The sequence below is a fragment of the Pogoniulus pusillus genome, chromosome 14 (genome assembly GCF_015220805.1).
Source record: "Pogoniulus pusillus isolate bPogPus1 chromosome 14, bPogPus1.pri, whole genome shotgun sequence".
Taxonomy (NCBI): domain Eukaryota; kingdom Metazoa; phylum Chordata; class Aves; order Piciformes; family Lybiidae; genus Pogoniulus; species Pogoniulus pusillus.
Genome location: NC_087277.1, coordinates 17,346,321 through 17,490,499, shown reverse-complemented (window position 1 = coordinate 17,490,499; position 144,179 = coordinate 17,346,321). Strand labels below are relative to the sequence as shown.

Genomic DNA, 144,179 nt, shown 5'->3' with positions numbered 1-144,179 from the left:
CAGAACTGAACACAGTACTCCAGATGCAGCACTACACACACTGTTTGTGGTGATGTCCCAGCAGGGCTGTATGGACCATGCACCTCCACATCATCCTCTCTGTATTATCACTCCATGCTGCCTGACCCAGGACTTCAGGTTTATTCTTCAAGTTTGTCCAGCTGCTCACATCTTTAAAAATTGTGTGTGCTGAGCCTGCTGCATGATGCATTTCAATCACTTTTGTTATTGAAGACATCAGATTACTGAAGAATCAACATCTCCCCTTGTCTGACCTCAAATTTCCCTCTCTTTTCATTAATCAGTACTGCTGATAGAAACAGTCTTCATTTTCTCCACAAATTCTTATATTGATTTCATAAAATCATAGAATCATTTTGTTTGGAAAAGATCTCTAAGATCATTGAGTTCAACCATCAACCTAACACCACCACGGCCAGTAAACCATGTCCTGAATTATCATGTCTACACAGTTTTTTGACACCTCCAGAAGATGATGACTCCATCATCTCCCTGAGCAGCCTGTTTCAATGCCTGACCAGTTTTTCAGTGAAGCATTTTTTTCCCAATACCCAGCCTAAACCTCTCCTGATGCAATTGGAGACCTTTTCCTCTCATTCTATGACTTGGTGATAGAGAGAAGAGACCAATGCTCACCTCACTACAACCTTCTTTCAGGTTATTGTGGAGAGTAAGAAAGTCTTCCCCCAGCCTTCTCTTCTCCATACTGAACAATCCTAGTTCCCTCAGACTTGTTCTTCAGACCTTCCACCAGTTTCATTGCCCAATTATGGACACACTCCAGCTCCTCAATGTCCTTTTTTAATGTGGAGGAGATGAATTCAGAGAACGAAAATGAGTATCAGATAGGAAGTATGTTCCTTTTCTTCTCACATTGCAAGGATTTTAACCAGTGAAGGAATGGGGAGAACGAAGTTTGTATTTTTCTACAGTGCAGAGAACAAAGAGCCAGTTTCCATAAGGCATTCAATCTCATCTTTCTAACTCTTTTTGCCAGGAAAAGAACAAGCTTCACTTAAATTAGAGAGATGCAATTATGCTAAACCGTGAAGAGGTAAATGAGACTCAGTCATGCACAAGGGTCTTAGAAGATGGAAAAACAGGCAGATTTTGTGGTTTCCATGGATTTATTCTCCCTGTCAATCAATTTGATCTGAAAAGCTGGGCTGAGCAGTCTTTCTGGGTTTTATTATTCCAGCATCAGGAAATTGCACTGACTTGAGAGGCCATGTACAAACCAACGCCACTTTTACAATTCTCAGGCATTTTTGCAGCCTTTCAGTGAAATGTAGGTATTAAAAGTGCCTGGCTTTCAGTGTGCCATACATTGCTGAATTTTGTTGAAAGTGCTGCCAATTGATTAAGTGAGTTGCTTTTATTTATTTTTGTCTTCAAGAGTTGTCAGAAGTGCTGGCTTTTACCACCATCACTACCTGCAGTTTCTCTGGGAGTTAATAGATAGAAAAGTGAAGATATCTTGTACATGACTAGCAGTTAATGATTCAGAAGGGGGGATGAAACACTAATGGATGCCTTGAGAAGCAGAGTATGAGGAACATTGCTATAGCACAGCAAGCAGAAGAAAGCCTCATAAAGGGTAGAGAAGCTGTAAAATGACCAAATGCATAACAGTAAAGGACTTATGAATGGTGGTAGGACACTAGAGATAGCGACTAGATGGGAAGGATGAAGGAACAGAAAGATCATTTCTTCTAAAGCTTACCTCTCCAGTCCACGTTTTCATTTTCTTTACATGAATCTGTATGTAAGCAGAAAGACCTTTGAATTATTTATTTGAGGGAGGAGAAGGTCATGATTTCTGCATGCGCCAACACATATATGAAAACACAAGCACGTTGATTAACCCTTTTATCCCAGGCTATACTGGGACATCAGGAGGAGGTAACCAAGTGGGGAAACACTTGGGGAGGTCCTGGAAGCAGAAGATTGCACAATCTCTCTCTGGAAGGAGTAATAACACAGGTAAGTGTTTGTGGGAAGGATTTTGGAAAGTCAAGGGCTGGCCTGAGTAAAATACCTCCCTCACAGATGTCCAGGGAGCTGAAAGTCAATAGAAAAAATCTTTTGGTGTTAGTTTACATACTTCCAGGAATGCAAAACTTGCCGAATTCATAACATCTGAAATACCTGCAGGAGTCTAAAGAGATCTGAAATCTCAGCAAAGACAAGAGCATGTAAACCCTCTACATTTTACTCTGGGATTTGCCTTTAGGGACCAGCATGGAAGAGGTATCAAGCCATTCATGATTTGTGATTTCCTCTGCTTGCCAGGACTTCTTAGCCCAGGGAGAACCTCAGTTTTGCAGATGGGAAAGCACAACATGAGTGTCAGCACAAGGTTGTGTTTAAGAAAGAAGATTAGCTGGTGTCCTGAAAGTATGCCAGACATCTCTCTGTCTAGTCCTTCTCAAATCCCAAATGGAAGTCAGGACAGATTTTCTCTTCACGTTATCATAACAAGTTCCCTTGTCTGCATGTGTCTAGGCTCAGGCTGATAACTTGAGCTCTTCCCTGCCTATCCTCAATGCTTTATGCATCACAGACTTTTCTTGGTCTTTGAAACCACTAAATCTAAGCAAGATTGTTGCCATCTCCCTCGTGTCTGTCAGCTCACAGATTCCAGACTTCCCTGAATTCTTGTCACAGAAACAGGTAACAGTCACTGCAAATTTCATCCATGCCATTCTGCTAAGGATAGCACTTGCATTGTATAAAAGTAGACTTTTTTGCCCCTGAAAGCTCAAAAGGAAGGACATTGTCTAACTAAAAGTGGGGTAAAGATACATTTGTTAATTTTTGAGCTTAGTGAAATCCATGGGAAAGAAGATATGCAGAAATGCAAAGTGTTGTGATGACTGAATGCAATGCTATCAAGAAAACAAATAAACGAGACACAGGACAGAGCTACTGCAGCTCCACAGACTGTAGGTCACTCAGAGACAAATTATGAAGGAAGTTTAAGCTGGCACAATTCTCACTTGCAATAGGCCAAAATAGGGTCCTATGAGTCATAACTGTATAGAGGTGCAAGGTGGCCTTGCTTTGCCATGGAGACTCAGGGTGACCATTTTAGTAAACTATTTTAAATGCCAGCACAATGAAAAGTGGCCTTACTGTCACTCCCTTAAAGTCACAGAAGACAAGGTAATAACATTGGGAAGATAATACAAGCTCCCCATCTACTTTTTTGGCTTCTCTTAAGGACCAAGTTGGCACTGCACAGAAATACTCTATGCAAAAAGACCCGTCTAAATACTGCCAGCACTTCAGATTCTAGTCACCTGAGCTGTTTTGTTTGCCTGACAAACTGCAACTGCTTTCTGCCTTTCTCTTAATGCATCTCATATTTGTTTGTGGGACATGTCCATTTGGTTGTCTGTACAGATCAGACTGGAGATTGTTTCAGATGAATAGAGCCTGTCACTTTTAAAGTAACAGCTGTTACTCATCAAATTGGACATTTTCCAGCTAACCACTGTTTGAACAGAAGAGTAAATAGACTCCATTTAGCAGAGGCAGGAAACTCAGTGTTGCTAGAGAGTCACAACTGTCACAGGTGACAGCTGTCCTCGGAGCAGGAAGAAAGGTCAGGTAGTAGAAGTGTCCTCCCAGCTGCTGCTTCTTCAACAATAATTGCCAGCCTCACGCTCTCCATTGGTGATTGCCTCAGGTAAATCAAGCCTTGAGGTTTCTTGTCTGAAGAAAGCTCATGGAAATAAGAGCATATATTTTTGCAACCTGTTTATCCAAGCAGCAAGGTACTAAAGGCTCATGGAAATAAGAGCGTATATTTTTGCAACCTGTTTATCCAGCAGCAAGGCACTAAAGGTGATCACCCACAGAAAGATGTAAACCCTTACTTTCAGAGAGTGATTTCCCATTGGAATGGGCTGCCCAAGGAGGTGGTGGAGGCACCGTCCCTGAGGGTCTTCAAAAAAAGACTGGATGAGGCACTTAGTGCCATGGTCTAGTTGATTGGTTAGGGCTGGATGATAGGTTGGACTAGGTGATCTTGGAGGTCTCTTCCAACCTGGTTGATTCTATGATTCTATGATTCAAGGTAAATGAACACCTCTAAGGTGACAGCTCTGTTAACCATCCCATTGAATGAGGAGGCAGATTCACTATTCCTCTATATCTTGTGATATCAACTGACTTGCTAAAAAGTGTAGATGTACTGCAGATACACAGACATATGAATGGGCCACTCCTATTCTTCATCCAAATAGCTTCTATGCAAAGATCACAGGTGAGCTGGCACACAGAGATTTGGTGTTGCAATCACTTTTTAAAATGTAATACTGTCAGTGTAAGTATCTACAATACAGATACCTGCACCTACACTGATCTTGCTGTGAAAAATTCATCCACCTACAGCTATGCATCTCATGCCACCGAAGACACAGTTGACTACTTGAGCCATCTGAGGCTGGCAGATGTGGAAAAAAAAGACTTCTGGCATGGCAGCATCCTTCCAGCAGGCTGCATGCAACTAGTGACTGACCAAAGTATTGCAGAACATTTACAACCACCTGAGGTATCCATTCTTCAGCATTAAGGTTTACCCTTAAGGTAGCCCAAGTGGCAAGCTGAGCAATAGCAGCAGATGTTGAAGTAAGAAACATAGATGACTAATTTAGATCGACACAATCATGCTCCTGTGTTATTTATTAGCTAGCTGCCACTGAAAAAGCATCTAAGAAACATGTTTTACACAGATGTCAAAATTTTAGAAGCCAGTGTGTAGTCATTAATGATTCTGCTCTATACACAACAGAGCCACACAATTTCCTTTGATCTAAAACAACACTAAGATCTGGAAGTTTGCCTTAGAGAATTACGAGTGGAAGAGTTTGGAGCCTACTGGAGAACTCATTTCCACCAACTTTTGCACCCTCCCTGGAGGTGTTCAAGGCTAGGTTGGATGAGGCCTTGAGTGACCTGTTCTAGTGGGAGGTGTCCCTGCCTATGGCAGGGGGTTGGAGCTGGATGATCTTTGAGGTCCCTTCCAACCTAAACAATTCTATGATTCTAACTTTCTTACAGGGAGATCTTACTGGTCCAAGTTGTGCCATTGGAATCATGGCTGAGAAAGCACTTGTGTGAATAAAAGATACAGCATGATGGCAGCAGATTTTCTTTAAGTTCTGCAATATTTATTCTGCTCTGGGAAGCAGAGTTCCATTTTTAAAGGACATGCTAGCCTCAAGCAACATTCTGGGTTTTGGTTTTAAAAGTGTTGAATGAAAGGCAATGTCAGCAGAGAGGAGAGTGCCCATGTATTTCTGTGGATTTTATTTCTCAGTCAGTGCAGACCCAAAAAAGCCTAGTTATTCTCATGCCTTCCAAATAAACAAATCTAAGTGACTCAAATCCATCATCTAATTTGATACCATCAAATTGTTGGTATCTCTTGTATCTAGTAGAAAATCATTACCAAAAAGTCCCTACTATCAGATATTAACTTCAAAAAGGGTTGACAGCAACGGAATTTGCTCCCAGGAGTGCACTGAGATAGGCATCCCAGAAAGCTGCCTGCATCTGATCTTAAAGGCAAACAAATCCCTTTCTCTCATTCCATGGGGGTTTGGTAACTGCCTCCCAGAGAAGGTCAGAACTGATGTGTGAAGGGTGCACCCACATCATGTATCCTGGGAGTGAACAGGCTTCTTCAGCTCACTGTATGCAAGCACCCAAAGCACTGTTTCACTCCCAGAGTGGGTTTCCTTCTGCCATAGACAAAAGCATTATTAGCTGAAACTCAGCCCTGCATGAAACATGGCAAAACAACACACTTTCTGGTCTCTTTTTTCTCCTCCTTTCTCGGTGACTGAACTGTCATGACAGCTAATTTAGAGGGGAAATGCACTGCAGACAAAGGAAGCAAAACACGTTATTTTCCTTTCACTTCAGATTCCTTCCAATTTCTCAATTTAAACCATGTCCAGGATGTGCAACAAGCTGCAGGTCTCAGTGTGATCTTACAGACCTGTCTACTGGAGAGGGCTGCAAACAGGACAACCCTCATAAACATTCTTGCTCTATTACCACCATCTCTGTAACTAGGGACCAACTCATCCTTAGTACCTGACGTTCCATTTCCTTGTCAGAGAGACATAAAACTAAACCCTGACTTTTAGAGATGGTTTTATTAACAATCTCACCCAAGAAAAGGGTGGTCCTAGTCTGAAAAAAAAATATTATGACATTCTGAGATTAGAATGATGTGTCAGAAAGACCCCTTCATCCCTCCTGACTTCCCCAAGGTCTCTAGAGAAGAAAACAAAAGTGACAAGATTTGGTCAGGCATGTCCTTCTATGCTGACCTAGTGGAGAAACACACTGCCTTAGTTCCATCAGATACTTCTGCCTGTGTTGCACTTTATTCTGTAGTGGAGATGACAAGACAGAGAAAGAGCGTACAAGTAAGATAGAGGATTGAAATCGACCTACAGCTAAAGTTCAAAACAAACTCAAAGAGGTTCATCACGAAGGTGGAGATGTTGTCAGTGCTGAATACTTAGTGACCATTCATGGGCAGATTCATGTCAAGGGAGCCACTGATTCTACAAAATACACACAAATCACCTTCAGGTCAGGTCAGGAATGCCAACTGGTTGGATGCCAGAAAAGTAATTTAGGAAATACATGCTTAGATTGTTCTTATAGTTGGTACCACCCTGGAGCACTGTCAGAAACAGGACACCAGGCTACACAGTGTCCTTCTGTTAGCCCAGGAGCTGCTATGTCCATTCATGTAAGCAATATCCCCTCCTCCCTTGAGCGTGCATGCAAACATACAACCTTTCACTACAACATTCAGCTGTTGGTCTTTCAGTACATCATGCCTCTCCTTACCAGTATCATCCCACTCCCCTGCCTTTAACATCAGTGTCATGCCAGTTTCTCAGACCTCTCTTTCCCTTACTGACCCAGTATTCAGCTTCCAGCATAATGTCAATCATTCAAATACACCAGGGTCTGTGACACCAAATCCAATTAGTTCCAGTAATACCTTAGTCCCTTTTGCCTCAGGTCTCTCATCAAGAACCTCAGATTCTAGGAGATGGCAGGAAAGTGACATCAAGGAGACATGATTTGAGAAGCAAAGTGTAAGCTAAATAAATCTGCAAAACAACTTCTGTGGCTTCAAAGTATGAGTTGTTGGTTTTTTTTTCCTAGCTTACACTTTTTCCACAGTTGCCAGTGCTAACCCATGCTCTCAAGAAGATGCTTTTATAGCCCTGTTTGCTTCACAAAACGCTATTTTTGTTGTGAGGTGTAATGAGTACCTAAGAAATCTCTTGTACCCCTGTCAAAGACAGAAATCTACCTAAAGAAAATGTTGGGTTTCATTGTTTGTTTTCCTTTAGGAAACAGCAAGAACTCCAAAATAGGTCTATGACACAAAATTACTTCCAATAACTTGGACTTTGTCTTAGAAACTGTTGGCCTAAAGCATCTTGTGTTAAGGAAACAAGTGCAACAGTTACTGGTTGGCTTTGGGCATGGCAGTTAACACTTTATGAACTATTCAAGCTTTGCTTGCCACAGGCTTTTCCCCTCTCTTCTTCCTTCTTCCTCAAACATCCATGTCTCCAGGCAATACATGCACTAGGATTGACCAAATACCATTGACAAATTTCTTGTGCCAGGAGGGAGGTGTAATACACATCCAGCTACCCATTTGGGCACAGTAATGTGATCATTGCCACCATAGCATTGCAGCATGTTCCTGCAGGCTCCTAGGATTTTTTTCACTCTGATAGCAAACACCATCACAGCAGCAAATACTCCTTGTCATGAAGCATTGCTGGGTATAGCTGCTTTGTGGTTTTTTTTTTCTAAAAATGGCTCTTTAGTAGATCCTGAAACCCAGGCAGGGATGTGTGTGTTGGGAGAGGGTTGGGGGCAAGCAGCCATCCTGATTAATAGGGCAATGGGGAGTTGTGTGCATGACCCAAGCCATTATTTGTGCCTTTTCTATCTCAGTCTGAGCTGCCTCAGCAGAGCAGCCATCCAGACAGGGCACTGGCAAGTCACGAGGCTCTAGAAGATACATTTTTATGTGCAGAAACAATGGTTATTTTTAATCTACCTCACATTTTAGGGCCCAAACTTTCCTGATGCTTTCCTTTCATCAGGGAGAGGGAGGTGAGACCTTGTCAAGCACCTGCTAGCTGCGGTAAGATCACACATTCAGATCCGTGCTCAGAATATTTATTACACAGGACAAGAGTGAGGAGAGACAGTACACAACAGGGAGATCAAACATCAGCTGCTGAGGTCACAGAGGTTGTCACAAGCTCAACATGTTTAAAAGCTTCCTGGCAAGCTCTGACTACAGGCTTGTCCTTGTTCTGCATCCAGCTCTTTGAATATACAATGGTCTGCACTGGAGAGGCAAGAAGGAAACAGGCTTGGATACTGATTCTCCATCTTAACTTGAAGCTTTCAAGTAACTCTTTCCAAGACGATGTCTAGATATCATTTGAGGAGTAACGCAGCCAGGGATTGCTCCTAAGAAGCATAATGAATTGCCCAGTGTTAAATCATACACATGACATCTTCCTATGTGTCCTCTGGACCAAAAAATGGACCTTGATCCTTATCTATCCATAAAATATTGTCTCTAGACCTAGCTAAATTTGGTTTAGGACAATTATTGTAGCCTAGCAGTATTTCCACTGAAAGTTAAGACCAAATAAAGATGAAATAAAGAACAGCTTCTTCCATAGACTTAGATGGCACCACTAAAGTCAAATTGGAACCAGCAGGAACAACAGCTGGAAGAACTGCAGCTGTGGCTCCTTCCAGTGCTGGCAACTGATGATAGGCCTCCAAACTCTGTCAGTTTACCTGGATGTTTCTGTGGTCTTCCATCAGCTAACCACTTGAGAGTGCAGTGGCACTATGACTACAGCGGATTTGTTACTAGGGAATGTATATTATCTATGAACAGCACCTGGATTGAATTTACCTGTCCACTATCTCACTGTCTCCACACTTCTCATCCTGGGACCATTTTCTGCCCACAGTTTTCTCTGCTGCCCTCTGAAGAGGTATATATCCATGCACAGTGTGTAGGTTTGTGTTATTGGCAATAAGAGATCAAGGCCATGGTTAGTAAAACAATTCTAGGTAGTGTGAAACTAAACTTCCAAATATTTTGGTCCAGAATTATACTTTTAGCCCCTTTACTCTTCCTCCTGTCTAGATGCAGCATTTGTCTTATATCCACTGCCTCCTTTTTCAATCTTATTTCCTGATGGATTACCACAGTTCTTTGTCAGCCCAAATAATTACAATTTCTTCCTGGTTGCTCAGTTCCATTCATAGCTCTCAGCACCTGCATCTCCTTCCCCTGAACTTCCATGGATTCATGAGGTTGGCTCCTATTTTGAACTTCAGATTGTTGCATACCATCACTTTGCCATGTCCTCACTTTGGCTTCTGTATGATTGTCCATGTTCTGACCAACAGCTCCTCCCACAGATACCCAGTGTTTGATATCCAGGCACTTTGCACCACAGAAGCAAACGCAGCAAAAGCAAGTGTGGGTAAGGGCTGTTTGCAGATGGCAGGATTTGGATTTTGCTAGTTGCCAAGGCAAGATATCACTGCTTTCTAGAGAGAAACAACATCTGACTTTTTTGGCTTTCTGTATGTATTTTCACTGAAAGTTTAATTTTCCAAATGAGGTCCAGCCAAGCTGAGCTCATGCCTTCTACAGGGCTTTGAGCCCAGGAGGGAACATACATTTCAGTACACTGCTACTGCAGTGGCTGGAATCAAATTATTGGAAGGCTCTGGGATTTGCAAAGTGTAACTTCTTTATCATGAACTTGCTTGCATGCCACATGCAAACAAAAAAAAATGCTTGGTAAAGCATTAATGACTCTGAAAAAGTCAATCCTGGACTCCAGCCTTTGCTGGAGGACTACAGTTCTTAAGGGCAGCACAAGCAGAACACAATGGAATGGAAATACTGACTGGTTTTACAAAACTCCTCACTCTTTATCAAGGCAGAGATTTCTTCTGAGCTGATCAATATTGTTCTGCTCTGGCCTCCTCTTTTGTGTGAATATGGGCTTTGCACTACTGCTGGGAATTTATGAGAGAAGTTATCTCCCATAAAAGACAAAGATGTTCTCTCCCACAACAGATAGAAAAGAGAAGTTCTTTCTCATAAAAATGAAGTTACCATGAAATCTGGTGCATCAGGAAGGAAATTTTATCTAAATAAGTAATTTTCAAGCTAGTGAGCAGGAGTAGTTGTCAATAAAATAAGTCCATTGATATTTCCTTGGCCAGTTCTGTGCTCTGTTGGCTTCTTTGCTTGCATTCAGACATATGCATCTGCCTAACACTATGCAGAGAACAACAGCACTAACAGTATTTCAGTGTAACAACTCTCATATAAGTTTGTGCAATATTGGGAGTTTTAGGCGTTTAGTAGTACTAATTTCATATTTTTAGATGGCTATGTTCATCTAATGAAGTACATGGAGTATGCTTGTCTGAATCATGTTTGACTTTTGACCAAGTTTCCAAAGGCAAGCAAAAGGTATATTAATTAGAGTCTGGAGCTCTATAGGACATAAAGAGAAGTTTCAAAGACACAAAATCAAGTCCACAAACATGATTTCACAGAGAGAAGTAAATAATGAATACATTTTCCCTCCATGAGTAAGCAAACAGATGGGAAGCAATGTAGAAGCTACAAAAGGGAAAATCGTGAAGCTGTGTTCCAAAGCAAAAAGCTGCAGGATCTGTTCAGATGCATCTCACTGGCTCATCAAACAGAAGCAGCCCAACAAGCTGGGTGAAACTCTGCTTTGCTAGGTAAAGGTTTGGTTTTCTTCCCTGCCACTTTTATTCTCTGACATTTCTTGGTTTTCTTGCAGGAATAGAAGCCAAAGGTGACCTTTCCACATCAAAGCTGTAGAGATGAATATCCTCTAAAATGAACTGGGTTTGTAAAGCACCTTGATGCTTGGGACTTCTCTCAAGTTTGCCATATACTAAGTAGCCATTGCTCTTCATGTACCAGCCCCAAAATGTGCATAAGCAGAGTCTTTGCTGGTGTAAATAGCAAGTTTGCAACATCTTTGAACTTGCTTCTTTCTTGGGCCCTCACTGTTCCTTCACAATTGAAAGTGGTGCTTCAGTCCATTCCTGATGGGTTGTGTCACCCTAGAAGGCATGAGCAGCCCTCTCTACAGCTTTCTGACTGGTTCAGGTGGCAAATTGTTCCATCTGTCAAAAGCAGCATTCACTGGTTAAGCAAATGCCATCAGCAGTGTCCTCTTCAACAGAGGAAGGGCAAAAAAGAAAGCATTTATGTGGCAATTCTAAAAAGATCCAGTTTTTGTTAGCTTGTATGTACACAGGCACTCTTTCCCTCTGATCACAATTTAAAAGTCATCCTGCAATCTTCAATAGGTCCACAGGGTGCTTCAGAGCAAAAACAAAAAACAAACTTTCCCAAACATCTCAGACTCTCTCAATAACTAGAGTAAATGGTGGTTTTTCTCAAGCAATCAGTGCTCCTGCTCAGGCATGCTGGTCTTACATGCTGGTTAAACAGGAACGGATGCTCTGCATCGTGCGTGCTCAAGGCCCTGCTCACACAACTGCAGTTTCCATGTTAATCAGGCACTAAACCACTACCATGTCCTCTTTTAGCCTTCACTCTAAGTAGCTTGAGTGGCTCAGCGTTTGCCTGGAGAACCAGGAATTTGACCTTTCAGGGACATTACCTGTGTAGAAACACCCTCTTGACCCTCCAAGCCATCTTCTGAGACCATCCATCAAGAGCACTTTAGTATTTCTGGTAGTTTTCAAAGCAGTATTATGCACATTGTTTTGTGCATGCCAAGGGCTGAACATTAGAATTGAACTTAAGGAAAAACTTTTAATGGCATTGAAATATGATACCCAGAGACATCATGAGGCTCCTCTGGAGACTTTACAAGCCCCTCTGGGCATATTCCTGTGCAACCTGATCTGCTTTATCAGGGGAGCTGAACTAGATGACCCCCAGAAGTCTCTCCAGCCACTACCATTCTGTTACTGTGATTATCTTTTCCTTTCTCATACTGGGATATCTGTTAGCCTTCTCAGATTTCTAATTCTAAAAATTCATATCTATAAATTGCCCATCTCAAGGCAAACTCTCCATGGAAAGATGTTTCTTTAGGAGATGTACTCATCCCATATAATACCAGACAGGGATAAGACTATCCCCCGTCTAAGAATGTTTATCACGCATTTAAGGCCAAATTACTATTGAATCTCACATCCAAACAGAACAGTAAATACAACAGGGATAATTTTACTGCTTTGAAAGCCCCTGGAAGTTTAAAAAAAAAATCTAAGCCAGCCATTGTGTTTTTGTCAGATGAAACTGGTAAGGAATGATATTTTCTTTCTGAGAGTACAACAGCATTCTAAGCACAATGAAAGGGTATGGTTGTTTGTATTTTAACAAGAGGAGACAATAAATGCACACATGCACCCACTGATAGCCACTCTCTGGGTAGATGTGATTGGCAGCTTTCTCCAGCTATAGAATGCAGATTGAAAGAAAACTTAGGGGAAGTCAAACAGGGAGTTTAAAAGGAATCACAATGACTAAGTAGCATGAAGCAAGAATATCAGCAAACTGTCTTTCTGAGTCACAGAAAGTTGTAAGAAGGTCAGTAAAGCCATGAAGACAGCCATACAAACTGTGGCTGCATAGGCAAGCCCTCTGCTTTTTCTATCTCAGACTAGAAAACAAATCAAAACAGTTAGTAACCCCAGAAGACCAAAGAGTACTGGAATTTGAATGGGAATGACTGAACTTAAATGACAGCCCCATGCTAGAGAGTGGGAAATCTGTCTTCGGGTGGAAAACTTGGAGTCACTGGACAAATGGAAAATTCAAAAAAGGCAAGTTGGTGGAAAAACCTTTGGACACCTTCAGCAAAACAGCACATAGCTCAGAAAACAGGAGAAGCTCTAACTCTTGTGATTCTTACACCAAATAGATAGCCTGCTTCATCATAGCCTTGGCTCCACTAGCTGTGTCAACCAAAATCTGAACCCATGGGTCAGATCTTCAGTTCATCAGCACTTTTAACATTCATAGCCAGGAAACAGATTAAAATGGGAAGAATCATCACAGAATCCTCAGCACTGGTCTGCAAACCTCAGCAAACACTCATTTAGAATGAGTGGAAAAGGTCTTAAGTTGCACCAGGGCAGGTTTAGATTGGCTATTAAGAAAAATTTCTTTACCACCAGAGTGGTCAGACACTGGAACAGGCTGCCCGGGGAGGCTGGCGAGTCACCATCCCTGGTGGTGTTTGAAAAGCATGCAGCTGTGGCTCTCTGTGACATGGTTTAGTGTGCATGGTGGTGGTGTGTTGATTGTTTGACTTGATGATCTTAGAGGTCTTTTTCAACCTTAATGGTTCTATGATTCATTTGTGGAAAATCAAAGCACAGAGCAAAATGAAAACCCTTGTTCCTTGTCTCATAACACCCAGGGCCATGAAGCTTTGCTGTTCCTCCCATTGCTGTGGGCACTTTACCTAAATCTTTACCTAATCTCTTTACCTAAATATTTGAAAATGCCCCTCGTGCTCCACTAAAATTCAGGACTCACTCAAGCACTCAGTAGTAAGTACTAGTCATAGACAACTTTCCCTGCCACAGAATACAAAATTATTTGGCAGACCACTTTGCAGAGGTCTAATTTTATCCTGCTAGATAGGAATGTTCATTGGGAAGGAATCCAGGGAAGGCAAAGTATGGGAAGAGAGCAAGGAGGGTGAGAAGAATTCTCTAAGTAGACACTAGCAGTGCAGTCAAGTAAATTGTTTGATAAAGCAACATGCCAGGTACTTTCTTCCCTGAAACATTCTTATACCAAGGCAATTCCTGTACCTCCCACCAGACACAGTCCTCCATGAACTTTCTCAATGTGAGCCCATCCCACAGGCTGCAGTTCTTCAGACTATCTAGGGCATCCAGAAAGACCAAGCAATTGAACTGATTAACCAGTGCAAGACATGCCTATGCCATATCAGAGGAACACAGGCGTGGAGAGGAATAGATACATCTAGTTGCATTCTCCCTGGGGCAACAGAGCCATATGCTCCCTGTCATAGCCCTACAATATGCTTATTTAGGGCTGATAATCATGTTATTTCCCAGAAATACACTGTGTTGTGTCTCCTCTGTCTGGCAGATTCAGTGAAGGACTGCAGAAGCAGCCTGAATTAATGCATTTGTGCATCACATAAATTCTTGAAAGAAAAGGTTATGCAAATATTTCACTTCCCCAGCAGCAGGCTTTGACCTCAGGGCAACGTCTGTGGATGCGCTGTCCTCACTAAAGGCTTTCAAGTATGCTCAGATCTGGCATGTGAGATTAATAACCATATAAAGAGGTTAGGGTTTCTGATGAAATATTGTTGAAAGGCTTCATAATGATTCATAGAATCACAGAGCTACTGAGGTTGGGAGACACCTTTCAGATTATCAAGTCTAACTGCTCACCTAGAGCTCACAATCCCATTACTACTGCTAAGGCAATAAGAGGAGACTTGCTATGCAGCTCCACTTTGGCTGGTTGGATGATTTGAGTCCAGCGCATTTGGGATTAAAGGTTTAGGTTCCTTCTGCAGCAGTTTAAGATCCAGATCCTCCAGGGCATTGAGGTGCTACATTCCCAGTACATGGATGTAAAAGGGGAGGAACTATATTCATGTCATCAGACTCCTTGGCTTGTCCTGGACATAGCTCCACAGCTGGCAATTTCTACTAAAAAGTCATTGTTTGTGCTGGAACAAGGGCACTGTCAGCACCTCTCATCTCTGGGCTCTTCTGGGGAAATTATTCCAGAGTTCTGCTGCCTGCAATGTGACTGCCAGAAAATGGTCTGAAAAGAGTAATGTCTTCCACAGCAGGTCAGCTCTAGACCTACATACTAATCAGGTCTAGAGCTAAAGGGAACAAAAGTGTTGAGCAAGACCTAGTACAATTTGCAAAGAGTTATTTGGCTCAGGGCCAGAAGCAAGTGATCATTCTCTAGCATTAGGGACTTCTGTCAGAGCTGTCATCTTCACATTTAATGTCTTTTGATGGATTTTTTTGAATGCACTTTTAATTTAGCTACTGCTCTTTTGCTCCCCCAGACTCCTGGCATTCTCACTGACCTGCGGCAAGAGATTCAAAATGTTCGTAAAACATCAAAGCAAAGAATGGAAATGAAATAATTTTTAATCTACAAACACTGAGATCTCTCCATCTGTCCCCTTATATATCTGACTCCTGTAGACTTCCCTGCTATCCAGCTTGAAAAAGCCTTTTCCTCTGTGCTGTTCACTGTAGAGGATATATCCTTGTAGAACACTGTACCCAGAGCCAGGCTGTTGCAGCCATTTGAATGTACCTTATTTTCCTCTCCAGCTCTGGTTTATCTGTTCCCTGTTCAGGTGACAGTCTTGCAACTCCTCTTAATTAAAACAAGCATTTGAAGAGGCAAATGCCACTCTGCATGTGTTATCTCTGGCACTTGACTGACTAAATAACAACCTGTTGCCTCAGCGAAGGGCAACTCCTTCATCTTTCACAACTATGTGCACCTTCCAGTGTGACATGCATCTCCTGATGATCCTTATGTGTCATTATATACACAGATAACTGTACAAGCACACTAGATGCAAACATCTACATGAGATAAGAATATTGTTTGATAAGTTTGTGTTTAGAAATGATTTCTGAGAAATTAGGGACAAGAATAGAGCATAGCTGACCTAAAAGACCACCTTCTATGAAGCAGTATTTTTTGTCGTCTACGTTGTCCTTCCACGCACCTTCTGTAGTGCAAGTCCTCAAGCAGTGCCAGGGGAGGTTAAGGTTGGACATTAGGAAAAATATTCTTCACAGAAAGGGTTGTCAAACCCTGGAACAAGCTGACCAGAGAAGTGGTGGAGTCACCATCCCTGGAGGTATTTAAACGACATGTGGATGTGGTGCTGACGGACATGGTTTAGTGGGAGTAGCTTAACAGTAGTGTGGGATTGCAAGGTCTAGGCAAGCAGTTGGACTTCCTTTCAGAGGACTCCTCCAGCCTCAGTTTTATGATTCTGTGGTTCTGTGAAAAGGTGTCCACACAACAGCCAGAATCACAACAAATTTAAAGTCAGAAAGGACCTCAAGAAATCCTCCAGATCCCTACTCAAAAAAGGGCTTTGAGATTAGGTTGTATTATTTGGGGCATTGTTCTGTAATTTGGTTTGGTTTGGTTTTTAATATCTCCAAGGATGAAGCTTTACAGCCTTTCTGAGCAACCTGCTTAGCATTGACAAAAGGGAATTTTGGCAACAGGCATTCATCCCAGTCTCCTCTAACCATCAGATTATCATATTCCAGAGCAATTTTTTTTGAATGAGCAGCTCCCAGCCTGGACTTGACCAGTTTTGTGTCTTGTTATCAATAATTCAAACTAGTTCTTCTGGCTCCAGTGACTGTGACTATTTTGAAATTGATTGCCCATGGTGATTCCTTGTTCAGATTCAGTTTCAGAATATTTACTGTGGCCTCACAGATGACATTCTGGAAATCACTTCCTTCAGCCTTTCTGTCCATTGGTGTAAACATATTGTTGGTACCACTGAAAAAAAAAAAAAAAGCCAGCAGATCAAACCAACCATCTGAAGACACTTCCCACAGTTGGTTTGTTTTTTTTTCTACTTGCAATAATGTGGGGAGGAAAAAGGAAACTTGTTGAAACCTCTTTTTTTTTTTTTAATCCTTCTTTATCAAGCCTGGGAAAATATCCTGTTTTCAGGTTGCCAGATGGCCCTGGTTCTATGATTATTTATTGTGTGGACAGGAGGAGGCTGTTTGGCAGTAAACAAAGGTCCACAAATTTTCAAAGGAATTCATACCACTTGTTGAAAAACTAATTAAGTATCATACAGGCTGGATGCATGCTACAGTGATTGCAAATGCTTTGTGTCTCAAGTGCTATCATAGCACAGACATCAACTTTATAATTTTAATTTCCTTACACTCACCCTCTCTTCAGTTCTGCCTGAGTGATTTGTTTGGGCTTTTCAAGTAGTATAAATTAGCATAAATTGAAATGTCAATATCAGGCAAGAGAAAAAAAAATCAACAACAAAAAATCAAAACCTGATCACTGTTGGGAAAACTGTGTCTTGCTTCAGTTTTCTGAAGAGTCCTTATTTTTGACTAAGGAAGTATTGCCACTTCAAAATGTTATCACCTCAAGTAGTTTAGTTAGTCTCATAAAGTAGAAGGAAGCACAGATCATGGTTTAGAAGACCATTTTCAGTTGTTCTCAGTTATACCCATTCTTCTAGTACAGGAGCAGTTAAATGTCATGATTTATATGGCTAGGACAGATGACAGCATATGGCTCAGAGCCCTGATGAGTGACATATGTGCTGGGTGCAGATGATGAGCTACTATCAGCCCAACAACTTCACAGCAGTAGCTGTGTAACCACTTTGCACACTTAGCTGTGTAATATTTCTACCTGTGTGCAAGACTTGGTCAACCACAGAATCAGCTGAGAAACAGTCTTCACCCCAGTTCAGCAGCACAGCCTGCCTGCTATTATCCAAGTCTCGTCCCAGAGGAAGGGTGGAGTATATCTGATTGTTTGAGGTTTATGCAGAAGAAATGTATGGAGTCTTAAAAGACTGACTGTTCCTTTTGTTTGATGGCATCACATTGGCAGGAGCAGAATATAGCAAAGTATCTGTAATATGAAAAACTCATTGCTCTGAATCCAGACAAGAGGCTAGAAACTGAAGAAACCCAAGAGAAAAAGATGGTCACTAGCACAGTAAACTTTCCAGCCAAGGTGATGGATATTAGACATATAGATGATGATGATGTGCTTGAAGACAGTTTACAGAAGGCTTTTTAAAAGCCAAAAGTCAGTAAGCCAGTGCCACTTCTACTTCATCTTGTCCATTCTCCGGTCTTTAGGAAATCCTCCTATAGTTGTCACCATCTGTACCAGGAAATCAAATCTAGGAGCAACCATTTGAGAAGTCACAAGCACACAGCTGAGAAGCAAACATGCTTTTTCTATGCCATGTAAGGGAAGGAGGATGGCTGTCTTTCTTCACTCTTCATCACATATCCAAGCATCATTTGATCAAAAGTATTAAAGAGAAGCCAGCCAAATGCCACAATGAATGGAGATGGGTCTGTTAACAAGCAATACAACTAGAAGTAGCCAGGAAACAAATGAACTGCCTGGAATCGGATTTCATTTCAAAGTGCAATCGTTTCAGATCAACACTTTATGCATGACTTTTTCAGCCTGGATGCTGCAGCCACTGTGTCTGACCTCATGATCTTTCTGCCCACAGTTCTTTATGCCCAATTCTCGTCCCTCATCAAATGCTTAGGCTGTAAACTCACAAGTCTTTGCACACAGGAGCTGCAAGTGCTAATCTTTGATTATGTACTGCTTAGCTCTTCTCTCTTGCTGTTATCCCATGCCAAAGGGAGGAGCAGTTTTCCAGCGTTAGCAGCAATCAAACATTTTAGAGCTGGGAGCTCCACTGTTTCAACACTGCATGAACCTTATCGCTCCTTGAGGCTCATTACTTTCTTTGCCTTCAAGGAAATCGGAGACCTTGAAGGGATCAATAAGTACATTATTACTCTTGTTCAATTACATTCCTGCCTGATTCTGAACCATCCAAAGGAAGTCATTCATTGGATTCAGTTTTCATGAACTGATTGCCAGGCAGCTTAGTTCTGAGGTGGTGCCAGCTGTCCCCTCCTTGTACAAGGTACACTGCCTACAAGGGTAATCAGAACACCTCGTTATCTGAATGGCAGCAATGAATGCATTAGGGGTGCAAAGGCAGTAAAATTGCTGAATATTCTTTCTGACAACCTCTGAGCTCTCCCATTGCTCAACTGCAGAATTGCAGCAGCGTCTGGAACAAGAGAGATTTCATTACTTATTAGTTGCTTTGTTCAGTACAAAGTTTTCTATCCAGCTCTCTTCAGAAAGGGAAGAATTACCATTTCATAGGGCACACTGTTAAGCATCTTTGCATCTATGCCCTAACAGAGAGAGAGAGAAATCTGGAGCCAGCTGTGTTAAATTCTATGCCTATAAAAGTAAAGTTTTTAAAAATGGGAAACCTGTTAATTTTCCAAACTTAATCACACATCTGCCCTAACCACTTGTCTGCATGTTGGTGACACTAAGCACAAAGACCACATTATCACCTCAGTAAAATCAACATCAACTCATTTATTTTCCATCACTGGCTGATGAACTTCCAGTCCAGAGCTGTCATGCTATAACCCTTTGCAATCCCTTCTGCTTTTAATGTAGGCACTTGAGGCAGGACAGGTGGCAAGACCTTCATTTTTATTTTGGACAAAGAGATTTTGCCCTGCCAGAAGCTTTCTGCTGAAGGAATTTTTCAAACAAAGATCTAGATATTAGCTTCAATCTGAAAGTCCACAGTGTTTGAAATGGAAGTGAGATTGGTTGAACTCAAGGGTCCTAGAAAACTTTTTCAACTTAAATAATTCTATTATTATATGAGATGCTTATTTTAAGAGAGGACAATCAACTACTGGGGCTTATTAATGGGATGAAGGCAAAATCTCCACTGCTTGAGCCCCTTAACAAAAGTTGGATGTCTTTCTACAGAGAGTGGTGACAGATCAGGAAGTATCAATCCGCTTGAGATTATAAACCCACACAGAATTTCCACCTAAGACATCCTTCTCCGCGCTATGAGCCTTCGCCTCTGTTTATTCTTCCAGTGGATCTAACGCTCAGAGCACAGATCTATCACGCTGTCTGAACCCTTTCAAGCTTAAAATGAAACTCATTGTGTGATATCAGTGCCATTCTGGAGGTTTTTAACAAGACTTCTGCAGGCAGCTGCATGTTTTTCCTTTCAGGAAAACTGCAGGAAGCAGTAGGATGTAGGCGAACTGTTGCACAGAATGGGACAAATGCTGCCAGTGTCACATTATCTCCTCCAGTTCATTTTTCTGTAGGTCTCTCACCACTCTGGATGTTCTCACTTTCAAGATACCATATCAAGGTTCACTTCAGCATCTCAGAGAGAGATGGTCTAAGAATCTGTTTGCTGGGAGAGGTCCCACTTAAAGCAAAGGAAGCTTTGGAGGGATTTTCAAGCATCCTTATGAACTGAGGTAAAAATGACATTAACATTCAAGGAATTACTTTCCCTTTCTCTTCCTGATCAGATCTATTTATCTAAGATATGATCTTCAGAATGGCTCAAGGAAATGGAATCAGTTTTCATTTCCTAGGATCGTATTGCAATTTGCACCCCAGATACTCTAGGCTATGGCAAGGACCCAAGGCAGTGGAAATGTCCTTGATCTCTCCTACTTTCTTTATGGACAATGTCATCATTCCTTATGTTTTTGGCACCAAAAGTAGTACGTTTGTGAGATGTTGGGAAGTGTTGTGAAGTGGAAGGGTCTAGACTGAATACTTACACCATTTGTGAACCAGCTTCCTATTGCATGGCTGGAGAGAATCTGCTGGACTAAATTACTTCAGTGGACCACCACTAGCCTGTGTTATGTGCAGATGTAAGAAAGTCCAATGCAATGCCATTAGAGACTCGAATTTTCCAAAAAGTGGATCAGTTTCAACTCACAATGAAGCCTCAGTTTGCTGGCTGTCACGTTGTCCAGCCATCGGCACTGGAGTGGTGGACTCCAAAAGCTGCAAGATACTGACAGGTAGCCCTCCACCATTCACGTGCTGGCAGGCAACCTGCAAGTAAAGCAGGCTCAGGAGCACTTGCTGAATGGAAAAAAAAGCACACCAAAATCTTTCTCAGGATGTTGCAAAAGACACAGATCAGCAGTTCCAGTAGCAGGTGCGTTTTTCTCAGCATTTTCTTCACCACTTCTCCTTACGAGTTCAATATTTCCTTGGCCCTGATGTATTTCTCAGTTCCCAGAGACTCATTGCTGCCTGTCAGTCAGAAAGCTGTTTCAAGATGTATCCTGCCCCACTGCAGGAAAAATCCTGACACTAGTTTTGGCTAACCTAAATTTCCTTTGAGACGTTTCCTTCCCAAGTGTTCCGTTTAGTAACAATGTGATTTTTCTGAACGATCTTATGTTTTACACAGCAGAAATTACCTTTTAGTAGAGAATGAATAAGGAGAAAGCTACTCTTGATTGCATGAGAATTGCAGCCTTTAGCTAACACAGTTAGAATTTACAGATGGTGCTTTGAAGAAATTACTTGGAACAGGGCCTATCTTCCCTCTGCACAACAAAGACTCACTGCAGCATAGGAGCAACTCTCAATAAATGTGTTAATTAATCAATTTTCTTTAGGAAGCTATGAGAGAGAGCAGTTTAGCTGGACAACTGTTTCTGAGTCATAAGAACCAGATGTGATTGACTGGATTAAAGAAGCAAAGGGACACACACAATTCCTGCAAATCACTGCCTAGATTTACCCTTCCCATTCCAAAACACTGCTCTAAAATACCTCTCTGGGGTAGATTCATCTGATGGGAGAGATTTATGGAAGCTCTTTCCCACAGAACATGCCCATTTCACTCCAAAGTAGCTTCAGTTCTGAGTAGTAATAAAAAGTAAATTACATTTATTAAATCCCTTGATCCCACCTTTAAGGACTGCCAGTAACAGCATTTTCATAAAAGGAAATGTCTCTCTCAGCTCCAAATCTTTCCATTTCTTTTGGAATTTAAAGTGGGGAATCATTTCTTAAGAAAAGATTTCTGTCAATGGTTGATGTTCACGTTGGGCACGGGTAATGTTTAATAAAATGTTGAACATTCATGCTATATTTCATACTCTCCAAAGAAGAGCTGCTAGATGAACATGATATGAGTAAGATTTCAGCTTACTGACTATTTACTGCTTCAGAGACTGTGAACTTTCAAATCACTTTGTGGTTTGGGGTGATCTTTAGATGGATTCCAATCAAAGTTCCTCTTGGAAGCGGGAGGGATTAAGACGCCACTCATATATAACACAAACCCTGAATGTTGGGTCCGCAGTATTATGTAGCAAATCAGCTACAGCCTTGAAAAGGCTCTAGAATATCTGCAAAGACCAAGATTAGAGCTCCTGGTGTCCTACCCCAAGGAAGGCAGACACAGGATAGTTGAAGAGGAGTATTAGGACCGGTCATACAGAAGATGGTTCTTCTCTGATATATCCTGCCATCATCTGTTTTGGTGACTATGATGATTTTAGGAACTTCCCAACTTGAAGATGAGACCCCAAGTCATTGTTGATACGCCCCATACATTTAATAACATAAAATCCATGAAACCAGTCTGCTTGCTGGATGAGTGCCTCTTGTATCCAGTCCTATGAGAAGCAGTGGATACCAGTGCAAGGCTGGTATACAGCAAAGGTGTTTCACTCTTCATTGTTCTGTGCTTGTGCAAAGGCATCACCAGTCTCTCACTTCACCAGCTCACTGCTTTCCATGCCAACGAGCTTCTGTATGAATAGCCAGAAAATAACCCAAGACAGACCACTGGTTTCTTGCTTGAGCAGTTTGAAACAGTTGTGGATCCTCAATTCTTGCAAGTGGGAGCAAGACTGTCAGTGGCCACCCCACTGTAGCTCCTCTTCTCTTTCAAGTGGAGACAGGATTATGAGACTGCACTTTTCACAGAGAAATATTCATCACTTGAAGCAGCTTCCAGGAGCTGTGGTAGATACTAATTATAAAGTCCTAGCTAAATCTCTGGCCCATTGAGATTGATAGCATCCCAACCTCCCACTAAAACAATCTGATGAGATCAACTCCTACCAGTGATGTGGTATCACAAGTGATGGTTCTGCTTTTAGATTCTCATCATCATCTTTAAAGTCCTTAGAAAAATGAATCAGACCTCCTCAGTAAGCCCATTTTTCTACTGCAGAGCTGCAACTGCTGCAGTTAACAGAGATGTAAGGGCTGAGAGTTTGCCAAGATGATGGATCATTATTGACTCTAGAATTCCCTGAAAGTAGTTGTATGATGCAATTCATGTCCAGCCCCAGCAGTACATTTACCAACAGTGACAGAGAAAGACTTACACTTCAGATTTATCTGGGAAAAATAGTGTCGTCACAGATAAATTAACTCAGGTTATCAAAAACAGGCAAAGGAAGAGGACCAGACTGAACTCCAGTCCTTCAACCTCTGTGTGCCTTCCCAAGACTGTGACAATGAAAAAAGGATTAATCATGACAGAGAAGCAGAAAACTTGGCTCCAGTCCACAATTGTTATCTTCTTTTTTTTAATATTAAAGCACTCACTAGAATACAATCACCTCTAAATAAAGAGAAGTGTTAGTTTTTAGGGCACTGATATAGGAATATAGAGAGACATTTATATAACAGATGTATACAGAGATTTGAAGACAGTGAAGGAATGAAGGATACCTGTCCAGTTGTGGGATTTTTTTTGTTGTTGTTTATTTGTTTGTCTGGGTTTGGGCAGTCTTTCTGGAATTTGACCAGAAATCATTGTTGATGTGCCTGCACTTGCAAAAAGACTTCACAATCTTTTCCAGCAAGAGAACTAAAGTCTGACCTATTAGGCTGTGCCTGTGCTTACTCTCGGTGGTTCTGATTTAGCTGTGACTCCCAGGGAAGAGTCGCAGGGGCTGAAAAGTTGGAGCTGCCTCAGATTTACTGAGGGAAAAACCATTAGATCATTTATATGTGAAGATGAAGTACCTTGTATTGACTGTACACAAGGAAATATCAGAAGTATTGTTATGCCACCATGATTTTAACCCATTTAATGTCTGACTAAGAAAGGTAAAATGAAAAACCTAAAGCTTCATCAAATAATCTTGAATTTGTAAAAGCTTTAGGTTTTTCATTTACATGTTTTAATATCCAGGAATAAAGAGTCTTTTCATTAACATAATTTGGGTTGTTTTTATGGTAAGATCACAGAACTGTTGAGGTCAGCATGGAAATCTTCTGCTCCAACCCTCCAATCAAAACAGAGTCAATCAGAGCAGTTTACTAGTTTGCTTAGCTGAGTATTTAATAACTCCAAGGAAGGAGATACTCAACCTCTCCAGGCAACTCCTTCTGCTGTTTGACCACCCTCACATTAAAAATAAAGATCTATTCTTTTTTAAAAGTGTTTCTGATGTTTAAATAGCATTTCTTGCATTTCAGTTTCTGCCTCTTGAGTCTTGTCTGGATACTGGGCATCACTGAGGAGCATCTGTCTATGCTTCTTTACCTCCCCATATCATGCACCTGGATAAAATCCCTCTGAGCCTTCTCCTCTCCAGGCTAAACAGTCCCAGCTTTCACAGCCTCTCCTGGTATGTCAGAAGTTCCCATCCTTGATTCTTCTTCACTATGTGCATGTTTAGATAGCTGTCACCACTGAATGCTGACTCAGAGAGGGAGAGATGGTAGAAAGGAAAGATAATGAAGTTTCCATCTTTAATCTTTCTCCTTCGTGGCTTCACTGTTGGGAAATTGCAGGTGCAATACATGGCCTTCAAAAGCATTAGAAAGCAAAGGGAAGGTACCTTCAATCACAGAATTACAGCATATCTCATGTTGGAAGGGATCTATAAGGATCATTGAGTCCATGGCTAACCCAAGCTTGTAGATGCTATGGTCAACATAGAAAAGATGGGTAAGAGGAGACTGGAAAAATAAAGCAGGCACTATGCAGAGTGTCTTCAAGTAACAGAGGTGTACAGGCAATAGGGTTCATCCAAGACCAGATGTGGAAAGCACTGGGGAAGTATTGCCGACGGTCATCACGACAGTAAGATAAATTAACAAGTATGTGAAGTAACAGAGATAACCCAGTAAGGGCTTCCACCCTGAGTAATGGCAACAGACAGGAGCTTGCTACTGCAAAATAGCTTCCCAGCTCAAAAGCTTGTTTCCCCAGGATGTCTGCTTTTCCCACTAAGCCAGACATGCTTTTACCTCTTGACCTGTCTCTCCTTCAGTGTTGAGGGAAAAAAAAATCCACAGTCAACAATGATCCAGCATCCCCTCTGGAAAGTATGAAGATAAAGTTGCAAGATGATGTGGTGGAATCTTATGCTTTATGAAATATATACAATGTTTCCAGGACTGCCAGATTAAACACTTTCATAGCATTGAGTTGGCTCAATACTTCATTTCCCTCTCCCCCTTTTTTTATTAACATATAAATATGCATATTCCTACTGGACTCCAGGCTATCTTCAGGTAGGTAGGTGAGCATCTTTGGTGTACATGGGTCCTCTGGGTCCCTCTCTCATTAGCAGCTTAACACTCAGGGATCCTTGCCAAACTTCCCCCTATTTTAGTTGAGAAACAAAGTCTCTGCCATATAGATATGGTGGATTAATTTTTTTCTTTTTGGCATCTCACTGATATTTTATTTTTCCCAAATTCAACATTTGAAAAAACGTCTGAAATAATCTGAAGTGGGAATAATCAAGTGGGGAATCTCAACTCAAGTTCTTGTGCCAGAGGGTTTTGCACATCATCTATTGCTGGTGAAGAGTCCTACTTCTGGGGACAGTATTGCTATGGATTTGGGAAAACTTCTGTACTTGACACAACTGCCAACAGATTCCTGGAGGAAACTTGGTTCTGCGGGCATCATTTTAACACCAAAACGTATTTTGTTTCTCTATAAAATAAACTCAGAGTTGTGAATTCTGAAAAATATTCAGAGAAAACCCAGTGAGATTGTCCATTTCCTTTTAGGAATGACATTGAGTTGGTGGAGCATAAACAGAGAAGGGCAGCAAAGCTGGAGAAGGGTCTAGAGGACAGGTCTTGTGGGGAGCAGCTGAGGAAGCTGGGCTTGTTTAGTCTAGAGAAAAGGAAGCTGAGGGCAGACTTCATTTCTCTCTACAATGTCTCTCCACAATGACCTGAAAGGAGGGTGTAGTGAGGTGGGGGTCAGTCTCTACTCCCAAAGAACAAGCAATAGGACAAGATAAAATCATAGAATCATAGAATGGTCTAGGTTGGAAGGGACCCCAAGGTTCATCCAGCTCCAAACCCCCGCCATAGGCAGGGACACCTCCTACTAGAGCAGGTTGCCAAGGCCTCATCCAACTTGACCTTAAACACCTCCAGAGAGGAAGTACCCACAACCTTCCTGGGCAACCTGTTCCAGTGTCTCACCACCCTCACTGGAAAGAACTTCCTCCTAACATCTAGTATAAATCTCCCCTCACCCAGTTTAAACCCATTAGCCCTCATCCTGTCATTACAAGATCTTGTAAATAGTCCCTCCCCAGCCTTCCTGTAGGCCCCTTTCAGATACTGGAAGACCACTATAAGGTCTCATTGAATCCTTCTCCTCCCCAGACTGAAGAGCCCCAACTCTCATAGCCTGTCCTCATAGCAGAGGTGCTCCAGCCCTCTGAGCATCTTCGTGGCCCTCCTCTGGACTCGCTCTAACAGTTCCATGTCCCTCTTGTGTTGGGGGCTCCAGAACTGTGCCAGGGGAGGTTTAGTTTGGATATTAGGAAAAGATGTCTTCACTAAAAGAGTGGTCAGGCATTGGAACACATTGTCCAGGGAGGTGGTGGAGTCACTGTCCCTGCTGGTGTTCAAGAAACACTTGCACTTGGCACTATGGGCATGGTTTAATGGCCATGGTGAAGTTAGGTCAATGGTTGGACTCAGTGGTCTTAGAGGGCTTTTCCCATCAAAACAAGGCTATGATTCTTTTCCAAGATTCTATAAAAACTAGAGCAAATCTCTGGTCATCTCTTTTCTGATCATCCTCCTACTTACAGAGCTATCATCCGATTTTCTATTATCACAAATAATTTTGAAGAGACAGCTTGGTAGAAAAGCATCCTGCATTATTCCTGTGATTTTAATTAACAGACAGAGCTAAGGTAGCCTCAGATTATTTATGCCTGTTTTCAGCTGAACCAAAACATTGACTAGCACAATATTTGTCTTCTTTTGGTTCAGAATGATAGCAAAATGTATCAAAACACAATGTGAGGGTATGAGATATCCATTACTGCAATTACACGTGGCAGCCACATTAATTAGTCATCTCAGCATAGATGGTGGAGAAGTGAGATTATAAATTTCAACAGCCTAGGTCACAACTGTAGCAAAGACAGAATATAAGCCAAAAAGACTTGTGGGAAAGAGATAATATTTTATCTCTATTTTGGAAACGTTCATCAATTGTGAAATGCCACAGGAGTTACAAAAACATTTTATCTACTAAAACTGATTGAGTGTTATTTCTCTGTAGAGAGGAAATTCTTGCCTGTTGCTATTTTTTATTTCAACAGAAAAATTTTGTCTCCAGAGACTACACCAGGATTGAAGCCCTCTTGAACCATTGCTACTAGCCATAAGCTTGAATATTTTGTTTTGCTTCTTAAGGAATAAACTTGTTATTTTGTCCCAGCTAGTTAAATTAACTTCGCTTTCTGCACTGATCCCTCAAGCCCAGGAGAAACCAAAATATCAGCATTTGCTTATTACAGAAAAAAGCATCAGAACTAGACACTGGGTTCTGCTGGGGTTTTAGCAAGATATTTTCTTGCTTTTTGCAAAAAAAAAAAAATTAAAGTGAAAACAACTGATTTATCTACACCCTGCCTTTCGGTTACTCTGCATCAGTTTCTGAGCAGTTTGCCTTCGTCATGGGTCCAGAATTAACAACCTGACCTGGCATGGCTTGGTTCCTTTTTTCTGTAAGCATCCATCAACCCTTTGCAGCTTAGAAACTTCAAAAATTTTAAGTTGTGTTTTTTGAATATGTGATTCAAAGGAAAGAAAGGGAAAGAAAAGGAAAGAAAGGGAAAGGAAAGGAAAGAAAAGGAAAAAAGGAAAGAAAAGGAAAGAAAAGAAAAGAAAAGGAAAGAAAAGAAAAGGAAAGAAAAGGAAAGAAAAGGAAAGAAAAGGAAAGAAAAGGAAAGAAAAGGAAAGAAAAGAAAAGGAAAGAAAAGGAAAGAAAAGAAAAGGAAAGAGTGGTGTGGAAACTTCATCCTCCTCTACTTCCAGGTCCCTGCTTTTCTCCTCCACATCCTCTCTTTCACCACCTGTGACATTGCCACAGCTCTGCTGCCTCTTTTGCCCAGAGCTTTGGCAGTTCCTCGGGATACATCCCAGTCACTCCCTGCTCTAGTGGGGCAGTGGGTCCAGCCCACCAGAGCTTTCCATCACAAATTTCCATCATTTTGTGCAATGCTCTTCTCCCATAGTAGGAGCTCCAGGCCCTGATCTGTTCTGCCTCTTGGTAAGAAGCCTTGAGTAGTCTTTTTTTGATAAGTACAATCTTTTTAGCAGGATTTCTTGTGACAGGACAAGGGTCAAAAGTTTTAAACTAGGAAAGGAAGGGTCCAGGATAGATATAAGAAATACTTCTTTTTTTACAGTGAGAGTGGTGAAACACTGGCAAAGGTTACCCAGAGAGGTGGTAGATGCCCTATCCCTGGAAACATTCCTGGTCAAGTTGGACAGGGCTCTGAGTAACATGATCTAGTTGAAGGTGTCCCTGCTCAGTTCAGGGTGAGTGGACAAGATGACCTTTAAAGGTCCCTTCCAACCCAAATTATTCTATGATTTTATGATTTTATGAAATGGCTCTAAGACATTCTCAAAACAAATAAACAACTCCCCACACCCATTCCTTCCAGAAGACCACAGAGGGGATGTAACTATGTCATGTTTGTAAATATTGGAGAGGAGGAGGAGGCCTGGCTGTCAATGCACTTGGTAAGGCTCAAAAAGTCAAGTAAGTGCAATAAGAGGGTCTTCTTGGAGCTGGATGCAGACTAGCAGCCTTCAATAGCAAAAAGGGGTCTGCCAAAGGCAGGGTGACTATGCAATGTTGCCTCAACACATGCAAACCCTACTTGCAGCACTGGTCTCTGCGTACTCACCTCCATCTGTCTCCTTCATGCCTCTGGACTCTGCTTGCCTTGAACTTAAAACCCAAGATTAATGCAACCTTAACGTTTCAGAACTGACCCATTCAGTTTGCACTTTTTGCAGCTGGGGGAGCAGAGGTATAGAGAGGAATTGGGAGGTGGGGATGTTGTTATTTCGGTAAAGAGAAAACATGTTCTAAATATGAATGTAGAAAAGGTTTACAAAGTAACTGACGCCTGCATGTCCTTCCTTGCAGAGATGCTGGAACACTATTTCTCCCTAAGTGGAAGGAAAGCTTCAGAGAGATGAATTTTTGCAGGAAACACAGTTCTACTGAATGCCACTAAAGACAGACATGAGTTTCTCCCACTCTCCATCTATAAACATTTTACCTGTTCATCTAATGGTTTTTTCTGGGAGAGATAAGATGGATTGAAGCTTGTCACAGGCTGAACTGGCTCTTAGCAAAGATTTATCCTACTTTTGCTTTTCAGGAGGCTCTGTTCTTTTTTCCAGATCAAGTCCTCACGTCATATAAAACCTGACTTACTGGACCACAAAGAACAGAAAGCCATGAGGGGAAACTAGCAATGTCCTCTGGAACACAGTGCTGATTTTTCTAGGAAAAGTAACTTACATTACCTCCACAGGGCTTTATTTAAGGTGGCTTCAAGTAACTTGTGCAAAGACAGAAGGGAGTAAGAGATAAGAATGCAATAAAAGAATTGATACAGAAGTGCCAAGGCACTCATGGACACAAATCTTGCTCCAGAAAATGTGTAAATTGAACCTCTCAATGCATGCAGGGTGCAGTGAAAGCTGGACGAGTGGGAATGTAAGGGTGGCTTTGGTTTTGTTCCCTGGATAGGGTTTTTTGCAGAGTTTTCTGCTGCACAAACAAAACATGTAGAGCTTCTGATTATGCCATGGGCTGGACTTGCAGGAATTTAACTGATGGGACTAGTCCTGACAGATATTTGAAGTAGTTCAAGATGTTGAAGGTTTGTTATTTGCTATGGTTGGAAGAAAATGCGCACAAGTTATTCTGGATAATTTTTATCAGGATTCAAAACCAAGAAGAAAAAAAAAAATAAGGCAACAAAACAAAAAACTCCAAAACAAAAACCCAAACAAGCAACACCTCAAGCAAACAGAAAAAAAAAAAAAAAGCAGAAAACCCAAACCAAAACTAAACAAAACAATTAAAAACCAACACAAAAACAAAAGCAACCAACCAAACAGACAAAAGAAGACAAAGAATGAACAGAGAATATCCTTCTTTGTTATATTCACTTTTTTTCTCTTACCATTCCACAAAAGTAGGCAGAAGTCTACAATTCCACCTTAGAGATAGAGGGAATTGTGCCCCCAAAATTGTCTCCTGAGACAATAACTAACCCCTTCAGTAGGAAGTTCATACGAACAGCATGTCTTAGTGAATAGCTTGTTTTCTAGTTGCTTTCAGTGGTAAGGCTGAGGGGCAGGAGAGGTAACATTGTTCTAAGGTAATATGCTTGAAACCCTCTATAAAACATCAAGCTCTCAGAATGCAGCTGATCACCTTGGTCTGAAAGTGACAAAGTTTGGTTATCTTTTTTGTCCAGTTTTATTCACAGGCATATCTGATCTAAATTTTTCTCCTTCTATAAATTCAAAGTCATATTTTTCTCTCACTCTTCATTATTTCATCCTGTTGGTCTAGATAAAGGCTACTTTACAAAACACTCTGCACTTCTGTATTTACATATAGCTTAACATAATGAGCAACTACTGTTATTTGAGGCTTCCAAGCAGGATTGAAATGCAGATTGCTATTAATAATGATAGCACTTACATATTACCTTTGCTGAAATGGCAGTCCTTCCCTCCCTGCCTGCAAATGCTGCAGAAGAGTGTGTCAGCTGAATTTCAGATGAGTATGGCAGGACAACAATACCAACCACAGCAGAAAGTCCTCACTTTACTAAACATGTTCCTTCTCTGAATGAATTCTGGCAGTGCAGATTCATAAAGGAAAAAAAAATAAAAATAAGGTACTATATGTTGGAAGTGTCAGATCAGGGAGCTGACATATGTCACAGAATCATAGCATCACAGAATGGTGGATTTTGGAAGGGGCTTTCAGAGATTATCTATTCCAACTCCCTTACTAAATCACATTCACCTGGATCAGTTGCATAGGATCACAATGTCCAGGCAAAGTGAAACTCCACCAAGACTGATAAACCAGGGAATACCTTTGGTATCTCATCATCTTTGCTGCTAAGTGATGGAAAGGCAGTTCTTGATTTTGATCCCGAGAGGCACAATGTGGATTAGAGGCAGCTAAGATGGGAAATCTGCCATGCCTCCCTTCCCAAAGCTGTCCAACTGTAAGCCACAAAAGTGCCACTCTTCAGGTGTGTCATCATTAGAACAAGTTTGGAAGACTTGTCACACAACAGTTTTCCAACATTGCATGTGAACAGAGACATTGTGCTGAACATGTTGATTTCAGTGAAATATCCGATGTGAACACTGGAGAAACAGGGATTGTTTTGACTTCCTCATTTCACTCTGGTATTGACATGTTTTGTTTCAGAAAAGCAGACAGGTTTCATTTTGACTTTCTCACTCTGTTTTATTTCACCCTGATTTTATGTTAGGAGCCTTTCAACACTGTGTTTATATATTTGCCTATTATAGTAACAGCTTCTTGGGACATCTGAAAATATGCTGAAATGAAAGCAAATGAGTATATTTCATATTTTCTCTGAATACAATTGATTACTTCCCAACATAATGTTTGTACAATCACTGATGGTTTTGCTGGCTTTTTTGTTTCATGTCACTAAAGTTTCATTTTGTCACAAAAGCAATTTTGAAAATGGCAGCTTCCCCCCCAGAAAGGAACATTTATTTACCATTACAACCAAAGTGCTACACTAACAATGTCTAACCACACACAGCTGCCAAGAGTATTAATTTGCCCACTGTCTGTTCATAGCTATCCCCTTTTCCTGCTTATGTACAAGTCCTCATCTTACAATGTTCCCCTTGCATTGGAGTAAGTAATTTAGCCTCCTTGATGGGAAAATCAGGTACTATTTCTCTACAGTGTCCACAAAAGGTGGTTTTGGACTCCCAGTTCAATGTGATGGAAAGGCATAACAGCAGTCAGGTTAATTTTCATGTTAATCCATGTAAGAGTGTTCAGGCAATCTAGAAATGTCTCCAGAGGGCTGAGCAGCCTGGTTCTGAACAGCCTCCTCATGGGGTTGGTGGATGGTGACAGTGTATCTCCACCAGTCTTATTCCCTTGGTATTTCATGTTAGCTTTAGGTCCAAATTCTAGTAATAATTAGAGCCAGTGAAGATCCATGCAGTTAGTGTAGTGGGAATGGGGTCTTTGCTGAAGGTTTGCTCTTGTGATATGATTCCTGAATGTCAGGAAAGGCAGATCAATTCTCCACATGGAAGTATAGCAACCAACATACTAAGCTGAGAGACAGGTCTCTGTATAAGTGTCCCATGCTATATCCTGGGAATCCCTCTGTTAATTTGTACCACTGCCTCACTGTGATAAATCCCCCTCCTCTTCTGCATAGCCCAAATGATGCTTTCTAATGCTCTGGGGTGTGATTTCAGGATGGTCCAGTATCCATCTTGATCTTCCCTGTACTTCAGATTTATAACCATTTCTCTTCACTTAACTCCTAATATTCTTTATACACTCAATCCATGAAAATGCTGCTATTTTATTCAGGAGCAGTTGTCTCTGGCCACACTTCTGCCAAATAAAACACCAGCAGCATAATGATGCTGTTGCATAGCTTCAGTTTTAATGCTCTGACAACGTTTTTATTACTCCAGATTTTGGCTCCAATATCCATATTTCTCGATGCTTTCCTTATTTTCACTTTTATTTCCACCTCTATACTGCTGTTATCTATTATTACCAAGTTGCCACAGTAACTGCATTCCTCAACACTCTTTATTTGTTCCACACCAGTTGTTATATGGACTCTGTTTGTTACCAATGATGCCAAGATCTCAGTCTTTTTGTTGTTGTTATTGTTGCAACTTTCTCCCTTATCTTCTGCCTTTATCAGTGGTTTGGAAGCTTCTGTCTGTATGTCATGGGACATGCCCTGAATCCGTATTTCTTATTGAAAACGTTGTTTTCTGAGGCAGCTGGCTCTTACACATTATCATTCTCTGAAGAGCATCAAGGTTTCCACAGCTCTGACCATTCCTGAAAGAACTAAGACGTTCTATCTTCAGCCTGATGCAGATCACCTCTCTCTGCAGGACCTCTCTGATTGTGAGCCATAGCAAAATGTCTGGTCCAATGACTTGGAATTGGTTTGGGTGGAGAGGCCTTCAAGGTTATCAAGTCCAACCATTAACCCAGAACTAAGCCATGTCCCTCAGTGGTCACCACTAAGCCATGTCCCTCAGCGTCACAGCTACACATTTTTTAAACACCTCCAGGGATGGGGACTGAACCACTTCCCTGGGCAGCCCATCCCGGGGCTTGACAACGTGTTCTGTGAAGATTTTTCTCCAAATATCTAACCTAAACCTATCCTGGACTTTGTCCAATCTGTAGTAACATCCCCACTGGCAGCCCTGGACAACACCAAATTGCACTCCGCATTAGCGCACTCTTCCTCAGTTAAACGAACTTCTGAAAGCTCTGCCAAGGGATCGCCTGCTCTCTCTCTTTCAATCTCTATGTTTTGCTGCCCTCTCCTGCTCAGCCAGCAAACCTCTCAAACCTTTCAAATCGGGTACTGCAGAGCTCCCCTGGAAATTACAGGTCCACTCATAATGGATGGCAGGTCTTGTCAAAGCAAAGCGTCCCCAGTGGAACAAAGCAGCAGAAGCAGCAGACAGATGCAGGATATTAGTGGAGACTGGGATTAAAACTTCCCAGGTACCTGCTCTGCAATTAAAACAACAACCACGGAGTAAACTTTGCAGAACAAGCAGTGAGGAAATGCTTGAAGAGCTTGATTCTAGCTGAAGCACCAGTGGAGGCATTTCCCAATGTCCATGTTTGCCTGCAGAGCAGTGAAGATGTTTCTCTCCCCTTTTCACCTTTTTCACCCTTTTCACTCTTTTCCCTTACTTTGTGGGAGCTCACAGTGTGGCAGCAGGGAGGAGGACAGAGACATGCTGTCAGCACTGCAGCCAGCATTGCAGCCACCAAGCCTTCAAGCTCACACTTTGGAGTTCTCTATTGCCCCCATGATGCACTTCACTTCCTGAGGAACATCAGCAGCAAGGTCAATGGCTGCAGACACCTAAATTACAACGAGCAGTGTTGCCACCCCCTTCACACAGCCCCTGTGTCCTGGAGGCACCCAGCTGCCAATTAACCGAAGTCCACATTTTGGATGTGACTGGAGTGGTTTCATGGTGCTTTCACTGACCTGTTGATTAATGACCTTGCTGTGCTGCAAAGCAAAATCATTATTAGGGCTGAGATAGAAATCCAGCACCAATGGCATGAAATGTTACACTACTGCCAAAGTATCAGGAATGGACCAATTTCCTCCTTAAGAAATTGCCAGAGGTAAGAGGAGATCAGGGATGAGTTTAGCAGATTGACTTTGTCCTCAGAAGGAATGCAAATGGTTTCCTCTAACTCACTTGTTGCCATCGGGCACTGGAACATCACTTAGTAACACAGGCAAATGAGACTCAGGCTGGATGTTAAGAGGAAGTGCTTCACAGAGGGAGTGATTTGTCATTGGAATGGGCTGCCCAGGGAGGTGGTGGAGTCGCCCCTGGAGGTGTTCAAAAAAGGACTGGATGAGGCACTTAGTGCCATGGTCTAGTTGACTGGATAGGGCTGGGTGCTAGGTTGGACTGGATGAGCTTGGAGGTCTCTTCCAACCTGGTTGATTCTATGATTCTGTGATTCTATGATTCCTCCAGTGCTCTTGATTGACGCTGCTGTTGTATACGTTACTGAATGCATGTCTTGTTTTAGACACCAAACTGCTTTCCCTACCTGAAAATAGACTGGCAAAAATTTATACACTGCAATATGTGACTTACATTCACAGTCTCCTTATATGATTCATAACATTTTTCTCTATGGAGTAATGGTAAAAATGCCAAGCAAGATACCACTGACAGCAAAAAGATGGAATTAAATGATTTTATTAACTAGCAGTCCCCTTCAGCAATATACCATATTAGTTTATTTTTTTATATGCCAACTTGACTAAACTCAATGAAAATACATACATCTTCCCACTCTGCAAACTGGCCAACTAAACTAGCAACACTGAAGGTGGATATCCAACTTCCATTAAGAAGATCAGACAAGGTGAGATTGCTGTCCTACACAGAATATGATTCCTAGTTGACTAACACAGCCATCAGGTAAGGCTTGCTCCACACAAGCACAGAGAGGCCAGAGTGGCACAGAGAGGCCAGAGTGATATTCTAGATGTTGTACAAACGTGGACATGGGTATGATTGTGAAGATAACAAAAAATCATGGAGAAAAAACCTGAAAGAAGATGGCCTTGACAAGTCATCTTTTGCATTATTTCCTGGTTTTTGATAGAAGAATTGGCTGAGTAAAAAAGAATTACACTAACCAATATGAGATGAAAATAACCACATGGTAAGAGTTGTCTGAAAGGTTTGTTCAAAGCATAAATGGAAGAAGAAAGAGAAGGAAGAGGGTTACATCCAAGACATTGGACATGTCACCCACGTGTTTCAGTGCCCATAAACATGCTGCAGGTAAGCTAGAACAGTCAGTGTGACAGAGAGGACATTACAGACCCTGTCACCAGGCCACAACCAGGAAAAGACTGACTGCTCTGAACAAAACCAAACCACTCCAAATCTTTCGCAAGAATGCAGTCCCTTATGATGATGTCAGTATCTAGAGTTTCTAGTGCTAAATTAAAAAGAAGGGGAAAAAAAACAAACAAAAACATGAAAGCTGGTATCATGCAGAAAGTGAACAAATGGCTGGGAAAACTACTGGCCAAAAAAAAAAAAAAAAAAAGAAAAGCAGTTTTGTTTTAAATTCAAATAGTAATATTTACATCAAAATGTTGAGCCACAGGAGAGTGGAATCAAATGGGCCTGAAAAAAAACCAAAATAGGTCACATTATCTGACAGCACTCACTTAATTATAACTCCTTGGCTGAGTCAGGAAAAAAAATCTTGCTTTGTTATTACCATTTCACATTGTTATGAAGGTCTTTGATTTGGTTCAGTAGATGGGCTTAATAGGATCTGTCAAACAATAGGATAATCCTTATTTAAATGGAAAAACCTCTCTCTCCCAAAGGCACACTTTTTTGATAAATAGCTCTTTCAGTCAGACACAAGCCTAGCAAGGTACTGAGTCATGTGTTCAAAATATAATAGCTTACATGATTAACACAGAGTTAGCATAGGAAAGGTATAAAGTACTTAAGAAAAATCTCTTTATTCCCAAGAAGGAAAAGAAGGCTGGGACAGCAGGATTAATATTTACTGCCAGCTCTACAGCAGCTACCCTCACATGCAGTGTAAATTATTGTTTAAATTTTACTGCCCCCCAGTAAGGTGGGGGTCCAGGGAACTTAGGACAATAGATCATTTAGAGTTGCCTAAAAATGTAAGTCTATTGGAAGAAAATTTCTTGATAAGTTTATCAAAATTATTACCAGAATGAGTAATTTCTTTCAACACAGTTAGAACTTGAGTGTAAAATCAATCAAATCAGGGAAAGCAGAAAGGCACATTTGTCAAAGCAGTATTACCAGCAAGGAAGCATATTATAGCAAAAAGTGCAGAAAACTGCACTTTCTCTGCTCAGAAAGGCTATAATTTGGCAAAGAACTTCAGCATGGGCCTAAATTATAAAGTATATTACATATGATGGAAATCAAGCAGTGAGGTTATTATTCCCCGGAATGGTGTAACAATTTCCTCCATTTGACAATTAACAGAGCATGGGGAAAAAATATCTTGGAAATCCAAGAATAAATATATCCAGAGAAGTGGCAATACGAGTCTGATTGGTACAAGAGTTTTGGTTATGCTGTCCAAACCTCAAAAAGCTTGTACATCTACATCCACTTACTGATTTACCTGCAGTTGAACATGCTGCAGATCTGCCTATATACCGAAGTGCCTCAGGCCTCTTTGGAAACCCATTCTCCATGAGAAACATGAAAACACAGACTTCTGTTGTTTATGATTTAAGGCAGAGTCTCTAGAGCTCTGTCAAAGCTGAAGAAATGTTCATGCTTCAGGGCATGTGGTAACCTCCTGTTAACAGAGGACAGGAGGACCACCTCCTTGCCAGCACTAGCTGTGGCATCTCAAAGTATGTGCTATGGGCTACTGTCAACAACAATCAGCTGACCGTGTCTGATAATTCCTCTGTCCTTGGCCACAAGGGTTATCTCCATGAGAATCTCATACAATATGGGTGATGGGACACCAGCCCATGGTAGGATCACTAGGATGGTTCTTGTTTTTCATTCATCCAACTATGACCCATTATAACTTAGCTTTTGCCATCTCCAGAGCCCTAGCCCCTGCTCATCCCCACATGCATAAACATTAGTTCAATTCCAGGATGCTTTGCAATAAAGCAGTCAGTCTCCTCCAAAACAACTCTGTTTGCCATGGGTACTTCTTACTTTAAAACCCTTGCTTAGTGAGCAACCTAGATGAGATTTCATCAGGTTCAGCTCTCCCTGCCTTAGAGTGTGCTTATACAGGGTCCTATCTGACTTTGTGTTTTACACAGTGCAGAGCCCAATGCAGTGCGAGTGTGACTGGTCTGCTACAGAGGACACAAGGGCAACAAAACTGTTGAAGGATCTAGAGAACAAATCTTATGAGGAGTGGCTGAGGTGACTGGGGTTGTTTAATCTGGAGAAGATGAAGCTGAGGAGAGACTTCATTGCTCTCTACAAATACCTGAATGAAGGCTGTAGTGGGTCCTGGTCTCTTCTCCCTAGTGTCAGGTGACAGATCAAGAGGAAATGGCCTGAAACTGTGCCAGGGGAGGTTTAAATTGGATATCAAGAAAAATTTCTTTCCTGAAAGAGTGGTCAGGCATTGGAATATGTTGTGGTGAAGGTGGTGAAGTCACCATCACTGAGTAGGCATTTGAAAAACATGTAGACACGGCACTTTGAGACATGGTTTAGTGGACATGGTGGCAATAGGTTGATGGCTGGACTCAATGGAGGTCTTTAGCAGCCAAAATCATTTTATGATTCTGAGATTTTAAGTTCTGATTACCATGGAGGAGTAGTGGACATATCCAGTGAGGAGGAAAGGGAAATGGGTGAAAGAATGGAAATAAACGATCAAGAAACCACAGAAGATAATGTGATGAAAACCTTGAATCTTGTAAGTTCTCTGCATTGAGTGATTATTCTTCACCAACAGCATCTCCTATTAATTCCCCAGGTCACAGTTAAAACCCAGGACTACAGTCCCTTTCCCCAGTGTGCTGATTTCCTACCTCACCTATAGGAATGATGTCTAAACACAGCAAAGCTGAGTTCTGCAGGAGCAGGATTTCTCCTGGAATTATCACAGATATGTTATACAGTGTGTCCCTATAAAGCTGTGTGGATCTTTGACAGAAGAAATCTGGGCCCAGTCCTCAAGAGTTCATGAACCTTTCAGTAAAACTGGCTCCTGTTCCAAAAAATCCTAGGCTGACATCCAAGAAAAACTCCAGCTCGAAGAACATCCTGCCTTGCCATAGCTTTTCTGCAGCCATCCACCCAGCTCATGCCAAAAATGCTGGATGCTCTTTTAGTCTTTAATTGCTCAGACTAAATGCTAAGGGATCTGCTATAGGGGAAACACATTAAAACAGAGCAGCAAGATATCTGCTAAAAGCAGCTAGAAGGACCCTTTCTCCCCTCTGGTATAAAAAGTGAGCTTGTATGAAATTACAGCTGCATTCCCACACTATATTCCACACACCATATTCACATCTGTTCTTGCACTGAATGTTGAGAAAGAGGGAAGAAGCTGCAACAGTTTTTCTCCTTCCTGATATTTATTAATCTGCTCTGGGAAACTGACTTTCAAACACATGGCATGAACCCAGGGAGCCTCAAATTAAAAAATGCCTTTGATAGTTTGTGCCCTTGCAGACCATTGCTGTGTGCAGGCATTGTTGGAATGGGCACAGCCAGCCCACCACTGCCAAACTTCATTTGCTCCCTATATGGTCCAGAAATGGCTGTTCTGTTTTGACCTTGGCCCTGCAGCAGTGCCAAACTGCCAGAATCTCCTAGGGTATCTGACCCCTTGGTCACTGTTAGAGAACAAGTCTTATAAGGAGCAGCTGAGGGAACTGGGGTTGTTCAGTGTGAGTAGTTCCTATCTGGTACTAATTTTCATTCTCTGATCTCAGCTCCACCTCAGAAACAAGGACATTGAGTTGCTGGCGTGTGACCAGAGGAGGGAAATGAAGCTGGTGAAGAGTCTTGAGAACAAGTCTCCTGAGGAGGAGCTGAGGAACTAGAGTTGTTTAGTCTGCAGAAGAGGAGGAGAAGGGGAGAGCTCACTGCTGTCTGTAACTACAGGAAAGGAGGTTGGAGTGAGGTGAGGGTCAGTCTCTCCTCCCAGGTAACTAGTGATAGGACAAGAGGAAAAGGCCTCAAGTTATGTCAGGGGAAGTTTAGGTTGGACATTAGGAAAAAACTGTTTACTGAAAGAGTGGTCAGGCATTGAAATAGGTTGCCCAGGAAGGTGGTGGAGTCACTGTCCCTGGAGGTGTTTAAAAAACATGTGAACATGGCACTTGGGGAATGATTTAGTGGGGTGGTGTGTTGATGATTGGACATGATGGTTTTAGAGATCTGTTTCAACCTTAATGATTCCATGATTCTATGCAGGCTCTGGCATTTGCACTGCATTCCTGAGCATTGCATGCTCAATCAACAGTAAAGTTCTGCTCCTGATGTATGTGCTACGTTTGGAAGACAGCACTGGCACAGCTTAGCACAATGTCACTACATGGCTATATCATGGACATTGATTGTCCTTTCCATTAAGAACACAGAAAATCTCTGTTTCTGCCACTGCCACCTCCAGAAACTTCCAACCATCCATTCAGAGAAGCTGGTTATAATCTCTTGACAAATTACAAAGGAAGCAAAAATCTTTCTGCTAATTTTACAGACAATTCCAGCCCTATGAGGAGCAGCTTCAGGTCTTCTTGCCACCTCCTATTCCTTTTGTGGCTCTGAGTACATTGCTTGTTCTCCCTGTGTCCTCCAGATCTGCCTCAATAAAATGAAGTTAATGCTGCTGGCCCAAAAGGCTGTTATAAGGGGAAAGGTCTTCACTTATCTCTAGTACCACACAGAAGGAACTAAGAGAGAGCTTAAATAGAGGACAAGAAGGTTGTTTTTAGCTCTACTTCTTAATTGAATAAGCTGGTACTTGCAAGTAACTGGGGGGAAACACTTGAGTGTCTGTGAGTGGGGTGAAAGGGGAGAATTTCTCTAATTTACATCTCATTGTTGCCAATATAATCAAGCCTCTGTCTTTCTAACAAAATCTCTGTGAAGAGTAGCTAAACTGTGCAACACTACCCTGGGTACAGACAGAGTGTACGGCAGCACAAATTATTATTGAGACCTTCCTTACTGGGGATGTGGTTTAGGTACCATCAAATACTTAGACTGATGGGTAGCTAAAGCCTGAAAGTTTCACCTCTTTGTTTCCTGGAAAAAAAAAAAAAAAAAAAAAAAAAAACACTTCTGTCTCTGGTCTCAGTTACAAATTCCAGTTCTTCTGCTGACTTGCCTAACCAGAATCACAGAGTGACACAACACAATCTGGCCAAGTCCACATTGGAGGTGACTGGACTAACTCAAAGAACAGACACATGATAATTAAGAAAACCAAAACTAGATGCCTTTCTGCAGACTGCACATGGCCCATGCTTCATCTGTCCATGCTGCCTGAACAAGCACTTGGACCTCACATACTCCTCAACCCATGTCAGACCACTTGTACTTCAGCATTCACATAAGCAACGTAAACCATGGTTGAGGTTGGACCTACACTAGCCTCATGTGCAGACCTTTGATGACTGCATATGGGTTTGGTTCAGGATCTATCAAAATCGGCCTGAAACAGAAGAAAACAGAGCCTTCTCAGCCACCTAGCATCACAGTCACATCATGTCACTCCAGCTTAGGATAACTACATGTAGATGTTGTCACACACCTGTGTTCTGGTGTCCAAGCTACCGATAAAATCAATGGAGACTATGTGCAGCGCTCAGTTGCTTGAGAAGCCTTCAGTGTCATTTTAGCACTAGACTGCTCTATACAATCCTATCTGGCCCCAGATACACCTTCAGCCAGGCACAGCTCTCCTGCATGGCCTATGTTCTCTCTACCAAGCCCATGCAAACAGTTTGAGACCATGGGCATGTCATATGGCACTAGAAGCCCATAAAACCAAGTCCTTCCACTGGTGAACCATGCCAGCTGAGTCTGGAATATGATTCACTATAACACAGATATATCTGAGCAATCAGTCCAGGAAGAGGTTGGCCACTCATAAATCCTGTGCTATTTCTAACTGGCCCACAGAGATTTTTGCATGTCATTTGGCATCTCAGATAGCACCGGGTATCCATGTTTGGCAAATGAATGTTACCTATGTGCTGTCATTTATGCTATGAAAAAACCAAACAAACACAACATAAATGCTTCCAAAAAAGAATCATAGCCAGTGTCAATGTAAATCATCCCATGAGATGTAATACAGTTGGTAAACAAATCCATCCTTTAGGGTCAGTTACTGTTTCTTTTCTCTGAGTAAAATTCCTATCTGACATTTTAAGCTTGCAAGTCTGCATTAAATAATAGCATCTCACTTAACTCATTTTACATTTATATTGCCTCTTGCATGGGTTTGCTGCATAGGATCCTAAGTGAGCTCCTTGCCAATAAGCTGTCCAAAGAAGCAGAACAACATTAATGATCAGGAAAAACAAAAGCTAGTCAATAATAACCTCAGTGGCAATTTCATGATGGGAAATTCACTCGTGCCCTTACTTGTGCCTGGGAGCTCTCATTCTTATAATGAATCCTCAGGCATAAAAAGTGGATGTGATTTCTAATTTAAATAGAGTTTGCATAACCCTCCAAAAATGAATCTTCCTGAAATGATTAAGCAGGGCTCTAACATTGCATTTTTAAGAGCACTGCATCTGCATAATGGAATGGTGAAGACATGGACCACTGTCCTTCATGGGGCAGAAGTGGGACCCCTTAACCACGACTCATGGACTTCACATAGTTACATGCTAGTGCAGAGGGGATAGAGGATATATGTGTCTGGAGAAAAAGCACAGGGAGAGATCCCAAAAACTCATCATGGCAGAAAGCTGATGACCTACAAAGGACTGAAGGGATGTTTATGACACTGATGACTGGTGGGACATGCTGTGGTGCAATGCCTTATCCTAAATGTCTGAACACCTGGAAAAGAGAGTGACATCCAGAAACCTAGAAACTTTTGCCAAACTGGTAGCGTTGACAGACATGAGCCTCACTACTTCACTGAATAAATGGGGTTCGCTTAAGCATTGCAAGTTATCAAGACATTTAAGCCTCTAACACTACTTATCAAGCTCTGCTACAGAGCTCATGTGGCATGCATCTTGGTACCCTTTAGACATTACCCCAAAAAAATGATATCTCTCTTCCTTAGCAGAGAATCGATAAGGCACTGAAATCTCTGTTCAAAGACTCCCACAACATTAGATATGGCATAAAATAGAACTAGCTTGATCACTTGATAAGGTTAAAGCAAGAAATAATATATTGATTTGAGGACAGACTTGCATCGCAGGATTAAAGTTACAGGAAACTATGATGTCAGATTTTATTACAGTTCTGCATTACAAAAATCTTCCTTTGCTGTAGCAGTATTGTAAACAGATTCTGTCTCTTCTTCTCTCCTAAGTGAGGTGGAATCTCCATCCACAGATTCTGTTGGAGCAAGTCCAGAGGACTGCCATGAAAAGATCAGAAGGATAGAACATCTCTCCTGTGAATAAAGGCTGAGAGAGTTAGGTTGTCCAACCTGGAAAAGAGAAGGCTCCAAGAAGACCTTATAGTGGCATTTCAATACTTAAAGGCAGCCTGTAAGAAAGTCAGGGACAATCCTTTCAGCAGGGCCTGTTGCAATAAGACAAGGGGTGATGGTTTTAAACTAAAAGAGGAAATACTTAGAATAGATACAAGGAAGAATTTTTGTCACAGCGAGGGTGGTGAAACACTGACACAAGTTTCCCAGAGAGGTGATAGGTGCCCTATCCCTGGCAACATTTCAGGTCGGGTTAGAGAGAGCAACCAGATCATGTTAAAGATGTTCCTTACTCACTGCAGAAGACAGTTGGACTAGATGATTTTTAAGGTCCCTTCCAAACCAAAGCATCCTATCATTCTCTGTTGCTTACACTGTCTAAAGTAATCTGAGTGTCAAATATAAGTTTTGAAAATGTCTTTTATAACCTTCCTAGCCCCTGCTCTTTGGTGAAAAGGAAAGAGGTGTGGTATGAGGACTTCTGGATCATTTAAAACTATCATTGTCCAGCCTTGCTTACCTCCCCAAAGTAATTTCCTTCCTAATTCCTGTCATCAGAGTTGTATTTGTACCTGACTTAGCATAAGTCTGTCCTTAAGCTCCTAGTGTCTGCTAGAGCTGCCCAAAAACATTTTCATATAGCCTCTGAATGTTATAAGTAATATTAAATATAGCTTACTGCTATAGACATAATTATCTTCTCTCTGTGACAGTGCCACACAGAGGACCCATCAGGAGCAGGGTGACAAAACTCTGTCAAACTCCCCACCTGATGCACAATGGCTGGGAACACTTTCTGCAGTGGTTGTCTTATTAGTCATCCTTTGAGTACAAAACAGTGAACCAGTGCTCCTGTTTGTTCCGGTTTCTGCACATCAGGCATTCTGTGGCAAGCAGCATCACTCGTGTTTTCTGCCAGCAAAGGTGGCTTTAGCATGAAGGCAGATCTGAGTGGGCAAAAACCCACCCTGATGAGCTGTTCTGGAGATCAGCATCACCTTGCCAAAGAGCAGCACCTTCCCAACTGGACATGCTCAACACAAGATGACCCACAGTGCTGCACACAGCCCTGTGTCCACGTCTGGGTTACATAACACTACAGTGTTATTGCACCTCCCACCTCTTACATGACTATCAACGGGCCCTCAGGTGCAGCAGTCGGTTACACTCAGGAATCACAAGCTCGGGGCATCCCAGGGTAGGCAGTAGCAGAGAGCAGTGTGCGTTCCTCTCCCTTTCTTCCTTTCCTCTCCTCTCAGACAAGCCAACCATTTAGCTTCAGGGAGATCACATTTTTGGTGCATTTGATTTTTCTTTACCAAAATAACTTTGCTTACTTCTACATGGAGGACAAGCACACAGGGAACTGGACCATCCCTACAGCAGAGGAGCTATATTCAGGAAAGTAGTGCCTCTGAAAAGGATTTTGATAGCAGAGCAATCTTTCATGAATAAATAAATCTTCAGGTGCATAAAGACATAAGCAGGACTAAGGAGGGGCTTTAACTTCTGTACTGCAATCCCATGCACAGTTCTGGGTCAAGTAGACTGGAAAGTGTTTAATAGTCTACATCAAACACTACTCACACTCTTCAAGAACTATGGAAAAGGTATTTTGTGAAAGTTTGGAGGCACTGATCACAGAGAAGATGAGGCTGGTCTGTATCTTGCAGAGAACAATGTAGATATTAGTGAGTTACTTCAGAAAACAGAGAAAGAAATCTCAATAAAATGGGCTGGCAGTTGGGTTTTTATATTCTTTTTGGGTTTTACCATTTCCTCTTTCAACTCTGCTTCTAGAATTAAAGCAAACCTATTACTGGAAGAACCAGTATACCTTCATTTAAAAATTGAAGCAAACATTCTATTTTCACCAGAAAAAAAAAAAAAAAGACAAAAAGCTTAAAACACAACCCTTCTGACCCTCTGACAGTGTTCAGAGCTCTGACATGGCAGAAATCACTGCAGAGCAAGGCAGTGATGGAGAGTCAAGACCCTTGCAGTGAAGGTTTTGCAAATCACCTCTGGGATTCAGAAGGGCAAGCAGATTTCCAGCATATGGCTAAAGTAATTGCTCTCACTTCCTTGCTTCATAGAGCAGCTCAGGATACTGAGCATGGCTTCATAACACAGCAGAGGAGAAGGGAGAGCATGAGAGCCATGTTCCTCTGTTGTCTCAGAAAGTAAGAACACATGGTTTGCAGAGTCAGCATCAAACGGGCATCTGTGACCTAAAAAAACAGGGCATTTCCAGACCCACCTGTGTGTTATGCTTGAGGTAAAGGTGAACTTGAGGGAGTGCTGGCTGATGAGCATGAAAAAAACCCAGCTTGAGGGAAAAAAAAAAAAAAAAAGCTCAATATTGTTGAATTTCTTTGTCCTGGGACGAATTCCTGGCAGCAAGACATCTTTCTAGTTTACTAGCAGGTGATTTAAACCCTTCCTCTGGAAATCCTTTTGTCTTACAACATGGGGGGAAATTCTGTTTCATGGCTGGGGTGATGCCAAAATCCACTTCAATGACAGGTGCTAAATGACCAGAAAATAATTCTTATTCCCATCCTATACAGGTTGAAATTGTGACAAGGAAGTAGACTGGTGGGAGCTCACAGGAGCAGGAGATGGAGCTCCAGAGACTTGAGGCTGGCAGTTTCACTGAGTGCCTGTGCATATTTTGTGGCCCAGAAGATTATGGTATATATATATGCCAAGCAAAAAGAACAAAAGCAGTTAGGAGTCATTCATCAAAATGGCTCAAAAAGGGCAGAGAGCCCAGAGAGCTGAGCTTTTGAATTTGCAAAAAAAAAAAAAAATCATCTCTTCAGCAAATCTAAACCCTGCTTTCATCTGAGGTCCCCACCTCCTACAGCATGCAACTTAGCATGAAGTCAAGTGAAAATGCCACTTTTAAGCAGATTCATGCAGCACCAGAGATGTGGAGTCACCTCTGAAGATTGCATTTTCATAGATAGCAATTTATTGCTTCCTCACTGAAGCACTTTTGGCAGCATGTAAAGGCCTGTGAGCAAAGTCTGTTATTTAAATCCCACCTACAACAACACGATGGACATCTAAAGAGCTGTGGGTGCACACTGAGGCCTGAAGAGACAGCTCCTTCTGTCCAACCACAACCACGTTCTGCGTCATTTGATACTAACAACTTCCTCTCCATCTAAGCCATCCTCTCTGTGCTGATGGTCACAGCCACAGCCTGCATTATAGAAAGTCCAGCAAATTATGAAGAAAAACCTTGCAATTAAATTTCAGCTAAATTAAAGAGATCATTAAGTTACTTATGAGTCACAGCCTGGGACAGTTAATATGGAGTTATTAAGAGTTAATACAGCAGCAGCAATAACTCTGGCTGCAGGTTAATGAATATTTGTTTGATAGGCTCTTCCAGTTGGACCATACCAGCATGTCTCAGAATCTAAGCAAGACAACAGTTCCCCACTATTCCATCTGATACCTGGTGTCAGTTGGTATTGTGAGGCTTTACAGAATGCTTTGATCCCTGGATGGAAATAAAACTCTTATTCCCATCATGTAGTGCAGACCTACTCTGCATTAAGATAGTATTTCCTGCCCTGCATAGCTAGGCTTGCTGGACCCAGAAGTGATTTTCTGCTGCAGCTGTATAGTTACTTATTGTCCCATTGTCCCTGCCACTGGGATGCTCCTGGGTGCCAAAACAGACATATATTGGGCAGATGAATAAGGGAGAAACTCCTCTACCTGTTATTTGAAGAAAAATCATATACTTTTCCTTTTTGTGTTGACTAAAGGCATGTGTATTTTTGTATTTGATAACAGATCAACAGATAACTGGGCCTGGAACTCTATATCAAAGACATTTTAAGCTTTCATCACAAAGGTTTATTTGGCAAATAAAGCTAATTTGGCCAATTAAAAGTGGAGAAGGAGAGCATGTTCCCTTAGTGGGCATTAAACTGGGGTTGGTGTGTTAATAAAACAGAAACATAGCTATCATTGTGGGAAATAATGCTCTTTCTCAGCTTCCCACCCTCATCTCAGAGAAAGGCAGGGCTCCGCATTGCTGGGTATACAGAACTCACTCAGGCACAGTGGATGTCTGCACATTTCCCATGTCTCTTCTCTTGAAGGTGTCCAGCAAGCCTTGACACCCCAAAACACACTCAGCAAGCATCCCCTGTTTGTTACTCATTGAATCCATCCTATAGCTGCTGTGTCTTTCTCTATTCCTTAAGCACTCTGAACCATAACAAATGATACCCAGTAAGGGAGCAAATAATCCTGTGGCTGCTAGTTTAGCAGTGAAGCCTATCGGTTATATGAAAACAGGCTCCAGGAAACAGGTGAAAGCAGGCACCAGTGCAGCAGGCACTCCCTCACATATACAGTGTTGTGAAACTGGAGGGGCAGAAATCTGCCCAGAGAAGGAGAGAGTTGTGCAGGACCAGTCTGAGTCCCTATGCATCAGAGAGGTACACATCAAAAGATGTCCCTTAGGAACAGGTCAGCCTGTACTCTGTGGGGGGTAAACGATCATACATCTCATCTATCAGCAGGTCTTCTTGCAGGAGCAGTCTCCCAGTGAAGTATATAAATCTTGGGCATGGCACAGGCAAAACTCTGCCCTTCACTCCAGGTCTTTGGGTTCAGCCACTAATGACAGCAAATGCAAGGGTGGGCAAATCTGAGATGCAGTTTCACACGACCTTCTTCCTTGAACCAAAACCGCTGACGTTCACCCAGCCCCATTTCTGGGCGCAGATCCAGGGCTTGCCTGTGAACATTTGTCCCCCTTCCAAAACATCTTAGCTGGAAATGCTGAACCTGCTCTGAGAATAACCCTGGCCTGTGGTTCACCTAGATGCAAACACCACCCCAGCTCGCCAGCTGCACAGGTCTCCAGCAACAATCTGAAAACATCCAGTGCTACACTTCTGAAACAGGGATGTGGAGACCAAAAACAGCTCACAGATTCAGTAGGGCCAACTATAATTTATCCTGGAAGTTAGGCATCCTCAGTTTGTAGCCAAAAACTTGTCTGTCTCACACTCAGAGTGGATTTTTACCCTCTGGACACCACCCCTTTGGCATCTCCATCCTTCTACCTCCTTCTTCATAAGCACAGAAAAGGCCAGGCCTCAGCTGTGCAGGTTACAGTAAAAATAATGGAGAAAGGGGCTGTGGCTCAGCTCTGGGAGAAGGAAGAGATTCAAGTGCACTTCCCAAATGTTCATCCATTGCAGAGTTCTTTCAGACCCTCCTGACCAGGCCCACACAGTCTGAATTCAGACCATTCAGCAGACAAATAGCAATTGTTCCCATCAGGTCCACGGTCCTAACAGGAGATATCAGCAATGAGCAAATGGCCAGAACTCGAGTGTGGAGCAGGTGGTAGATTAACACTGTCACACAGTGTGTGACAAGAAGAGCTGGGATAAGAAGTTCAGCTCATGGGTGGATAACAAGAGATGAGGAAAGTAAAGATATCTTACACCTCCCTTTCAGCAAGTCTTGGAAGCTTGGGAAGACACAGAGGAGGGGTTGTCCAGAAACAGTCCTTCCTAATATTCAAGAGAGGTAAGTTGGTGGTGATGTTGACTGTGGGTTGAGCATGGAGACAGACTGGAGCTCTCACATGACAGCCAGGAGCTGTGACTTCTTCCCAGCTTAGTTCTGCATAGGCAAATATCAAAGCACCTAGGATGGATCAGGAAAATAACCAAACTCCAGCCAGAAACTTCATTGGGGAGGGAGGGAGGTGAAATGAGCAGAGAAGACAGAACACTTTCAAGGCATGAGAAGCACCATCTCTTGAGAAGCCAGGGATGTGCCTGCTTTGCACCTTTCTTGCTGTCCACCAGGGTCTCATCAGTGCTAACAGGACATTCACAACCCACCACGAAGCTAAACCAAAGGATTCAGGACTGAGATCACAACTGGGGGATGTACCTTGAAGATGTTCACGTCTGAGGAATTTTTGCAGCTCACTGCACTTGCAAAGAAAATAAATCAACTGGCTCCCTGTTTGGCCTTGATTTTTCTCGAGGAGGCAGGTGTTTGATGCAAGGATTTTGGCAGACACCTATGCACCCAAGAGATGTGAAGCACACAGATAAGAGAGCACCGACAGACAGATATCTACACAAAATCCTAAGTCCATTTGCCTGAGGGCAGTGTTGCATGTATAATCTTTTCTATGAAATGCCAGTGCATGTTAATTAATTGAGAAACTAATTTTACAGAAAATTCCTAGCACTTTGGGAAATGGGCAGCAAGCCCTATGTGAGGGCATCAGCTTGTCTGATGAACAAGCCCAGGTCAGTGGAAATTTGGCAGGTGACTAGGTGAACCCTGGGATTTATATACTTTACTAAAGATCATCAATGCCACATTTTTCAGCCTATGGCAAGCAAGAAATGAACTGACGGAAACTAAAACCTGTTCTAGGCTGTGTTAACTGCTCCTGCCATGGTCACTGGCATTTAGAGGCAGTGCAGTCAGTTTCAGACACTGAAAAACCCTGAGTCAGACCTTAAAACTCACATGTCCTGCTCGAAAACCAACAGGAGGTTTTGACATTTGTGAATAAAAATAGTAACAGCAGCAGAAACAACTTTGGTGTCTTACCCTTGGCTTTCTGCTGTATTTCCAGCTTGCGTTTCTCATCTAGAATTAACTTTCTGAACATGAAGCCTGTGAATATCATTTATGAGGGGGTTCTAGGAGCTTGATGTATCAAAAAAACCTCCTACATTGCAAAACTAACAGTAAAATTACACAACAGAGTTCCTGTCATCTTCACAGATCAGGCATATCTGTGTTGCTTCCACTTACCTAGACAAATCTACCCAAGTCCTCTCCAGCAACTACAGGACTTTATGGGACAGTAAAACTGCAACAAATAAACCCAGATAAGGAGCTATTAATGACTGGCCTGAAAAAAAAACAACTCACCTTGCAAAATATTTGAGCTCCTAAAAAAACATTAGGGAAGAATTAATCAGCTTTACATCAGTTTTCAGCCTGCAGGCTTTGAAGAAACAGGGGTTTGCATCTCAAAGACCTTTCTCTCATTAAGCATTTTTAGCCCACTTTTTTGTGTATGTGTGCATTTGGACATTTTTTTGTTGCACCCTTTTCTCAGTTTATTCAGTTTAGCCTTGAAAAGGCAGAAGAAAAGAGCAGCAATGAGAAATCTAAAAATAGAATTGATTTTCACTTTCCGAAAATGGCCAGTTTGAAGGGGGGGGGGAGTTTACTTTGGTAGGTAAAAGCAAATACCCCATTGTAAAAAAAAAAAAAAAGCTGATTCCAATCCAAACAAGCCTTGCAGCACTTGTAAATACAGAACTCGATTGTGCAAGTGGGATGTGTTTCAGCAGACTTATGGCAGTGGGAGACACAGTGGTAATGTTCAAGACTGAGGTCACAGCGCTGGCCTCTGTCCCCACCTCCATCCCTTTTGCAACAACCTTAAATCTGTTGCCTCAGTCTCCTTGTGTGTAAAACACACTAAAAATAGCAACTCCTCTCCCAGAGGAAGCTCTGAGGAATAATTAACTAATGCTTGGAGAGTACCAGCAAGCACCTAATTACTATCATTATGCAGGAGAGGAAGAATCAGGGTTTGCTTTGGATCTTGTGGTGCTTGTTTTCCTGGGCTCAATGAGCCACTGCATCAGTGAGCCACTGATGGGGCTGTAAGTGGCCCCCAAAAGTGCTGCAGCAGTTTCTGAAAATATAAACACTAACAAATTAATTTAGCTCTCCAACAGCCTCCAGGAGAGTGAAGGCTTCAGCCTTCACTCAGCATAACATGCTGGAGAAATGAGTCAAAAAACCCAATGCTATTCCCATTATTCTGGGCTGATGAAATGCTTGGGCTGAGATGTGCATTTCCATTTGCCCTTAGATTTGCTCTGCAAATCTAATTTGGTCACACCAGCAGATGCAGGGTTATCATGACCACTCTGGTCCAGCATGTGGCTTATGAGAAGAGAACTGGAGGTGGATTCATCACTGGTCCTGATGCAAGCAGGATGGGGGAAACTATCTAGTTCTGGAGGAAGAGATGGAGAAGGAAGGACTTAACCTAAAGCATAAGAGCCAAGATGTGCTATATACCTTCCAGACAAAAATCAGCTCCTGGCTGAAAACCATTTAGATAAAGATCCTATGATGGACATTACCAAATTTGGACATTACCAAGTTGATCCAAAAAGAACAAACTTCTGGTGGTAGACAGGCCTTTTGCTAGTAGACAGATGTTGCATTATAGAGCTTCTGAGCTATTCTGGGAGAATAACAACTTTACTATCAGCCTAAATTTTTACATCAGCAAGCACGGCACCAGGTCAACAGGTCTATGTGAGTGTAAGCAGAAATTACAGTGGAGTCTGGGAATATGCTGTTGTTTGCAATCTGTTGAGGTCCATCCTCTGTAGAGCCTTTCCTGAAGGATGTCCAGAGGCAGGTAGAGACAACACACTCCATGAGCAAGACAGCATCCTTCAGCAGCATGGCACCATCAGAGCCTACAGGCAGACCAAAGGCTTTCTCCAGGTTTAAAACAAAGATAGACAAGTTCAGGTTAAGTGCAGGCTGAGAGTCACAGCTCAGATTTAACTGTGTCCCTCAATTTGACAACCAGAGAGCAATAGGCTTGCTGATTAGTGTCTATTTGTAAAGACCTAATGAGGCAGAGAGATGAGAATGGTTCTTTGCCTGGACATCTTCCAAGGTAGTAGCAGTAAAGACAAAGCACTGTTCCCACAGTCCTGGGAAGAGACATTGTGAAGAAGTCCTCTTCTACAGCTCTTTCCTGTCTTGCAAGAGTTGCATAAACAAAATACTTATATTTATACGCATCCATGTACATATCCTGTCACAAAGCAAGGCTAAAAGTCAAACATCAGTGTTAGCATTTGAAAAGTGGATCTCATCAAGCAAAATATCATCAGTCTGGAAGTTTCCCTCACGCTACTTTATATACACTTTTCTTTTCTTCCAAAATACAACCTGAGCTTTCCAAGTGCAAAGTCATTTATAGGCCAGATTTTAAGTAAAGCTCTCAGTGCTGCTTCTCACCTCCTCAAAATACTTTGGAGATGGGAATGTCACTCAAACTCATCCTCCCTAACAAACAAGTCCATAAGGTCTTTTGTCTTCTGCCAGTGAAAAATTAGTCCCGATGAGGTAAATACTGCTACAGATGTGTGGCAAGAGCTGCTGGGCCTGGAGATGTGGAAAAGGTGGATAGGAGGAAGCAGCCTCACTGTAACAGAGATATTCAAATACCACTGAGGAACGGTGTTGGTCCCCCAGCAGGAGAAGCTGAGGCATGGGTTTAGGAAGGGCAGGTCCTGCCTGACCAACCTGATCTCCTTTTATGATCAGGCTACCCGCCTGGTGAATGTGGGGCAGGCTGTGGATGTAGTCTACCTGAACTTCAGCAAAGCCTTTGACACCCTCTACTACAACAAGCTCCTGGCAAAGCTGGCAGCTCGTGGCTTGGACAGATTCACTCTGATATGGGTCAAGAAATGGCTGAAGGGCTGGGCCCAGAGAGTGGTGGTGAATGGTGCCATATCCAGCTGCCAGCCAGTCACTAGTGGTGTCCCACAGGGATCAGTGCTGGACCCAGACTGGTTGAGACACTTAGTGCCATGGTCTAGTTGATCGGACAGGGCTGGGTGGTAGGTTGGACTGGATGATCTTGGAGATCTCTTCCAACCTTGTTGATTCTATGATTCTGCATTCCATGAGAATACTAGCAGCGCAGAGCAGACAGGCTGCATGAAGAGCAGGATGAACACAGCTCCATGGCATGAGGCTGGATGTGAAATGCTGCTATTGTGTTCTGCTGTCTGGAAGCAAAAGATCTTTCTTTTCCCTGGGAAAAGGTGCCCCTTCAGAGTCACATGGGCCTAATTCTCCCCACTCCAAAAGCCTACAGTTTAGGAAGATTAGAAAAAAACAGCCTGTGTTACCCCAGTATGACATTAGATGTCACCCATGCACTGCATTTACTGCCTGTCCCCCTCCTGGTCCGCACATGGAAAATTCACGTACAGCACATTCCCCACAGCACCTGAAAACAGGGAACTCAGGTTGGGGGAATCTCAGGGTATCACATCATCCAGGCACCTGGAGATGCTTTCAGTGCTAGGAGAAATGTTGGCAGCACAGGGCCTGATACCTGAGTTTGGAAAATGTGGAATAGGAGAACAGTATCCATAACCCCATGACTTGTGGGACAGGAATAGGCATTTGGCTATAACCCACCCAGCAGAGGCAGGTCTCAAGAGAAGGTCCAAGATGCAGGTGTTGAACTCTGCACAGTCAGTGACCCACTCCAGCCAGCACTGCTCATGCCTGGTCACTCTTTTGCAGGTCTGAAGAGTTTGAAGACAGGTACTCACTGAGATACAGCCCTGATTCACCAAGTAGAATGCAGAGTTGGATGGATTTCAGATACTCCACAGACAGGGAGTCCTTAGAGAGGACTGCAGCCAGAGAGGACTTAGAGATGCCCAGACCACCTCTCTTCTGTAAGGTAACCAGGGTGCTCCACACCTCCCAGTCCATGCTGCCCCAAGCAGAAAGTCTCCTCCACAAGACCTCTCCTCCAAGGGCTGTTTTCACCTTCCCACTTCTTTGCAAAAGGAGGAGAGGCAAAGCTCTTGGACTGTGGCCACCAGGCTGCAAAGCCAGGCTGGAGGCAGTTGAGCAGCTCCATGCTGGGAACCATGCCCAGTGGTTGTTTGGGTGCTGTCCCAGCCCTACACCAAGTGGGGCAGGATCTCTCCCAGGGCAAGAGGAATCCCGGTATTCCCCACCCGTGGATGGGTGAAGAAGGCCGACCTCCTTAAAGCCCATGGAAATCCCCTTCCACATCCCCGGCTGTGGGGCTGTGGTGTTTCCTCTCTTGCGAGGGCGTGTGGCAGTGGCAGGCGGGGGGGTGCATTTTGGAGAAGATGTTTACAGAGCTCCTGCCAAACCACAGGAAGTCCCAGCTCCTGGGGATGAGGAACTGGAGGAGGAGGCAGATGAGGCCAAGGCTCTGTCAACTCCTCTCCACTGTCACCAGCAAACAAAAGCCAGAGCATAGCCCCACAGTTATGCTGAGCCATGTGAGATTCAGAAGAGGCTGGAGCTTTCTCTCCTTGGTGTTTTTATCTCAGAATAGCTCAGTGGGTGATGTCCACTAACAAAGGGAAAGGAAAGCACCCGGGAAATACATTGCCCTTCCGCACAAACCTAGTGTTAAGCACACCATGGTGGACAGAGTTTCTGGCCCTGTCAGCTGAGGTCAGACTCTTACAAATATGACCCAAGAGCTCACAGTGCAGGAAGCTGATACATAATTGTCTTTAAACTGATTTGCACTGATTTCTGAACACCATCCATGTGTTGCACTCCTAATTACACATCTGAGGACTGTCATCTTGTGCAGTTCTGGATGTCTGAAGGTCTGGTAGCAGGGCAGCGCAAGCACCTGAGGAACCTACTAGCATTGCCATCACTCCCAGTCTCAACTGCTTGCCCAGAAGTTGCCACCTGGGCAACAACTTGAACATGACCCTTGATCAGAAGATGTTGGACTCCCCTATAACCTAAAATGGCAAAGAGCTCCTGAGACTGGGCACCATGGGGGTTTCTTCTGCTGACACCAGCCAAGCAGGATTTGGGTAGCAGGTCCACAGCACAGTCAGCATTTTATATTCCTCTTCATTTCATTAGAGATGACAGCCTTACAGCAGCTAAGAATTATTTCAGAGTGCAAGACCTCACATTTGCAGCCCTAGGTGTCCTTGCTTTAACTGTAGAGGCACAGACAGGCAGAAAACTAACTCACCTACCAAAACACTGCCTCATATTGCTCCAGACATTTGGAACTACAAATTAATTCATATCAGACTCAATTTAAGATCTGAAGAAAAATATAAGTTCATTTACTGGACATGCTATTTCGGAATGAATAATACAGCTCTGGTTTAAGAGCCACTAAACAGCCAGATTCAATAAAAGAAAAGAGCAAAGTTCCCCAAAAGTTTCTGGCAACAATTAATACCATATTGAACGTAGCCAGGAAGAGAAGTTATTGTTATCTGTGGAATTAGTACTTCTCTCCACCCCTGTTTCATAAGAACTTTATCAAATTGCAGATGTCCATACTGAGTCAAGCGTTGCTGGAACACCTTGAAGTCAGAAATCTTTGTGCAGGCTCTTATATCCCACCGTGTTCATTATCATTAATTATGTGTATACAATCCCAGTTCCCAGAAGAGAGTCCTCTTCTATTAACTGAGCTATATTTAAACTCAGGAGATTTCAGCATACATTTTAAATAAAAACTCAACAGACAATATTAGCATTTTTATTTTAGTTTACAGCAGACTTTCAGGTCATGAAAACCACCGGGATGACTCAGGGAGATTGAGTTTCTCCTCTTTACACAGAAAACCCACAGTTCTTTAAACATTTCCCTCTAGATTAGATTTCCCAAGTTTTTCTGTCCTACCTTCCTAGACTTAGATACAAAAATATATTGCCCCTCTTCTGAGTACCAAACTTGGAGTTTCAAGCTAGTCTATAAGCCTGTTTACAGCTCCCAATATGCTCTTTGCTCTCTCCAGAAGAAGGTGGATTTCCTGACTCAGATTTCCTGGTAACCCATTGCCCAAACTGATTGTTCCCCATTCTGTACTTGTGCAGCTAGCTGTTTCTATCTTATTCCACTCTACTCTACACATCTCCTGACCTAATCTCATCCTGGGTTTGAGAGGCTGTTCCTTCAGCAAATTCAGACCACCTTTCATCTCAGTTTCATCCTCAATTGCCATTCTCAATCTCTCGTGACTCTGCCAGTCATGCAGATTGAATAATCCTCCAATATATTCATTTATCCAACTTATAGACCTATGTTCACCATCATCTTCTCATCATGGAAACCATGTTAACATGTGTCTGAGTCATGTGCTTTAGCCATTTTAAGAGATTAGTGACGAAAGCCTTGCTGGAGCCAAGGCACATGGCAGTTACTACACCTCTCAAGAAAGACTCTTGCAAAGACAAATTGATTGATCCGAAAGTTTATTCTGCACCTGTCTCTAATGACTGCTATTCATCTTCTTGGTACCTGCCCTGTGTTTGTAAAAAGGGAATTTGATTGCCTGTCCTTTGCCTGTTCTTTGTGAGACTAGATGTGTCCTATCGGAACCTGTGTGGATGCATTCCTGTGCGGCCTGTCTTTGGTGACCCTGTTTTGGCAAGGCTGTTGGACTAGATGACTTCCAGATACCCCATCCAATCTCTACCATTCTATGATTCTACATTTTCCCAGTTGGCTCTCTTAATCTCATTTTACTGTACCACACCTTATCGTAAGGGGACTCTGCCTCATCATCCCTGATTCTCAGAATGAAACAGCCCTGTTAGAAGTCACTAAGGAAAAAGAAAGTCTCCAAAATGTATCATCTAAAGATTCCCACTACTTTCAGTGAGTACTGGGTACTACTCCTAACTGTAGTCCACTAGCCTCTAAGATAGCACTCAATGTTAAGCACCTGAATACCACATTACCAGCTTCACTACAGGTTCACATAGCGTTGACTCTGGCTCATAACACTGTTGACCCTAAATGGAAATCCTAAATGAGTTAAAAAATAGCTAGTGATGTTTATCTACTCCAGGGAGCACTTGTGAAATGGATTCACACACAACTAAGCTCTCCCAAGATTCAAAAGGAGAAATATGTGAGCCAAGTCCTGTTCTAATGTCCCGGACTGTCAGTCAGCCCACAGTGATTGTGCGTGTTGCTACCGAGGTAGGATTGAGGCTTTCAGCTGTGATGGATCATGACAGTTGACAGCAAAACATCCTCCTGGTTAGTTTCTCTCTAAGATTCTCTCAGAAACACCTCCTCTCCAATAATTAAAAAGAGTAAGGAACAAGGCTGGACCTAAGTGGATTACAATGGAGACTGCTGTCCCAAAACCACCCAGTCCCTCTGGTTACCATCAGACCAATTCAAAGGTCTGATGTACAAATAGCAGTTGTCAAGGTGGCCATTGAAAGTTGAATGAAGACTACCAACAGTATCTTTTCTAACCCAGAGAAACTTCCATCATTCCTTGCAAGGTCATCTTCCAGGAGAGAAAAAGAAGTAGGAATAGATCATGGTGCTCTAACCATGTCTGAAACAACTTGTGTCCATCTTACTGGAGAAGCAGGATCCCAGGTTTTCTTCAGCCAAGCCCATATCCCTGTCCTCCTGGAAAGGCAAGAATTCACATGAAACCTGGGCTGAGGATCAGGGAGAAAAAGCAACTGCAATGAAGAATGAGCTGAGGGTGTCACTCCCTCCAGCAGCAAGCCACAGAGTTTGTACCTGGTGATATGACTGAGATCTGTGCTAAGGTAGCCTTGAGGAAAGTTCAGACACACTTGACTGAGGCAGATACATTAAAAGCTGACTCCCTGGGGTCCTTATACAACAAAACAACAAAAAAAAAAGGCAAAGCATCACTCCTCGAGATTCTTTATGGATCTGTAAGATAGGAAGCATGAATCCCAGCCCCCCTGTTGGTTGGTTCGTTTTTTTGTTCTACTGCTTTAAATTAAACTGCTCACAATTACAACACAGAAGAATAAGAGCTTGTATTTCTGTCACTGCTCAGCTGAGACTTGTTACAGGCTGCTCTGCTCTCATAAAGGCAGATAAAATTCATCCCAAAGCCAGTCCCTCAGTGCCAGAAAATGGAAGTGGTCCAATGCAAACAGCAGGACAAATAAGCTAACCCATGCCAGCCCCTTGTCAGAGTCTTCCTTCTGAAATGAAAGGCAAAGCAACTCCCAGAGGTCTTTCCTGCGCTGAGCCTGGCCCCAGCACTGCTGTGCTCACCTGCCCAGTGTTTGCTGGTAGATTAATTGCTGCTGCATTGGCTGCACTGCAGAATAGAATATGGGGAAGCAGCAAACTCCTAATTACCACTGTCATTCAGTGGTGATAAATTTAAAGCCAAATACACAAGGAAACACTTCTTGTTGGAACACAACCTGCAATCAACCAGCACAGACTGCTGCTGGGAAAGAAAACAAGACAAAATGGCCAGGATCTGAGTGTGAGTTGGGTTGCACTGGATGAGATGGCAATAACCAGAGCTGACATCAGCAGGAACTATCCAAGGGCTAGCAGGTGCTTTGTGCTCTTACCACATCCTAGCATGGTGTTTGACAGCACCTGGGTGCAGCATCCACATTGTCCCTTGGCACTTTCCAATCCCAAGAAGTCAGGAGGCCTCATCTGTCATGTACAGCTCATGAAGCTGTAGAAGAACTGAACAAGCTCTACAAGCTGACAAGACAGGCGAGGTTGCATTGGTGCGGACTTTTAGGATTTGCTTTCAAAGCAGATGCTTCAGGACAGTGCCACACATCTCACCTGGTGAAATGTGGAGACATCCAAAAAGATAGACAGCAGTCTGCTGCCATTACTTCCATCACAGAACATTAACCTTTGAGCTAACTTTCTAGATCAAAGTCTTTGGTTACCTCCTGAATGTTCTGTCTGAGTGTGAAGAAAGGAGGAGCTTCATCTCCACCAGAAACAGCTCTGGCTTGCAGAAATCACCCACAGCCTCACCATCTTTGCCCACGGCAGGAAGAAGCAGCAAATATACTGTCTTTCATGGAATCTGGGCTGCAGCAGAGTAGAATGAAGATTCACAGAAGTGGTGGAAGGTCCTGGACACAAGTATGGCTGTTGTTTTGATGCTATGGGACTTCCAGATGTATGGAAATGTGGTGAGAGCACTGGACTCAGAGGCTCAGGTGAAACACCATAGGGCCTAATTGGGACTGGGCTGGAAATGTGTCAAGCTTTTTCATGAGACTTCCTTTCTCCATCCTGGTCCTGTATGGGCTGGAAACACCATGAGAATAACTTTCCTCCTTACATTTCAGCAGTTTTGCTTCCGGGCCTGGGCTAAACAAGGAAGTGCAGAGGCGTGGGAACTGAGGGGAGACACAAACACACAAGAGCACAGGCCAAACTGCCACAAATCTCTACGTGCAACTCACTGCCTCCATCAACCGATTCTCCTGCCAGTTTAATTTATCTTCCTGGGCTGGCACCTTCAGGTGGAGATGGTTATCTCAACCTTTCTCATGGGCCAGATCTTGCTCTCCTGTAGATAGCAAAGTAATCCCAGCAACAGCCCCTAAAATTTTTTCCTGGTGTGATACAAGGACATTTGGAACAGGTTCTTGATGCCTTGTAAAGACACATAGAACTGTGAGGGCTGGAAGGGACTTCAAGGATCATTTAATTCCAACCCCTCTGCCATGGGCAGGGACACCTCACACTAGACCTCGTTGCTCAGAGCCACATCCAGCCTGGCCTTAAAGACCTCCACCTCCCTGGGCAACCTGTTTCAGTGTCTCACCACCCTCATGGTGAAGAACTTCCTAACATCCAATCTGAATCTACCCACTTCTAGTTTTACTTCATTCCCCCTAGCCCTATCAGTTCCCAACAGCCTAATGTGTCCCTCACCAGCTTTTCAGTGGGCCCCCTTCAGATACTGGAAGGCCACAATCAGGTCTCATCAGAGCCTTCTCTTCTCCAGACTGTCTTCGTAAGAGAGGTGCTCCAGCCCTCAAATCATCCTCATGGTCCTTCTCTGGACACATTCCAGTGTGTCTAGATATTTCTTGTAATAGGGGTTCCAGAACTGGGGTCTCACCAGAGTGGAGTAAAGGGGGACAATCACCTCTCTCAACCTGCTGGCCACACTTCTTTTGATGCAGCCCAGGATATGGTTGACTTTCTAGGCTGCAAGTGCACACCTGTGGCTCATGTTGAGATTCTCGTCCACCTCCAAGTCCCTCCCTGCAGGGCTGCTCTCAAGCCAGTCACTGCCCAGCCTGTATCAGTGCTTGGGATTGCCCCATCACCTAGCCCACTGCAGAACTTGGACCCAGACCCCAAACCTCCACATACCCTTGGTCCTTTTGCTGCCTACCACAAGATATGTGTAAAATGGCTTTAGTTCTTGATGGTATCAGTATCTCAGTGCCCTGAGAACAGAGTGTGTTTCTGGTGACTGAATTTAAACTGACAGTGTAGAGTACCATGATCATCATCACTTCAGGTGAGATTGACCCATTCCTCAAGGATCCAAATTTCTTCAGTGCTATGTGTGCCTTCAGCACTCACTGACAAAGTGAGGTGTGCCCACATGAGCAGGTACGGCAGGTAGGGATGAATAATGCTTCTCTCACCTCAAAGTATTTCAGGATAAAGTTCAGGCATCACCACCTACACATGTTTAGACTAAACATTCAGTATCTCAAAGCCACAAAGAATGAGGAAATGGAAAGGAGATTTTTCCCATCCCAACCAGCCTGAAATTGAGGGCGCTGCTCTTTCTCATAATTCTCCACCAGACTGGCATGTAAATCTCCTTGGGATTATGAAGATCTATTCAGTAGTTCAAAGGTTAATTGGTGCAACACCAGGGTTATGAGCAAAAAAGAGGAGACAGTTTCTATCAGCAAGGTGGTGGAGCTACTGAACACATCCCTCTAGAGCATTCATCATTATTTAATTATTGCTGTACTAATAGCTAGTATGATTTCAAGTATTCAAGGTCTCATAGGCTTTGTGAAAGAAGCAAGACTTCTGTGGTTATTAAGGACACCAGACTAGAAGATGTCTGTAGCAGCCTTATAGCCCAGCCAGCCCTGTGTCTCAGCACTTAAGCAAATGGCTGCGCTTACTTGGCTATGTGACTTCTAGGCAGGAGCTGGCCCAGACCACAGGCAAAGAAGTTCAGGTGCAGGGCAAGAACCTGCAGACAGTGCTAGCATTAGACAGGAAGGGACTCAGCAACTAGAGAGACCACTTCCAATTCCACTTGAAAACCTGGATGCATCTGCATATTTCTCAGCACCAGGGAATCTCCATCCTACAAGAGACTTCTTACCAAGCAGGTTACATCTGAATTTGAGCCCATCAGTCAGGATTGGTATCAGCTACAAAGACATCTTCCCTTCTTGGACAGCAGTATCTACCACTGATATCACCTAGGCAGACTCTTGTCATCTCCTTTACAGCAAACACCATCATGTACCTGCTCTGTGCACTGATGTCATCTGCACAGCTGGAACTGCATCCCCAGAAGTATGTGTACAGCTTCTCCACGTCCTTAGCTCAAAGAGAAAAGCACAGTCTTGATGTGTGTCCTCCTCTCCCTGTCAGAAGAAGCAAGAGAGGTACAGATGCACCCTAGAGCCATCCTGTGACTCTAGTAGCTGCCAGCTCTCTCCAATCTGCTCAGCCCAAGGCACTTTTCCCTGTCACAGTCTGGCACATCTATTTTAGATATCAAATGCAAAGGATTGTCATATATCAAAGGGAATGAGAGAAGGAATTCCACTGTGGAAGCAGGTCCTAGAGCAGTGCAGTGTCAATATCATGCCCTTTAGGTTCAGAGAAGTAGGACCCAACTGCTTGTTAATCCTGCTTCCTAGATGGTGATTTCTAGGGATAACCTACTCAATAGATTCTAGGGAAAACTTTGAAAGGCCTTCTAGTACTGCACTGTGACAATAGCCAGAACTACAGCTCACAAGGAGGCAATGCTGCTCATTGCACAATAAACCATGTTAAACACTGGACACAGATTCAAGACATCAGGAAACAAGCAGGAGAGTCCCTACAACCTTTTGGCAAATTACCTCTCTCTTTCACTGACTGATGTTAGAAACCTAGATGTGAGCTCCTGTGTTGGGGTACATTAAATGGTGCCTCCAAGTCCAGGTTTCAGCCCTATTTTCTGTGCTCCTAGGGTTTTCTCATGTTATCTTGCACTAGGTGCCTTTCCTCTTTGAAATGACCCATGTTCACATGTTCACCCCCACCATACTCCCTTGCTCACTTTTATCCCAGGCCCTCTCCTTCACTTCCTCAGACAGCACGAGCCCTCAGCCTGTTCTTGACTTCTCAGCATTGCAGTCTTCAGTTCTTTAGACTTTGCCTACAACTTACTACCCATTAGCACTTTTATTAATTCAAAGATATTTTATCATGGAAGAGAGAAAATATAGGAATTTGAAAGCACAGGGTAAGACCACATGACAGCTCTCACAAAAGACAAGTATGTACTTGGTGGCCATCAGGATGTCACCTTGCATAGTCCTACCACTAAGGGCTAAGAAATGAATCAACAGGAAGTGCTGCATCTTCATACTAGCAGGAAACAGGCAGGGGTGAAGGAAAGTCATGGAATCAGAACTATGTTACTCAGTGTGGTCAGCTTGTCATCGCATTGTGTGACTGACCACCTGAGTCACAGGAGTGGAATTCATCTCACTTAAATTTAGACATCTAAAATGTAGAATCTTATGCCTGACCATGCAGCTTCAGCTTCTTTCACAGTCTATGATTCATCTAACCTCTCTCAGATACTGTTGTAGATTGAACCACACTATGGTTCTTCCTATTTCTCTTGATCAACAATAAAGGGAACCAATGGTGACTAGTTCATCTGAAGTCAGACATCTGAATTTTACATGCCAGAATAAAAGCAAAGGAATTTCACTCTGGGTATTGTCACTTCTGCCTAACCAAAGGGCTTAAAATTTTCAAAGCAGAAGGACAATGACAGCTGAATTTGTGGTGGAGATTTTCATGCCAACATTCAGAGACTGTTTCTCCACTGCCAACTTGCTCAGCTTAATTCATGGGAATGTCTAGAAACAGGAACCCCTGAAGCACAGCAAAAATAAGCCAGGCTCTAGCATTTGTGTGAGAAACCAGTTCTTAATTATTTGATTAATACTCACATTGTGCAGCACCAAGGCATCTGTGGAGGTCCCTTTACCCAAAAAACTTCCATATGGAAGGTGGGTCTAGTGTTTCTGCACAGTGTCAAATTGCAACTCTTTTCAGGGTTTTTGAGGCATTTATAAGGCATAATCTGCCCTTAAATGTCATTGCAGTCAGGAAGGATGAGAGAGCCAGGAGAGGTGGGCTAACACTCGTCAACTACAATCGTAGAATCATTAAGGTTGGAAAAGATCTCTAAAATCATCATGTCCAACCATTAACCCAACTCCACCATGCCCCACTAAACCATGCCTCAAGTACCATGTCTACATATTTTCTGAACTCCTCCAGGGATGGTGACTCCATCACTTCCCTCGGCAGCCTCTTCCAATACGTGACCACACTTTCAGCAAAGAAATACTTCCTAATATTCAATCTAAACCTCCTCTGGTGCAACTTGAAGCCATTTCTGCTTGTCCTGTCACTTGTTACTTGGAAGAGACTGAAACCCACCTCACTACAACCTCCTTTCTGGTAGTTGTAGAGATCTGCCCTCAGCCTCCCATCTCCAGACTAAACAATCCCAGTTCCCCAAGCCACTCCTTATAAGACTTATATCACAGGCATGGTGCAAACTCTCCTATGTTCTGGAAATAACAGGAGCATGCTGGTAGCAGGAGTGAGGGGAAGAACCACAAGAGTGGATTTCTTTGCACAGGAAGGATACAATAACCCTGGGAGGAGGCTACAGGGCCAGTATGCAAAGAAGCTCTCTGAGCCATGAGGGTGGAGGCAAAGTTACCCACAAGCTCCTGAAAGCTGGATACCTCGGGTGACAGCTTCTCACTTCATCAGGGGATAGGTCAAACATGAACAGAAAAGAGGACTATCATTTCAGGTCCCCAACACCAGAAGTATTGCTCTGAGGCAGAGCAGAGCCAGGAGGGAAGGAAATGTCTTGGGTTGTGCCCACAGCCTGCTCTCAGACCCCATGGGGCTATGGCAGGGCCACGAGGAAAGCACTGGGGAAGGAAGTCTTATGGCAAGGTCGGACAGCATCTGTCTCCAGGAATGAATCCAGGAGCCGCGTCCTCCTGGGATGGGCAGGAGGATCTTGTGTTGACTGACTGCCCTTCCTGAGTTCGGGAGGAAATTAATCTCCCACCATGGGCTTCAGTTTATTTTTACACTGCAAGTTAGCCCAAAGGGAAAAAAAAATCATTAAAAAATATCTATTCCCTAAAAGGAATCACAAATTTCACAGCGACCTAAGGAGATTAGTCAAATCCCTGTGACCGTCAGCAGTTTCACTTAGGTCAAAGCCTGGCATAACTCAAGCTCTGTGAGAAGAGGGGAGAGGAGCAGCCTGGACTGCCCAGCTCTGCAGGCAGGCCATCTTCTCCAGGAGGACCCTTCTGCGATATCTGGAGGGAAGTATCCTTTGCAATCCCACAGCAGAGAGGCAAACAGTCTGACTGGCCTGGAGTGCAGGCAGTGAAAGGGAGCGTTATCTCTAGCAGATACCACAGTGAGACCTTCCAAGCTGGGAAGCAAGAGGAGGACCAATTTCCCAGGCTAGGAGACATCAAAGGCTGTGTGAAACCTTCCGAAAATGCTTACTCTGAATTTCTCATGCATGGGTGGGCATGTGGGATAACTCTCCATAGGGTTAGGGAAATGCAGAAAGTGGAGCAGTCAGGCTATGATCAGACTCTTGCTCTGGGGGAGAAAATGAAGAGAATTTAGCTCAAATTCTAAAAATAAATCTGCCACCCATAGGTTTGAGTTTGCAAAAAATGAGCCTGAGTTAGGTAACCTAGGGCCCTTTTTGGATTAAATAATTTCCATACCTTGGCAAACATGTCTGTGTTAATGGGCTCACAGAGGCATCTGCCCTTTGAGCTGTGCATGGAATCTTATCCAGGGAATCAGTAATGTGCAAGAGCTGTGGCACTGCTGCTGCAATGCACTCATTTAACAGAGAGGTGTTGGAGAAGGAAATTGTGGACTATCTTTTGGATTACTCTGAAGAGGAATATGGCTTTCAGCTCATCATCCAGAGTTCTAAAAAGATCTGCCTCCCTCTCAGTGAGAGGAAGGAGCTTCTTGATAGAAACCCAAGAGAAAGTCCCCTGCATTTTGTGTGAATAAAGACTATCACTTTATCATGAAGCAAAGCAAGATGGAAATGTCCATGGTGTTTGCCCTCCACTGCAGAGACAGGAGACATTTGAAATTGTTTCCCTTTCCATGATAAAGTCACTGGTGCAGTTTTTCAAGACACTAATAGTTTTTTTGCAGTCCTTAGCTCTCCTCATAGGGAGGCTTGTTCCCTCTTTGTGCCTTCTCTGTTGCTTGAACTCTTCCAGTGCTACATGCCCTGAGGTTTTTTAAATTATGAGTCAGGAACTGGGAAATCCTTACCCTGATTTAGAAACTGAAAGATTAAAAACAATACAGCAAAAGACACTCTAACTATGGGGGCTTTTCAGCCAGGAATGGAACAGTTCCATTGTGGCGCTTTCAAGTACCATCACACCTGCTTTTCTATCTGCTGTTTCTTTCCTTGTGTTTAGTAAGAGTTCTTCAAGGCAGAGAGCATCTTTCTGTCCTGGGAATGCGCGGCATGTAGCGCAAGGTGGTCCTCAGGCAGGATGCATTCTCCTCTGCACAGGGAGCATAATTGCAAGCCATTATGATCAGTCATTCTATCTATAACTTGAGGTGAAAGCAAGATAGCAGATGGGGTATGGCAAGGCAGTCACCCAAGTTTCGGCATTTTCTCCTAACCCAGTGAAAGCTTTCAAGTGTGGGGGGAAGGAACAATAAAGATGATTCCCATATTGCAGGTGCATGCAGAAAAAGACATTTAGGTCCAGCTTTTAACAGCTGATGTCGTGGGAGCCCCTGAGAGCACTCTGCTAGTCCTCCTCCAGGACAACCAAAAACATGAGTTGGGCTTTACATTAAGTGGGTTCAGGTTGGGCAGATTTAACTTAGCCCTTTCCTCCAGATTTAAGCAGACTAACATTTGTTCTTAATTTCCCCACCTTTCACCCCCATAGAAAGCTGGAAATACAGTTTCTGTAACTAGAAATGCACCTTTTGCAGCACCATTTTCCAGATCACTTTGCAAGAGGTAAAGTGGAATGTATTTTTTTCAGCACAGCTTTAGTGGAAGCACACTGCTCTTACCTGGCCCTTCCATGTCTGTATCCTGATAGATCCCTTCAGCAATCTTCAGCTCTTGACTTTGCCTTTTAGTGGTGTTTGTTTCTTTGCCCTTCTTAAATAAACCATTGGCGGTTACTATAGTAACATGCCTCATTCTTTCTCCCTTCTCCCTAAAAGTCTACTTCTATTTAACAGGCTTTTTAAAAGACTCTATTTATACTTTCTTTTGTTATCCTGCCTCTGCTCCCTTGCAGTCAGACAAGGGCAGACACAGAGTAGTGCATGCAGTAGCCTGTTACTAATAATGGCCATCCATAAACACAAGAACAAACTGTGGGGATCAAAGCTGTGACCTTCATCAGGAGATGCTCTGCTTCTTAGAAGAACAAAAAGGAATCCTGAGACACGGCACACGGTGTGCTTTGGCAGGAAGCACTGCTAGCAAAGGCCATCCCCACCTTCCCACTCTCCAGCAGTGTGCTGAGGGACTGCGAGTCCCCAGGAACAGCCATCATGTGAAAAACAGCCTTGCTGTCACTGCAGGCAGCTTCCACCTTTCCTCATTTCTCAGTGTCAGACGTTTGTCTACATTACTGGTAATTGGATAAGGAGAAAAATAGGAGTTGTGCTTCTTTCTGCTTCCCACTCTGTGAAAAGAAAAACTTCCTTCCTCTCTCTGCTTTTTCATTTTGAATCTCAGGGCTATTGGCAGCCTTCAAGGTTTGTTTCCTTAAGGTTCATTAAGTCATTTAAACATGCAGATTACAACTCCTCTTAACCCTTAGCTGAAGTAGTAGGTGTCTTAATTTTTACGATGGCAGCTTTTCTCCTATTGTTTTTAAGGCATTACTGATAACAAAAACAATGAGTCTGAAATAGTCCAAGCACAATTTTGTTCCTTGGTCCATTGAGAGGGTTTACTTGAACAGTCAGCCTAATGCCAGAAACCACACATTTTTTGGTCATCTTTAGGGTGTTTCCAGGAAACATATTGTTGACAAATCTCAAATTTTCAATGGGAAAAGCAAGAAGAAGAAAAATTTTCCAGTCCTTCCCTTCTTTCCTCCATGTAAAGGCAGCTTTTGGGACTTCTTCATTGATGAAGAATTAACAATTGCAAATCTGTTTTCTTCTTGCTTGTGATATCTACAGCCTGGAGAGCTGAAGAAGCTGCGATGTCCTCAAAGTGACACTCCAGAAAGGATTAAGGTATCTAAAACTACAGCCTCAATAAGCAGCTCACAAAAGTGTCCTGTCCCCAGGGTTAAATCAGCGTATGAGAATTTGCTCGGATCATGTAATGTTTGTAACTTGATTTCCTGCCGGAAAGCTTCAGTGGGTGGAGTTTCTGTGGAACCAGACAGAACTAGAACTATTTCCTTCTCCAGATTGCTTGTGCATGTCCAGTCAAGCTCAACTGAATTAACAGCAACCGGCTTGTTTCCCCCACACACCCCTTCCCATTCACCTCTTGCAGTGGAGATACAGGAAGTATGTGATAATCATGCTGCCAGGGCAAGTGTCTCAAAAGGTGGGATGACGTTGTAACCTTGGGCAAGTCCTGCTCTTTTTTTTTACCTCTGGTCCCTTTCTTGTCATATTCTGGAAGAAGGATGTCCTAACGACCAGCCTCCTGCCCTACCAATTTCCTACATGACCTTGGGAAAGTCACTTAACCTTTGCCTGCCTGCACTTTCTGTGAAATGGAGAGGAAACTAGCAGAAAGCTTGCTCACTCTGCTGCCTTCACCATTATTAAACCAGGGCCCATGAAGACTGAAAGTAGGAATCTCTCTGGTTAAGCTTCAAGACTAATCACTGTTGTCTCCTGGAAGAGTGCAAACCTGTGGTGGGTCACCAGAAGGACTTCTGCAAGAGAAAGGCAGCCCTTCTACCTTCAGTGCTCCCAATTGCAAAGCAATTAATTCATCTGCTGCCCCCACCATCCCATGTACCAGGAGTGTCCTTCACATCCATCACTGAGCACAACCAGGACTCCTCGGAAAGGCCAGATCTTACATCAGGCACTTGGGTTTTTATCAAAGTTCTAGGTTTCACCAAAGTGGCATAAACTAAACACCAGCAAAATGCTTTCATCTATACTAAGTGCATCTGCACAGGGATGAATGCATGCCTAGTCAAGTGAGACTCTATGGTTCTTGTAGAAGAACAAATCAGAGCTGAGGCCAGAGATCTATCACTCCACATCCAGCTTCAAGACTCTTGTGGATTTGAATGGTGCCAGGTCAATTTATCTGAGATTCACCTGGTAATCCAGACACTTCATTATTGACACTAAGATGAAGGTCAATTTTCAGCAGCACCTTTTAAAACTCATTCCCAGGACAAACAGCAAAGGCATGCCAACCAAAAGAACTGTTGGATTTTTTTCATACAGAACCAAGAAGGAAACCTCTCTCAGGCACAGGGACTTTTCTGAGTTCTGTGTTTCTCACCCTTTCCCAACTGCAATCTCCATGCTAGCCTGTCAGTCGCAGTGCTTGTGATTGCTGAGTGCCTGGGGCACATCTTCTCCCACACACACATCAGTAGTATCATATCCTTAGGATATGTTTACATTCTCAGGTAGAGCTGGTTACACAGAATAGTCCTTGCCTTAGGCCTGGCTACATCTGGAGGCCTAGGTGTGAGACAGAAAGTAGGCATTGCTCCTTATCATACAAAGAAGATTGTGCAAGTATATCCTTTAATGAGGAAAACGAAGGCAAGCAGAGTTCTTGCAGCACATACCAACCCAGGTTTGCACTACCAGGTGAAGTGGGGCAACCAGCTGTCCCACACCAACCTCCCTAAACCAAATGAACAATTTATGGGTTTGCATAAAAAGGGACAAAACTTGAGTATGATAGCATCACTGGAAGAACTGTTACTAGGATCTGAAACTCCAAATGTTTATTACCATTAGCTCATCTCCTTTCTGATTGCTGGCTTTCAGGCATGGGAACGCAATGTATATGTGTTTGTGTTTTCTGATTGCAATCATCTTGCAGACCACCTTCAGGCATGCTAGGGACCACCAGCAGTGCAAGGACTGCATGTGAAGAAGCCCTGCCCTAGGAGACCCATATTGCCTTCCCTGATGTGGTTAAAATTCCATTCCATGTTGTGGTGCCTACCCAGATTTAACCACGTTCTCAGCCCAGATGAAAAGCCCTGGAATATGCCATGTGCCTGAGAAAGCAGGACTGAGCTTCAGCTGTGTAGGAGGGCAGCTGCAAGACGCCAGGCTATCTGCAGCACTTGCTGGTGATCCCTTTATAGCCTACTCCATTCCTCTTGAATGCAAATACAGCCTCAGTTTGGGCTCTGAAGTCTTCATTGACTAGTAATACCTGGGGAATTTGTGAAGTAGGCAAACAAGGTTTTGATGAGCATGGGAATAGAAAGGTGCTACCACATATGAGTGAGCTTCAGTTTCACTCACGTGCAGAGTTAGTCAGCACCTTCAGGTGAATTTCAAGTGCTGGTCCAGCTATCAAATGACTCTTCTTGAAGAGATAAGTGCTCTGTCTTGAGCCTCTTCTGGAGAAAAATCTAACTTAAAAAAATATAAAATAAAACTAGAATTATCATATAGGGGAGTTTGTTTTGTTGATTTTTAACTTTCTTATTTCTCTCACTAGTCAATGCAGAGCAGCTTCTGGGACTTCTGCAAGCTGGAGAAACCCAAGTTTCTTGTAGTACAGGTTAACATGACCAGAACACGTGTCAGGACTCATGATGGGAAACTTCATCCAGATCTTGAAGTCCCAGAGGAACAAGATATGTCAACTGCTTCTGAAAAGGAGGACGCATAGAGAGTCCAAGACAGAAGCTCCAGGGGCTGAGAAACAGAGTCAGTGGATCCAAAAGAGTCACCAGGGCTGAAACATTAATACTGACATACTAAGAATCCATGTTTCACTAACCACTCTGGAGAGGTAGTTCCTCCTGCAACCTTTACAACTCAGAATTATCTGCTGCTTCCCTCTCTAACACCACATCTGTGAGAAGCATTGTCTGTAGGTGGCAAAAAAAGAGAGAAATATTTTCCTTCAGTTCAATATTAATGATGTCCTGGTTGGAAAAAAAGCTGTGTTTGTCTGGAATGGAAATTACAGAAAGGGTAGGAAAGGAGCACCAAAAAAAAGATTAAAGAAACTCAGACAAAGCAGGTGTATGGAGTGCATTTCTACCCTGTCTGAAAATAGGGAGGCTGCATGGTCTTGATCCATGAAAGTGTCCTAGCTGTAACATAAGCACTTTGACAAGCACACATTAAACCATGGCTAGACTTTCCACTAATGCTGAGGCAAATACAGGCCTCTGGGATTAGTATCTGCTCAGAGGTTACAGTGCTTCCACATTGCTTTTCAGTGCATTATGCTGAAAAACATGCTCAAGGATGCTAACATGCACAGGAGATTGTCGATATTTGTGCTGAAAATCCATTCAAATTCAGGAAATTACAGCGAACATGAAGCGTATTTGATCCTCTTAAGACAGTGACCTGATTGTGGAAACATTTCTCCCTGCCTGTTTCACTAAAATACAAAGTGAGAACAGGCTTGACTGGAAGTCGATTCAGACTTGCCAGGAGACCTGAAGGTGTTCCTCAGTTGTGTTGCGCATCAAATTTTAATGCCACTATTTTCCCCCCAGCTTACAACGGTCAAAAGTTCCCCTACCAAAGAATGGGAAAACTGGTATGAATTTACACCCTTGGCTGAGAAGCTATGTTCTTAGGCACAGCAAGCCTCCAGCCTCACCCATGTAACAGGCATCAAGCTGGGTTTGACAACACTTCTGAGGCAATGTGGTGGAGGCTCATGCTGTTGCCCCTTTTTCTTTTGCCAGAGCTGTCAAGCTGAGGCTGTGCTTGAGCACTAGAATTTGCCATGTGACATTTAAAATGGTAAGCAAAGAGCAGCGTGCCAACCACCGCTCTCAGGTTCTCAACTAAATAAAACCAGATTACTGGCATTTGCTGCATCTGAAAGAAAGGCTGCTCTCTCATGTTCACAAACAGTAAAGGACACAGAAAAACAAACATAATCCCTCAGAGCCAAACGCAGTTCCCCATCGTGCCACGGAATCCCCACGGAAGGAAAAAGGGTCATGCAGTTTGAACAAGAAATGATTTGACCAAAAATACCCAGACCAAGTAGAGCAGCTGCAAAGTTGTTTTCCTTTGTCCTGGATTGTTTGTTTGTTTGTTTCAGTTTTCGATTTTTTTGCTTTTAAAGAAAGCATTTGCAGGCGAGGATTTCTCAGTCCATTCTACCATCACCAGCAACAGCAGGAGGCCTTCTGCCCTCCAGAGCTTTTGCTAAACTTTGCCAGACTGATTCTAGCACCACCAAAGCCACACTCTGAGTATTTCATTAAAAACCTTGATGTGAACAACATAATTTTCTCACTTAGAAAAAGTGGGGAGTCAAACAGCAAAAACCTAAATGTCAGCAGCAAGGCAAGTAACAGCTCTGTTTCTGCTTTCATTTGCAAGGTATGAATGTGCTGATATCTAACCAAGGTTAAGCTTATGCTATGTCTCTGCCCAGAAAGGGAAATAGGAAGGAGAGTGCTAGACCTGCTGATGGATATCCCTTTTATCCACCTGCCTGTTTGCAAACTTCCAGAAAATGAATCTCTAACAATCTTTGAAACTGGTCAACAGATACAAAATTTGTAGAAAAGGATATATTTCACATTATTTACACACAGACACTGCAGCTGTGTAAGACCCACCACATTTAAAAAGCGTGGTTAAATAGACTTGTTTCCTTCCCTCAGCTTTTGTGCATAATATGTCAAGGAATTCTGAACCTTTCCGTTTTTTTTTTTCCTGTTGGAAACATTCACTATGCCAAATCAGCCTTTCTCGAGTTCTGATGGAGGACTTGCTTTAGGTCATGAAAGGTCAGCCCTTAACCAAAGAGGAGGCCTCTTGGCCCTTTTAACAAAGTATGTTCTCAGAAACATAAAGCACTGTCAGATGGTTCTGGTTTAGAGTGCACCATTTCAGTGCCTTTCAGAGAAGAGAAAGAAACATCCTTGAAACACTAGCACATCTGAAGATCTCTTTAAAATGCAACCACATCTGAGGATCTCCAAACATTCATCTGCTTCTCCATCTCTACACGTTTATGTATGACTTCCGAGGACTCACCTCACCTTTCTATGTCCCAGAAAGCCCTATTCTACTGTTCCTTTAATGTCTGTAAAGCCCTTGGCTGCCTCCATGGTGCCTTCTGCTAAGAGTCCTCAATAAATGAGAAATAAATTAAAAGAGGCATCTTGCACTGCTGTCAGTGCTCTGTTCTTATTCAATTTATGGTAGTTCGTTATGCCACAGATCTAGATAGGGATTTATATTTACAAAGGTGGACAACTTGAGACAAAATCCTTGGGTGGAAAGGCTGAGGAATTGCAGCTCTTAAATGATGCCAGTTCCTAGGGTAATGGGACGCTGGGTGAGCTGGGTGACAGTGCTGTGCTTTGCATATACCCAGGACTATTGACAGTGAGATATTCAATATATCCTTTACAGAGCTTCAGGAATGAGTGCCCTCCCCCTCCGGAGCTGGCCTGGCCTGCGCAACACCCCCTGGGCTTCTGCCCTGCCTGTGCTGCCTCAGGGAAAGTGTGTTATCAGCACACCAAGCCCAGACCTATCCTGCCTGCCCTTGCCTCCAGGTCCCTCTCCTTGTCTTCCTCATCTTTTTCCTCATTGCCATCATCTTTTTTTCATCTTTTTTTTTTCCTTCTTATCAGAGAATCGTAGAATGTCTTGAGAAGTAAAGGTCATCAAGTCCTAAACCCCTGCAGTGAGCAGGGACATCTTTAACTAGATCTGGTTGCTAAGAGCCCTGTCCAACCTGACTTGGAATATTTCCAAGGATTGGGCATCCATAGGTTCTCTGAGCAATCAGAGCCAGTGTTTCAGCACCCTCTTTGTAAAAACTTTCTTCCTTCTATCTAGTTTAAATCTCCCCTCCTTCAGTTTAACACCATCACGCCCTGCTAAAAGGATTGTCCCCGTCTTTCTTACAGGCCCCTTTAAGCACTCAAGGGCCGCAGCAATATCTCCCCAGTAAGTTCTCACCTGCAGGCTGAACAACCTCAGCTCTCTCATCCTGTCCTCATGACAGAGATATTGAATTCCTCTGATAACTTTTGTGGCCTCCTCTGGACCTGCTCCAGTAAGTCCACGTCTGTTCTGTGGTGAGGACATCAGAGTTGGACACAGTCCTCCAAGGTGGGTGTCACAAGAGTGCCGTAGAGGGGGAGAATCACCTCCTCCCCTCTCTGCTTTCTTCTTCCTATTACTATCATTTCTCTTCTTCTTTTTCCTCTTTGTCTTCTTCTACTACTTCATTTGGTTTTTCCTATTTTTCTTCTTCCTCTACTTATTATTATTATTTCTCTTCTTTCCCTTCTCTATTGTTAGTATTACTTTTCTTTCTCTTCCACTTCTTGTTCCTCTTCCAACAGTTGGACTCAACGATCTTGGAAGTCTTTTCCAACCAAAACAATCCTGTGATCCTATGATTGTGGTTCTTTTTCCTCGTTTTCTTCTTTTCCCTCTTCCTCCTGCACCTCTTTCTCCTCCTCCTCAGGCGCGCCCACCTCACGCCCCTGCACCGCCTCACCTGGCCCCGCCCAACCGCACGCGGACACGCCCTACATGGCCCCGCCCACCGCGTGACTCCTCCCTCTGGTCACGCCCCCAAGTCTCTCCTCCCTTTTTCATTGGCTCTCTTAGCAACATGTGACTCCGGGGGCGCGCGCGGTTTGAGCTTGTGGGCGGGGCCTGGCGTGGGCGGGCCCTGAGGGCGGGCAGCGGGGGCGCGCGCGCGCGGGCCGGCGGCGACAGCGGCGGCGACTGCATGTGCGGGCTTGGGTCGGCGAACGGGGCTGGGCGGACGGCGCGGAGCCGAGCCGAACCGGGCGAAGCGGGGCGGCACGGCACGGAGCGGCGCGGCACGGCCGGAGCCGGCGATCAGGTCAGTGCCCGTGTTGGGGGGCAACAGCGTATGGAGGGAGACGGTGGTTGGCGGCGGCACATGTGGTCGTCCTCACAACAATGCGGGCGAAGGGGGCCCCGTGTGCTGTGTTGCGCGGGCCGGTCTCCACCCTTGGGAGGCCAGGAGCAGGGCGATCGCGGCAGGCAAAAGGAGGAGGGCGGGAGTGGGGCGATCGCAGCGTGCGGGGGAGGCCGCGCACCGGAGCTGCACGCTGCTGGCCCGGCGGGGGTGGGCGGCGTGCGCGGCGCCGTGGCCCCGGAAGCGACAGGGGGCCGTGCGCGGGGGAAAAGCCCCGGTAGCTGCGTGGGAGAACCAGTGCACGCTGCAGTAACCTCGGAGGCGCCGGGAGGGCAAGTCGTGCGCGGGATACTCGGTAAGTAACGCTGGTAGCTGCGTGGAGAGCCGGTGCCTGGTGCAATAACGTTGGTAGCTGCCTGGGAACCTCTGTAGCAGAACCGAGAGTGGGAGTCTCGTACAGACTCACACGGTACACTGATGCTAGGAGTAGCGAGGCTCAATCAGGACACTGCACAGTGCAGCCGTCCTAGCGTCAGGAGAGGAGGGTCATGCACGATGCTGCAGTCACCCATCCCGTCAGGGGAGCTGTGCTCCCCACCAGGGCAGCCTCGAGCAGCAGAGCACTCCGACAGACATGCTGCGTGCGATACAGGTTTCAAATCTGCAGTCAGGAATGCGTTAGGGCTCCAAGGGGCCTCAACACCCTGGCTTGTTACTGCAGGAGCCGGCGAAGGAAGCCCATACTCCATGCTGTGGATGTTTCCCACCTCTTTGCAAGAAAACGGGGTCAAACTTATGGGGCTCTGCTCACCGCATCAGCAGTTGCAGCAGTGGTGGCTTTTCCTGGGCCATATTTGAACATGTTTCCATCAGGTGAAGAAGCCTGCTGGGGGCTTTTGCAGGCTGATGGGCCCCATTGCACAAGCAGCCAGGTTGCATAGGAGGAGGACGTGCCATGCAATGCCTTTCTCTGCCGTAAGTGAGGTGGATTTTGAATGTGACTGGAATTACTGATCAAAGCAATTAACTGGAATCAGGCAAGTTTGCCCTGCCAATTTCCAGTTAATTCAGTTGCTACTTCATCTTTCTGCTCAAAGGAGCTGAAAAGTAAATGAGGCGACTTAAGAGTCTGGAGCTGATGGGTTGGTTCTGTGCATCCTTCTTGCTAAAAGGGTCAACAAGAGAACTGAGCCTTGATGAAGTTGTGTGTTTGACAGCAGTAGAAAAAGCAGCATGGATAAATGGGGCTGGTGACTTGTTTGTGTACTAAATAATATGAATCTCCCTACCCTTTTGTGAGCTGGGTTTGATTTCCGCCATCACAATGATTGATATTTTTTCATCATATCATTGCTAATAGCATATGTTGGAAATGATGCAGGGGGTTTAAAGCTTTGCACACCACAGATTTTCAGCACCAGTATTTGTATACATCCTGGAACTTCCCAGCTGCTTGTCACTAGGCTTCAGAGTTAAGCACCCAGGTGCTGGCTAGCAGAGGCTGTTGCAACACAACCACCTCTTGGGGACATCAGATGCTAGTAGAGGCTGCCAGATTTGGCACATGGGCAAGTGAAGGAGGAGACTTTTAACCTTTGGTAAGCACTCCAACCTGAAATTTGTTCCTTTGGGAAAATGATACCTCTGGTAACTTTCACAAGGCTGAAGAGAGTCATGTTATCAGAGACTCGGGGGCCTTTGCCCCATTGGTGTTGCTGAAGGAGAGGTCTCCTTGCAGAAACACAAAGCTTTATTATGGCTATTTCAGTTTTATTTCTAAGTGTGTGTAGATAGCTGGCAGATCACTTGCCAGCTTCCAGTCGAGGCAGTACCTGATGAGAAGCATCCTCTAGGATCAGCCTCCTGGGATCAGAAGTGCCCATAGAAACATCAAAAAAACCCATAAATTTAGGCATGTTTCCAGCTTAATAATCCCCTGCAAGGAATGGAAATCAGTGGCTCAAAATCCAACAGCACTTGGTATTAAAATAGCAAACAGTAAACATTGTCTCCTACCAATAACTTCAATTATAGTTTGGGTTTTGTTTCAGATAGACAAAGATTGCCATAAGGAAATAAAAGTTTAGTATGCAGACATCCTCAGCGGGGCGGTAGCATCTTTGGACGTGGCGTAACGTGCTTTTATAGTTTGCATCGCAATAAAGCAAGAGTTTAGCAGCATAGCGCGCTGTTGCGTAAGGAAATGGCAAACTTTTGGGTCAAGCCCGTGTGGTTTCTGGGCATCGTGTGCTGTGGCATGTTGGCAGACAGTGTTCCCAGGCTGCTTGGGATGGGGAGAGCAGTTTTACCGCTCCGAAGCTGAACGCCACTGGGGTTTATCAACCATAAAGTGAATTGCAGAGGAGGCTTTGTGTGTGCCACTGGTAGCCAAGCTGAAAGCAAAAATAAACACCCACAAAAGCTTGGTTGTTTGGTTGTTTTTTTTCCAGTCACTGACAAAAAAGGAAAGTGCTGGTCCAGGGGCGGGTGTGAAGTCCTGTGTTTGCTACGCTGCAAAATGTGGATCACAGCACATGGCAGGGGCATGCTCAGCTCCCACACGCGTTTTGCATCTTTTCTTTTTCCCCACTCTGGTTTTATCCAAAATTAAGGGAGACAAGTGGCATGCATCGGTCCATTAAATGTACATTTTGCCAAGTTATGCCACTTTGTGAACACGAGACAGGACCAGATTCCTGTGGCAAGGAGCTCTTAAAATTTCAACAGCTCTACCTATAAATATAGTCGCCCTGAAATGCAGTCTGGCTTTTAAAAAAAATACCCAAGCTCTTTTTTTAGTCCCACTGTATCTGCTTGACTTTAGTGCAATGCAATGTATCTCCAGCTGGGTGTTGAAGGGGAGGAAGCATGGAGCATTAAGTCTCCTATTTCCTCTTCCTAATTTATATGAGGAATGGGTGCAGCAGAGATTAAAAAAAAAATTAGTTTTCATTGTCCCAAAGGTTTTAGAAGGTGGGATGGTGAGGCTGGCTGTGCAGCCGTGTGGCATTTGCAGGAGAACCTTTGTCGATCGCTTGGTCACAGTGGGTCCCTGGGAGCTGGTGCAGTATAGGACGGGAAGGAACCTGAAGCATCCTTTGGGTACAAAATAACATCCTGGGTGAAAAATATTTGGGTACAAAGTAACACCCTGGGTGAAAATTAAAGCACACGCACACAAAAAGAAAAAAGTCAGCTGTCACCTCGCCCTGGAGGTGTCTGGGCTCAAGCTGGCTGCTCTCTGATGCAACCATGGCTGCTCAGGAAGCTTGGGGACTGATTTTGGGCATGCCCAGGGTTGCCCAGGGACAGGCTGGTCCCAGGAGCAGGTACAGCATGTTCTTCTGGGCACCCTCAATCAGCTCTGTATGATGGAACGGGGTAACGACCACTGTGCTCATCCTGGTGAAGACACTGCTGCCTGCTGGGTGGCTTTGCAGCTTAGCAATGCTCTTTTGCACTTGCATGGCAGGAGTCCAGCTTTGTAGCTGAAGCAGCTTCAGCAGAAAGCCCTCGGTCACCTTGCAGTGCAAAAGCCTGTTGAAAGGTTTTCGTATGGGGCTGGGAAGCGGGTGAGAGTGGGGCGGCGGATCTTGACCGGAGGAACTGCTGCGTGTGCCGCTGGGCGAAGCGCTGAGCCTGGGCTGCACGGGAGCCGCAGACAGGCTCCTCACGTGACTGTCTGAATTTCGGGTGGCTGCTGGACCACTTCGCCAGCAGCCTCTCGCCGCTCATCAGCTGCGGGAGCGCTTCTTTCCGCCTTTCTTGATCCCTCCTCTTTGCTTCCCCACCCTGCCTCATTTCCAAGCAGGAGCAGGAGGGATGAGCATGACACGGAGGGTGGCCGCAGCTGTGCAGGGGCTGAATCCAAATGGTTTCCTGGAAGGCAAGGGCTTTTTGTTTAGCTTTTTTTTTTTTTTTTTTTTCAATCTTAAAAGTATTTTTACTGCAAGTCTCATTTGTAGGCTGTTGGATGTCAGGTTTAGTTTCCCATGACATTAAGCGATTGGGGGGGGGAGTGTGGAAAGGAGGGGCTGGATGTGTTTTTCTGCAAAGATCTCTCTGCAGTGGTATCATTGCTAATCGATGGCAAATGTTCCCTCATCTCTGCAATAGTTCTCAGAGATCTCCTCTTTTACGTCACTACAGTTAATAAGATGTTTAACTTGAGAGCTGAGGGCAATGTGGCACGTTACCATGTCGCAAGGGATGGGGAGGGAGGTGACAACTTCCCGCACAGACTTGTGCTGGGAAGATTTTTATCGATGCAGCCTTTCAGGCTGGGGACGGCAGCTGGGTTTGGAGTCAAACCTTTGCCTTTCACCTTTAATGAACTTCACCTAGCTCCATCTGGTAGTTTTGTTTCATGATGACAATGATTATTTTTTCCTTCTTATATGGAGAGAAGCTACTCGCTCCTCTGATCTGCTGCATTGCTGGACTCAAGGGTTCACCTCTTGATTGTTTGGTGTTTTTTTAAGCAGACTGCACCTTTCTTCTTCCCTTTTTTTCTTTTATTTTGGTCCTTTGGAGCATTGCATGAGACCACTTCTTGGCTTTTTTGTTTTGGGGTGATATTGGGGTGACAGTAGAAGTAAGGTGCCTGCAGAGACAGTCCCCTCTCCAGGAGACTTGCTGACTGTATTTTGAGTCCTATGTGTGTCACCAGTTGATGTTAGAGTTAATGAAGTGTTGCCACTGTATGTGCCTTTACCAGATATAGCATCCCTCCCTGCCATGGTTTGCAAGGTCAGCTTGTTGAGGGCAGGCAAGCTGGTCAATAAACACTCCAAGTGGCACCCCTGGGAGTTTTGCACCAAAATGGAAATGCCTGTGTCCTTCAGCCCTTCCCCTCTTGCCATGTTGTTTTCCTCTCCCCTCATTTCTCTAACCTGCCACTCAAAGTCTCTCTGCTGTATTTTTCCACAAATGTCTTTTGAGCGTGACAGAAGAGAGAGGAAGCCAGTGTGGGGCCACAGGTGCTGTAACATGGGGAGCTGATGCATATCAGTCCAACCCTTGCCAGTGGCTCTGACGGCCCCCTTTGCTCCAGGTGACTTGGCAGCTGCTGGCTGCCTGTGCTGCCCAGGTGGGTTCACATCCGGCAGTGGCTGGCCATGGCACTGCCTCTACGTGCCACTACATCCATGCCACCTGCCTGCACCTCTTTCTTCCAAGTCTACCACATCATCGCTAGTGTTTGAAGTAAGATAGCCCAGCCAGGATCACCAAGATATCCTTGAGTAGGTGTGGAGCCAAGAAGGACTCCATAAACCTCTCAGAGCAACAAAGTGTGCAGGGGGGCACAGAAATTTTGCAAGAGGAATGTGCAAAGCTTTCATGCTCCAGTAGCCTCACTGGTGGCATCTCCCAGTCTTCAAGCAGGACCAGTCCTGCCAGTGCTCAGCTGTGGAATTACAGAATTCCGTTGATGATTTTGCTCAACAAAACATTTTTCCTTTTTTTTTTCCTTAAGAACAAAATGTTTCTTAAAAAGCAATGTGTCACCAACAAGTCAGGATGTTGGCTTGGGTTTTTGGTGGGTCACAGCTTCCAACTCCTCTCTTGCTCTAGGGAAGAAAAAACATGTTTGGGTGCAATTTTCAACCCTCATGGGAACTGGGTCTTAACGCCACCACATCCTAGCCAAGCAAACTCATACACTCATTGTTGGTTACAGGAGTTAATTTTTCTTGCTTCTGCTGTTCACAACAGCCTTCTCCATGCTGCTCTTGTAATGTAGGATGAGGGAGAATTCGGGTACAAGGCTGGGCGGTGCTCAGCACATGTTCCCAAGCTGGGTGACCACCCAGGGCCCCCTTCATGCAAATGGGTCAGCAGCTGGGAAATTGCAGAGCAAAGTGCCTCCCTGGTAACTCCCAGCTGCCGTTAAAGCAGCTTTAAAATAAATTCCCTCAAAGAGCAATTCCAAGTATTTGCGGGTTTGAACTTTTCCGGAGAAGGGTTTGGGATCAGCTGGCTACTGCTCTGCACCCTGGCATGCTGGGGAAAGGCACCAGGGGAATTGCCTTAATTATCCCAATCTCTAGACAACCTTTTTTTTAAATGTATTTATTATGTTTGCTCAGTAGCTGAATGTGCAGCGAGATAGTCAGAAATGAAGCACTGCTAAACACAAAGCTTGCATTAAATTGGAAAGATGGGTCGCTGAGCAGTGTTCTGGGATGAAGGCAGTGCCTAGGCTCTGTGACCCTCGCTCCCTCGCTGTGCCACCATACCTGGCTGCGTGCACTCACCACACATTCTTCGGCCAGCTCTGCTTGGTAACATGGGCACAACAGAAAACAAACTTTGCAGTGAGCTTTGCTCTCCCAGAGCCCCTGAAGCCTGCTTTAAAAAAAAAGGGGGAAAAAAAAGTACTCTGGAGCAATGTGGTCTGTCTTCTTTTTTCTCATGCTTATGAAAATTCTCATACCAAACCAGTAACCTCCACTGCCCCCAGTTCATTATGTTTTAAGGTGGCTTCAGGGGACACTTAAGGGAAGGCTTGTCCCACCCTCTGTGTCCACTCCTATAACCCCTTTTGGCAAATTACAGCTTTGTGCATGCTTGTGTGGCAGGCAGGAAAACAGGAGGTGGTTGGTCAAGAAACAGAAACATACATCTCATTCTTGCTTACACACTCTGAAAGGCTCTGGATGTCCCTGCCCTGGTGCTCCCCGTGGTGATGTATGCCAAGAGGTGCAACCTGCTGGTCACAAGGATGTCCCTGTGAGGCTGGGTACCTCTAGCTGGGAACAGCTAAGGTTTTTCCTGCAGGGATGGTGCTGGGCTCCTGCCAAAGTCCCTATTTTGGAGCCTTGCCACTAGTATAAGCACAGTCTGAATTCAGGCTGGTGATTAAACCTATGATCCAGGTCACCTCCTCTTGCTCTCAGTACCTCCAGTAATAACGATGCAGATTACAGGGACGTATCAAGGCAGGAACCTCTGCGTGCACATTCAGAGGGTTGGAGATGAACAGAGCCAATTTGGGATAAACCCACCCTAGATATCCTACTGCCATGAGGATTTCCTCCCTGCGCACCCTTCATCGCCACGGGTTGGTATGATTTTGTTCATGGGCTGCCACTTGATTTGGTGTCTCTTAATAATTAACTTTCTATCACATCTGTAATTTTTTTAATGATTTCTTCTTTTCTGTGTGGCTGTGGGGAAGCTGTCTGCTGAAATGGGAGAAAACATAACTTGTTTCTTAAGGACAGGCAGGGAAACCTGCACACTGTGTGGGGACATTTGCTGTGGACAGGACAGCAGTGGGTGAAGTCCCAGCCCAAAGTTGCGTCCATTGGACCACACACTTAGTTTGCTCTTCTTTTTTTTATTCTCCAAAACTAATCCCCCCCAGCCCCTTAGGCTTTGTTGTTGTTGTTGTTGCTCCTCTCTGAATTCCTTCTAATTTGCAGGCTTGCTGCCAGCATCCAACGTGCTATAAAAAGGGGACTTGTTCTTCAAGCTTCCCTCCAGTACACAGCATTTGCACAAATAGCAACATGCTTGACAAGTAGGTCTGATTCCCCCTGCTGCTGCTGAAATGCTCATAGGGTGCTTGGGGAGTAGAATTGCAGTCTTAAGACAAGCCAAGTTGAATTTCACAGAGGACCCTGAGCCCAAATCCCAGATGATACTTAAGCTCCCATCTGCCAGAAAAATGGAGCCTTTCCTTTTAATTTTTATTCCAGTGCAGCTTCCCTCTGTCCAAAAGCAGACAGATGGGGTTTGCATCTCCCCGTACCCCACTGGCACAGGTATGGCTGCCAGGCAGGATGCGGGCTGCAGCAGAAGATATTCCACCAAAGCCAGCCCCAGGCCACCAGTCATTTTTGGCTGGTCTGGAGACTGTCCTCCCCCCCCGTGCCGTTTCAGGCAGCAGTGATGCAAACCCCCTGCCAGCTTCCTTCTTAAAACTAATGAGCCGTTTGACCCTGGCAAGTCCTCCGGGAAAGCCTCTGCTGGGCTCTTGCTGCTTGCATGGATACAAACTGCTCTCATTTCCAGCTTAAACTTATTTGTGGATGACCTGTACCCATTTGGCCTTGTTCTTGTACCCACCCTGGCTTTTAGCTCAGATGACTCTTTTCCCTACTCTGGTATTTGTCTTCTGGCACGCTGTGCTGAGTGCTGTGGGTCTGCCAACCTAAATAATCCCGGTGCTCCTGGTTGAGGGGGGATGGAGGGAAGCATGACAATAAGGTTTCCCCATCCCTGTGGTGGAGACAGCCCCAGCTATTCACATCTGCAGCTCATGCTCCCATTGACAGAAGAAAATCCACCATGCCGCCTCTCAACATCCTCTCCAAGGATAGTATGAGCCTGCAGAAAGATACCTCAACTATCCTTTCTGATTCCAAGCAATTCATTCTTCAAACTTCATTAACATGCTTATCTTTTGCAATGCAAAAGCCATTTTTGTGGAGGCTGAGGGTTTTTTTCATAATGAAGCATTTAGCAACACCCATCCCTCTCTTTCTGGTTAGCAACCTTGGGTAGCAGCATGACCACTCATGCTCCCAGCTGTGCTAATCTGGTGCTAATCTCTGCCCTGGTCTGAAGTAGAAGTTCCCTGTGCATGGCTCTGCCAGGCACTTTTCTTAGAGGCTGAAGTGGCTTTACAGCACTTAAGTTTGTCGGAGCAAAATATGCACATGGCTCCTTAGCAGTGGTCTCTCTTTGTGTATGCTGGACCCTCTGGGATGCATTTTAGTTAAAACTCTGCTAAGGCAGTTTGATGTGTGGTGTATGAGCACAGGTGGGACGTGGTTTAGTGGTCATGGTAGTGTTTGGTCGACAGTTGGGTTTAATGATCTTAGAGGTCTTTTCCAACTTTAATGATTCTGTAAGACCTTGCAACCTCTGTGCTCAGGGTGGTGGGTGGGAGCCTCCTTGGGTTTAGGAAGAGCTGTGAGAGGTTCAGCTTCCCCCAGAGATGGTAATTTCTCACCTTGAGGTCTCGTTTTGTCCGACTGTGCTTTTCCCTGCCATATCTTTGGGTTTTCCTTGCATGTTGACGCCCTTTTGTTCTATCTTTGGAAGCTCTGTGCTTTTTCCTAGCAATGCTGAGATTCTGGCTTACCCATCCTAGTTTGGACCCCTGCCTTCCTGACAGGCAGAGCTGAGCTGGTACTTTTGATGGAAAGAAAGGTGCTCCAGGTGCTATCATCCCTTAGCCCCTTATTTCCTTCAAGTTTTCTTGTAGTTAAGAATCAATTTTTGTTTATTTTTTCCCTTCTGTCTAATTTAAGCAGCATCAGCATGTGTCTATTTGAGGCAGAATTTTATATTCCCCTGCAGTCTCCCTCTGTCCTGCCACACCCTCATTAAACATAGAAATTGGCATCGTTGAGGAGGAGCTGGGCTCTGTGGTTATTAGCAGGATTATTCTCATCTCCCACAGTTTCCAGCAAAGCTGCTCAGCTAATGTAACACAATTCCTCCTAATGCTCGTCTCTTCTGGGTGATGCTAATCCATCACTGAGGATCAGCCTCACATTCCCAGGAGGAAACCAGCAGACCCCATTGCATCTTGCCACATTAAGTGATTTTTTCGACCCCAAGCTCCTCTTCTTCAGCCATGGTTGGTTGGTACCTGATGTCAGGCATTAACTTCCCACCCCAAGTGTTTTCAAAGCAGCCTGTGGACTCTTTCACAGCTGCAGTTCCAATATAGGAGTGCATCACACTCTGCACTTGTCAGTGGTATCACATTCTGTTTCCTCACCACCTAAATCAGCACTGACAGCTTCCAGCACTTAGTGCTGGGTGCAGCTGAGCATTGTCTCCCTGCAGTTGATCTTCCTCATTCTTGTCTCCTCATTTGTTTGATTTCTCACTGTATTTAAAGCCAGAGTTGGTCAGTGTGTGTTTTGCAACCTTCTGCTCCTGTTATTAATTTCTTAGAAACTAAGGGGAAGGAACCACAAGCAATAAAGAGCCTGAGGTTTGAGGACTGGCTGTTTATTTGTCAAAGCTAGAAATGCAGTGACGAAAAGGACAAGAGGAAATCCTCAATGCAAATATACCTCAATTAAATTCAAGCTTGCATAAGTGAAAACTAGGGAGAGCATAGCCATAGCAGCTGAAGGAGGAAGGCATTTCCTCCTGCTGCAGTTTTAGGTGGAGGTGCTGCCACTGCTGTTACCGCAAGTAACATCTTACTTTTGCCTTTTGCATGTAATTTTTGCACTCTCCATGGTGGCTTTCCAGAATCATAGAATGGTTTGGTTTGGAAGGGAGCTTTACAGGTCAGCTATTCCAACCCCACTGCAGAGAGCAGGTATATCTTCAACTGGATCAGCTTGCCCAGAGCCCTGTCCAGTCTCACCTTAAATGTTACCAGGGATGGGGCATCTACCAAATCTGAGCAACATATGCTGTTGTTTTACCACCCTTCATTGTAAAAAAAATCCTTCAATAACTAGTCTAAATCTGCCCTCTCTTATTTTAAAACCATTACCCTTCATCCTATCACAACAGGCTTTGCTAAAAAGATTGTACCTACATTGGAAATACTGAAGGCTGCAGTAAGATGTCTCTGGAGCCTTCTTCAGGCTGAAGAAGTCCACCTCTTTCACCTTCTCTCCACAGGAGAGGTGTTCCAACTCTTTGGTCATTTTTATGACCTCCTCGTTATCTGCTCCATCTATCTGTGTTATAGTCTCCAGAGCTGGACACAGTACTTCAGGTGGGGTCTCACCAGAGTAGAGTAAAAGGGCAGAATCACCTCCATTGGCCATGCCCAGATGATGCTGAGGGAAACAGGATTGCCCATCTCCGTGGCATTGCAGTACCCCTTGCAGTAGCATTGCACAGGACAGGTGGCAAGTGCAGCCATAGCTGTAAACTAGCCCCATGGGTGCAAGTGCTGGTGAGGAGGTTGAGGCAGATGTGGGGCAGCAAGGTAGCTCAGATGCCAAAATCAAAGGTGTCTGAAAAGAATGAAAAATAGGTGCCTGGATCAGTCAAGAGGATTTGTGGACTACTTAATGTCTTTTCTCTCTGGTAAGCAGCAATTAGCAGATGAAAGGGGATCTCTTTGACCAGGCATTTTGGAACATCTGTTTCGAATTTTGCATGTTTGCTGGGAGAAACAGGGAAGGCTACTTGGTGGGTTGATGGCTTGGCAAGGCAAAGAGTGTCCTTCAAGAGGATATGGCTGCTGCTTACAAAATGTAGTTTGGCGCCGGGAGCGATTTCCACATCTCCTCCTCAGACTGTGTCATCAATAACTTTCCAGAGTGCTAATGCTGGGACAAGAAGGATTGCTGCTTGCTGGAGGGTGAGGGACCATCACTACATGAAGCAGTGAGTGATGGGACGTGCACATGGTTTTCTTTTTCTGTTTCAACCCCTTCTCACTACAGCCAGAGGCATTGGCATGCAATTACCGCCGGCTTTAGTCCAGCCAGACCAAGTGTCTTTCTGGCAAACACAAATACAATAGGAGCCAAAGGTTATTGCACACCCTAAATAAAACCATTTCAGCCCTGAGGTCTCGCCCAGGCCCAGGCCACAAAACATCCTGGACTGACTTGGTTTAGTCTTCCTGAGCCTGGAAGACTGGGTTTGGTCGCAGTGTTCTGTAATTTTATGGATTTTATTTTGTTCTCCACTGCAAAGCCATCTGTAGCCTTGCAGCTGCTACAGCACCTGTCAGGAGCAGCGCATCTGTCTGGTGTTAGCAACCCTACCATGAGATGTTCTTGGCTCAGGGTTTTCCTGCTAAAATTATTAGTGACTTTAATCAAAACCAGAGGCAGGCAAAGGGACATCATGTAGACAAGCACTGCCAGGAAGCATTCACAGCCTAGCCTGGCATGTGGCTGTGACCAACATCCTTCTGAGCTGCTGTCTTAGCCATCAGTGAGATGGACAGAGATTTCATACACCATGGAGCAGCCACCCAGGAACCAATGCATCTCACCAGGCTTTTCTTCCAGCTACTGCTCTGAATTCCAGCTACAGCCCTGAACTCCCAGATACTGCTCTGAACTCTAAAACTCAGAGGATTTAACTTTCTATCCCTGAGCAAATACAGCCTGACGTGTTGCAAATGCATGACCTCACCCACATCTCAGGAAGAAGTAAATATCACATCACACTGAAATGTGCCTTATCCTTTGTCCCAGTCTGAGAAGCTCTGTCCAAGTCCACCCTGCTGCAGGGACAAGCCAGGCCAGGGAGGAGGTACATGGTGGGAATTTCTTTCCCCTCACCACCTAGGGTAGCTTATTGGTGTTTCAGCCTTTGTAATGTGGTGCATACTGCCCTCATGCAAAGTTGCTGCGGCCACTGGAGTCCCCACAGAGCTGTCAGTGAGGAGAAATTTGATTTCAGAACCCATCTTTCCAGGCTCCCACGAGATTACTGGAGAGGAATGTGCTGGAGAAAATATCTCAACTGCTGTTGAAAGACATGAGTTTCTTTACTGCTTTCCAGGATGGCTGTTCCTTCAGCACACCAGGCACCCTTCTCTGGTGGGCAGCACCCACTGGAGCCAGCCCTGTGTTACCTACACATGTACCCTGGGGTGCCTTTGCCCTCCCGTCCTCTCCTTTATGTGCAAATAATTGCAGTCGTGATTAGCAGGCTCTTTTATGAAGAAACTTTGCTTTTTCCTCGTGGTTCTCCTGGGACAGAGCTCAGTCACTTTATATCTGGACAATAAATCTCCAGGCTCTCCAGGACACACCCTCCTTGCAAGGCAGTAATGCTTCATAAATAATGTGCCTGCCAGATGCTTATTCTGTCTGGGTGTAGAACGTGCCAGCCAGTTGCAGCATCTGTAAATCATTTGCCAGGAGAGCCCAGGCAGCACAGGAGTCTCAGCTGAATCCCTTTTGGACAACCCTTTAAAATCACAGGAGGGTTTCTTGGCTACTCAGAGTGAACCTGGTGTGAAAGATGCATCCCACATATCTCAGGAGGAAGGTAGGAAAGTCTTCCTCCTTGGTCATTGTTGTCAAGGCCTGAAACAGGCTGCCCAAGGCAGTAGTGGAGTCCCCATCCCTGAAGGGGTTGAAAAGCTGTGTAGAAGTGGTGCTGTGGAACACGGTTTAGTGGTGACCTGGCAGTGTTGGGTTAACAGTTGGACTCAAGGATCTTAAGGGTCTTTTCCAGCCTAAAGATTCTGTGAAATCCTTTCCAGGGAAAGGCTAAGGTAGTCCATTTTATTGATCTCATTCTTTGCATCTGCTGTTTCATCAAAATACTGGGAGTATCTGATGATGAGGTATGATTTTGGGCACTGGAAGGCACCAGGGCAGCTTGAATTGGTTTCATATTGGGTCTTGGTTGATGGGACATGGAAAAGACTGAAAGTGGGGATTAAGTTTCTCTGATGCACCACCTCTTTGGGGTCTTCTTTTGGAGCACCTCAAACCGCAGTCTCCTTTTGCCTCCAGCAACAAGATCTTGCTACATCTGAGGGTCATGTTTGGGCTGTTGCACTCACCCTGATTTCTCTCTTGGGCTAATTATAAGCCTCTTGGACTCTCAAGCAGCTTTGGCAGGTGCTTTGCTTTTCTAGTTCCAGCGCCAAGGAACTTAGGCCACAACCATAAAGTCTTTCCCCAGCTATTAGAAACTGATTGTGCTCCTTGTGTGTCTTTTTATTACCGGAAGCTGGTAAGTGGATGGGTCCTAGACAAATAAACTTCACAAGACGAGGAGTCAAAATATCCCTGGGCTTATTTGGTGGAAAAAAGTTAACCAGCAGGAAGTCTGTGAATTGCTGCTAACCCAACTTTGTTGACAAAATATGGTATTATTAATTGGAGTTGCAGGCAAACTGCCTCAGGCTGTTTAGAAGGAATTCCTCCATCACAAGGGCTAAGATACTCCTGGGAACCTGGCTGGTCTATTCAGAGATGCACACAGTGTCTTGACCATGGCTCTGATTTGGAGATTTGTTGCTGAGGATGCTGTGTGTAGGGTTCTCAGTCTCCCACAGTGGCTATGGGAGCATGGGGATTCACAACAGTGGATCTGCAGCAGAGAAGGACAGAAAGTGCCCACCAAGAAGCCACATACCACATGACTCCTTTAGAGCAGGCTGGAATGGTTTCTTTTGATCTAGTTGAAGATGTCCCTGTTCATTGAAGCAAGATTGGACTAGATGACCTTTAAAGGTCCCATTCAACCAAAACCAATCTATAATCCTATGATGACTATAATGAGACTCCAGAGTACTTAAATTCAGGTTTCTGCTATCAAGCTGAATCCTGCCCATAATATCATTGCCAGGACAGGAGCAGCAGCTTCACTGTGAAGGTGAATTTCACAAATGTGACCGCTGCTCTTCCCAGCCTGATCCTAAATCACATCAGCTACTGACCAGTGCACTGGTGTGGGAGACACTTACTGTCACCTTGCTGTTCCTCCAGCCCAGCAGCTTATTTTAGACTGTGGCAGGGCAGTGGTTGGTGTGTGGCCCTGGGTGCTGTCACCACATATCAGTCAGAGAAGGGCTGTTGTTGTGGCAGCTGAGCCCAGCAAGCTCCAGAGATGGCTGGCATGTTGGTTGACAACATCTCAGTGCAAAGTGTGATGCACAGCTTGCTTCCCTCAGCCTGAAAGCAAGCAGAAAACCCACACTGGTGCTGGCCCAGACAGAAGCTATGGAATCCTTCTTGACAGCATGACAGCAGACACTCATCTTGAGCAGGTCCAGTGCTGAGGGGCTCTCACCTGATGAATCCATACCAGAGCCCATCACCTTGCAGAAAGAGTTTGCCTTGAGCTGCATGGTTTCCTGCGCCTGCATGACTAAGCATGCTGTGGACAGCACCTTTGCTGCATGTGGGGATGCACATGTTCCTCTGTGCTTTGAGGAGGTGGGTAACACCTCACAGATGCAGGAAAAGGGCCTCTGCCTTTTCCTCAGTTTCCCTAAAAAGCTGACAATCAATTCTGAGTAAAGTCAGTCACGTTAACATATGGGTGAAAAGTACTCCTCAAGAGCTACTAAGTCCCTGTAGCTTCCTAGCTGAAGCCTCCTCTCCTGGGATGTTCAGACTTCCATAATTGAAGTTGTACCATGTGAAGATGACCTTGGAGAGGCAATGGGAGCGAGATCCATGCACCTGTTCTTCTTGCACAGTCTGGGCACAGTCTTGCCCAGGGTGAAGTCGCCACGGAGGTGGAGCAGTCTGTCAGGCAGGAGTTTGGAGCAGCTTGACCATTCTCTGCAGAGCCAGCTTGGCAAATGGCCTGCATTTCACAAGTGGGGTTTTCCCATCAGGCTCTCCAGCTGCTATAAATAACCGGAAACATTTTGCCATTTTGTGCTCCGGAGGTCAGGAGCAGGATTCTGTGGTCTTTGGAGCTTTAATGAGATTGGAGATTTATGCAGTATACTCAGAAGTCCCCGAGGGCAGCTTGCCTGGGGCCATTTGGCTCCTTGGATTGAGAAGTCTTGAATGCCAGCCTTTGACAAAGTTCCCTTAGCCACCCTCTATGCGATGCCAGGTCGTGCTAAGTCCTTCATGTGTTCATCTCCCTGGCCAGATGATAAGTTTTGGATTGCTGTAGAACCTTCTTGCGAGAAGTTTGAACAATTCTCTTATCTGCAGTAGGAAAAACTTCCTAACGTGAATCTCAGAACAGACACAGGGAAACGAGTCACTGGTCTCATGAGCTTGATAGGAGCTCATCTTGCAGCTTCCCTAACTCCTCAGCACTTAGTGTTCCACTCACGGTGGGCAGATGCCTAAAATTTTCTCTTTTGCCTCCTCCATCAAGGAAATTGATCTTTCTTGAATCTACTCTGGGGCTGACAGATCAGCTGTTTGGCTCCTGAGTGGTTGGTCTTTGATGCCCCAGTGTGTTCCTGCCACAGGGGAGCAGTGAGTCCCCAACAGTTGCAGAAGAGTTTAATCAGCCCTCAGTGCACATTGATGTTCTAGCTTTTATTCAAATGACAGTGTTCTCCTTGCAGTATCCTAAACCAATGCTCAGCGCTACCCATGCAGCACTCTGCCATCTCTGGAGCACACTGGAGTGTGCTCCTTATGCCTCTGTCCTTCTGCTGGTATCATCCTGCCAAGGCTCTGGCTCTTCAGGGTTACTCTCCTCCATCCTTGTGACTAGGACTTTGGTTAGTAGCACCAAAGTGCCACGGGATAGTTGGGAAGGTCCTAAGACATGAGCATAATCTCATCAGGATCAGATCAATAACCTATTTCCAGTGCAATTGATGTATGCACAGCAAGGCTTGGGAGTTACCCTACCATACCTCTTAGATTAGGGAGGTTACTACCCTGTGCTTATGCCATAGTTAGTATAAGGGATGGAGAGGTACCTCCACAAGTTGATTTGCTCCACAGCCAGGGCAACTTCCTGTTTTCTCTCTGTTAATTAGAAAGGGAACAAAATGCAAAGCCTGAAGGGTGTTTGTCTGATCTAACCTATGTGGAGTCACACACACCTCCTGAGATTGGCAGTGATGGGTCTCCACTGGGGAGACACATCTATTATTGCCCATTGGATGTTGGTAGCTCCTTTCATGATTTAGCGGGCTTGTTCTTATGGCAGGACTGAAACCTAGCAGATCAGATGGGAAGAGTTTGCTCAGACATCTCAACAGCTTTCCTGGATCATGGAGAGCCACGAGTGTCAGGTCTGTGCTGCATGCCCCCCCAGTAGCCAGGCATGGAGGAGACAGAGCCTCTGTCTGCCACCTCTCCCATTTCTCCAGCAGAGGCAGGAATGCTTTGATGTCTGCTCCACAGGCCCAGTTCCAGGATTAACTGCCAGTCAGATCCTCACTACTGCCTCCAAATAAATCTCCTCAACCCTCAGACAAGCCCTGCTCAGAGGGGTCCCAGCATTCCCCTCTTGTAGAATAAAGGTTAAAAATAATTTCACCCCTTGCACCTGCTCCTCTGAAGCCAAGACTTTTATTTTTACAGCTCACATTTCACGGTGGTTGGTTTCTCTTCAGGGGCAGAGTGGACAGGGACAAGTAGAAAATTTACCTCTCTCAATGGTGCAAAGAAGGCAGGTGCCATGGAAAGTGCTCATGCTACACATGAAGTCATAAAATCATTAAGTCTGAAAAAGACTTTTAAGATCACCAAATCCATCTTTCAACCCAACACCACCATGACCACTAAACTATGCCCTAAAGTGCCATGTTTACACATGGGTTGAGACAAACTTTTCCCACTCTAACCTCTCCTTAGAACCTCCTGCTTCAAAACCAAGGGAGAAGTGCAGCTCCAGACATGGTCCTGAGGAAAAATACTGACTTTTGCTCCTTACTGCATTTTTTTAGACACTTATTCAAGACTGCAGAAATTGGAAGTGGACTTGTATGTTTGTGAGGGGGCTTCTATCTGTCTTTAAGGATTTTTTGGGGTCTGAGTTATCATCGACAGATCTCTGCAGCAGCAAAGGAAACCTGGCTTGGCTCTGATTAAACACTTTCAGTGAAGCTGAATTATTTTTTGTGAAGCGTGTGTTTACATCTCATAAGCTTATTTTAAAACACATGTGTATACAAGAGCAGGCTTATTTATAAGGCAGACCAGCCCACTGTGTCCTTACCTGACTTAAGTGTCAAGGAAGCAGTGGTTTTTTTTTGGTTTTTTTTTAACTTTTTACAAGCACAGTTTAAAAATAAAATCCTGGTTTGCTGTATGCCAGTGGATCTGCCCAAGAGGAGGTCAGGGCAAGGTCTTGTTTTCTAACTGTAAAAAGCTCCTTTGCTTGTTTGCAGAGCTTCCTCTTGCCTGCCGTCATTTTGAGTTAATCTGTTAATGACAGCTATAGGTAAAATGCCAGCATTGCCAAAATCCCAAGCTAACCAGGCTTCCCAGCAAACAGCCTTTGGGAACTTTTCCATTGGTAAAGTAGGATTTGCTGTGTGACCCGTTCAGCCCAGGTTCTTGGCAAGGTTTCTGACTTTAAGTCTCCCAGGGAAATACATGAGAAAGCCTTTTGGGGTGATCATGACATTTTCTACTTCCCTCAAGGGAAGGATTTTGTTCTTTATTCTTAGTTTTAACCATATGAACTGGCAATGCACCAGTCCAGCAGCAGGAAGCTGAGGAACCTATTACAGTGGTGCTGAGAGGCTGCAGGTTGGGGTTGAGGTGCATGGACCTTAGCAGAATGTCGAAGAGGGCAAGGAGAACCCCAAGGAGCTGCTAGTTTACACGAAAGCAAAGCAAAGCTTTGGCTTTAGAACATAGAACTCACCTTGCACAAGGGACAAAGAACTCCTGTGTGTTTTTATGCCGAAGCTCAGACATTTTTCTCTGCTTCTAGCAAGCTTCCATGAAGCACATGGGTGTGCTGGGCATAAACGTGAAGACCTAAGAAGTGAGTGGATGCCATTTATACTCAGGGAAGAGTTGAAGGAGACATGATGCTGCAAGCCAAAGCCCTGACCACTGGTGGTTATTTAAAGACTCCCACAGTGCTTCCGGCAAGGGGAAGGTGCTTGGCCAGTGTTCAGGCTGGGCAACTGCTCTCTGCAAAGCCAAATAAACAGCAGCCACTTGAACTTTCCACCTTGTGGGCTCGTCCAGATGCTTTGTCCCTGGACCATGACTGGGTGCCACACCTTGGACAGGCTTTGCAGACAGGTCTCCTTGGAGGATTTGGGGTGATTAACACATTTTGGGGTGGAGGAGTGATTTTCCCATTGCACAAGAAACCCCTAGAGAAGAATTTGGTGCTGCTTGGAGCTCAGAGGGGCCTCTGTGTCCACAATGGTTTTGGAAGTCCTACATATGGATCCATGTCCTTCAGTGACCTTTGGAAGGGCAAAGAGAGAGAAAATTATATTCTTTAGTGCTAGACATATACTTTAGATGCTAAATTTTCTGAGATGAGCACAATCCAACCATCCAGGACTGGAAATCTAGTCTGTCCATTGAGGTATGACAGAGACACATGAGTGCAGTTACAGTCTCATATGTAGGATGTCCATGAAGGTGCCAAGACGTTAATAGTGAGAGGCCCATGGTAATAATCACTGGGCAGATTGGAGGTGGTGCTTTCCAAACTCAGTCTCTCTGTGGGAGCTGTCAGACTAGTTAAGCACTGGCTTTTATGTATCTTGGTGATTTTACTGAGTTGTATTTAACATGGTGAATGTCTCTTCTTCCTTCTGACCCTTCCCGGGTGATCTGTTTCAGCAACTCACATGAACCCTGCAATGGATGCTTCTTCCTCACATCCAGCAGCAGCCCCTCAGCCTGGGAACTTCTGCAAGACTTGGCAGCGGGGCTCTTGCAGGAGTATTTCACACAGGACCCAAAAATATTGCTGTCGGTGCAGCGTTGGCCGGTCTGAACACAGGGTCAGGTCCCTAAGAAATCAGACTGTTGGTGAACAAGCTTGAGCGTATTCAAATGTTTCGTCTGATTTTCTTGGACTGCAAAGTTTCCAAGAGAGCCAAAAAGCTGGCTGTGCTTCTTGTTGACTTTGCAGACCAGAAATACAGCCGGGTTGAGTGAAGAAAACTCTAATTCTCCTATTTGTGTAACAGAAAGGGAAAAAACGCCATTTGGAGTATCTCAATTGTCTGCTTTAGAGATAGAAATAAAAGTGAAATAAAAGTCCAAGGTGGTGTGCCTTGACTCTTCTGCCTTCTCTCAGCTTCCAAGATCATCACTTGGGCACAAGGCAGCCCTCATTACCCCCAGGACCAAAACTTTTGATTTAAATCCCTTTGAGTTTCTAACAAAAGCAAATCCAAGGTCAGACAAGGTGGGTCCATGTAGGCACGGGAAGTGCAGGTACAGAATCACAGAATGCATCGGATTGCACAGGGCCTCATCAAGTTCAGCTGTGAATGTCTCCAGGGGCAAGGCCTCAGCTGCATCTTTGGGCAACCTGTTCCTGTATTTCAGTACTGTCACTTCAAGCCATGCTTGCACTGAGCACTAGCAATGAGCTGGGATGAGCGCACAGGAGACTTTAGGCATAAGCAGAGCATCCCTTTGAACTGCAAATGAACTCTGAAATGACGGTGAGCTCAAAGCAAGGCCACAGTTTTGAGCCAGGCTGGCTGTGAGTCAGCTCTGGAAAATGAAAGATGAAACTTTCTGACTTCAAGTTATGAACTTATAAACTCCTGGTTATCTGGTTTAATGGACACAAGCCAGAGCCAAACATTTTTTGAGGCAAGCATATGGATCATCTTCCTGAAAATGAACTCATTGAAAAGATGTGATTTGGAGACTAAAAATTGTACTCAAAATCTCCTCTTTTGAAAAGCCAGGTTAATATGATAGGAAGTGATCTTCCTGTGGATCCCAGAGCAGTTCTGGAGCATACTCCATCCCTTTACTGCTCTTTGGCTAAAATGGAGGGACGTGATAAATCAGTTCAAAGTGGAAAGTTGAAAGAAATACCATGTTTTAAGCCGATCTGAGTGATGACAAATGTGCACAAAGCAGACAGCCACATATGCTTACTGCTTTCCCACAGCAGTAGGAAGCCCAGGCCGGCAGTGAACTATGGATGAGTGGGCATCGCATGGCCTGGTTTTGCTTTTTGTGGTACAGCTTCTGGGAGGGGGCTTTCCCACACTTGGGTGCAGTTTTTGTCAGCAGATCTTAGTATGGCAGGGGTTTCTGTGGGTGCTGTTTCAGAATAAGGCTGGAGTTTTTCTCTAGTTCTCCATTTCTTTTAAAGTACTGATTTGTCTGTTACTTTAAAATGGTTGTGTAGTCCCCCACAAACTGTCTTCAGGCATTAAAAAAAACAGAATGTATGCCTGAAGCTCTACTAGGTATGAAAACCCAGAAGAGACATGGAGCACACAGCTGGGCAGCACTTCCCCTTGAGAGCTTCTAAAATTGGCATCTTCTAAAGTTAGCAAAGGCTTCATTGAGCTCTTGTTTGTTTTATCGAAGTGGACAGGTCAAGGACTGGGGTTTTATCAGTACCTTGGCATCAGAGGGATACGCTTGTAGTCCGAGCTGCTGAGAATCAGCCTTGTTCTTGGGGCTGTGTCTTGGGGGATGGCCAGGGCATGCTGCTGGCGAGGAGACAGAGTCACCAGCTTTGGAGGCAGCAGTGCCTGCGAAGATACTCCTGCCTGCGATTATAGCAGCAAAGTGGGTGAGCACAGACTTAATCCCTAGCATTAGCCAAAATCTCCTATTCCTACCCTTATGCAAGTCTTGTGCACTGTGTCAATCTCCTGGGAGTAGATCTGGGGCAGGTGCCTCTCTGCAGTTGAATTAGTTGAAGGTTTCGTGGGTGTGCCCATCCAAATGCAAGTCACCACAGTCCTGCACACTTGAAGAGGCTTAGCAAAGAAGGCTGCAGATCCAGCTTCCTAGATCATAGAATCATAGAATGATTTGGAGTGGATGAGACATTTAAAGGTCACAAACCTCACTGTAGATGTGGTGCTCAGGGATATGGTTTAGTGGTGACCTAGTGATGCTGGGTTAGTAGTTAGATTTCATGATCTTAAAAGTCTCTTCCAGCCAAGATGATTCTGTGCTTCTGTGGGAGGGATTGGTTAACATTTCCAGACTTTGCAGAGAAATCTTTTGGTGAGGTCCCCAAAGTCCTTCAAGTGCCATCACTGGGTGGAGCAAACCAAGCACATTAATAGGAAAATCAGTCTGCTGTGCTTCTAGTAAGTGCCTGCCCAGGGCACGCTAATGACAGCAGAGAGGATGTGCTCCATCTGTTTGCTGAACAACACTTACGGTAGATCTGGAAGTGGGGCGGGAATGTTCTATCGACCAGCTGATAAAGTAAAATGCTGGGGAAATTCCCGCCTGGCTTCACACGGCAGTTTCATCTCGTGCCTCAGCCTTTAATTACAGTGCTCATTTGGCAGCTCAGGACTGCCTGTCCCTACCCCTGTGCTGCTTTGCCACTACAGGTGCCTATTTGCAAGTAGACAGGTTGGGAACAGGTAAAGCTGAAAATAAGCTTTTCTTCTTTTGTTTTTAATTTCCTCAAGACAAAATCAATTCAAAGATGCTTTCACCAAGGTGGCCATCAGTGGTTTTTTTTCATACCCTCATGCCAGCAGGGCTGAGCCAAACTGGATACAGTCACCTTTATGGTGGAGTAGATCAACCCTATGCCCTGTAACTGGAGAATGAGAGGAAATGGATTTGAGTTGGAAAAGAGTAGATTTATACTGGATATCAAGAAGAGATTCTTTACAGTGAGGATGATGAGGCACTGGAACATGTTGCCCACTCCCTGAAAGCGTTCAAGCCTAGGTTGAAGGTGTCCCTGCCTATGGCAGGGCAGTTGGAACTAGGTGATCTTTATGGTCTCTTCTTCCAACCCAAACTTTTCTGTGCTTCTATCTTCAGTGGCCCTAGTGTCTGTTCCCTTGGGCTCATTCATGATGAGCCCATCCAACCCACCCCTAGGCTGGTTTTGCTGTCGATTGTCTTCCCTAGTGCCAAATTTAAATTATTTGTGGAACAGCAAAGCATTCTTTGTTCTGGCTGCTACAAGAGCTCTGTGCACAGCTCCTGTAGGGCGCTGTACTGTGCTTTTTTCTGCTGAGGTAGTACAGATTGCGGGATGGAGGCAGCTATATTAGAAGAAATGCCCTCATTTAGCTGCTTCTTCATACCACAGGAGCTTATATTGCAGGAACTGATCCAGACCTAAGTCAGCACTGGGTATTTCTGCTTCTCAGCAAGGTCTCCATAGATTTTCCTCGATGTTGCGTTTTCCGATCATGTTGCATTTTCTGATCGCTGCAGCCTGGCTCTTTAGGAAGCAGCAAGAGACTGAGAAACACAACAGGCAGGATTTTGAATGGTTGTCTGCCTGCCTCCCCAGGCTGAAATCCTCTTGTGTGCCCCTGAGAGTGGAGAGGCAGGGACCACTCTAGCCAGATCTCAAACGAGTATTTAGCCCAGTTGCCTGAGTTGCTCCTGATGACCTCTGTTTCTGGCAGACCAGGAACACCCCAGGTAGGTCCCATTACTCCCCTAAAGTGCCCATACATGCAGGAGCACCAGTACTGCTGAGCAGGGAATCTCAAGGGAAGAATGTGCTGCACAACCTTGTCATAGCTTTCCCTGCTGGGATGGGGAGAGAAACAAGTAGCAGCATACTGTGGCAGCTCTGACATCTGTCTGGAGCAGCCTTTTTGTTCATACAGATTGTTGCAATTTCTCTTTTAGAGATGCCATGGCATTTTCCTAGACTCTATAAAGCCACTGCTGGAAATCCCTCCTGTGAGTGACAGGAATATGATTAGATGATTCTGTTCATCTTATGTAACAAAAGACAGTTCATGTAAGTGACAAGAAGCACCAGGATCTTTGCCATCAGTTCCCTTTTTTAGCTGATTTTGTTTCAAACAGCAGCCAGAGCATTCTTGGTGTGCCAGAGCACCATTGCTTTGCAAGTGAGGATGTGATTTAAAGGGTGCGTGTCTGGAGGGCTGGTGGCTTGCCTTCTGTTTCTCTTTGGAGCCTGGAAGGAGAGTGATCTGATTGTCATTTTTGCAGTCCAAGATCTTGTTCCCTTGCAAAAGGAGTTTTCAGCACATTTTCCTGAAGCCTCAGAGTCTCATTCCAGTGAGGATTTTTAATCCATGGCAAATCTTGAATCCAGTTTAGAACTTGTTCAATGAAGAAGTAAGCTGGGAGAATGCTGGCAAGTCTCAGGAGAGGGCTGCAGTGTCACCTGGCCACTGGGCAGTCAGGAAATCAGAGAATGGTTTGGAGTGGAAGGAACCATAGGCAGGGATACCTTTCACTGGATGAAGTTGCACAGAGCCTCATCCATGCTGACCTCGACACTTCCAGGGCAACCCTTTCCATCACCTTCACTGTAAAAAGTTCCTTATGTCCAATCTAAATTTACACTTTTAGTTTAAAACCATTACACCTTGTCCTCTCACCACATGTCATGGTAAAAAGTCTGCACTGGCTCAGCTGTCTTACTTCAAAGTGACTCTCAATCCTCCCTTCTCTTCTTCCTTCCAGTTTTTATCCCCATCTCCCATGCTGACGGGGCGTACATTGGGCTGGGGGCACACCTGGGCTTGGCAACAGGCAGGCTTTGCACAGCAAGCAGACACCGATGTCCCGCCAGCAAGAGCAGCTGCAGCTTTTGGCATTTCATCGCCTTTGATGTTTCCTTTGAAAGAAAACCACTTCTGTTTGCTCTGCAAGCTCTGGCGGGCAGGGGACACCGTGGCACCCGCCAGCACGGTGTCCCTAAGTGCTGGGGTTTTGCGCAAGAGCAGCAGCGGCTCAGACCAAAGGGTTTTGTCCTTGTGGTTGGCGGTGACTGAATGCAGGGGAGTTGAAAAGAGTGCAGGATCAGGCCCTCCTTATAGCTCCTCTACGTGGATCTGACATGACCTTTCTGCTGGAGCTAAGGCGATTTCTGGGAGAGGGCTGCAAGAAAACCTCTGCAGGACCTGTGTTGGGTTGAGGCAGGAGCTTGGTGTGCTGGCGGTCTGCAGCATGCCTGGGCACTGTTGGATCTTTCAGCATCCCACACACAAGCAGAGCATTTTCCCATCTCCCTTTGCTCCACAGCTTTTAATTATCCAGATTGACACTTGTAATATTTTCCTCCATGTCTCACTGCATTGTTAGTAGCCATTTCACTTGCACCTGTATGCATGCTGACAGGTGATGGTGGCCAGGGCTAGTGATAACAAGGAGGAGCCATCCCAGGGTTTTCCATGTCGCGTTGTCCACATGGGCTGGTGACTGCTTTCAGAAGTGCTTTGGTGCCCAGTATAGTATAGTTGCCACACCCCAGCAGCCTGTCATGATAGATGTGGCCCTGTCTCCATGTGATGAAATGTGTAGACCCAGTACTCATCAGACTGTTTGAGAGGACAACCCCTGAGAGCACAGTGGTGAAAGCTCAAGGGCCTGTAAGTCCCATTTCAGCCTAGTGCCATTGTCTTGGAAGAGCTGCCTTTCTCCACAGCTTGGCTTCTCTGATCAATGCTGGCTATAGCTTGATGCTGCCAGGGAACACCTTTCCATGGAGCTCATCACAGGCAGAGCATGTTTTCTTCTGTGCTGTGTTGTCATCCCTAGCATGTCATGGAGCAGAACGTATTTTCCACACTATGTACTTGTTGAAGTCCACCCTTTGTGTAGACTGGAGCCTCCTTTGTCAGCAAACATCAATTGGAGCCACTGCAACTGGTTGGCACTGGGAATTGTGCAAGCTATGCCAGTGACGCAGAGAAGGCTACCGATGCCCTTTGGTCAAGGACCAGACAGCATAGCAACATTGTCACATTTGGATGCCACCACTGAGTGGAAACATGCAAAATAGCAAAGTTTAGGTCCAATAGAAAATGGGGTGCTTGAAGACCAAGGACCAAAACACCAGTGCTGGGATAGACAGTGGAAGAACTAAATGCAGGCTGCACCTCTCTCAGAAATAGCCTTGCTGGTATGGGTTCAACCTGTACTTTGAAAGGGGGCTAATGGCAGCCCCCACCCCATGCCCTTCCCAGAGCACTGCCAGTGCCCATGCTCCTGTTGCCTCCCCCTTACTGGCATCACTCCCTCCACCAGCCTTTTGCTGTTCAGACACCTGCCACAAGTATTAAATTTGCTGTAGATGCTGTGAGAAACCACAAGATGAGCAGATGTTCAGCTGCACTAGATTCAGGCTGGGAGCAGTTGGCAGTGGTGACGGTTGTGGGGGTACTACTGGAATCAACTTGCCCCTCAATGTGTGTTTTGGGGCAAGGATGCTGCTTTGGGAGTTTTTTGTGTCCAAAGATGCTCTTGGGCAAGGCAGGAAGGCTGGAAATGCCCCCATCAGATGCCAGATCACTCTTTTTTCCTTTATATTCCTCTGACCAAAAGAAATCGTCAGCATTTGGAGTGCTTGACTTCCCGGTGCACCGGGCACTGCAGTGTGGGGAACACCCATCCTCAAACCACTGAGCCTTTCACCCCCTAAAAAATATTCCTCTGGGACACACCCTCTGCAGATCTGGGCGGCAGCCAGCCCAAAGCCTGCTCTTGCTCTTACTTTTCCCTGTAGAGTTGGCCTCTTCTCCCTCCTCCTTTTTTTTTTCTCCTTTCCTTTCAAAGCTCAGCCAGGAAAAGACACTGGCGTTGGCAGCACCGTGGCTGTGAGCAAATCGTGGCTGCGGGGGGAAGTCAGTGGAGAGGATATCCCAGATCATAAAACCAGGATCGCAAAGCAAGCGAGCCACCACCAGCTGCCTGTGAGTTGTCTGCTGCTGGGGACTGAGCGGGAAGGATGAGCAGGGCCCTGTGTTCAGCTGGGGAGGTGTCCTCTTCCCCTCAGTGCTGAACATTTGGTGCCTTTTTGTGCTTTTTATGAGCTGCTTCTGGTGGCTGAACATTTTATGGTATTAGAAAGGGCTACATTGGGAACAAATGTCATGCATGCACACCCCAGATTCGGGCCCCTCAGAAGGAGAGGGGGAGTGCATATGGTGCATAAAACCTGAAAATTGCAGCTAAAAGGTTCTTTATCAAAAACAGTGTGGCCAGCAGGTCAAGGGACATGATTCCGCCCCTCTGCTCTTGTGAGACCCCACCTGGACTACTGCATCCAGATCGAGAGCTCCCAACACAAGAAGGACATGGATCTGTTGAAGATGGTGCAGAGCAGGGCTACAAAGGTGATCAGAGGGCTGGAGCACATCTCCTGTGAAGACAAGGCTGAGTGACATGTGTCTGTTCAGCCTAGAGAAGAGAAGGCTCCTGGGAGACCTTATAGTGGCCTTCCAGTATCTGAACGGGGAAAGCTGGAGAGGGACTTCTTATGAGGGCCTGTGGTGATAGAGCAAGGGACAATGGCTTTAAACCAGAGCAAGGTAGATTTAAATTCAACATTAGGAGGATGTTTCTTACACTAAGGGTGGTAAGACACTGGAACAGGTTGCCCAGAGGAGTTGCAGACACCTCATCCCTGGAAATGTTTAAGACCAGGCTGGACGAGTCCTTGAGCAACCTGGTCTAGTGGGTGGTGTCCCTGCTTGGAGCATTTCCTCTTACCTCTGAAGCATTGTCCCATGAATACCAGACCATAGAGGCAGCCCTGGCATTGTTGGCCATCTTGGGCATCCTTGCATCAGCACAGCGTCCATGTTTCCTTGGGGTCATGGACTGGTACCAAAGCAAGTAAGAGAAAAAACAGCTCTCGCAGAGTTGTTTTAGGCACTCCCACACTGTATCAAAAATACAAGGTGCAAATAAAAGGTAAAAAAGGGCTGATCATGTTACCAGGGCCTCCAGTGTGTTCTCAGCTTGCACAGTGCTAGGCAGACAGTGCTCTTCTTTTTATCTCTCTGGCTGGCTTGCTGTCTCGTCTACCCCATTCCTCCCTCCTGACTGCCTCTTGCTTGCAAATCTCCATGTCAACATCACACTGACACCTTTCCCCACTCTCTAAATACCACTAAACTCCTTCAGGTTGACCAGAGCTTTAAAATCAGAGGCTGTTTGTTTCTTTTCTGCAAATTTACATGTTGTTCATTTACCATGCACCAAAAAAGATGCAGAGGAGGATGCATGACCTGCTTTATCTTGTAGATGTGTTTCGGTGGGGTGCTGAGAGCTCACCATCTCTCTCCCTCCTCACCCATGCAGTTTTCATCCTTCTTGCTGTTTTGCTCAGAAAGCATCCCCTGCAGCAGAAAAAAAAATGTAACTGCTCTGAAGGAAAAAGCCTGGCAGATGGTGCCAGGTGCTAGTTTGCTCTCAGCAGTAGCATACCCTTCAGCCCCCACCACGTCCCCACAGTACCCAGCACAGCTTTTCCACAACATCCCCTCATCTGCTTTTCCTAGCTCTGCACCTGGAGCAGGATGTGCTGGTGGCTGCTTACACCTCTGCCCCTAGATGCAAACTCCTGCAGGGTGTTTTGTTTCCGTTGCCTTACTCCAGGACCTTTCCTGTTTCCTTCCACAAGGATATGGCCAGAGGAAATCTCAGCATGTCGGCGTTCCTCTGGCCAGGTCCCAGCTGTGGTCACAGGCTGGGAACAGCACTCTAGCTCTCTGTGTCCTGGGACCTGTCCTCTGTGACAGTGGTGATGCCGGTACAGTGGTAGCTGTAGTGGTGCTGTTGGTGTTGCTGCTGGTGGCAGTGGTGACCATGTTGATGCTGTTGACACTGCTGACAGTGATGGCACTGCGTGGTGCTGGTTGCAGTAGTCACGGTGGTAGTGTTGGTGTTGGTGGGTCTTTTTCGTGCAGCCAAGCCTTATAGACCATCTCTCCATGATTGTACATGGTATGTACATGCAGAGCTGATACTTGGTAGTCACTGGGACTAAGAAACTTGCATTCAGTTTTCACGGTGGTGGAAATGCTACAGAGGTGGGACTGGGAGCAGGGAGAGCAGGACTTGATCAGCCATAAAAGGAAAGGGCAGGTCAGTATCTTGCTGTGTAGGCTGAAACCGGGTGAAGGTCAAGCAAATGTAACACAGATGGGTGTTTTGTTAGATTTTTCTGCAGATGAACTTCGAACGTCAGATGTGCTCACTTGGGAGATAGCCATATTTATATATGGGTAAGATACATATTGTTTGGGTGAGTAAGAGCTTTTATTCCAAGTCCCGCTGCTAAAGCCCACATGGAGTGACAGTTTGGCTCTGCAAAGCTTCCTCTTCCTTTGCTTGAGGAGTTGCTGTGCTTAGGAAAAGCTGACTTCACCAGCTGCCTCCTGCTAGCCCAAGTACCAACAGCACTGCAGTCAGGTCTGGCATCTGCTCGTTGCTCCAGCCAAGCCCTTCTGTTAATTGTGGTGAGGAAGATCTGGCCTCTGTTTTGCCTTGAGATGCTAAGGGAAGAGCAGCCCCATCTCTGCTGTTGTAGGGTCAGTCCCTGAGTGCTTGGGAGGCCAAAGTATACGTGATGGAGCAGCCACACTGCACAGGAATAATAAGGATAAATTCCCTTCTCTCTGGGGTGTAGGCAGGAAGGTGATGTCTCAGTGGTCTCCATCTCCCACACTGGTGTGTGTTCACCCTGGCTGCAAAACTTCTTGTGTAAGAACCAGAAACTTCCACAGCTGTGATGAAAAAGGTGATTGTGACTCACCTGGTGTGTGTGCCTTTTGTGGGCTTTACAAGGAAGAAGCCCTTCTCATCACTGGCCTTGAGCACTGCAGCAGGGCAGTGGCAGCAGGGTAGGCAGCTCCTCTGATCAGCCATACTGAGTTTCTTTAATTTGGTTTCACCCTGATGGGTTTGAGCCTGAGAGACCAGTGCTGCACCTCCTCATCCAGGTCTTGCTTGCTGTTTCTTCAAGTGCTTAATCCAGATCCTCCATAGTACCCAACTCAGGATATTTATTGACTTGGCAGGTTATTAATATCAGCTGGAATAGTCTTTTCCATGTTGTTCTGCCATGCTTAATGTGGGGATCAGCGTCTCAGCCCAGAGCGCTGGGGATGGTTTCCAGTTGAATGTCCATTAGGGATTTATGGGTTTCAGGGCTAGACTGCCAGGACGTGCAATAGCCAATATACTTGAAACGCTTCCACTGGAGAGGAGACCTTGTGGGAAAGGAGCACTCGCTGTTCTTGTACACAGTTCCCAGTGAAGCTCTCTTACTGGCAGCAAGCTCACCCAAGCCAATAAAAAATTAAATGGGATCCAGAGCACCAGTGGAGCATGAACCGTTTAACGTTGGATGACCATAAGGAGCAACCTACTGCTCTCGGCATGCCATGCTGGCACTGCTGCTCCCAGTGGCTCCCAGTCCCACAGGATTGCCCAGCCAGTGGGTTTGATTCAGGACACAGTTAAACGTGGGCGTGGATGGTATTGACTTGACCCTGTGTCTGGTTAAAATGGTGTACATTTGTTTGGAGCAGGGAAGGTTCATCTTTGGTGCTTTTCCATGTGTGCTGCAGGCACCTCTCATGCTAGTGCACCAAGCCCAAAGGGGCACAAGGCAATTTGTCATTAAGCATGATGGACACTGAAAGAGCCAAGAGCTGAAGATGTTAAAAGCAGGAGATCTTCAGGTTCTCTGCTTTATAGAATCTGAGTTTTCAAGGGAATGATTTGGGGCAATGTCTGCTTTCCAGCAGTTCTTTCCCTTGAGCAAACATCTGGCTACCCAGCCCTCCTGCCTTCCATCCCTTTGGAGGAGTTTAGCCTCTTTTTAACTTCAAGTGAATAAGGAAGGAAGAAGTTTGCTTAGGGGGTTGCCAGCAGGTTTTTCTTGGCAGACATTCACTCATCTGGTTGGTAGCCCTTTTCGTGGCTGTGCTGACCCACAACTCAGTAGCTGGACCTATAGTAGCCACATAGCCAAAACCAGCCCTGAATTACCTTCCAGAAATTCCATTTCTTACCAGTGTGCTTATCACAGGGAGTAGCAGACTCCACAAGCAAAGAGATGGGTAGTGGGTTAACAATAGCAGAAGGATTGCAAACTCTAGTCAAGCAGTCAGATTTGATGATTTCAGAGATGTCTTCCAACCCCAACAGTTCTATGTTTCTGTGGTTCTATCACTGAACAAGCCTATCAAGCCCAGAAGAGCAAGTTTCCCATTTCATCTTGCAGTACCATTGTAAGCTTTGAGCAGAGATCCCAGCTGCCATGGTTCAGCTGAGAAGAGTGAGCTTCCCCAGGGCAGGTCAGTATTGTCTGCAGCCTGAGCCACTCAGAATCAGACCCAAAATGCTGCTGGGAGGCAGCCAAGCTTCCAGCCTACATCACCTGCTAAAATCTGATTTTCTCAATGGAATTCAGAAACTACCCCCCCAGAAACCCCAGTCCCATTCGTCCCCTGGAGCTCAGACAGGCTTTGAAGTCCACTGAGCATCCTTGAGGGGCAGATTATTATTGTTCTTCAGCATCCTTAAAAAAACCACCTCAAAACAACACATTCTGACAGAAGGAGCCCATGGCTCAATGCTGCTCAATCACAAGCCACCATCACAAACCACAGAGCTGGTTCTGTCCCAGCTCCTCCTGATTCTGGGGTAGCTTTACCCAATAATTTTTTACAGGGCAAAAAATAGTGAGGAGTGACAGGACATGATTGACAGTGGAATTTGGGACAACTCGGGGGGACAGGGACATAAAAGGGTCTGCAGATGAGCTGGAGAAGGCACAGTGCTGAAATGCTTTTGAGTTTTGGCACTTTCCCAGCTCCTAGCCCTCTCTAAGCTCCTTTCCAAAATCCTAGCTATAAAGCCCTGGGCACAGAGATGCACTGCAACAAGGCAGTGCTATGTTCACACATGCTGCTGACAGTGCGTAACTAGTGACCTGACAGACAGGAAGCCCACAAGCATCCCAAACGAGGCATGTCTGGGAGAGCAACCATGCTTTTCCTTGCCACCTCACCCGGATCTTTTCCCCTTTTGCTATTTGATTTCTCCTTGTTTGAGTTTTGCATTCTCAGGGACCTCTGGCAAAACAGAAGCCAGTGAGGAGGTTTGTAAATGATGCACAAGTGTGGAGGAGCCTAGTGACAGCCCCCAGTGGTGTAATGAAGCTGGATGCTGCTCAGTGCCCCTTCTTTCTCCCACCTTTTGGTGTTGCATCGGGACAAAACAACCTGGAGGGGAAGCTTTCTGGGCACTGGGGCATCAGGAGGAGAGGCGAGGGTGCATGCTAGCTTGACTCAGGTTACTTATGTGCTTATGGTCTATTTTGAGGCTCCAGACACGTGGCATTAAGCAGCTGCTGACACGGGGAAGGGACCAGCTTCAAAACAAGAGTCCAGTGAGTAATGACCAGGGGAAGAACCAGGTTTCTCTCAGCTCCAAGTGAGGCTGGCAGCACCCTCACCTCTCCCCCAGGACAATCTTGTCATGGATTTTGACATTTCCACAGTGAGAATTGATTTAATTCTTACTATTGCCACCCTTGAAGGCAAAGATGCCCTAGGTTGTGAGGCTGGGATACATCTTAGGGAGTGATGCACTAGCAGTGGTGGGGGCTGCAGACCAGCAAGCAGGCAGAATGTTCAGCACTAGAAATGGTGAAACCATGCACCCATGACTCCCTCCTGTGTGCTCTCCCTCCCTGAGAAAGCTCATTTGTGGGTGGCTTAGTTTGCCTAAGAGCATTAGAGGTGCATTTGGTGGACATTAGCTGCTCCAGCAGCACTGGGAGCATGTGGCAAATTAGTCACAGCGGTGGCTGGTTTCATACAGAGTGCTGCATTTGAGATGGAAGTGCTCACCGTGTGTTTCACAGACACAAAGGTGAGGTCTGGTGGGACAAAGTGGGTGTCAGAAGGGTCAGCTGGCCTGGCTTGGGTGCTTCAACACATAAGCCAGATGCTGATACTTGGGTGGTGTGAGAGCAAACCCCTTCCCTGCTATGTGCTTTTTCCTTTTGCAAGGGAGATGTGAGTTGTCCCCCTGGCTTTCCAGTGCTGTTTCAGATTTTTGGATGATATTTTGGCTTTTTCTTTAAATATCACCTCACTTTCTAATCCACGTTCTGCTGCAAAGATGAGCATGGTCAGGGATGCTGCTGCAGGATGCAGCAGGTGCCAGTGAATTCAGGGGCATCATGTCGTCCATGCATCAGGTGGAACCTTCCTTGGAGCCGCGCTGAGATGGTGAGCACTCTCACCACATTGTTTCTCTTTCCCTCCTCTGCAGCCTCACTCTCCTCTGGGATTTATGGAGGTGCTGAGAAACAGATCTGAGCCTCACAGCTCCCAGCAGCCCACCCTGTGAATCAGTGCCTGGCCGCCTCATCTCAGCCCACCCGGCATCCCAACCCTCCGACTCAACCATTCAAGGCTCCCGTGCATGGATCGCCCCAGCGAGGGACCGCTGCCGGACACCGCCAACACCGCTCCGTAGCCTCCCGACTCCCCGTGCTACCCCCAAGTACTCCACATACCCCGATGGGGTAACGTGACGGGGGCCACCCTCCCGCCACCACCACCCCCCACATGCAGAGGCCTTTCTAGAGCACCGGGAAGCGCACGGCACCGGAGGCAGCAGCCGCTCGCCGTTGCAGACACACCAAGGACACCAACACTACAGCAAAGGGATTTCTTTTTGTTTTGTTTTTTTATTATTATTATTATTATCATTAATATTATTTGTTCCCGTCTGGCTTTTCCCCTGGGGGGGCTTGCAGCGTGTCAAGGAAGCCAGCACGCTCCCAGGAGCTGGGATTATTTGCACAACGTCTGTATATTGAGTTCTCGAGCCCATTTTATTGTCATTTTTTAAGTGCAGAGGGGTTGTTGGTTTTGGTGTTTCCCTCACCTTCACACCACGTTTTTTTTGGGGGTTTTCCCCCACCACTGTCAGCACCACATCACCCTTCTCCTGTCCCACCATGGCCCGGATGAACCGCCCTGCGCCAGTGGAGGTCTGCTACAAAAACATGAGGTTCCTCATCACCCACAATCCCACCAATGCCACGCTCAACACCTTCTTGGAGGTAAGAAGACTGAAAGTAGGGGACCATGGCTCAGCTCCACATTTTTGGATTAAAAGCAGATGTTGAGATGCAACAAGAATCCATCCTGTGTAGGGTGAGGCAGCAGCACATCTCTTGTGGTACCACAGCCCCAGGTCACAGTCACGTTGGTGGGTGCAGTCACCACTGGCTTTAGAGGGTGGGATGGTTTGGCTTGGTGGACATAGAGTTTCTCCTTTCCTTTTGCATCCCCTGCTAGCTCCATCAGCACATCATGTCAAGGGGCTTTGCAGTGATGCACAGGGATGCAATGCAACCTTCCCTACATTTACCATCACCTCAGTAAGGACTTTTCTTCCTACATATCTCAGTGTCTTTCCAATGCCCAGGTGGTACAAAAGGAGCTGAAGGGCTTAGCGTTCTGTGAGCCAGCTCCTGCCTGGGAGCACTATGTCTGGTACTGGCAACAGCTGGGAGTCAGGAGGGGATTAATGGATGTGCGTCCGCAGTCTGAGGTGAAAGGCTTTGACTTGCTCTTTTTGTCAGTACCTGGAGGAAACATCATATCCTTCTGGTTCAGCTGAGCTGGCACAAGTGGTGTCTGTTTGAGGAGGGGAGTCGTTTGGGGATGTTGCTGCATTTTTGGGGGGATCTGGGGCTGCATATGAGACTGGTGAAGGGTTTTTGCCTTAGATTTAAAACACACTGGGGTCCTATATGCTAGAACAAGAGGCATCCTCCGACCTCAAGGACATCTGCCAAAGACATACTCAAAACCCACGTGTGAGTGCCACCGGCTTGGAGAGCTGCAGGAAGGTGATTGATGTGGGGACACCCCTTCCATACACTGCACACTGTGCAAGGCAATGCTGACAACACCGTGGGAAGGTTTTTGGCCAAGCTGCCACGTGTATGAGGGTTTTCAGGATCAGAGAAGGCGGGTCCTTGAAGGGGATGATCTCACATGGTGCCTGGCGAGGCCGGTACGCTGGCACATAATCCAGGAGCAGCAGGCGATAAGCCAGGCTGGAAACAGACCAAGTCTTATGCCCAAGTCTGCAATGTGTTGGGACTGATGATGGGATACAGCATTGAGGTCGAGAAGGAGTCCCTGAGCCTTCTGGAAAATGCTGAGCGTGGTTCGTGGGTGCGCTACAGCACCCACCCAGCCGCCTCTGTGCACTTCTGCAGTGGGAGTTGAGACTGTGCCAAGCACAAATAATTTCTTCTTCGGGGTACTTGTGGCCATGTCACAGATGTTTCTTTGCCCAGAGTATAAAGTCCTTGCTAATTTGGGCACCAGGGATTAAAAATAAATGGACCTGTTGGTGCTTGTGACTCCAATGAGTCATGAAGGTGCTGGGTAGCATTGATGTCCTGGGATTTCATATTTCCTTATGCTTCCTGGGCTGGATGGACTATGGAGGGTTTGCTTGAGGGTCCAGAGATGGAGCACAGCACTGGTTTAGGGTCTGTAGTGGTCTGTGTGGTCATAACAGGACTTGGATGTGTGGGGTTAACTGAGGTTCAACTGGCAGTTTTTTTTCATGCTCTCCTTCTCCTTCTGTCCCCAGGACCTGAAGAAGTATGGTGCCACCACAGTTGTGCGAGTGTGTGAAGTGACCTATGACAAGACCCCTCTGGAGAAAGACGGCATCACTGTCATGGTAGGTGGGCTTCAGGATCCCCATCCCTCAGGCCTGCATTTTAGACTGAAGCATCATCCTGCTTGCCCAGGAGCAAGATTTGAAGCCCAGCTGCATGCTCGGGTTGAGGCAGGGTGAGCTCAGTGCTCCCTGGGCTGAGATGAGGCTGGTGCTTTAAAAAAGCAAGAGCTGCCCACACACACGAAACTGTGACTCACAGCATTGAGTCGGCAGCTGCTTCTCTGCCAGTCACTCGGGCTTTAAAGCATCCAGGGGATGAGAGTGCCTGATCCCACGTGGAAGATGCGCGTGGTTCCAAACATCCCCAGTAATATCTCATCCAGGGAAGGTGGGTGCAGATTTTTCTGCTCTTCCAGCAGCTGGCTGGTGCAGCTCTGGGAGATGAAAGGGAGGGAGCAGGCAGCAAGCAAGAAAAGGCAGAGCAGGCAGCTGCCTGGGCTCTGTCTTGGCTGATAAGTAGCTGGAGATGATGTAAGGCGTGATTGCCCTGCCAGGGAGCTCAGCTCCAGCTGGAGAGTGAGACTCGTTATTTAGGAAAGGTTTTGGAAGTGCCTTGTGTCTCCTGGGGTGGTCCTTTCCATGCAGCCCTCTCCACGTAGCTCTCCTTGTACAATGTATATCCAAGAGATATACATCAGTATCCTAGATCCTGTGGGATGTAAATAGGTAACAGATCCTATGTCTCTCTAGGTGCAGATCCTGCAAATGCAGATCTGTCCAGATAAAGATGCTGTGTCTCTATAGGATAAATCTTACAGAGAAAGCCAGCTCTATCCTGCGTATAAAATCTGTATGGATATCAGGTCTGCTCACTTCTACACCAAATTCCTCCTCTTTTCAGTCTCCAGTCTGAGTTTCTGTATCTAGGATATAGGTCCTTCTGTACATGTCTTAAACAGAAGGGATATCTGTATACATATAGGACATGTTTTCTATCCTAGATATAAAGCTATGTAAGACACTCTATGGATTCTCCATAGCTTCTGTAAGTTTATGTAAAGCCTATATAAAGTATGTAAGGTGTATCCTGTAAAGAGAGATCTGTATCCTGTGTACCTATGGGTAGATTTATCTATGTAGATAGAGAGCTATCTCTGCATGCACCTATATCAAATATATATATATATATATATATATATTTATACACAGATTGTATCTATATGTCCTCTCCCTTTCTTTGGGGAATTAGCAGAAGCTAGTTGAATCCTGACTCTGGTGTGGTGTGTCTGGGCGACAGCATCTGCAGCCATGGTGCCCACACATCTGCTGGTCCCATCCTGGACACGCTCTCTGGGAGTTTTGGATGCCTCCTCTGCTTTTAGCTTCTCCATCTGCCACAGGGGATCCTAAGTAATCCCTAAAGTTGATGGCAGGTACCAGATTGTGTCAAATGCAAGTATCCCATGCTGTGGACAGCTGCAGGGCAGCTCTTCCAGCATGTCAAAGACAGGGCAGAAATCTGATGGAGAACTGATGCTATGCAAGTTTCACTGTAGGAGGGTTTGTGGTGCAGGATAGATGTACTGTACTAGATGTACCAGTAGTGTTTGATACCTTAATCAGTGACACAGACAGTGAGTCAGCAAGTTTGCAGATGACACCAAGCTGAGCAGTGTGCTTCATATGCCAGAGGAACAAGATGCCATCCAGAGGGACCTTGAGGCTTGAGGACTGAGCCCATGCAAACCTCATGAAATTCAGCAAGGCTAAGTGCAAGGTCCTGCACCTGGATCAGGGCAGTCCCCAGTATCATTACAGCCTTGGTGATTGAAAGCAGCCCTGCAGAGAAGGATGATTCTATGATTCTATGATTCTATGTAGAGGTACTACTGATGGATGAAAATCTGAACTTAAGCTGGCAATGTGCTGCAGCAGCCCAGAAAGCCAACTGTACCCTGGACCATGCATCAAAAGAAGCATGGCCTGCAGGTGGAGGGAGAGACTGCCCTCTTTACTCTGTTTTGGTGAAACTCCACCTGAAATAGTGTGTCCAGCTTTTGAGTCCTCAGCACAGGAAAGACGTGGACCTGTTGGAGCAGATTCAAAGGAAGGCCACAAAAATGATCTGAGGGATGGAACACTTCTGCTGTGGAGAAAGGCTGAGAGGGTTGAGGTTGTTCAGCCTGCAGACAAGAAGGTTCCAGGGATACCTTCTTGTGACCTTTTGGTAAATAAAGGAGACTTATGAGAAAGAAGGAGAAAGAGTTTTTAGAGGGCCTGTAGTGACAGGATGAAGGCCAATGATTTTAAACTGAAAGAGGTAGATTTGGATTGGACATGAGGAAGAAATTTATTACAGTGAGGGTGATTAGACACTGGAATAGGTTGCCTAGAGAAACTGTGCATGCCCTGTCCCTGCCAGTGTTCCAGGTCAGGTTGGACAGGGCTCTGAGCAACCTGGTCACATTGTAGGGGAGGTGGAAGTAGATGATATTTGAAATTGTCTTCCACCCTTCCATTTTGTGGTATAGTTTGTCTATCATCCCTGGTGCAAGCCCAGTGACCTGCGCTCATTACTGAAACAGTGATTTCGGGGCACCACAGAGTGGAGACTGTCTTGTAGGACAGGCAACAGTCTGTACTTGATGGGATGGCTCAAGCATCGGGATACTCTGAAGCTCAAGGATGCTCTGAAGCTCATCAGGATACCCTGAAGCCCAGCATGCTCTTTTCTTAGCAGAGCCCAACTGAATCACATCACCTGAAGTAAAGCTCAGCAGCTTTTTTTGGCATCTTATACCAAGGATGACTTCAGCACAGCAGCTTAATGATTCATTCCTCAAAGACGAGGATTATAGGCCTGTACCTCCCACCTACCAAGGCTCACTGTGCCACATGCCCTCCAAGTAGTATTCCCCTGCCCATCCCTCTCCCACTGCTGCCTAGCCAGTGGCAGTGCTCCTCCTGCCAAATACATCTGAGGAGAGAAATCCTCATTTAGATGAGAGATGCGCAGCATTGGTCTGCAGAGGCAAGAGGACATGGGGACCCTGTTGCAGGTCCTGTGGGTGCTCCTGAAGGCTGAACCTGTCCATAAGAGATGAGAGGACAGCCGGACAGCCAGACTCATATGGCTTCAAACCTTGAACTGAAACAGCCAGAAGACTTCTACATGCTGTCTACAGTGCTGCAAAACATGCAGCATCCCTGCAAAGTTGCTCTGCAAGCCTGTTTTCCTGGCACATTATTTCCACCTCCTTGCTCCCTAGGTCCCAAACACCATCATCCTGAGTCAAAAGCAGTCCCCTAAGTTTTTTCCTCAAGGTCTGACAGTGTTTCTGTCTTCCCTTGACCTTGCCCCCACCTTGCAGGATTGGCCATTCGATGATGGAGCACCTCCTCCCAGCAAGATAGTGGAAGATTGGCTCAACTTGTTGAAGACAAAGTTCTGCGAAGACCCCGGCTGCTGCGTGGCCGTGCACTGTGTGGCTGGTCTGGGGCGGTAAGTCAGAGCCCGACGCCCCAGTTGTCACTCACCCATAAAGCAGAAGAGGGAAAACGATGTCTGCTGTCCTCCTCCCCTTCCCCAGCTTGTCTTTCAGCACCGTTTGTGCATGCAGTAAAGTTTCAGTGGGAATAGATGTTGATGGGGAGTTCTGGAACGTGTTGTTCAGAGAGGTGGCGGATATTCACTTCCTGGAAGCATTCCAGGTCAGGTTGGATATGCTCTGAGCAATCTAATCTAGTTCAAGATGTCCCTTCTGACTGCAGGGAGTTGGACTAGATGACCTTTAAAGGTCTCTTCCAGCCCAAAGCATTCTATGATTCTTTTGCCTGAGGAGTTTGGTGCTGTCCTGCCAGTGCCCCACTGTGGTTATGCTTTTGCTAAGAGCTCATCATGGAAACTGTAACACTTGCAACATGCCTCTGCTGCAACCAGGAGCTGATGTTTTTTGAGAGCTGCTGCATTTTACTGTTCCTTCTGCTGCAGGTCAGTGTATTTGCATCCACTTTTCCAATACATTTGCTTCCTCGTGCTCATTAGAAAAAATGGCAAACAGCTGCCAGCCCTATCCTAGAATTTTTGCCCTCAAAATCAGCTGCTCCTTGGGGCAGCATTTGTAGCCAAATGGCAGGAAATTACAAATTGAAAGCCAGCACTGGCAATTGCCCACAGTGCCACCATTACAGCCCTGTGGCATGTGTTCCTGTCCTGAGATGGGATGTGACCACCACTGCTGTTGTCTTTCAGTGCTCCTGTCCTCGTCGCACTGGCCTTGATTGAAAGCGGGATGAAGTATGAAGATGCTATCCAGTTCATCCGACAGTGAGTCAAGCAGGGTTGGGTGTCCAGGGAGAAGGCAGCCCCCCTCCAGGGGAACAGAATGATCTCTGTGAGGGCCGGAGTTTCTTTGGGATGTTGGAGTTGCTTTTCTCTCCTAACGGAGGAAAAGAGAGGTGCTGGCATCATGCACTCTGTGCCTTTGCATCCAGGCTACAAGAGGCTGGGGGCAGCAGCGGGGAGTATCTGTAGTGAGGGGCTTCTAGCAGACAGCCTGCCTCTGGCAGCTGCCCCACATTTCCTCCCCAGCTCTCCGTGTCCTGAGGCTCACAGGCTAGATGAGCAAGAAAAGCTGCTAGGGTCAGTAGTCATCTCATTGCTGGAGGCACACAGCTGCAGCCTCCAAAATCCCTTCCTCCTCCAGGCACAGGGGTTCAGGACCCTGACAGGAGTAGGTTTGGAGTGGGAGGCCTTCTGCCACGTCGCTGACTGTGCTGGCCCTTCTCTGTCCCTGCAGGAAGCGCAGAGGAGCCATCAACAGCAAGCAGCTGACGTACTTGGAAAAGTACCGACCAAAGCAGAGACTCCGATTTAAGGACCCTCATAACCACAAGAACAAATGCTGCATCATGTAACCTCAATGACTTCTTGCCAAAATCTGTGCACACAGACACCCGAGCACTCACACACATCCCACCTGCTCACCTCCTCGCCCAGCCCCATGCACCCCGCACACCGCCTCACTGCCAGGGCTGAGGAGGAGGGACACGGAGCACCACCAACATGTTCCAGCACCCACAGTGTGGTCATCTTGCTGAATCCCAAAAAAGGCTGCTCTCTACAGCTGCAGCCCCAAGAAGGAGAGGCAGCACTGCCCTTTGACTCCTGATGTTAGTAGGCAATGAGCTCACGTGATGGTTCTTCATTGCCTTCCTCATCCTCCTCCCTCTCCCCTCCTGCCACACTGAGAAGGATGGGAAGAGGGTGATTGTATTAGAGTGGTGCAGGTAGGGCTGTGCCAGCTGAGAAGGGATGAGGAACAGAAGGGCCAGATCACCTCCAGAAAAATCCTCCTCTTCCCTCTAAATAAGGGCTGCAGCAGCAGGGACAGAGGTGGGGACAGTGCAGTGGCCTCTAGGGGAAGATGGTGATAGCAGGAGGGGCTCATAGCTTGGTTCTGGCCTTGCGGCCATAGGAAGGGCTGAGCTAAATCCCCACCCCGAGCACCATTCCCTTTCTGCTGGCCCCTCTGTTACCTCACCACCTCCCTTTTGCCATGATGCTGGCCAAGATGCTGCAGCTGGGGCTCATTTGAGGCTTGCTGCAGCAAAACCAGAGGTGCTGGGAAACTTGAGGACCTTGGTGGGGCTTCAAGGCACCCAGCTTTGCCAGGTACGCAGGGTCAACACTGGGGCCTCCAAAATGTGGGATGCTCTTATTTATAGCTTCCAAATTCAATGCACAGGGTGCTGGGTTCTCTCCTGTCATGTCCCTGTCACTGAGCTTGACAGAAACCCCAATTCTAGCTGCAAGCCCTGGAGATGCATTGTGCATCTCGGAGCAGGTCCATGTCCTTCACTGCTGCATTTGCTGGTTGAAGGTCTGGGGGATTTCCAGTGCTCCTGGTAAGAGCACATCGCCAACTTTTTCACTGCCCTTTCCCACATCTCTAACGTGGCACCTGGCACCCCAAAACCCCCCAACACATGCCCTAGTGGGTTGGACTTAGAGCTGCCTCTGAGCCAGGACATTAAACATCTCTCGACTTTCTGCCTTTGAATGCTTGCAGCAGTTGGAGCAATGGGCACGTAGGGGGCACAGGGGTGGTTTTTTCTTTTGATGAGGGTAAGAAGAAATTTGCTAATTAAAGGGGAAAAAAAGAAATTTAAAAAACCAATGTCTTCCACCCATGCTCTGGCCTTTCTTTATCCCACCACTGCCCAGTGGAGCCTGGGAGGTGACCCATGGCCCCCCACACTGATCCTTGGCACTGGGTCACAGCCAGCTGCCATCCACTGTTACCAAGGCATACAGGTGGCCCAAGAGATGCTCCAGTTATCCTTTGGGCTCGCAGCAGAGCTGCAGAGAATTGCAGTTGGGGCAAGGAGGGCTAGTCATCCAGCATCTTGTGGTTTTAGGCTGCCCAACTTGAGATGCCTTCAGTGCCCTGTGTTGGGCATCTCCAAAGGTTTGTGTGCCTTCTGAAATGTAGACTATCCAGAGACATTCACTTCAAAGGGTTGATCTCTCGGATAAGGGGTGAGGAATACTAGCTAGACACCTTCAGTACCTGCTGAAGGGTAGGGGACAGCTTCGTGCCACCACACATAGGCAGAGGAGATGTTTGAAGCTGTTTCCAGTGCCACTTCTCTCCTGATGGGAGCCAGCCTCACCACACAGCAGCTATGGCCATCTCATGGGACAGGCTGTGGTGCCAAGTGAGTTGTGGAGCCTCCACACATGGCCCAAAAGTTGTCAGACCACACACTTCAGGCTTGTCCAAGCCTCTGCATTGTAGGACAGCTCTCAGCCCCTTGAGTTCCTCCTGCCCTATTCCAGGCCATTGATTTCTATATCTCATGGGGAAGGCAACAATGGTCAGAGGGTCACCACTGATTGAAAAGAGTGAGAAACTGAGCTGCTAAAAATGTCTGGTCCTGTATTGCAGCAATCCCACTGGGCAGGTGAACATCCTCACCAAGTGTGTTCTGCTGCTAAAAGGTGCTGCATTGTCCCCAACAGCAGTAGAAGGTATCACAGTATCACAGTATCATCAGGGTTGGAAGAGACCTCACAGATCATCAAGTCCAACCCTTTATCACAGAGCTCAAGGCTAGACCATGGCACCAAGTGCCACATCCAACCTTGCCTTGAACTGCCCCAGGGACGGCGACTCCACCACCTCCCCGGGCAGCCCATTCCAGTGTCCAATGACTCTCTCAACATTGTGACAGAGACAGCCCCAGTTCCTCCTAGCCAAGAGGTCCCATGTGCTCCCTGCTCACAACAGGCTGTGCCATGGCTTGTGAAGCATTTAGGATAAAAGAGTAGGAACTTTGACATTTTTCTGCCCTGGAAAGAGGAAGAGAAATCTTTTCCTTACCCATGTTCATGGGACCATTGCATGGCACATTGCCCAGGGCACGCAGTCCAGGGCTGTAGCTGTGATGCTTCTGAGTCAGGATAGGGTCAGAAGCTTGAATTTAGCCTGTTTTGGTCACAGGAAATTTTCAGCTCCTCTGTGCAGGGTCTGATGGTGAAAGTGCTTGGTGGTGAGCTTGTTTGGAGGGAATATGAGGAGGGCAGGCTTTGCAGTGCTTCTTCACTTTATGTAGCATCAACCTAACCACCTTAAAAGTAGAGAGCCTCTACTGCAAGAGCAGTCCTTGAGCTGGTACAATTCATGCTAACAAATCCTGAGTGCCTCTGGCTGAAGGAAAGATAATTTTGGTTATCTCCAGTTTTATGAGTCACTGCATAAACCCAAATCAACACCCACAAAAACCCAAACTGTCCTGGTTTCACTGTTCAGATTTATTTTCTTAGTGAATATCTTACTTTTGTCCTGGGACTTGATGTCACCTCCATTATGCTGCCTCATGGACAAGACACTTCAGCGGCACAGAACCTGCCATCCTTGCATGGAGGGCTTGAATCTGCACCAAGATTTCTCTGGATTGGACTGCCAAACATTGGAGGTTTTTTTATATGGACTTGGGATCCTAGAGAGGGTTATAGAAGCATAACAGACTGGGGAAACTGAGCGGTCTTTCAGCTGGATTTTGGAATAGAAATCTCAAAAAGAGTCCAGTTCCCTTCCAAAAATCTTAAGACAATTGGTGAAGAGTGAAAGCTGAGGTTCAGTAGACACCTAGTACCTGAGCAAGGTCTAAGCAGCCAAAGGCTCATGGTTTGGTCTGGGTTTGGGATGGCCTTGTGGGCCGTCATTTCATCTCAGGTGGCAGGATGCTGAAGGGAGAGCCTTAAAAATATGTCATATTTGCCAATCCTGTTATTGCTCCGGTTGGTCTGCATTGGATCTTGGCAGATGTCGTAGGGACTAGACAGCCCTTTGGCTTCAGCTACAAACCAACCCCTTTAACCTGCCATTCTCTGCAGAAGCAAAGGCACAAACTGGGTTTTCCACCTTCTCACCCCATCCACCTCCCTTAGCCCCTCTGAAGTTGCAGAGACAGGGCTCCAAACTGGTAGTAAGCTTTGGAGACTGAAAGGATAGCAAAGCAGAGATGCCCTAACCATCAAACCAAGGCTTTTCCCAGGAATCAGTTAAAGCTGAACCTCACGTGAGAGAACAAATCTGAGCAGGAATTTGTAGATGTGTCCTCTCACTGGTGGCACATGTGTGCCCTATCTGCGTTTCTATTAAGAGGCTTTGTGTGTCTCCTGTTCTTCATAATTGCCAGTCAGATGGAGTGTGTGGTGGGAACAGCGGTGGGAAGGAAGGAAGGCAGTGCAAATGACCGGCTCCTTACTTGCAAAAGGTCTGGTGATCCATACTTCAGGACATGCTGTGGTTCTTGGGCTGAGAGCTTTGAATGAGGAGGTTTATGAGTAACAGATTTCCCTACAAAGCTGAAAGTCTTGCTCTATCTAGAGTAGACAAGTAATTTTCTTTCTTTTTTTTTAATCCTTCTTTTCTAATTGCTTTTGTTTGGGTTTTATTAGTCCTGGTGAGAAAGCACATGGGGAGATTCATGACTTCCTTGCAGTTTCCAGGGTCTTATATCTTACTTGCTTCCAGCAAGCTGGGTAGGTGCAGTTTGGTGGGTGGATTTGGATGGGACCCTGTCTGGTGGATGAAAAATGTGGTTGGCTTCTCTGTGCATCAAGGGGGTCAGCTGTGGTCCTGCTCGCAGGCTCTAGCAGACATTCCAGGGGAGGGGGACACTTCACTGCGTTCAGCTTCCAATGAACTCCCAACTTCCCTGCTGTTTCTTTCTGTGCAACAAAGAACTGCATATTTTCCTTTCCAGCTCCATGGGCAGCCACAGTAGTATGTAGATTAAGCCCAGATGACTTTTTTGTTGTTGTTGTTGGTTTTATTTTTGGTCTGAGCCATAGCTAAGTTATTATACCCAATGCTTTTTGTATCAGATGGCATCACTTTGAATATGCAGATGAGGTAGAGGATCTTGACACTTTATAACCTTTTTAAAAAAAAAAACTTGTCTGTTTACTTATGTCATGCATAAAAAGGAAAAAAAAAAAGAAAAACTAATGTATGCCTTTTAGTAATCACTTTTTTTGTTGCTGTTTTTGAGTTCTATGAAATTACAGTGGTTACACTCCAGCAGTGAAATAAAGAGTTCACTGTTTTGTACATCCCTGTGTGCTGACCTCCTGCCAATGGCAGAGAAGGGTGTTCAAGATTGGAGAGGCAAAGGCAGAGATGGACTTTTGCCAAGCAATGGTGGAGGGGTGCATAGAGGGGTGTTGGGGTTACAGAATCACAGAATTCTGTGGTAGGGGTTGGAAGAGACCTCTGGAGATCATCTGGTCAAATCGCCCTGCCATAGCGCATTCACCTATATAAGGTTGCACAGGAGCACATCCAGGCAGGTTTTCAAAGTGTCTAGAGAAGGAGACTCCACAGTATCTGGGCAGCCTGGTCCAGGGCTCCAGCACTGTCACAGTAAAGTGACATTGACAAGATCCCTTCTCAATTTTCTCCAGGCTAAAGAGTCCCAGGTTTCTCAGCCTCTTCTCCTAAGAAGAAGGGAAGCCAAGCATCACAGCATTTACTTCCCATCCAAGCAAGCTCTTTTCCAGAGGCACATCTGTAGTGAGGAGTTCCCAGAGCTGGTCTGCAGCAGTGGATTTGCCTTGGTTAAGCAAGCTAATTGTGTTGCTTGCTTACCAAAGTGTGTCATGACTTTGAAGTACTCACCTCACCATCAAATAGCCTGCATAAGCAGAACCCACGCACACTCTGATCCTGTGTCCAGCATGTCTCAACTGGTAGTGCTGGATAAAAGGTGTTGTAAGGCTCAGAGATACTTTTTATCCTGTGTGGAAAGACCTGACCCTACAGCAAGTCTCCAGCATGCTGCTGGACAGGCTACCCAACTGAATGCCTCTGCTGGGGCCCCCAGGAGCCATGGCTACTAAAGCAGCATGCGAGAGCCTGACCACTTGAGGTCACCTATGCAGTGGGCAACCCTTGTACCAGAAACACACCAAATACCTTGTCTGACTGTGACCAGCATCTCTGGGCTCTGGCATGAAGCAGAAATGGGAGGGGCCAGTTCCTAAATATGCATCATTCACTGGCACAAACACCTTCTAAGGGTGCCTGGGTTAGGAATAACTTGTAGCTGGAGATCTGATGGCTGCTTCTCCCCACCCCCTTCTAGACCAGTGTAAGCCAGATCTACTGTGTGGAGAGTAGCTGCTCAGTGGCTGAGGTCTTGGAGCATTGTCTCCCATCAGTAACAGAAGACATGTAGACCTCAGTCCACCCAGGAGGGTAGACTGGGCAGCACACCAGCAAGAAGGAGCTGAGCTGAGTATTAGAGCAGACTTCCTGTCTGCAAAATTGGCTTTTGGAGGGAAGATGTGGTGTTCAAGCCATGGGAGGGCTTCTAAATAGAGGACATTCTGTCCCATCCAAGGTAAGGATGGGAGGATAACCTCTGTAATGTGATTTTTACCCCTAACCTCACTAATTGTGGTGAGATGCGGTCCAGCCTAGCTCTTCTTCAGGCTCAGAATCAAATGAGCAAGTTAAAACTGCAGGGGTAATTGACTTAGGCAAGACACGGGACACTCAGAAACGTGGCAGGCATTTCAGCAGTTCTGATGAGAAAGTCTATGAGAAAGTATCTTCCCCTGTCTGGCAGGGAGCAAAGAGTGAAATCACCTTGACATAATGTCTTCTCCAGGAAGGGCTTGCTAGAGAAAGAGGTCTGATGTGAAAGATGTGGAATGGGGTTTACTTACCTGCTCTCATTATCCAGTTCCAGCTTCAGACCCCTCAGTCCTGCCTCATAGATGAGACCCTGGAGGAACCATGCACTACAACCCCCACCAGCCAGGCTGCTGAAGAGGTGGGCTCTTGGGAATCACCACAGCTCAATAGAGACAGCCTGTTTGGTCATCCCTCTACCCCAGAATTTGAATTCAATGACTAATTTTGCCATACAGAGCACCAGAGCAACTAACAACACTGTATTCCTACAAGACCAATGGGAACAGTGAGTAAAGGAAAGACCTAAGTGTTATGTCCAGTAGAGCATGGCCTAACCTCAGTTAAATACCTGAGTCCAGCCCGAGAAGGCATTATACACACTTCATCCATTGGAGATGTACTCAGAGCTTTATCACTGGCAGAGACCACTCACTGGGCACCAAAGCAGGCTTCACTGATTAAACCAGCTCGGCTTTAAACTCTGCCCCTCTTGTCCAAGGCAAAAAGGAAAAGACCAGTCTCCATGAAGGCTGAGGAGCAGAAGCCTGCATGAACAGGCTGAAAAGCAAGAAAAACCGATGCTAATTGAGTGAGCTCCCAAGTAATTGCAAGAGATTGGGTGGGGAAAGTGGGGAAGAGGGCAGGTTCCTCCCTTCGTGCTGATACAGACCTAGGAAGGCTTTGCAGCAAGGTGCCCGCTTGGAAGAAGAGAGGTTTGCAGCAAGGTGCCATGTCCAGAGCTACCCTTGGAACACCTCATCATTCCCTAAGTTCTCCTAAAGGCAGATCCTTATCTCCTCACGGACTTTGAACTGCCAAGCTGCAAGGGGCACTGCCTCAACAGTTGTGTAATAACTGGGCCTTTAGTCAGCCTTGTTGCTGCCTCACCTGCCAGCCAGGAGGGCCAGCAGGACTTCAGAACACAGGGTCATGTGCTGGAGAAACACCTTCCTATGGTCCTGCCTGCACATGCTGCCTCCTACCTGCCTGCAGTCATCCTTGCTCACCCTCACCATAAAATGTATATCCCTTCGCCTGGTGTGACGCCGCTGCCATTCCATGCACAGGTTCCTGTCCTCTCTGAGAGAAGCATTATTGAAGTGCATCACAGTAGGATTTTCTCTGAAGGTCTAAGATAGTTGCTCACAGTTCCTGAAACCTCTCCCCAGTTTGTGCCATGGTCTGCAGTACCCCAGAGGAGATGGATATCTCTGAGTCCCATCACAACCACATATTGCAGTGCCCTCAGCCCTGCCAACACCAAAATGAGTGAGATATGCCCAGTTCAAGGTGAATGTCCACAGTGTGGTCTCAGCCCTGGCTCCCTTTCCAGTCAGCAAAGAGTGGGTGCTGGAGATTTAGGAGAGACCAATCTCATCCTGGCATGGACACTTATTTTAGGGCTCCAGTGCCAAGGAAGGAACCCAAACACTCAGGTCATATAGACACAACCACAGTGCAGACACTCAAAGCCTTGGGTGATGATCAATGGCTCAGAGCTCACCCTGTCAAGATTACTAACCCACATCAGAAAGCCAGCTCTCTGCAGAGCCGTGGAGGCAAAGATGGCAGGGTCATGGGTAAAGTCTAGACCAACCACAGTCCAGGCTCACAAGACTGAATATTAAATGCTCCTTGCTCCCTGCTCCCTGTTTGCTACATACTGAGCCATGTTGAAACCTGTTCTTGCTTGTTTTGGACCACTCTTGGCTATCATAGCCAACACTGGCTCTTCTTGGGCACAGCACAACTGTTACTGCAGCTCCTGTTGACCTTCTTGGGATTGGTCCTATTGCAACATTTCCACCTGAGGACATCATGATGTCTAAAAAGGGTTCCCAACTTCTCTCTGTGTCCAGGGAGATTTCAACCATCAAACTGATGCTATTCAGCAATGGGAGACTGTAGGGTTGAAGGTGTCACCTCCCCCCAGGATACAGAAGACCTTGTGAGTCTGGGCATGAGGCACAGGACAGATGGAGGTGCTGCCCTGCCTGCACTGTGGCATCCAGAACCTCCCACGCTCGGAGGTATGAAAATGTATGGCAGAGCTTGGGTTGAGAGGAAAGTGAAAACCTTCCGAGAGAATGGAGAGGTTTAGGTTAGCTGTCAGAAGACATTTCTTCACTGAAAGGGTTCTCAAACACAGAAACAGGCTTCCCAGGGAGGTGGTTGTATCCCCATCCCTAGAGGTGTTTAAAAGATGTAGAAACGTGGTGCTGAGGAACATGGTTGAACATCAGACGTGGTAGAGTTAGGTAATGGTTGGACTCGATGACCTCAAAGGCCTTTTCCAACTGAAACGATGCTGATTCTATGGCCACCCCTCTCAGTGCAGAAAGGGGATTCTGCAACTCACTGCTCCAGGAGCTGTGCTGCCCTGCCTGAGCCTCTCCCTGGGCCGGATTCGGGGCAGACTTTGCTTTGCTTCTCGGAGAGCACAAACCCTGGAGTGGCAGCAGGGCAGCGGCTCTGGCAGAGCCGGGAAAGGGCTGAGTCACTCGCTGCCGGCGCCGGCAGCCGAGGAGAGAGCGTGGCGGCCAAACGGCCACCTGGAGCTTTGTCAGCTCCCTCTGAAAACAAAGAGGCAAAAAACCAGCTGGTGGCCTCGCCAGCATCCCGCCAGAGACCTTTGTGCTGCACGCAGCCAGGGAGTTCCCTGCAAGAGCAGGGGCTGTTTTCCACAGCGCCTCCCTGGCTGCAGGGGCTGGTTTCTCTTGCAACATCTCCCCTGGGGCTCGCAGAGCAGAGGAGGCTCCCAGCGCAACCGGGCAGCCTCCAGGGACGTGTCACGGCTGAGCTGGGGCTCGGTCCAAGGACCGGGGGCGGGAGATGATTAGAGACCTGCCGGCTCAGCGCTGGGAGAAGCACGGCGCAAGAGCTGCCTCCGCCTCGCAGAGAGAGCTGTGAGGTTGGCAGCGCTGCTGACTTCAGCCAGCGCTGACTCACCTGAACCAGGGCATCTCGTCTAGATATCGTGTGGAGACAGGGAGTAGCCATGCATTTAAATGAGCTTTGGTCCTTAAGGCAAACAACACCAGCTTGTTTTGCAGCAAGCAGGCAGCTGTAGGTGACAGAGAAGGACAAACAGACAGGTTTTGGGGTGCGTGTTCCATGGCACTCTTTTTGGGTGAATAAATGCTCAGCACTCAAAACAAGGGCTGTGATAAACAGCTTATCATGGACATTCACCTGGTGCTGCCAAATACTAGGGTCAAGCATCCTGGGGCTCTCACTGGGTTGCAAATCTGCTAGGCTGAGGGAGACAACCCAGCTCAGTAGTGCAGAGAGACACCAATCTAACTACTCCAGCCGTAGCCAAGTAACACGTCTGAGAAGCAAAGCTGAGTCCTTGTTGCAGCTCTTCCACGTGTTATATCTACAGTTTCCAATCTGGGAGGGTTTCAGGATAAAACCATGAGCAACTGTGCTGACCCCCGTAGCTGACCTTACTTTGAGCAGAACTCCTGAGGTCCCTTGCAGCCTGAACTACCCTGTAGCCATAAAATGATCAGGAGAAGAAAACATCTGATAGCACATAGGCTGCAAAACTGGGTCGCTGAAAGAGACTCCAAAGAGATACTCCCCTTGGGGCATACACCTACTCTAGACCCTGCAACTGTCTGCTCCACCTCCTTCTGTCACAGTTAAGATGTCCATAGCTGTAAAGGGAATTATGTCCCAACAGCACGCTCCGCACACAGAAAATCCAGTGTCTCTCTGAAGTGTGGACATCAGAACTGTGTGCCCAATTTCAGACTCCATCCAAAATGGTTACATCACTTCCCTTATGTGCAGCCCTCAGCCCGTCATCTGCTTTCTGTTGAGGGTTTCTACCATGGGATGCAGATTTGCTAAACTCAAAGTTCTGCAAAGAGATGTCTCTGGCTCCAGCAGCAGCCAGCATGTGACCTTACATGCCATGAAGAGGTTCAGCTGCAGCCCACTGTACTTCAATCTCCCAGCCCACCATCAGAGTCCATTTCCAGATGGCTGGGCTAAAATCTGCATGGAAACAGTTTCATAGCAAGTGTCCCTCTGGCTATCTGTCCTTGTCCACCTCATTTTTTCCCACTTCCCAGCTTCTTCAGGAGTAGTTTTGCCTTTATTTCCAGCTCACTGGTGGGGAAGGCTGTGTGGCTTTGGGCCTAGGACTTTGCACCGAAGAAACAGATCCTGTCACCAGTGATTCCCCATGGACTGCCACCATTTGAGATCTGTCAGCTGGCCAGCTCTTAGCTCATTTAACACATGCTCCACTCATGTGTGGTGCTTTTTCCCCCCACTGGAATGCCACGCTGTGCAAATCCAATACTTTGTGAGCATGCTGCGTTTGCAGTTGTGTTCATGAACTAACCTCACCATCTAAAAGAATGAAATTAAGTGGGTACCACAAGCCCCCCTTTTCCATAAACCCACATTGGCTGGCATTCATTCTGTATGTGTTCTTTATGCTTTTGTGAATCAGATTCTACGTCAGACTGTTGTTATTAACAATCAGCTTGTTATTATTAGCCTGACATCACTCCTAGACAGTCTGGCCCCAAAAGGCAGTTGAGCTGCTCAGCAGGCTCCTGAGGCTTAGCACCGTGTTCATACGGGTACTGGAGACCTGGAGAAGATATTGGCCCGTGCATCAAAGTCCTTGTGTCTTCCAAAGAGCCAAGTTCTAGTCATGCTAGAGTTAAGCCTGAAACAGGTGCTCTGTGTTTGAGAACTGATTTCCTTATTGCAGTCTGAAGGTTTGAGAAAAGCTCAGCTAGAAGACAGATATAATGGCAGCATCTAAGCTCAAGAGGGCACACTGCATCTGCTTATGGCCTTGCACAGCAGCCAAGTAGAGGAGGTGGTTCTATGGAGCCTGTCAGGGTACTCTGGGTGAGAGCTTAACACACCTCTCCAAGCTGTTGAATATGCACACCCACGGTGGCCTTGCAAACCCCTTTCTGTGTGAGAGCAGTGTGTTGTGGTCTTTGATCCTCAGACTGCAGGAGAGAGGGATCAGGCAGGGTGTGACACACAGCTGTAGGAAGCTATTCCTGCCCTGGGAAGTTTCAAAAGCAATAGCACCATTTCTAAAACATCAAACTCTACCCAAAACCAAGGGGTGAGGCAGCTAATCTGCTGAGAGTACTGGACCACACTGTCAAACTCCACTTGACAGTTTCCATACGGACCTTTCTGTTACCTCATCTCAGGGTTGTTTGGCAAGGGACTGCACTGAACCAAAATCATTTGCATGTTAAGAAACACCAGCACAAAGATCCAGCCGCCCACCCATACTGTCAGCCTGCCACCGCGGTAGAGAATCCCCATCCTTGAGGACACAGCCTTGAACAAAAGCCAGGGAAATAAAACAAAACAAGCTCCTCTGCAGCCTGACCTTTTATTGTCTGCAAGGGGCTGCCAAACCAAACTCTGCTGTGGGTTCTTTCCACTCCTTGCATCCCATCCGAGATTCCTCGCTGCCCTGCTACAGCTCACGCAGTCATAGCCCCTACTGTGTCATCAGATCTCCCCAGGAGCAAAGAAGGCAGTGGGGGTGCCCTTGGGGGTGGCATGGATGGTTTCTTCTACTTTCATCCATGAAGATGGTCCCTGAGGGGAAAGGCTTGGCCAAGAGAGGGATTTGCAGTTCCTGGCAGATGGTGCAGTGAGAAAAGTCGGAAGAGCAATGGCATCTTTTTTGAGGCTGTCCATGTTTGTAGGCCACAACAGGTTTAAATAATCTTCTCCCCTTCAAGGTCCATTTGGGACACTCTGAGAAGAAAAATCAAATGGAAAAAAAAAATAGAAAAAAGCATGTCCCTATAAATGTCTGGTGCCAGCTGCCAGAAGAAAAGCTTGGCTCTGGGCTATGCTTGCCCTTGTAGAGCCTGCCCTTCATATTTCCCCACCACCCCCTCAATTCAGCTCACAAACTCCTGAGGACACGAGCGGAGCTCAAGCATCTGCAAGACCTTCTGCTGGACATGGCAAGCTGTGCCCTCCCAGCCTGCAAGCACACAGCCAGGGCTTGCCCACATTAGACAGAGACGACTGCCTCTAATTAGCAGCAGATGACAAATCCAAGGGGGGAATATGACAACCCAGCAGGATGAATCCAAGCATTTTGCCCTTTCAATTCCCCTCCTCCCATTGCACATAACTGGACTTGCTCAGAACCGTCTTCTCCCGTGGCAATAAGCTGTCCCCCACATGATGTGGAATGAACTTGATGGCTGTGTTTACAGCCTCAGCTGGTGGACTAACTGAATGTGGTATTTGATACCCCTCCTCCTGCTGGGAATCAGGCGTTTTCCTGGCCTCTCTGTCCTGCAGGTAGTGGAAGGCGATGCCATGAGGTCTGCCCTGTTAGCTCACGGAGGGCTTCAGGTTTTGTTTGTTTATTTTGCTTTGGGTTTTTTGGGGGGTTGGTTGGTTGGTTGGTTTTGTAGGGGGTTTTGTTTCCTGGTTTGTTTGTTTGTTTGTTTGTGGCAATATTATTGTTGATTTCTAAGTGTTCTGTATGAAAATCTTCTAACCTGGGGATTCTGAGTTCGAAGGGTCCGTGCTTTTTTTTATATGCTTTTATGGTGTTGCTGATACTTCTGCAAGGCAATCAGAAGATGTTCTTACATCCACCAGGTGAGGAGAGGTTGCTGAGAAAGTCTTGTGTCGTTTTTGTAAGTGAAAACACGAGCCTGGCTAGGAGGCTAACCTTTTCACAGGACTAGCTCATCTCAGCACAAGAAAGGCATGAAAGAGCTGAACCTGCTGGGGGAGTGGGTCTAGAGTAGACCACAATAACGATCAGAGGGCTGGAACACCTCTACTATGAAGACAGGATGAGAGAGTTTGGGTTGTTCAGCCTGGAGAAGAGAAGGCTCCAGGGAGACCTTATTGTAGCTTTTCAGTACTTAATGCATCCTGTAAGAAAGGTGAGGACAGACTTTTCAGCAGGGCCCGTTGTGACAGGACAAGGGGTGATGGTTTTAAACCAAAAGAGGGGCAATTCAGGCAGTTTTTGTAATGAAGGTGGTGAAGCACTGGCCCATGTTGCCCACAGAGCTGATAGAATCCCCATCCATGGAAAAATTCTATGTCTGGGTGCACAGGGGCTCTGAACAACCTGACCTAGCAAAAATATCCCTGCTCACTACAGGGGTGGACTAGATGACCTTTAAAGTCACCTTCCAACCCAAACCATTCTGTGGTTCTATGGTCTCTGAGTGAGACTCATAGAGCACCTCAGGAGATCAAACACCTTTTATATTCAGCTGTCATGATTTAATTCAGACTGACAATTAAACATCACAGAACCACTTGCTCACTTCCCTCAGGCAGCATGGGGAAGAGCATTAAAAGTTATAAAGCTTGGGGGTTAAGATAAAGTCAGCTTAACAGGTAAAGCAAAAGCTGTGCATGCAAGCAAAGCAAAGTAAGAAATTCATTCAGCACTTTCCATCAGCAGGCAGGTGTCCAGCCGCCTCCAGGAGAGTAGGGCTGCATCACATGTAGCAGTTACCAGGGAAGACAAAATGCCATCATTTTGAATGTCTCCCCCTTCCTCCTTCTTACCCACCTTTTTGTTACTGAGCAGGACATTGTATAATAGGAAGTATCCCTTTGGTCAATTGTCCCTGCTGTGTCCCATCCCATCCTATCGTGCACCTCCAGCCCCCACGCTGGTGGAGTGGCGTGAAGAGTAGAAAAGGTCTTGACACAGTGTGAGCACTGCTCAGCAGTAACTAAAACATCCCTGTGTTATCAACACTGTTTTCAGCACGCAGCCAAAACACAGCCAAAATATCAGCTACTATGAAGAAAATAAACTATTCCGGTCAAAACCAGCACATCAGCCTGTGCTTTCCTTCTTCCCTTGCTCTTGCACTCCCTCTGCTGATCCAAATCTCCTATTAGAGGAGGGAAACACTAGTGCCAGAACCAAGCAGAGTGCAGGCTGAAAACAGCTGTGGAGCAAAAAATTAGCCAGCTCATCCCAGACAGAGATGACCTGAAGCTCGGGGGATAAAACAGAGAAACGGAGACATGGCAAACACGGTCCCAAAGCAGGAGCCTTCCAGCAGACCTAACCGGAGCATGGACCCTTTCAAAACATCAAATGCCTCCTTCTTGAAGCCCTCATCTGTGGACAAGCTGAAAAGTAGTGGCAGCTTCTTGAGTGAGCCATGAGTTCATCTACAGAGTAGTCTGAGGTAGAGCTGAGCTGCCTCTGCTCTACAAAGGTCATAGGATTCATGGGATAATTTGGGCTAGGAGGGACCTCAGAAGGTTTCTAGTCCAGCCTCCTACTCAAAGCAGTGGCAATCAGCCTAGGTTGCTCAGGACTTTCTACAATATGGTCCAGAAAGCTTCCAAGGATGAAGACCACACAACCTGTCCCTGTATTTGAAACTGTAATTCAACTAGACCTATCTCAGTCTCTCTGTAAGACAACACAAAGGTCTTGAGCTGGTACAGCCCAAGCTGTATCAGGCTGCAGACACTACTTCACATCTTCCTCTGCCACCACTAAAACTAGGTCCTTCTGGGCACAGAGGAGCTCATTGAACCTCTGGAAACAAGTGAGTTCCCAGGTTTAGACAGTAAAGCTGCCGATTCCCTTTCCTTGGTGCACTCACACATCAAACCAGCAGCCTCTACAGCTGTCTCAGTTATAGCAAAGAGACCACACAGCCATGGCTGGTACAGTCTCACCTTAGCAGGTCAGGCCCACAGACCCCTTTTCCCACTATCAGCAGAGAAAGGAGGCAAGGACTTCTACCAGTGTCAGCAGCTTTCCCCTTCAGCCTGTGCTCCTCCACCTCTCTTCATGGAACAAAGTTGTCCACTGCTCCCTTTTCCTCAACCAGCCTTGTGGTGACAGCTCAGGTCACAGTGGCTTTCTGCAGCCCAAAATACCTGGGAGGAGATGAGGTGGTAAAGGAGTGGGTAGGATTCACCATCCTATACCTTTTCCACACCATGACCTGTCAGTCTGTCTGTCTGTCATCCACCTGCCTCTATGGGTGCCTCTTGGAGCTTTAGGGTGAACTTCATCTCTGCCAGCCGTTAGATACCTACTGCTCAAGAAAGCCACACTCCAACTAAGAAGCCTTGTTGTTCCCCTTTGGAGGTAAGCTCTGCAGGCCAGAAGAAACATAACCCACAGGGGGGCAGTTAACCTTTCCCCAAACCTCTTTGTCTTTCATAAGCCAAAAAGATAAGAACGTAATGGGGCTGCTGGGAAGGAGAAGAGAAGCAGAGACTTGCTCTCTGTGTCCTTTCTAAGGTCCCCAAAGGAAAAGGTCTCTGACAAGAAGTTTATTTTCATTAAAATGACAGGCTCAGCTCAACCAGTCAAATAAACAAAGCAAGTCTGGAGGACAGCAAGTGCAAAAGGTCCTGGGTTATTTATAAAGGGCTTTTAAGTATATTAGGCCTAACACCAAGATAAATCAACCCTGCTAGGACTCCAGAGGCGTATCACATGTGGCTCTAGCTGTTGTCAGCTTTGTGCTGGGACATGTGTAGCAGCCTGTTACCGTCCAGTGCCTCCCTGCTTTTTCCCTAGCGACTCCCCTTTGAAAGTGAATCCACTGAGACCAGACAGACCTGCCTGTCTTCAGGACTGACCAGTTCAAATTCCTCAGGAGCATCCATATCCTTGTCACTGCATTCAACAGGTATTTTGCCACCCAGTGTGCTGTGGGAAGGTGAAGGACCCTGTTCAAGACAAGGTTTGGTCTAGCCAGCAGAGGTTTTCTGTGAGACAGGCTACTCAGTGGGGAGCGTCACCAGCTTCTACCACTGTGAACATCAGTTCAAACAAACCTGAAGGATTACTTCTCATCTGGGCAGAAGGCAGATGAGGATATTTGGGATCCTGTGGGACTTGCTCACGCAGCCAGTTGAAGACCCTGCAGTCCAACTGAATAAAAAGTGAGTCATTTGTCAAAGTGCCAGTAGGAGTTAGGTCTGCTGCCCCTGCAAGTCACTACTCTGGGAATCAAGGCAAGCCATAGGAGCAAAGGAGTCAGAGGAAGGCTCAGGGTAAAAGCTGGGTCCTTCACTTTGGCCCAAAACTCATAGAGCAGTTGGGAGAAATCGAGGGTCTGATTCACCTGACACAGAAATACTTTGTTTGCTGCAAACCAGTTCTTCACAGTGAGACCCTGGGCAAAGGCAGTGTGGGAAATGGCTACACGTTGGTCTGCTGCTGCCAACTCAACTTCTCTGTGTTTCAGATCACTCCTTAGAGTGGCATGAGCAAAGGAGAAGGGTTTTTTTGAGTCCTTTCTTCTTCAGTCCCATCAGCACAACTCTCTACCTTCCCAGATCCAGAGTCTAGTCTAAGTTCAGCACAACAGGACACGTGCAAGACTGCACAGAGCAGAAGTGGATTTCAGTTGGAGCCTGGCTATGGAAGTGTCTACATGTAACTCTGAAGAAACAGACTAGCTCTGTAGGCTTGGGTATGTTGATGGATGAGGAGCTCAACATGAGCAGGTGGTGTGCTCATGCAGCCCAGAAGGCAAATCATACCCCAGGCTGCACTAAGAGGAGTGTGGCCAGCAGGTCTGGAGAGGTGAGTCTTCCCTTTACTCTGCCCTTGTGAGACCTCACCTGGAATACTGTGTCCAGTTTTGATGTCTCCATCATAAGAGGGGCACAGAGCTGCTGGACTGAGTCCAGAGGAGGACCACAAAGATGATCTAAGGGCTGGAACACCTCTGCTATGAGGATAGACCAAGGGAATTGGGCTCATTCAGCCTAGAGAAGAGAAGACTCCAGCAGAACCTTTTAGTTGCCTTCCAATACCTAAAGGGATTCAACAGGAAGGCCGTAGAGAGACTTTTCATAAGGACGTTCAGTGACAGGATAAGTGGAGATGGTTTTAAGCTGAGGGAGAGTAGGTTCAGACTGGATCATAGGAAGAAGTTCCTCAGTAAGAGGATGGTCAGACTCTGGAACAGGCTGCCCAGGGAAGCTGTGGATGCCTCCTCCCTGGGGGTGTTTGAGGGCTGGTTAGATGAGGCCTTGAGCAGCCAAGGCTTGTTGAGGGGTGTCCCTGCCCATGGCAGGGAGAGTGAAGTAGATGATCTCTAAGGTCTCTTCCAACCTAAACTGTTCTGTGATTCTGTGTTTGCTGCATGCTGGGGATGCAATCCAGTGTTCTAACACAAGTGTTTCAAACCACACAAGGCATCCCCACTGACTTCCAAGTGCCACAACAGCAGAATATGGATGACCTATTTGCCCTTCCCTGCATACCTGTCAGGTATCCAGAGACATCCCAAACAGTACCTGATGTTTAGGCAGTTGCAACTCTGTACATCCCCAGAAACATAGGGAAAAAACAGTCCCATCTACTGCCTTGCACTGTAAATCCAGTCCCATTTCTAAGTCTCATTTCTGGCTTTTATTGCTCCATCTCCTGTATGAAAGGTATGTCACTGCCTGGGGAGGTGATGAAGTTCTTTCATCAGCACAAAGTCAAGACCAAGATCATAGGGAACAGAAGTGCAGAAAGAGAAGTAACCTGATTTGAGGAATCCTTGGGATTCACTTTTTGATGCCAAGTGTCTCGGCTGTTTTCAATTTATTGCCATTAACTGTGGTTTAGTAACACTCAATAACTGCCTAATTGGTCTGAACTAATCAACTCCATACAGCCCAGAAGATGCCAGCTGGTGACCCCCTGCCTTTCTGAAAAGGCTGTGGGAATTGTCTGCAAGAACAATTGTTCAGCAGGAAAGATAAGTTTGCAAAATCAAACTTTGTTGTTAAAAAGGTTCTGGTTTCACTCAAGTAGTTCCATCTTCTTTCTTTGTTCATTTTTCTTCCTGGAAAACTCAAATCAAATACTTTCATTTGGATTAAGTTTAGTGACAGAGGTTTGCTTTTCACTTTGTGCCGTGACACCCAGAGCCCCAGCAAACTCCTTGCTTCAGCTGAGCTGTGCTGCTGATTCCAGTGGACATGGCTCCCCCTTCCCTTTAGCCAAACAAGAAGCAGATGAATGTATTGAGAGTGGGGAAAACAAAAATTTGGCTATTGGCTTTTACATAGGGACTTCTGCCGTCTCTTTTGCCCCTGTGAAGCTAAAATGTTTGTTGTTAGATACAAAAGTTAAAATATAATCTGTCTCCGCATTTTGTCAACCACATAGACTCAGATGCTCCCTATGGAAAACAGGGATTGGACCTCTGCTACCAAATTCTTTTCTTTCTTTTCTCCATCCCTGCACTGTTTGATGGCCAAAATATTTCTGAGGAGAGAATCAGGCTAGAAAGTGCCGAGGCTGAAGGTGATCTTTCCTTGGGCCATTCAGTGCAGCACTGCCCAGCTGGAATCAGCCATAGCAGCGTCGCTCTTGGCCAGCTGTAAACCCCGCGGGGAGAGTTTCGGTGCCGGAGCTACTCCCCGGCCGTGCACTCCCGGGACCGTGCAGCAGATGGCGCTGCCAGCCCATCTCCGGCTCCATCACTGCCTCGCCGGAGGGGCTGCTCGCAAGCACCTCTGAATCCTTCGGCTGGGGGTTTTCACATGGCAGTGGCTTCTACCTGCTGGACTGCCCGAGTCATGCAGGTGTCCCGGTGCGATGATCCACGGTAAGGTGTCCCTTGTTAGGCACTCTTGGCCGTATCTGGTCCAAATCCTGGGAGGTACAGAAAGATAGAATCATAGAATCGTTTTGATTGGAAGATACCTTTAGGATCATCAAGTCTGAGCACTAACACCGCCAGTTCAGCACTAAGCAATGTCCCTCATCAGCGTTCCTACCTGTCTTTTAAATACTCCAGGGATGGTGACTCCACCACTGGCCTGGGCAGCCTGTTCCGCTGCCTCACAATGCTCTCTGTGAAGAACTGTTTTTCTAATATCCACTTTTTTTTCCCTAATATCCAACCTAAACCACACCTGATGAAAATCAAGTCTCAGGTTGTGCTGGGGGAAGTATAGGCTGGATATTAGGAGGAAGTTCTTGCCAGAGAGAGTGATTGGCATTGGAATGGGCTGCCCAGGGAGGTGGTGGAGTCACCGTCCCTGGGGGTGTTGAAGAAAAGCCTGGATGAGGCACTTAGTGCCATGGTCTGGTTGACTGGATAGGGCTGGGGGATAGGCTGATCTGGATGATCTTGGAGGCTGTTTCTAACCTGCTTGATTCTATGATTCTATGATTTCCACTTGTCCTATCAGTTTCCCTTTGTCTTGTCAAGATAGATAATGGTTTAGTGGTGACCTGGCAGTGGTGAGTTAGCAGTTGATGACCTTTGAGTCTTTTCCAATGGAAACAATTCTATGATTCAGTGATGATCTGGAGAGATAGATAGGAGAGAAAACAGCCATCACTATGTTCAGGACAAAGAACCATTTATAGAGATGAAACCATGTCTGGATATGAGGAATCAGAACAGAGTGGAGATAGAAGGTGCCATGGAAGATGCCAAGAGCAAGATCAGGACTAAGCAGCACAACCCACCAAGGAACAGTCCTCTCCATTGTCTTAATAGATATTCCCCACCTCAGTGGGTTAAAAGCATCTTGTACAGAGTCTTGACAAATGCTCATGTCTCTGGTCGCTGATCTCTGCCCCCACATGCTGCATCACTGACCTTGCAGTGATGCTAAGCAAGTTTTGCTGCCTCTGAGCCTTTTGTTGCTCCCCTCCAGCAGCTCCCAGGGGCCTAGCACTGGGAGATGGGCTGCATCCACCACAGCCTGCCTGGCCATAAACATTGTCAACACGCTGATATATGTTCCCAGTGCTCCCAAAATCTGTCAGGGAGCTGCTCAGCAAGCAACAATTGGATTTACAAAGCTTGCTCCTGGATGGGAAGTGCTGGCAGCTTGACAGGCCAGATCCTTCACATGCTGGTTAACTTCTGGCCTTGCAGAATCACAGCCATGCAACCCAAAGGACTTGTCCTGCTGCAGTGGGTGGCAAGTAGAGCTCCCACCATCAGCTCTGTAGCTCAGGTTCTGGCCGTGCATTGGCTTGGGTTGCGATGCAGCATAAGCGGGGCCCTTGGCTGCATATGGAAATGCCTCCTTGTGTAGACACAGGCAGCATGATGAGCAAAGTTGGACACAAAACAGGCCTGTCAAGACGTTAGCTGACAAAACTGATTTTTTTCTGCACAAACCTCTGACATATTGTCTTGAAAAGCAGCCAGCAAGCTGGGGCTGTCCCCATCATCATACAGGGGATAGACAGATAAAAATGTGTGTTTGAAATATGCAACTTTCCAGCCTGATCCTTTTCTGTCCCACATTTTACATTTGTTTTTTTAAAACCTAAACAAGACTGGAAACATGATTCACCTGGTCAGAGAGGAGCCCTGTCTCACTTGCACCCATAGAGGAAGGGTAGGTTCAGGAGGAGGCAGGCAGGAGGTGGCTGGGTTGAGGAAACCAGTGTGACCTCACTGACAGACATGCTTTTGCCATTGCCTGCTCTGTTAATAATGACCTGCTTTATGCTGCCACAGATCATGGGTGTTAGGGGTTGGGATGGACCTCCATAGATCACCAAATCCAATGTCCCTGCCAGAGCAGGACCATAGAATCTAGCACAGGTCACACAGGAATGCATCCAGACAGGTCTTTAAAGTCTCCAGAGGAAGACTCCACAACCTCTCTTGGGAGCCTGTTCCAGTGCTCCGTGGCCCTTACAGTAAAGAAATTATCCCTCATGTTGAGGTGGAACTTCCTGTGCTGTAGTTTGTGCTGTGCTGTGGTTTGTGCTGTGGTGGTTTGAAAACCCTAGTCACAGCCAGTAGAAATTTCCATCCCCACCTTGCCCCTGCAAGTACAGCCTGATCCAAGGGGAATTCTGCAACAGTACAAAAATATGTTCTAACACTAACATGTGCAAAGCTTTAGACCAAGCTGTCAAACAAACCCTGATCACTCATTGTTTAGCAGTTGTGGATCCAAGCTACATAAATCAGTGACAGAGTACACTGGGAATTTGTCCACCTTTCTCTTCTGGAAATACTCAGGGAATGTAGACATGATGTGCTCAGTGATCCTGCTCATCTCTCCAGCCAATCAGGCAGACGTGTTAGCAGATGGTGCCAATCCTCTATATGACAGGACCACAGTATCACAGTATCACAGTATCACCAAGGTTGGAAGAGACCTCACAGATCATCAAGTCCAACCCTTTACCACAGTGCCCAAGGCTAGACCATGGCACCAAGTGCCACATCCAACCTTGCCTTGAACTGCCCCAGGGACGACGACTCCACCACCTCCCCGGGCAGCCCATTCCAGTGCCCAATGACTCTCTCAGTGAAGAACTTTCTCCTCACCTCGAGCCTAAATCTCCCCTGGCGCAGCCTGAGGCTGTGTCCTCTTGTTCTGGAGCTGGCCACCTGAGAGAAGAGAGCAACCTCCTCCTGGCCACAACCACCCTTCAGGTAGTTGTAGACAGCAATAAGGTCACCCCTGAGCCTCCTCTTCTCCAGGCTAAACAACCCCAGCTCCCTCAGCCTCTCCTCGTAGGGCTGTGCTCGAGGTCTCTCACCAGCCTCATCGCCCTTCTCTGGACACGCTCAAGCATTTCGATGTCCCTCCTAAACTGGGGGGCCCAGAACTGAACGCAGTACTCGAGGTGTGGTCTGACCAGTGCAGAGTACAGGGGCAGAATGACCTCCCTGCTCCTGCTGACCACACCATTCCTGATGCAGGCCAGGATGCCACCGGCCCTCTTGGCCACCTGGGCACACTGCTGGCTCATGTTCAGGCGGGTATCAATCAGTACCCCCAGATCCCTCTCTGTCTGGCTGCTCTCCAGCCACTCCGACCCCAGCCTGTATCTCTGCATGGGGTTGTTGTGACCAGCACCATCTGACAAGGAGAAAAGTTCAGAGAAGGACCACAGAGGGCAGGATGCAGGCAGCTTGGAAGTGGGTACCTGCCCATAATTGTCTCTCTCCCTCTATTCAGCGGAGTAGGTGACAAAATGGTTTGTTTATTCTCAGAACATCTGAAGAACTTCTGACTAAAAACAACAACAACAACAACAATAAAATAAAAATAGTAAGAATGGCCAAGTGTCAGTGTTGGCCTGCCTTAGTTCTGCTGAAAACCTTTTTCTGGATTCAAAAGCATATTTACTGCAATCTCTACATTCTTCAGCTCAACAGGGAAAGAAGGTTGAATCCTTAATAAAGACTTCCTTCCTCCCAGTGTTATTTTTTCATTGGATAAAGATAGGCTAAAATGAACATACATTACTGGTAAAGACTTTAGAACACCTTTCTCCTGTCAACACTCCACATAACTTCCTTGATTCTTAGGAAACTACTCCTCAGTTTCTCCAGTTCAGCTTATCTGATCTCAGATGGCAGACAAAGACAGGCTTTGTCATTAATAAAATCTGCAGACCTTCAGAAATAAAGTATTCTGAACTATGTTCCTCTGATCTCTCTGACTTGTAGAACTGCAGTTTGCCAGTCCTGGTCAGATGAGGTTTCTCCTGCCTTAACTCCTGTCATGTTGCAGTAGTTGCACATCTTGTGCAGCCATGTTCCTATGATAAAGGTTTGTCACAGCAGTGTGCCATGCAGCAGAAACATCTCTCTTTGGAAAAGGATTGATGATTAGGAGTGGACCAAAGCTGACAGCCCACATTACCTTCATGGTTATCCCAGTCCTCTCCAGAAGAGGACAATGCATGGAGCTCACTCTTTAAACAGATATCAAACACTTTTGGACATGGGTTCATGGCACAACACTGATTAGTCTGATAAGTGGCAGAGGTACTTGCTGTTCAGACAGGCTTGCTTTGGAGCCCTCATCCACCTCAGAGATAGAAGAGGAGGGCACTGGGTCAAGCCTAGAGACAGATCTCAGGTGGCCTGCAACTCAGATTTGTTTTCTGCATTGATTTCCTTCCTTGCAGCAAGAGAAATATCACCAGTAGGTTGCTCAATGCTCTCCAGTTTGTTCTTTGATGTATATAAAACTGCATTTCACCACCCTTTGGTGGGTATCTCCCCTGTCTCCTTCTGCTCCCTGTTCCCAAACAGAACTGGAGAAAAATGTTGTTCTCCTCAGCCTTGCCCCCAGCAGAGTTCTCAAAGCAGCCACCAAAAGCTGGGGACAGGTTTGCAATTCACTTGTTTAATGTATTTAACTAACTTAGCCTTTTCATCCTCACCTGCCTTTGCTGACCTTGTGACAGTTTTCTACCCTGGCCTGGTAGCCCATGGGTCATGTTGCAGCCCAAATCATCTTTGTTACAACCCAAACTCACATCACTACCTCAGCCCCTGTTCTCCCTCATGAAAGAGCAAACACCCTTTGTAGCTACCAGTAGAGAGGTGTGCCAGATCTTCCCATGACCCTGGGAGGCTTCAAGCACATGACTTTACCCTACAGCACTTTATCATCCTTCTGAGTCCAATCGCTGTCCCAAGTTAGTGACCAACACGGCTGAGGTCTCCCTCAAGGGAAAGGAGACAGAGGTGCTAAGGGATATTATTGCACTGACAGCTGGATTTGTACATTCTTTGTCTGGTCCAGACATCACTTTTTACAGCTCATTGCTCTGCTTTCTGTCTAAGCTTGCTCCTCCTCCCTCCTCCCTCCTCCCTCCTCCCTCCTCCCTCCTCTCTCCTCTCTCTTCATGTATAGATATTTTATTGCAAACACTCTGACTTTTACGACCGGATTTTTCACGCTCTGACCCACTTCCCCCATCAATTATTTTGTCGTTTTTACTGTCAGCTGCTGCAGGATAAAAATAACAAGAGCCAGGTTTCATGAACTGGTCTTCATACTTAGGGTAACCTGCAGACAACAAGGGGGAAATTACATTGAACAACCAGACTACTTGTCAGGAAAAGCAGCTGCTAGTATTATTCAGGATGAAGAGCACAGTGCATTGTAATTTACTATTCAGTTTAATCCTGGTCATAGAATTGTTTCATTTGGAAAAGAATTTTAAGGTCATCAAGTCAAACCACTCTCTAACTCTACCAACTTTGGTGCTAAACCATATCCCCCAGCACCACATCTGTGCATCTTCTAAACCCCTGCAGGAATGGAGATTCAACCACCTCCCTGGGAAGCCTTTTCCAGTGTTTGAGAACTATTTCAGTGAAGCAGTTTCTTCTAATATCCAACCTAAACCTCCCCCCCATGCAACTTGAGGCTGTTTGCTCTTAAGTCCATTTCCTCTCATCCTATATGCTGTTCTGTTCTTTTTTGAAGTCCTCTTCTTCTGACTGAAGAGTGGCTGCCTCTTCATTAAAGAGTCTCAGGTAGTGCTCTGCAACCTGTGCTGGAAGCAAACAGATCCTCTTCAAATTCCCCAGTGAGACTCTGCTCCCATCAGAGCTGTGCTCTGTCCTGCTTCTACAGAACCATGAGGACCCATCAACCCCTCTCCCAGGCTATCCATGGTGGCTGATGTAAAAGGCATCATGTCATGAAGTTAAATCCAGAGGAAAACTCATCCGTTCCCTGGAGAAGGTCATAGATCCAGGGCAAGAGGGTCTTGCCTCACAGCTTCATACCAGCAGGGTTTCATTAGGAATGGGAAAATCTCCAGAGCCAGAAAAGGCAGCTGGTTCTCTTTGGCTCAGTCAGTCCTTGCTGCACCCTGTGAACTTTGCAGCAAAGAAATCAGAATAATCCCTGATTACACCCTTGGAGCATCTAATGAATGACCAGAAAGGGAGTCTCCTTTGCAAATGTTCATAAAACCCTCAGGAGCTCAAACAGCTATAGCTGACCCTGCTTTTATTCTTATCTCAAGCCCAACAATTGCTATTTCCAAGTCAAGAAACTTAGTCACGTAGGGAAACGCTCCTGGGCTCACACTGTAAGGCTAGCTCTTATACCAAGGCACCATTGGTGCAGGCCTGGGCATGACCAGGGACAGCTGGCACTCTCCTAAACGATTCCACAGCACAAAGAGCAGAAGTTAGTGCAGGGCTTTGTCCACCAGACAACTGTACAAAGCCACTTCAGGTTAGATGTATGGAGCATTTGGTAGCACAGATGTGCCTAGATCATTCCCAGTGCACTCAAGGTAGTGTAAAACTCCCTGGCACTGGCAAATTTACTATTGTAAACATAGGTGACAAGTGCAGATGAGCTGGCAATATATCTGATGCTCTTCTGGCCTGAGTATTACTCAAACGGTAGAGCTTTGTAGGATTATTCCTTATGTGATCAGAAGTCAGTGTTAGAGTCAGGGACTTTGCTGGTTTTCATGTTTACTTACAAAAAAATCTAGTGGAACTCATCCTTCACAGCTGTGAACCAGAAGATCTGCTCTCTGCTCAGCTCTGTCTCACACTGCTTGTCCTCCGTACTCAAAGCTGTTCTCCTGGCATCCTACACAGACCAAAAGTTTAGTCCTGGTGTTAGAAGATTCAAGATACCTCCCAGTCTGTGCCTTTCACTGCTTCTGCCTTCTGCTTCTCTGGCTGTTTGTATTCCCCAACAGATCTTCCTTTTAAACCTTCCACAACAGACCTTCCTTGGCTGGATCTCAGAGAGCAGAGGGAGGGCACAATCAGGCACTTCTCCACAGAAGAAAGCTGTGAGCTGCTGTTTGGGCACCAGTCCCAAAAGCAGCCTGGCCTTCCTGGCATGGCAGAGGGGATGGCAGCATCCCATTAGCCATGATGAGATCTCAGTGACTACCCTGCTCGTGGAGGCATAGATGCAACAAAAAAAAAAAAAAGTCTCTCTCAGTAGATTGATATTTTCTGGTAGAATAAAATCCAACTCTAAAACCCAGCCCAGGCACCAGTACTCCAAGAAGAGAGGACACAAAAAGAATTTCACTCTAGTGCAAGCATCTAATAGTTTGACATTAGCTCTGAGTCCATCATTTAAGCTTTTTCTCTTGTTACGGTCCAAACAGACCATCCCATGTAGATTGTACCTGAGTCTTTTCAGCTATTAACTGTTTCTGGTTAAAAAAATCTTCCTATAAAGATGAAAAAAAAATCCTTGAAGTCAATCCAAAGCTGCCTCACAGTAAGTGAGGACTGACTTTGTCACAGAATTCAGTTTCTTCCAGGAAAAGAAGGACTTGATTTACAAGATAAAATGTTTCTTTTGACAACCATAAAATCATAGAAAAGTTTAACTTGGTAGAGACCTTCAAGACCAACCATTAACCCAGCAATGCCAGGTCACCACTAAACCATGCCCCTCAGCACCACACCCACACATCTTTTGAATCCCTCCAGAGGTGGTGACTCCACCACTTCCCTGGGTTCCTCCCCTTCTGTGAAGAGAACTTCGCAAATACCCAACCTAAGCTTTCCCCATCATAACTTGAAGCCATTTCCTCTTGTCCTGTCACTTGTTACTTGGGAGGAGAGACTGACCTCGACCTGTCTACAACCTCCTGTCAGTGATTGTAGAGTGGGAAGGTCTTTTCTGAGCCTTCTTTTCTCCAGGTTACCTCAGCTGTTCCTCATAAGCCTTGTGCTCTAGGACACCGGGAAATCATTCCTCAGTGCTTTTTCAGAAGCATACAAGGCAATGTGGTACAGCAGCTTATAAACACCTGGATAAAGCAGCAGTTCATCTCCAGGGATACAACTTTCATTTATATTACCAACCAAACAAAAATGCCACAGTTGCACTGGATTTTTCATTCATGTTAGAGTGAGAGTCTTTGACAAAATGACACAGTTGTGACTCTGACAGCAAAGCCTTTTCCAGGTTGACAGGAAAAAAAAAACCCATCCTTTCCAATTTAGCTCCAGATCAACATATGCATAATTTTTTGTTTCCTAGAAACTGAAGCTTTCCAAACATGGTGCACAGAATTGGCATTTTATGAGTTCCACAGCCAGTAGCAGCAAATTAGAAGTAGATAACCAATTGGGCTACATTGCAGCAGGCAGCATCCACGTTCCCCTGCTCCTGGGGTTGATCACTAAGTGAACTCACCCAAGGCTCGAAAACTGGCAGGTTCAAGAGTTCCTGGCCCATAATCCTGGCCAGGTTCCACTGAAGTCTAACCTTGGAGCCAGTAAAATCACTTTAAACATGAGGTTTTTTTCAAATGAAGAATTTCATGTTTGCTGGATTAGTATTTTCCCATGACCCTTTTACTTCAGCAAAGAGAAGAAAATGAGTAATTCCAGTTGCTACACTAGGTCTTTTTTATGCCTATCCTTGATTTTACATGGACTTATGTGCAACCTCTCTTACTCAAACAAGAGCCAAGCATGCGTAATATAACCAGAGAGCTACTAAAAGTAGTTCACATCAGAGGTGTGCTGGAAATAGGAGACAAAACCACAGATTAAAAATAGCTTCAACACAGATGTAGCCAAGGTTGAAGGCTGAACTGAATAGCAGCAATTTTCAGGTAAGCAAGTTCCAGGGCACAGGTGCCTAAATAAAGCATTACAAACACTGGAGGTTCGCTTTAAATTCAAAGAAGTTCAAGCACATTAATGTGAAGAAAAGCAAAAATTAGGGTAGCAAAAAATATTAACTCTGCCCTCTAGCAAGCCCACACAAAATCCATTTCTTGATGATAGGCACTCTAATTCTATTTGTAAGTCATCAGACCGATTCTGGTGCTTGAGGCCACATTTGATACGTTTCTCTTTTGTGATGGAGTTCAGGCAAAATGAACAAATGGTCGTCAAGAGCTGTTTAAAAAGCAGTTTTGCAGTAATATATGTAGGCAGTGGAATTTTCTTGGAATAACAGTTGTATTGCTGGAGTTGTTTAAATCTAGATGAGGCACTTGAGAACGAAGCAAAGAGACAATCTTGTTCTGCTCCTGCTGGGGCATGTGGACAGGATGACCTAACAAGTCTTTCCCATCTGCCATCCCCGTGGTTCTCTGAGAAATTAAATCCCAGGAGACCCAGGGCCTGATCCTGAGAGGTGAACCCAGTGGACTAGACTTCACCCTGCTTAGGCTTACTATAAATAAGTTTGTGTTGGGGCCAATTACTGGCATTTGCCTCTTTCTCAGTCCTTTCAGTCAGACCCTCTTGGCATTTAACGATGTGATTTTTCCAGCAATATATGGATTGCTTTCACTTCCATGTTTTTCCCAGCTGTCTGACTCAGAAATGTGGGCTGACTTGCTTAAATCTAGAGTGCCTTTGCTAGAGAGATGGGCACTGATATCCCAAAAAAAAAAAAAAAAAATCCACACCCTAATTTTGCAAATATTTGTGCAAAGGAAAAAATGAATCTGCCTCTCACATGTCTACCCGGGTTGCTGAGTTTATAGCGAGTATGCCAGCAGATGAGTTTTCTGGCAGGAAAACTGGCATAAAAAGCACTCAAAAATATTTCAGGAGGGTTAATTTTCATTGCACAGTCCTCATCCTAAGTGTCATTAATCTCATCAAAGATCAGAAACATTACTGTTTAATCTGTGTACCCTACAAAAGTTAACCAGACATGAAACTGTCACTAGCTGAGAAATATTTACTACAACTCGATGAAAAATAATACCCAATAATGTGCACAATCAAGAAAACCTTCATCCCCTAGGGGACAAATTGAAAACAGAAAAGGAGGCTAAGTTCCTGGCATGTGTTATTTAACTGAATTATGTTCTCAGCCTTCATTTCTTTTTTTTTTTCATAGGTGCCTTCCAATCTGGGGAAAGAATTTGACCATATTTTAAAGCTCTTCAAAAATTTCAGTGGGAAAAGACTTATTTGTATGGAATCCACCATCTTCTGTCAGACTAGCAAGCTGCCATTTCTCATGGAGTAGTTTCAGACAGAAGAAATGCACCAGGGTAGATATTTCAGTCAGTCTAGTGGAAGTTGGCAATCAAGTCCAGAATAAGTTGCTGAGAATTTGACAATTATTTGCACTCAGCTTTCAAACACAGAAGTGGAACTTTAAATATGCTAAGAATTGCATGATGTTTACAGAAGATGGCCCTTTTTTAACCTGCACATCTAAAAGCTGAAGCTTCTAGCACATCAAAATATCTTCCCTACCTTCTGGCACTGTTAAGAAGAGCTGCAGCAGTGTCGATGCCAACCTGCTGTGTCTGGCAACTACCAGAATATGCCTTGGGTTCATTCTCCTTCACGTCCCCCAGGCCAAATGTCATCAAGATGTCAATGGCACCAAAACTGTATTGAACAAAAAAGATGGCATCTGATAAGGAGAAAAGCCTCAAAATGATGTTCACCAGCACATATGCATACTATAAATTCTTCAGCAAAAGTGGCTAGGAGAATTTTCCTGGCCTTTTCCCACCCACACAGAGGTCTGAATCCTAGCCAGAATTCCCTACATCTGTTCCCTAAGAATGGGGTAAGGTACTTTGTTGCCTCATGTAGAGTCCTCCACAAATCAATAACGAACACTTCAGCCACATGACATCCGGAAAACAGCTCCTTGTCACCTCAGCACAAGATATAAATAAAGGAGTCTTTGAGTGTACAGGTGAGCTGATTTTCTCCTTCTGCTTCATTCACCAGTTTCCACTTGTCAATACCTATTCACTTTCCCTAGGGCCACAATCTGGTTCATGGTTAGCTGGAAAAGCCACTGAGCGACAAGAAGATTGGAGGTGAAAGTCCAAGCTGAATGAAGAAAATAGGATCCTGGTGCCCTGACATAAGATAAAGACCTGAGGACATTCCTGAAACTTTGCACCCTTTTAGGTATGGATTGATTTGTTTCCATCTTGGCCAGGACTACATCTTGCATCTGAAGACGAGGCAACAAAGAGAATGTTCTCCCTGTCCCAGTGTGATTATCTTGATCATCCCTATCTCCTCCACTCAAAGCCTATGTCCTGGAAGGTGCTGAGTTCTTCTGGTAGAAAAGCAAGGCATTTTCTTCCCACATCCACACGATCTCAGCCTTTCACAGCTGGACCATATCCAGGGCTTCCACCCAACCTATGTGGGCTGTAGT

The 144,179-nt window shown here is 45.6% G+C and overlaps 1 protein-coding gene and 1 long non-coding RNA gene across 4 annotated transcripts; one reads left to right on the top strand and one right to left on the bottom strand.

Annotated features, from left to right (window-relative positions):
• Positions 1-73,958: 73,958 nt before the first annotated feature.
• On the top strand, positions 73,959-118,706 carry PTP4A3 (protein tyrosine phosphatase 4A3). 2 transcript variants are annotated; one of them, XM_064154387.1, is made up of 6 exons: positions 73,959-74,083; positions 106,699-107,497; positions 109,051-109,143; positions 112,455-112,585; positions 113,336-113,410; positions 113,883-118,706. In XM_064154387.1, exons 2-6 carry the CDS (start codon positions 107,393-107,395, stop codon positions 113,998-114,000), a joined length of 522 nt encoding a protein of 173 aa, XP_064010457.1. In that variant the 5' UTR covers positions 73,959-74,083; positions 106,699-107,392; the 3' UTR covers positions 114,001-118,706. The 2 variants fall into 2 exon arrangements, with proteins under 2 accessions (XP_064010457.1, XP_064010458.1); XM_064154388.1 differs by lacking the exon at positions 73,959-74,083 and adding an exon at positions 74,414-74,477.
• A 6,960-nt stretch (positions 118,707-125,666) lies between these two features.
• Positions 125,667-143,730, bottom strand: LOC135181311 (uncharacterized). 2 transcript variants are annotated; one of them, XR_010304818.1, is made up of 4 exons: positions 143,249-143,730; positions 139,522-139,634; positions 132,842-132,936; positions 125,667-126,053 (listed from the first exon to the last, which is right to left on the bottom strand). It is a non-coding gene; the product is annotated as an uncharacterized LOC135181311 (long non-coding RNA). The 2 variants fall into 2 exon arrangements; XR_010304817.1 differs by lacking the exon at positions 139,522-139,634.
• Between the last annotated feature and the right edge of the window lie 449 nt (positions 143,731-144,179).

What these genes read in the sequence shown, in the direction of transcription:
- PTP4A3 (XM_064154387.1), top strand. Translation starts at nt 107,393, where the DNA reads ATGGCCCGGATGAACCGCCCTGCGCCAGTGGAGGTCTGCTACAAAAAC. An exon ending in AAGACGGCATCACTGTCATG is followed by an intron (nt 109,144 to 112,454) that starts GTAGGTGGGCTT and finishes CCCACCTTGCAG; the next exon opens with GATTGGCCATTCGATGATGG. An exon ending in GCTATCCAGTTCATCCGACA is followed by an intron (nt 113,411 to 113,882) that starts GTGAGTCAAGCA and finishes CTGTCCCTGCAG; the next exon opens with GAAGCGCAGAGGAGCCATCA.